General features: G+C 43.5%; 1 protein-coding gene across 1 annotated transcript; it reads left to right on the top strand.

Moving 5' to 3' along the window:
* The first annotated feature begins 75,904 nt into the window (after positions 1-75,904).
* On the top strand, positions 75,905-137,133 carry LOC140186098 (uncharacterized). The gene is made up of 13 exons (XM_072239972.1): positions 75,905-75,954; positions 76,040-76,093; positions 84,923-84,976; positions 85,086-85,139; positions 91,905-91,958; positions 93,989-94,042; positions 94,380-94,433; positions 95,372-95,425; positions 103,648-103,701; positions 105,652-105,669; positions 109,068-109,130; positions 119,760-119,925; positions 137,126-137,133. The coding sequence occupies exons 1-13, from the start codon at positions 75,952-75,954 to the stop codon at positions 137,131-137,133; spliced, it is 690 nt and encodes a 229-aa protein (XP_072096073.1). The 5' UTR covers positions 75,905-75,951.
* Positions 137,134-144,179: the final 7,046 nt, after the last annotated feature.

Here is a 144,179-nt window from a genome sequence, read left to right as displayed (position 1 = left end):
ATAGTGGGCCTAAATGCATGTTCCTATGCTATACTGTTTTACCATAGGAAGGCCCTATCTGGGTGCATCATGCTTGGTATGGCAACTGCCTGCCTGTGACCAGCGAATTATGAACCCAGCTCAACACACCTTGAAAAACAACCCCTCCTCCATGGTCAACACATGCCTTAGCAAATCAGAAATCTAATCAACGACCCCACCAACCACAGACATCAGCAGAAAATACAAATGCTGAAAGCACATACTGCCAGGTTCAAGGACAACCTCTTGCTCGCTGTTATAAGGCTATTGAACGGTCTCCTAATGCAATCAGATGGACTCTTAATGTCATGATCGACCTGGCTATGATGTTGTACCTTTTTACCTACCTGTAGTGCAATTCTGTAACTGTAACGTTTTATTCTACATTCTGTTATTGTTTCCCCTTGTGCTACCTCAATGCACTGATATGAACAAATGATCTGTATGGGCAGCAAGATTTTCACTGTCTCTCACTACATGTGAGAACAATAAACCAATTCACCAATTTATGTTCCAGTGGGAGGTGTTTAATCACCTATATAGAGCAGCTGAACGACACCCAGAAATGTCCAGCTTTGTGTTTTGCTCAGAAAAACAGCAAGTTCAAATGCGTAACATGAAATAAACTAAGCCAGGAAACAAAAATTCAAGACGAGAGTAAATAATCTTATTTATGAGTAATGTGCTGTTGCATTTTTAGGGTTATCCTGGGCCACCTGGATTAAGAGGATTCCCAGGACCCAGGGGGTCAGTGGGACTCCCTGGAATTCCTGGTAACAAGGGTCGGGCTGGGCCCGCAGGACATTATGTGAGTACCCAAGGGAATTTAAGCTAATTTGATTTGCTATTTTGCAGATTTAGGAATCTAAGTAACTTGTATTTCTATATTTTTAAAATTATTCATTTTTTATCTTGATATTGTCATTGTGTTGTACTCAGAGCCACTGTGGTTCAAAACCTCAAATTTATGAAACTCCTTTGTTTCCCAATTAACTGGCATTTTATATCAAAACCTACTGGGCTAGATTCTGGAAAAGAAAATCATTGTTTCAGGCTTTTTTGTGTGCTTTGCTCTTTGTTTTATCAAAGTTAAATAATTTCAATGTTTTTGAGCTGTTACTTTCTTAAGTGTTTCAATAATTATTTTGATTACTTGCTTTATTTGTAGTGGTATCTATGTGCCACTGAAAGTCACCAACTATTGAAAATCCCTCATGTTTTGTGTTCTCCCAAGCTGGGTGCAGTGCTATCGGAACTTCCAGCAGTAGTTTTCTTTATTAAGCAGAATGGTACAGCGCAGGAGCAGGGCTTTCGCACACATAATAATGTATTAAACTAATCCCACCTTCCTACACCTGGTCTATGTCCCTCAGTTCCTTGCCTTTTCATGTGTCTGTCCAGATATTCCTTAAACATTGCTTTTGTATCTACTTCAACCATCACATCAGCACATTCCAGGCACCTATCACTGTTCAGGTAAAGTAACCTGCCTTGGTAATCTCCTTTAAACATCTCTCATCACACCATAGTTGAAATTTCCATCCCAGGAGAAAGGCTCTGAAAGCCTACCCTATATATGCCTCTCATAGCTTTACGTACTATTATTCTTCTAACAGGCTGCGCCTCAGCATCTGGCACTCCAAGTATATTCAACATCTCCTTTTAACTAATGTTGTTTAATCCAGACAGCATTCTGTTGAGCCTTTTCTGTATCCTTTCCAAAGCTTCCACATCCTGAAGTGCACACAATCTTCAAAATGTGGCCTAACCAATGTTTTCTGCAGCTGCACTATGGCTTGTCAACTTTTATGCTCAGTCCCATCTGATGAAAGCAAGCATGCCCATATGCCTTCTTAGCTGCCCTATCAATGTATGTGGTCACCTTCAGGGAGCTATGGACTTGCACCCCAAGATCGTTGGTTGTCAGAGTCTTGCCGTTTACTGTGTAATTTCCTCTTACCTTCGTGTGACTGGTGTTGTTTGGGCCACACAGCTGGAATCCAGCAGGGCGGGTCCTTCACACCTGAATCAGGTGAGTCCTGGCTTGGATTCCAGTTATATTACACTGGGGAATTGCCGCTTATCTCCACCATTGGATCCAAGACCTCCACATTCTCAATGGTGTGATGGTTAGGATGCTGAGGAGAAGGTAAAAATTCATTTTAATTATTGTTTTTAATTACTTCTTAGCTTTTAATTATGTTATTAAGCATTAACTTCAAATACTTAAATTATTAAGTATTAACTTTACATAATATCTTAAAACATTGTTAAATTTCAATTTGACAAGGGACAAAACTGTAGTCCCAGTTCTGCCTTCTGTATGAGGTAGTCATGTATTTTAGGGGAGGAACCTTGTTATCACACCACTTGAGACCTCATAACTTTGGTCTGACTTGGAGGGGATAGGTGACTACCCACTGCATCTTCCATAGGCACATGGTCACCATGGATGATGATCACATGTGTACAACCAGATCTCCACATATAGTCATCCGTCCAGGTGAACGGCTTTGACCCAAAACATTGATTCTCCTTTTCCTTCCCCAACACGGCCTGATCCATTGAGTTCCTCCATTAACTTGTTCGTTGATGAGTTTCCAGTGTCTGTGATCTCTTGTACCTACAGCTAGATCTGGCCCATTTCCCTTCCCTCCTTTTGAAAGCAAATGCTACCAGCAACTTTTCCTTTGATGCCTTCTTCAGGGTGAAGATGGAGTCATGGGCCTCCAGGGGCAACAAGGAGCTGTGGGATCCAAGGTCAGTTTGGAGAGCTCTGCACATCTATCTGAATACCAGCTGAAATATGATCACTGTGATCAACAGGAACATTCAGTTATCTCTGATTTCAGCCCCACTGTTTGTTGGATAATACAGTCTGAATGGATTCCTGTGTGGATTCTCCCACCCCTTCTGGAGAGGTGATACGTAAGCATGTCATCTGTACTAGAGTCATGCTAGCTAACTGGCTGAGGTTATTTTCCCCTAAATAGGGGAAGGTTTAATTAATGTGTATAAAATTTCAAAAGTCTAATTCCCTCTTGGGTATCAAAAATCAGGTGGCATTAAAACATCTGGTATGAGAATAAGATGGAAAATGGCAGCCACGGTGGCATAGGGGTTAGTGTGATACTATTAAAGCTCTGGGCGACGGAGTTTGGAGTTCAATTTCAGCACCATTTGTAAGGAGTTTGTACGTTCTCCACATGACCATGTAGGTTTCCTCCAGGTGCTCCGGTTTCCTCCCACAGTCCAAAGACATCCCAGTTAGTAGACCAATTGGTCATTGTAAATTGTCCTGTAATTAGACTAGTATTAAATAGGTGTTGCTGAGCAGTGTGGCTCATTGATCCAGAAGGTTTCGCTCTGTATCTCTGAATAAAATAATAGGTAAAACATTTTAATTCATATAGCAGTTGAAACTGAAACTTCCTGCCTGCAAAAGTGATAGAGACTGAAGACCATTTTATTCTGACGGCACTTGAAGAACTGTGATCTGCAGGCCTACAGTACATGTACTGGAAAGTGGGGTTAGGCTGGGGAGCACTTCAACAAGATGAGCTGGTAAATTTTTCATGATAATCCACATATTTCCACACGGTTTGGTCTTCACTATTCGTCCACCAAATAGAGAGAGATTCAGATGGGATATGTGACTGCCCCCTGCATCCTGCATTATCATTAGACAAATCACACGACCATGAATTTTGGTGAACACATTATGATTTCTGCTGAATACTTTGAAGAGAGCTTGTCAATCTCCCTTTACTAATACCATTATCTGCTACTGCTTTCCCCTTTGTTTTTCAAACGTCTCAGGGCGACAGAGGAGCTGACGGCCCCAAACGAAGTCATGGATCCAGAGGACGCAGGGTTAGTAATTACCAGTATTCTGAATGATGATGGGCAGGGATGAGCAGTTTTATAGGGGAGAGGAAACCCCTCAGGTGGCGTATGCGATCGAGGCGTGCTGACTGACTGTGGAATTAACCTTATTTTCATGCACCTGTTTGTAAGAAGGCCTTCTCCAATATCAACATCAGAAACACACATAACAGTTGCTGGTGAACGCAGCAGGCCAGGCAGCATCTATAAGAAGAGATATAAAACAGAGATTTTGGATCTCCCCCTCCCCCTCCCACTTTCAAATCTCTTACTACCTCTTCTTTCAGTTAGTCCTGATGAAGGCTCTCGGCCGAAACATCGACTGTGCCTCTTCTTATAGATGCTGCCTGGCCTGCTGCGTTCACCAGCAACTGTTGTGTGTGTTGCTTGAAATTCCAGCATCTACAGATTTCCTCATATCAACATCAGAAGCTTACTCTTTTATATCCATACTCCGTTGGGAGTATGAAACAGGCTGTGAAGTAGCACACATACTGTTCTTCTTTCAAAAGAAACTTCCATTGGATTTTCCAGAATTTCCAGAAGGTTCTGCAGAAGCTGTAAATCTTGAGCCACACACACAAAGAGCTAGAGGAACTCAGCAGGTTAGGCAACATCTAGGGAGGGAAATAAACAATCACTTCTTCCATTGCGTTTTATTTTTCGCTAATGATATCACATCTTCCTTGTGATATTTACTGAGTAAACACAAATAAAAAAAAACCCAAGTACTGGAAATCTGAAACAAGCTTGGAGAATGCTGGAAACACCAGTTAGGCAGCACCTATGGAAAACAAACCAGGGTTAACGTTGACAATGAGAAGGACAGTTCTAGGCCATGGGACAATATTGATCAGTTGATAAGAAGGGTAATGCAATGGCAGAAGGAAATTAATCCTGATAAGGGCAAGGGAATGCATTTTGGCAGGCCCACAAGTAGGACATACAGTGAATGGTGGGGCTGTAATTAGTACTGAGGAGCAAATGCAAGGATGACAGAAAATGTCAACACAGTTAGGTAAGTTGGTCATAAACACAAGAGAATCTTAAGATACTGGAAATCCAGAGCAACACATAAAATGCCAGAGGAACTCAGCAGGGCAGGCAGCAACTATGGAGAGGATAAATAGTTGACGTTTATCAGGACCTGATGAAGAGTCTTGGCCTAAAATGTTGAGTGTTTATTCCTCTCCATAGTTGCTGTCTGACCTGCTGAGCTCCTCCAGCATTTTGTACATTGGTGAAGGATGCATCAACTAGCCTTCATCAGTCAGGATAGAGAATATCATAGCAAGCAGGTTATGGTACGCTGAATTACATGCTGTTGTGGTTACCTGATATTAGGTTGGACAGAAGTTCTCTATAGAGAGGATGCAGGTGGAATTCATAAGGATTTTTCCTAGGATGAATGTTTCAGTTAGAAGGAGGGTTTGGATAGATTTTAGAGCGGAGAAGGCTGAGGATGGATCCGATAAAATGATAAAGGGAATGGATCAGTTCAATAGTGGCAGAGTTATCTAAAACTAAAGAGCATTGGTTTGGAGTAAGGGATGAGAGGTTTACAGGAGAACTTTCTGAGGAAGAATTTTCTCACCAAGGGGTTGGATGAAGTCTAGGACGCAGTGGCTGAGGGGGGTGGAGGGAGTAGGGACTCATATAAGGCTTCACAAGTGTTTGGGTAAGCAGTTGAATAGTCAGGCTGTAGCAAGGGACTGATGATGTGCTGGTAAATTGGATTGGTGTCACTGGGAATTTGATGGTCAGCATTGATATGGTGAGCTGAGGGGTTCTTTCTCTGCAGATTGACCATAAATTCAGGTTGACGGCTCTTTCACCTGACACATTAACTCTATCCCTTTTCCCATCTGTGATATATCTGTTACTGCCTTTGGTGCTGTTCTGGTATCAGATGAATATTCCCAATTGATGCTGACGTCCATTACACCATAGAACACCAAAGCAGAATTAAGCCATTTAACCTATGGAGCCTGCATTGCCATTCGATCGTGGTTGATATATTTTTCTCTCTCAGCCTGATCTTCTGCCTTCTCCTTATAATCTTTGATACCATTACTAACCAAGAACATATCAGCCTCTGCTTTAAATGTACTCAGTGACAGCCTCCACAGCCCTCTGTGACAGTGAATTCCACAGATTCACTAGTCTCCAGCTAAAGGAGATACTCATTCCATTTCTAAAGGGACATTCTTTTATTTTGAGGCTGTACCCTCTGGTTCTAGACTCTTCCACTGCTAGAAACATCTTCTCCATGTCTATTCTATCCAAATCTTTCATTACCCAGTAGGTTTCAATGAGATCCCTGTCATCCTTCTAAACTCCAGTAAGTACAGGCCCAGAGCCATCAAATGCTTCTCACACATTAATCGTTTCACCACCTCTGGACCCCCTCCAATGTGAGCACATTCTTCCTCAGGTGCGGGGCCCAGTATTGCTCACAATACCCCAAATGTGGTCAGATCAATGCCTTGTAAGTTCACTTTCATCCTACTTGATATTCGTACTAAAACTCTAAAATCCGAATGAATATTTTTTCCAAATATATTTAGTTATCATGAGTACTAGTTTTGGTGAAGAGAGAGAAGCATCTCAGAAAGAATCCTGCTGCTAGAAATCTGAGATGCTGGCCAAGTTGAAATGCTCAGCAGGTCGGGAGGAGAAGGATAGAGAACAAAGATCCTCCAGGAGCAATCCCATTCCCCGCACCCACCCCCATCCAGATCACGAACCTGGCCTACCTACCCTCCTCTATCCTCCCACTTTCTGAATGAGTTTCCCCACCCAACCTCCCATTCCACCAATCAAACACTGGACTTACAACCCTGTAAACATTTGGGGTTGGACATCATTTGGGTATGTCAAGGAACTGTATGCTTTCACAAAGTGGTGAGTCGAGCAAGGAGGGACAATGTTTACGCAGAAGCTTTGCGACTCCTGCATCGAACTGCAGCTGATGTATTTAGTTACGTATACAGTATTTAGTTGCTGGAATTTGATTGCACATTTGGATGTCAGTAATAATGCTCACTGTTACCCCCACAAAGTCTGCTTTCCAAAGCAGAGTCCTGCTGAAGGGTCTCGGCCCGAAACGTCTACTGTACTGTCCTCCATGGATGCTGCCTGGCCTGCTGAGTTCCTCCAGCATTTTGTGTATGATGCTTGGATTTCCAGCATCTGCAGATTTTCTCTTGTTTGTGTTTCCAAAGCAGACTTCATTTTCACTGTGAAAATCAAATCCATAGTAACCTGTCAGGTTTGATTACTCAGAGTAATGGTCATCAGGGCCTTAAATACAAAGTGATCATTCACTGCCAATGTGCTGACAAGTCCCTTACAAATTTTTTATCGATGCACCATAGAAATCAGCCTATTTGGATGCATCACGGATTGCTATGGCAACTGCTCTGCCCAGGGAACAGAGCAGCCCAGACTACCACAGAAAACAACCTTCCACTCATAGTCCACCCATAGACTGCATCTACACTTTCCGCTGCCTTGTGGAAGCAGCCAATGCAATTGTGGACACCTCCCAACCTGGTTACCGTCTCAAAGGGTCCTGACGAAGGGTCTCGGCCCGAAACGTCGACTGTACCTCTTCCTATAGATGCTGCCCGGCCTGCTGCGTTCACCAGCAATTTTTATGTGTGTTGCTGGTTATCCTTTCATCTCCTTTCCAGTTAGGCAGAGATAAAAGTGCCTGAAAACATGAACCACCATACTCAAGGGCTGTGTTTATCCCACTGCTATCACTCTGGAATGGACCTCTCAGAGCCAAAAAGATAAACTCTTGATTTCCCGATCTACCTCACTGCGGCTCTTGCAGTTCAATTATCGACCTCACTGCATTTTCTCTGGAATGCATTCTGCATTCTGCTTTCTTTTTACTACCACAGCGTAATTATGTATGAAATAATCTGAATGGCTGGCATAAACAAAAGCTTTCCTCTGTGTACGTGACAACAATAAATCAATACTAAAACCAGTACTGTTTATAGGGATTTCTGAATCAGATTTTGAAACATGTTTCCTGTAAGTCAGCTCCTGAGGGGTTGAACCAAGTTGCCTGTGGCTGGTGGTTTCCATAGGGATCTGCCAACAGTCCAGCTAAGGACATCCCGGATTTACGCAGACCTGTTGTGAATGTTGGCATCCCAAGTGATAGGTGCCGGTGTCACGCCACTCTGTCAGTGTGGAGCCTGGTCATGTTGGGATTCCCCAGCAATACATGAGCGTACACTCCCCAACCACACCAGTTCAGCCGGACCTCATGAAGGAGTAGAAACCCCCAGCAATCTGAAGGGGGATTACTAGCACTCTGGAGTAACTGGGAAAATGTAAATGGACCATGAAGTTATTTATTCCTCATTTAATATTCTTAATTAACTTTAGTGTTTCCAAGGGATTTCAATCCATTCGATTAATTTGTGTGGATTTATTTTTTGTTTGTATTATTTGGAGCAATTTTAATGAGATTTTAATAACAGTTAAAAGACTTGCCAGCTTTGACAGGCAGCGGATTTTTGCCTCCATCTTTGATGCCTGTCAAAGAGCCTGGGGCAGGTACTCAGTTCCCTGAAAATTCTAGGCAATCGGACGCCACCTGCATATGTTGGATTCCTGCACAATGTGTAGGCATTGGGTTCAAGCAGCAGCCTGAATCCAGTCCCTTCTGGTCGAATGAATCTCCAAGCAGGGTGCTGAACTGGAATGAATGTATGAAAGTGGATGCTCCATTAGTGCTGCCCTTTGTGTCACAATGGGTTATTAGATTTACACCTCTCTTCCTTCACTAACCTTATTTATCTCCCAGACCCTAGAATTACCTCAGTAGAGAATACATTGCTGAGTGAACCAATTGTACAGTCTGCAAAATTATCTGCTTGATCTATTGTGTAAAATGTCTGTGTATTTCTTTAAACAGGGACGCATGGGTCAGCGAGGTTTAGTGGGATTACCTGGTTTAACAGTAAGTGAATTTCCTGAGATGTGCTTGTTTAAATTTTCTGTAAGTAGGGCATGTGCACTGAATGCAATTGTTGAATAGTATGAAGTCAAGTTGAGCACAGATTGTCTGTGCAGCTCTGTAAGGCTATTCTGTGGGTTTTGAAAGATCTATCCACTGATAATGTATGTAATATTTTGCAGGAGAAAGATGGAGCTGGTGTAATTCAGTTCAATAGTAACACTGCTCACTTAAATCCAGTCTAAAGCCAACTGATTGAATTTTAAACTGTAGTCAATTGAAAGCAGATCACAAATGTGTTTGTTTCAATAATCAACCAGTCCCTGGCATCAATTTCATAAAATGGTAACACTATCAAACCTGAGGAAGAGCTTAGTTCCTTGGTGTGAACATTACCAATAGCCCGCCCTGATCCAATCATACTGATGGCACAGCCAAGAAAACTCACCAACATCTCTACGTCCTTAGAGGCTAAAGAAATTCAGCATGTTCCCATTGAACCTTACCAATTTTTATTGATGCAACACAGAAAGCATCCTATCTGAATTCACAGGGGTTGGTATGGTAACTGCTCTGCATGTGACTGCAAGAAACTGCAGAGTTGTGGACACAGCTCAGCACATCACAGAAAACGTCTCCCCTCGATGGAATCCGTCTATACTTCTCGCTACCTCAGTAAAGCAGCAAACATAACCAAAGATCCCTCACCCTGGACATTCTTTCCTCTCACGCTACCCATTGGACAGAAGATACAAAAGCCTTAACACATGTACCACCAGACTCAAGGACTGCTTCTATCGTGCAGTTATCAGACTCGTGAATAGATCTCCTGAACAATAAGATTGACTCCTGGCCTCACAATCTACCTCCTTATTTTGCACACTATCTTGCAGTACACTTTTTTGGTAGCTGTTAGATTAGATTATGAGGACACTCAGTCCTCATTTATTGTCATTTAGAAATGCATGCATTAAAAAATGATACAATGTTCCTCCAGTATGATGTCACAGAAACACAAGACAGACCAAGACTAAAACTGACAAAAACCACATAATTATAACATATAGTTACAACACTGCAAAGCAATACTGTAATTTGATAAGAGCAGACTGTGGGCATGGCAAAAAAATGTTTCAAAGTCCCGATAACCCCATCATCTCACACAGACGGTAGAAGGGAGAAACTCTCCCTGCCGTGAGCTTCCAGCGCTGCAAACTTGCCGATGCAGCACCCTGGAAGCACCTGACCACAGTCCGACTCTGAGTCCGTCTGAAAACTTCAAGCCTCTTTATTCTGCATTGTTATTTTTAACCCTATTTTAGCTCAATGCAATGAGTAATGAATTGACCTGTATAACAGTATGCAAGACAAGCTTTCCCCTGTATCTTGGTACATTGACAATAATAAACCAGTAACAATACCAATTTTCCAGTTAGACTCCCGGACAGGATCTGAATCATGTTATGAAACACTACAGGCAGTTTCACGTCACTGTACAGAGATGATGACTGGAACCGCAGAATAATTATGAAATAAGATTCTCCCTTTGTTCCATCGGCAGGAGATCATCTCACACCCTCTTGAATTCAAACTGGCAGCAGTGTAACTCCAGATGACAACGACACATTTGGACCTCACTGAATAGTCTTCTCTTGATTTGCTTTTAAGGATGTGAAATTCATGTGGGGCAGTATATTGAATATCACACACTCTTCCAGATTTACTTTTCATTTGAAGTCAGTTGCCTGGGTCTTACGGAGCAGCTACTGACAGATCTGTGGAGCACTGTTGGCGGAAGGCAGTGTGCAGATTAATGTTTGGACTTGGATTCTGCTCCTGGAAGTCAGAAATAGGCTGTAGGTCATATGACAGCACACATAAGGTCCAACTCCACCACTAGACTAAACATTAGACCATAACTGGGTTCAGTTTTGCTGGTTGAAGGGGTCAGATGCTTGTCATGTTGCTCCCTCAGTTTCAGACAGTATGTGGGGTTGCTGAAACAAAGTCTGCAGTAAGTAATGGTTTATTTTAGACTCAGAGTCACAGAGAATGTAACAAGTCCTTTAAACTGACCACAACCCATCGGGAGTCTCTTTGAAAGTGGCCACACAGGTTGGTAGGGATATGGTGTGATTGCATTATCGTTGGCAGGATTTCAGATGGTGATGACGAGGTGTATAGGAGTGAGATAGATCAGCCGGCTGCATTGTGTCGCAACAGGAACTTTGCACTCAACGCCAGCAAGACCAAGTAATTGATTGTGGACTTCAGGAAGAAGTCGAGGGAATATACACCAGTCGTCATTGAGGGATCAGCAGTGGAAAGAGTGAGCAGTTTCAGTTTCCTGGATGTCAACATCTCTGAGCATCTATCCTGGGCCCAACATATTGATGCAATTACAACTAAGGCACGACAGTGACTATATTTAATAAGGAGTTCGGAGAGAATCGGTACGTCACCAAAGTGTCTCACAAATTTCTACAGATGTGCCGTGGAGAGCACTCTAACAGAGTTGCGTCACTGTCTGGTATTGAGAACAGGGTGGAAAAAACTGCAAAAAGTTGTAAACTCTGCCAGCTCCATCATGGACACCAGCCTCCCCAGCATCCAGGACACTTTCAAAGGGCAATGCCTCAAAACGTTGTCATCCATCATTAAGAACCCCATCACTCAGGATATGCCCTCTTCTCAGTGCTACCATCAAGGAGGAGATGCACACACTCAACAATCCATGAACACCTTCTTCCCCTCTTCCCCTCTACCATCAGATTTCTAAATGGACAGTGAACCTATGAACACCACCTCACCATTTTTTTTGTTTTTGCTCTTGCTCTTTTTGCACGACTTAGGTTATTTTTTATGAATATTTCTTTTTGCGATTTATCATTTTTCTCATTTTTCATATTGTGTTGTACTGCTGCCGCGAATCAAAAAATTTCGTGACATATGCCAGTGATTTTAAACCTGACTCTGATTCTGATCAGTCAAGGCATTCACTTCATAGAAGCATAGTGCACTACAGCACAGAAACTGGTCAATCAGCCCATCTGGTCAATGCTAGGCCAATCTTCTGCCAAATTCAATTTAACTGCACCTGAATCATATCTTTCCAAACCCCTATCATCCATGTACCTATCCAATCTTCTTTTAATTGAATCCAATTGACCATTTCTGCTGGCAGCTTGTACCACACTCGAACCAACTTTAAGTGAAGCTTCCCCCTCAAATTCCCCTTGAATAGTTCATCTTTTACCCTAAGCCTATGAGCTCTTGTTTTAGTCTCACACAACCGGAGGAGAAAAAGGATATATATATTTATTTATTAAGATAGAGTGTGGAATAGGCCCTAGCAGCCCTTCGAGCCACACCACCCAGCAGCCCCCAATTTAGTACCAGCCTACTGACTGGACAATTTACAACAACCAATTAACCTACTAACTGCTACATCTTTGGACTATGGGAGGAAACCAGAGCACCTGGAGTAAACCCATGCATTCCACGGGGAGGGCATACAGACTCCTTACAGATGATGTTGGAATTGAACTCCAAATTCCGACGCCCCGAGCTTTAAGAGCACTGTAATAACCGAAACTCTAGCATGGCACCAAAATCCTGCATTCGCCCTATCTGTACCCCTCACAATTTTGTATACCTCTGTAAAATCTCCCTCATTCTCCTGCCGGCAGGGAACCTATTCAATCTACCCCTGTAACTCAGTTTCTAATATCCTGGCAACATCCATATAAATTGTTTCTGCACTCTTTCCTGTTTATTGATGTAGAGCGGGTGGGTTCAAGGATCAGAAAGTTATGTTGCAGATTTATGAACCACTAGTTAGGCTGTATCTGGAGTATTGCATTCATTTCTGGTCGGCAACTATTCTGGCAACTGACTTCAAATGAAGGACATCAAGGCTTTGGAGAAGGTGCAGAAATTTACCAAGATGCTGACTGGATTAGAGGCCATGCGCTGTAAGGAAGGTTTGGTCAGACTTGGGTTGTTTCCTCTGCAGTGTCAGAGGCTGGGGGAAAACTTGATAGGAGTTTATGAAATTATGAGCGGCATAGAAAGAGAAGACGGCGGTATCAATATCCCAGAGTCAAAATATCTGCTAGAGGGAAGTGTAGGGTAAATGTTTTACAGTGAGTGCTGAATGGTGGAGTACACTGACAGGGGTGGTGGTGGTAGTGGAGGCATTTTAGAAACTCTTAGATAAGCATGTGAAGGTACAAGTAAAGAGGGATATGCACAACATACATGCAGAAGAAATTAGTTTAAGTAGCATTGTTAGCTTAATTTTGGGCTGAAAGGCCTGTTACTGAATTGTACTGTTCTATATTCATTGGTCTATGAGGCACTGAGTTATACAACATCAAAACAGGCCATTCGGCCCAATTCATCCATGCTGACCAAGATGTCTATCTGACCTACACCCAGTGTGAAATATCTTTTTTTATTTTCATGCCCTTGCTTTGCAAATCCTGTTAACATACAGGATGTACACTGTTTCAAATTCCTTTTCAACTAATTATACTCCATTTTATATTTAATAGGAAATCTCAACGCTCTCTATTAATAATGGCTTAAGTTATTTTCAAGCTTTAATTATGAGTGTGTCTGAAATGTTGTTATATTGTATACAGTTTGATTCAAAATGTGTTTTAATCTCCACAGGGATTTAAAGGCCAGCAAGGAATGCAGGGTCCCGAAGGAAAGTCTGGTACACAGGTTCCCATTCTGTACTTTTAATACAGATTACAACCATTTCACATCCTGTGTAAATGTTACTTGCTGTAATGTCTGTTATAGGAGAGAAAAGGCTTGTGTTAAATTGCTACGTCTTTGATAGTGATTCTGAATCTGCTAGTTTTATGAATAGCAATGTGCAGTGCCGTAGCGGTTAGCACTGTAATAACATACTGCGCCACAGTAACATAGCGTTTAGCTGTTAGCACAATGGTATTACAGTTCGGGTGTTCCGGAGTTTGGAATTCAATTCTGGCGCTGTCTGGAAGGTGTTGGCATGTTCTCCCCGTGTATGCTTTCTCCAGGTGCTCTGGTTTCCTCCCACTGTCCAAGGACACACTGGTTAGTAGATTAACTGGTCATTGTAAATTGTCCTGTGATTATGCTGGGGTTAAATAGGTGGGTGACTGGGGGGAGGGGCAGTGAGGCTCATTGGGCCAGAAGGGCTTGTTCACACTGCATCTCTAAATAAAATAAAAATAAAATGTTTTATTCATCAGCGTGAAGGTGCTTGGTAAATGTAAGCTGTTGTTGGTGGATCAGTATTAATGTTCTATACCTGGGACGATGATACTCCATCTGCCATGTCTAACAGCTTACTCACTGATGGAGTGACACCAGATCCAGCGGACGAGCTCCTGTTTCTCTCAGCCGGTGTCCTGCCACTGTTGGCCCAGGGCAGCAGCACGGTTCTGCAGCCACACTGTCACTGGACGAGTTGTGGCATGGTTTCTCTGAGAGGTGTGAGCATGGTACTGGCACTAGGCATTTGGAAATCAGGCCCTGTCTACAAACTTCAGACAACTCATACTGCTGAGGAAGCACTAAATGATTTAAAAGACATAAACAAAAATTAAAAAGACATGAAAATTAATTGCAGCAATTATCTGAGGACTGACTGGGACTTGAAATGATATGGGAGCTATGTGTGGTGTGAAGCTGAGGGTCCAGGTGGGCTTTACCTGGCTCCTTCCATTCAGCAGCTCGTGGAATATTCTAGATTCTCGTCAAGGGGTCATTTGTGCCTACAGCTACTCTCCAGCACATTGCCAGCTTTTGGCAATCAGTGGCAACCTCAAGCACGTCTGGCCCATATTGCAAAGATCGTTGGCATGTGTTGCAATAATATCACTGTCGAGGCCTGTGATTCACTGGGAACTACAGGCCTCTGGAACCAACAGTTTTGTTTATCTATCCAACAATGACCTACCAGGATTGGGTGATGGCTGATCTTAGCATAACCCTATTCCTATAGCAACCCTTCACTTCCCTTGTTTATCAAGTATCTGGCCATCTTTGCCTTAAACAATATCCACAGACACTCCTACTGTCTGAGGAAGTGGGCTGAAAACACTTATAGTCCTGTCAGAGAAAGCGTTTTGCCCCACCTCCAAAATATTGAGAGCATCCACCTGGTACAGAAACTGCACTAACCTTGACCGCTGGGCACTGCAGAGAGTGGTACGGACAGCCCAGCGCATCTGTGGGCGTGAACTTCCTTCCACCGAGGACGTTTACAGCAGCAAGCGAGTACAGAAGGCCTGGAAGATCATTGGATACATTAGACTTATAAATTCACATGTCTGTACACTGCGAAAGAGACATAACGCAAAGATTTTTACTCCCTCACATTGTGGGACGGATGTAAGATTTAAATAAATAATGTATACGGAAGATCCAACATTGGAGCAGATCTTCATCACGTGATATAATAATGATCCATCTAGCTCATTTATGCCACCTTCCTGTCGCCAATCTCGTCTTCCTAATTTCTCTCTAGCCCTGCAAGGCCTTTCATTTTAACAACTTTCCAAACATCCTTCTCAAACTTTTATCCCACCGTTCAGGTCGATGTTGATGTTCTTCAACAGCCTTTTGTGGAATTGCTTCCAAATCTTTTGAGTTCTTACAAGTAAGGCCAAAATCTTGAAAGATGCTCTTTCAGCATTATGAATCTGATGATCCATGAATCTACTCCCATTCAAGGTCCATTGAGATGCAAATGATTTCTGTTTTAAACTTCTGAATTTTAATGTTGGTTTAATCTTCAGTCAATCGGTTCTAGCGAGTGGCAGCCTAAAGCAGGTATTTAAGTTGAACTCTGAATGTCATTGAAAATGTTGATCATTGGTCAGAACCCCATCCTGCCCCATCACACGGGTAAATTAACGTAAATATTCTGTTTTTATATTGTTTCCTCACAGGGCGAGTCTGGCTCTCCAGGTGAACCTGGGATAAAGGGACCCCAGGTGAGTGTTTTATTCATTTCTCAAACCTTTTTTGTACAACTTATTTCAATTCTGAAATTTCCAGGATTATGCTCCCACCTAACTGGCATCCCACACTTTTCTGATATTGGTCAAGTTTCAGGCAATTCCCCTTTGAGACAGGGTCAGAGGACATCTATACTGACTGACATTGACTGCGTCCAAGGCCCTCTATGCTTTGTTAAGAGATAACCAATATGCAAGTGTATCCCACAAGTTTATGGATTCATACACCAACAATGATTTAAACCGCATCTCTGCTGTGGAGATCTTGAAATAAATTCCATTTCATTTCCAAAGAAACTACGATTTTTCACAAAGTCACAGCCAGATCTCTGCTCAGGCTTGTGCACTTCTGTAGACAAATTCCATCAGCAAATTTTTCCAGCATCATGTAATTGAAGGTCAGATATTACTGGAGTAAAATGCAACAAGCTACTGAGTTGTTCACAGTAGAAGAAGGTTAACCAGGCACTCCCAGGAATCAGCCAACCTCATAGATCTCACTTCACATATCGGTCAACATGCTCTAAAATTCCAAGACGTAATAAAGAAGCCAGTTGTAGTCTCAAGGTAATGAATACCATTCCGACCGTAAGAGGAAGAACATAAAATGCAGGACTGTGGAGCCTTCCTTGAGGTCATTGCATAACTAGTGGGTTTTGGATTCACCACCATAGGATCCAGTTGTTTTGAAGAGCTACAGGTCAATGCCAGGTCATAGATAAAACGTGCTTTTCCATCCACCCATACCAATGTTCTGCCATCAACACTACAGGCTTTACAAACTTAGATAAAAGTTATTGAATATTCGAATGCATACTTATTGTGCTTCACTGAAATATCTTTTGTTTTCAGGGTTTTAGAGGGATGAGAGGTGATCGAGGAAGAGACGGAGCGACAGGACCTCCTGTAAGGAAACCACCACACAAAGTGATGGACATGCTCTGAGTTTGTGATGTAATTTTACATTTGAACATAGTACAAGCCATACAGAAGAACTTGGTTCATCCAACACACTCAAGAGTTTGGTGATGGCAGATGTTGTTCTTTAGAATACACCAACATACTTTTATTTCATGTTCAGTAAAGTATCTAGAGGTACAATATATACTGCCAGAGAACCAGGTGGGTTTCAAGAGTGTTTGGGAAGAAGTCCTGGATGAGTTTCAGGGGAATGTGCGGAGCATCACCTAGTGAGACAGAGTTTCTGAATAATCAGATGGCAGATAATTGTTTTATTGATGACTGTCACTTAAATTGTTCAGCTTTTAAGTTTCTGACTTCTATCGTACTAGCACTGATTCACTACCTTTCAGCTGTGAGTTCTATAGTTCCTCCCTCACGTCTCTTCTCAGAACAAATCCTTTGAGCAATCATTCAGTGATTTAATTTGATTCAGTGTCAGCTTTGATGGACTATTTAGATAGGTAGTGTATTTTAGGATCATAGAGTCGTGTAGTATAGAAACTGGCCTTTCAACACTCCCCCCCCCCCATAACCCTGCTGACCTTTCAGTCTATTTGCCTGCATTGGGACTGTACCCTTCTATGCCTTGCCTACTGAGTCACCCACCACCTCCTGCATCAAACGGAAACTTGCCTTGTAAAGCTCCTTGAAACTTTCCCCTTCTCACCATAAAGCTATGCCCTCTAATATTTGTCAGTTCCATCCTTGAAAAATGACCATTATCTACCCCATCTATGTACACCTCTATAATCTTACATAATCCCATTTGATCACATCTCAGCCTCCAGAAAAAACAGACCCATGATATCCAACCTCTCTCCATATCTGAAGTCCTCTAATTCAAGCAAATGGTAAATTTGAGGGTCTTCCATGTGGTAGCAAAGTACAAAGGTCTAGAGTTGGAACAAGGAATATCACATCATAAAAAAGTATGTTCTTATGACTTTGGAGTGGCAGGTAGTGTTCTTGGTGCAGTACTGAGCGATTTTCCATTCTGAGTCTATAACATGCATTTGTATCCTTCTCTCAGGAAACAGAATGAAGTTTCAATGTAATTGTCATTAATGACCAGATGAGACAATCACATTTATAGAAAACACATTTCATTGCCTGCATTTTTCCTCTGGATTATGCAAACATGAGCAAAGTTCAAAGTAAATTTATTATCAAAGTACATATACATCATCATATACACCGAGATTCATTTTCTTGCGGGCATACTCAATAAATCCATAACAGAATAACAACCATAACAGAATCAATGAAAGACCGCACCAAATCTGGCATTCAACCGGTGTGCTAAATACAACAAACTGCAAATATAAAAAGAAAGAAAGAATCATCGAAAATAAATAAATAAATAAATAAGCAATTAATATCGAAACATGAGATTATGAGTCCTTGAAAGTGAGTCCATAGGTTGTGGGAACATTTCAATGATGGGGCAAGTGAAGTTATTCCCTTTGGTTCAAGAGCCTGATGGTAAAGTGGTAATAACAGTTCCTAAACCTGGTGGTGAGAGCCCTGAGGCTCCCGTACCTTCTTCCTGATGGTAGCAGTGAAAAGAGAGAATGGCCTGGGTGCTGGGTGTCCCTGATGATGGATGCTGCTTTCCTGCCACAGTGTTTCATGTAGATGTGCTCAATGACGGGGAGGACCTTGCTTGTGATGGACTGGGTAGGACCCACTCCTTCTTGCAGTTACTTCTTGTAGGATTTTCCGTTGCAGGCATGGCCTCATGTTCCAGCCTTCATCTTACAGCTGTTGTTGCATGGAGAATTTTACCCTCTGAAGTTCTCACTCTAAATTTAACTTTATTTTTTCATGCATTTTGTTCAAAGCACTGTAATTTATTCCATTCAGCTTTGTGCTGCTTGAGCATCTTCTGTCTAGTCAGAGTGCACAACACTGCTGACTGACAGAGAATCAACGTTGTGAGTGGTCGACATCAGTTAATTGTAGTTTCTGGTGAAATGAGTCAGTGTATAATGCTCATTTAGACATGACTGGCTTGATATTCTACTGCACACACAAAGCTCAAGATAGGGTGGACCCTGAATGTCGAAGCTAGTCCCAAGTGCGTGACCAAGGCCCTCTGGGATGCCAGATAAAAGGCAGACCCTCTGGAGTCAATGCCAAAGGCTACATGGCCCCTCTCTTCATCCAGGTGAGTTCCTGATTTTCCTCAGCACCGAGTACCTTTCCCCACACCACTAAGGTCTGCAAACTCCCCAACCACCCCCACTGTCTCCCAGCATATCTCATCATGTTCAGAGGCAAACTCCATGGCTGGAACATGAGGCCTTGTGAGGTACCATCAAGTCCTAAGGTCTTGCACCAAGTTCGTGTGGCTCCACACTGCCCCTCACCTACTGTAAGTCACATTTTTCATTCAATGCACTTTTTAGGTTTCCCCATTGTTCTATATTTTAATGGCTTCTCTTCGCCGATGGTGACTTTATCGGCGCTTCACACTTGGAGCCCACTCAGGTTAGCCAATAAAAATATCCAACAGTGCTGCTAAATTTATTCAGCTCGAGTTACTTCATTAGCAATTGTAAATGATTCCATCCACACTATAATATATACAGCTGTGTTCACAACAATGTTTATGGAGTAATTTTCACTGCTCTTTACAGGGCCCTCCAGGATGCCCAGGAGCTGATGGAATTACTGGCCGAACAGGAGAAAGAGTAAGCAATCAAACTGGTGCACAGATCTGTCATTGAGCTGAGGGAAATGCAGATACTGGAGACACTGGGTCTAACCTGAACACAAAAAGCAGTTGTCCTTTGAGCCTGCCCAACAATAAAGTTAATCATGCCAACTTTCAAACTCAACACTATTTTTCTGTACTTTTTCCTGTATCCCTTGACCACTGAAACATCAAGAGATCAATGATATCATTGCAATCAATGATTGAGCCTCTACAACAGTCCAGATCGAGCATCCCAAAGATTCAGAACACATTGAGTCATACAGCACAGAATTATTAGACAAGACGGACTGTCCCTGGCCAGACCCCACTTGGAGTACTGTCCTCAGTTCTGGTCACCTCACTACAGGAAAGATGTGGAAACTATAGAAAGAGTGCAGAGGAGATTTACAAGGTTGTTGCCTGGATTGAAGAATGTGCCTTATGAGAATAGGTTGAGTGAACTTGGCCTTTTCTCCTTGGAGCGAAGGAGAATGAGAGGTGACCTGATAGAGGTGTATAAGATGATGAGAGGCATTGATCATGTGGCTAGCTAGAGGATTTTTCCCAGGGCTGAAATAGCTAACATGAGGGGGCATAGTATTAAGGTGCTTAGAAGTAGGTACAGAGGAGATGTCAGGGTGAAGTTTCTCCATACAGAGAGTGGTGGGTGCCAGTGAAGGTGGTAGAGGTGGACAAATTAGTCTTTTAAGAGACTCTTAGATAGGTACATGGAGCTTAGTAAAATAGAGGGCCATGCGGTAGAGGAATCCTAGGTAGCTTCTAGAGTAAGTTACACGGTCGGCACAACATTGTGGGCCGAAGGGCCTGTAATGTGCTGTAGATTTCTATGTTCTGTGTCCAGGAAAGCCTATTGTCTCTGCCTGCTCTTGCCCTACTGAACTTGAGTTCTCATATCTCAGTTCCACTCTTTCCTCCGTGGTTCAGTCCCTTCCAGTCGTGCCAGTGTAGCTGGTGCAGATGTCTATGGAAGGTGGAGTCTTGTGCTTCTCTTGCATAACCTCCTGGAGCACTCATGGATGCTGTGACGAGTTTCTCAAGTTACCTTAGGTAAGCATCCGAGTCCCTCAAACGTATTGAGTGATGCCTGTTCACCTTTGGTCTGCAAAGCCACTACGAAAACTCTTTCCACCAGGTTGAGCCTTTCGCATGTGCTCAAACCTAATATTGGCTGTACTCGCTTTCCAGTGTTCAGTAGCTGTGCCTTTTGGTGCTGTCCCTTGTGCTTGAAGGTTACAATACAGACTCTTTTTACTAGTACGTTCCCTCCAGTATGGCCTGTCACTTTTCTCCTCACTGGGTAAATCTTTCTCTTTCCTCAGAGTTTTGTAATTATCCATGGATAACAGATTTCACTGGGCTCCGGTGTCAAGCTTGAATGGAATTACTGTCTCATTCACAGTCACTGAAACGATCCATCATGTTTTACCAGCACCAGCAGTCCTCAGAGAACCTACAAAGACTTCCACCATTTACTCAGCAACTGTGTGAACCTTTCTCTTGGCAGCTCCAGCTTTGCGGCACTTTGCAAAATGGTTCTTCTTCACAACTATTGCCGGACTTTCCATAAGCAGGACGCGTCTTTGGGATGTGCCTACTTCCACATTTGCTGCACTTACTGCTTGAGCCAACCCCTGTTGCTTTGGAAAACACCTTGTCATCAGCCCGTTTTCACAGCATGTACTATTGTTTCTGCCCTGTGCAGCACCTTAACTTGTGATCGTGAGGTCTCTGCTGCCTTACACATACTAACAGCCTTTTCCAACATTAAATACTTTTCACGGAACAATTTTTCTCTGAGCCCATTATCTGGGATTCCACAAACTATTTTGTCTCTGGCTAGTGAGTCTCTCAAACCTCCAAACTCACAGGATTTACTCAGATAGTGAAGCTCAGCTCAGTATTGACCAAAGCTAACACCTTGTTTCTGGTCACAGGAAAAAAACTTATCTTTCAAATATGATGTTGTTACTTGGGACAAAATACTCCTCGGATTCTGTCATGTTTACCAGTTGCGTATAGAAAGATATGATGCTTGTAATTTTTTCTCCACCCTGCCAGCTCTGCTTGCCACTAAATATATAATGAATCACTGTTTGAAGCATTTCCAGTTATCAGCTAGATTGCTGGTAAACTGCATAGCTCCAGGTGGATTTAGGTTATCCATGACAGAATTTTTTGTGCTCTTCTCACTTTAATCTCTTGGTAAATCCATTCAGCTTCCGACAGCTTCAAGGCACAATGTGCTCTCTGAGCGGCAGCTTCGCTCCGTCGGAACCAGCGCCTCCTTCTTCGTCGCTAGCGGTATCCAGATACACTTGGTATTTAGATCTCACGCCGACTTCCAACATCATTGGTGCTTGTTCTTGATAAAGGACAAACTCTACGTGGGTTTTCAAATGTTAACACGTTTATTAACAGGAGACAATCACGATGGCTTCAAATGCCACACTTTACGATACACTCCCCCAGTTCACCAATGTCACCTCCACATTGGGAACTTGTTATGTATTTGCAACCAGAGGTAGCACTTAATCAGATAGTGCTTATATCATGAATCGGTGCTTCATGCTCTGAACATGTCTTTATTTCTCATTCTTGCTTCTATGTTCCCTCACATCACGTGTTGTTCTGTCCCAGACTGATGACTTAATCACCATATTTGACAAGTGTCAAACTACATGAACTGACCTTACCATTTCAATACATGACATCCCTCCTTTCTTAAGAAATGGATTTCAATATTTTTGACACATTCGACTCACAGATTTAACCATTTCAATTCAACACATTTTCTCTGCTTATGACTATAACCAACACATTTTCCATTTCAACTTAATGATAACTCTGGAACCGAAAACTTCATTTTCAACTTAAAACAGTTTTCATTGTTTCAAACCCCACAACTTAAAACTCTACTTCAATACAAAATCATTAAACTTCAGAAGTTGTTTTCTAATCCTTTGAGGTCTCTCCACCGGTTTCTCTTTGTTTTCAATATCTGGTAATGGCTTTTGTTCACTGTGATCCTGAGCTTGGCTGTAATGGGCCATCATATTGTCCTCCTGTCCTGATACCTCATTGTCAAATCCTTGAATTTCCTCCTGTTTGTCAAAAGTCTCTCTTGGGTTGAACTTTTTCACATGTGTGGTGTTCCTTGCACACTGCACTCCAGTTGGAGATTCAACTACCACTTGATTTCCTGTTTTCCTCAGCACCCTGCATGGTGTAGTGTTGAAAGGTGCGGGTGAATTTGTCCACTTTTTCTTTCTGGATAAGCACAGTGTCCCCAACTTTTACAGTAGACTCTTGTGCTCCTCTATGATCACCTGCATACAGCTTGTACTTCCCCTTTCGTTCTGCGTCCCAATCTCGTACTTCCAGTTCTGCTGTGTGTACCTCCTTGATATCTGGTAACTTCCTCCTCATTTTGCAGTTCTAGACAAGCTTGGCCAGACTTTTTCCTCTTGTGGCATGTTCCACACATCTATACACAGTCACATACTTTCTCTGTTCACTTTTCCAGTCTCTCCCAGTAGTCTCGACAGTGGGTCTGCAATGTTCTGTTCTCCTGGCATGCGTATGGCTCTGTAGTCATATAGTTGCGATCTCAAGACCCACCGCTCTATGTGTGTGCATGGTTTTGATCTAGGGCTGTAAGGTTTGTGATCTGTTGTCGGGTCCAATTTTCTCCCATACAAATACAGATGAAGTCTTTCACAGGCCCATACTAGTGCCCGTGCTTCTCACTCCCTTTGCGAGTACTTTTATTCACAGCCTGTGAGACTACGGCTCACAGAGCAGACAGGTACTTTTTCTTCATTTTGTTTTTGCATGAGTACTGGCCCCAGTCTGACCGGGCTGGCATCTGCTATGACTTTAGTTGGCACATCTTTATCTTTATCAAAATAGGCCAACGTACCTGCTCTTGCGAGCTCCTCTTTTAGGGCTTTGAATGCTTGTTTCTGTTCTCCGAATTTGAACTGGGTGTACTTCCTGGTCAATTGTCTCAGTGGTTCAGGCAAAATTGCAAACTGTGGTATGAATCTGCTGTTGTAGCCAACAAGACCTAAGAAACTCCTCACTTGTGACGCTTTGTGGTTCATGAACATCCATTACTGCTCGCACTTTCTTCTCAATTGTTCCGATGCCTTTCTGTGACCAGAGGATTCCCATGGAGACTAGTCTGTCCGTGCTGAACTGACATTTCTCCAGGTTCAGTATCAGTCCACACTCTGCGAGTCTCTTTAAGACAGCATGCTGTCCCTCACCGTGCAGGTTTTGGTTAGGTGCATGTACAATCACAGCATCTGAGATGTTCTCAACTCCTTCAATTCCAGCTAAAGCTTTTGTTATCTCATGCTGGTACTGCTCACTGGCTGATGACACACCAAATGTCAGCCTCTTGTACATGTATACCCCGTTATGCACAGCAAATGTGGCTCTCTCTCTCTAGATTCTGGGGTTAATTCTAGCTGGTGATAGCCCCATTTCAAGTCTAGTTCTCTGAACACCCGCAGCTCCATTCCTACCCTGTAGTATCTCATCTACAGTTGGAATGGGATATCTCTCCCTCACAAATGCTTCATTTGCCCTTCCCCTGTCTAGGCACATTCTGATGTCCTTGTCGGGTTTCAGTAAAATTACCACTGGGTTAACCCAAGGAGCTGGGCCTTCAACTTTCTCAATAATCTCCATTTTCATTTGCTGTTCATTTTTTTCTCAACAGCCACCCTTAAGTTGTAAGGTGTGTGTCTGAGTGGCTGGGCCACAGGCTTTACCTTTGGATCAATGTACAGTCAGATCTGCCCAGTGTTCAGCTTTCCTACCCCTTCAAACATTTTTGGGTACTGCAGCTTAAATGATTCTTTAACGCTTGTCACTACTGACACGTTTTCTCCAATCTTTAACACACCCAGTTTTGTAGCTGTTTCTCTACCTGGGAGTGGTTCACCTTTGCCTTTTATCACGATGAACTCTGCCTGGTTTGTTCTGTTTCCAATATTTACTTCACACTCAACCTCCAGTGATGTGCTGCATGAATATGGGTTCAGCTTTCTCTCCTGCTTAGGAATATATGAATGGAACTTTATCTTCCCTGACTTCAGTTTTTTTCCCATACATTTTCACCCACTATATTACTTCTGGCTCCTGAATCCACTAACATGCACAAATTTACACCCCCTACACGATTCCCTTTTCCATTCATCCCCACCAATCTCCTTCCTGGCACTTACTTCTGCAAGTGGCGTAGGTGCTACACCTGTCCATTCACCTCCATTCAGGGCCACGAACAGTCCTTCCAGGTGAGTCAACACTTCACCTGCAAATCTGCTGGGGTCGTCCATCGTGTCCGGTGCTCCCAATGCAGCCTCTTCTACATTGGTGAGACCCACCGTAAGCTGGGGGACTGCTTTGTCGAGCACCCCCGCACCATCCATCACAAGCGTGATTTCCCAGTGACCAAACATTTTAATTCCGATTCCCATTCCCACTCTACATGTCAGTTCATGGCCTCCTCCTATGCCAAAATGAGGCCACCTTCAAGGAGGGGGCGCAACACCTTATATTCCATCCATGTACCCATATCGATTTCTCCTTCCGGTGAACAAATTACCGGCCCCCTCCCTTCTTCTATTCCTCACGCCGACCCTTTACTTCTTCTCACCTGCCTATCACTTCCTTCTGGATCCCCTTCTCCTTCCCTTTCTCCCTTAATCCACTCTCCTCTCCTACCAGACTTTTCCTTCTCAAGCCCTTGACCTTTCCCACCCACCTGGCTTTGCCTATCACCTTCCAGCTAGCCTCCTTCCCCTCCCCCCCCCCACCTTTTTATTCTGGCATCTTCCCCCTTCCTTCTCAGTCCTGAAGAAGGTTCCAACTAACCTTATCCCATTTGCCCACATTTGGCCCATATTCCTCAAAACCTTTCCTCTCTCTGTACCTGTCCAAGTCCCTTTTGGATGTTCTTAATATCTCTGTCTCTACTGTCTTCTCTGGAAGCTCATCCCATGTACTGACCACGCTCCATGTGGAAAAAGTTGCCCTTCAGGTTCCAACTAAATTTCTTTCCTCTTATGGTAAACACATGCTCAAACTCTGTCTATAACTTAGACCCTCCAGTCCCAGCAACGCCCTCGTAAGTCTTTTCGGCACTCTTTCGGGCTTAATGGTGTCTTTCCCATTGCAGGTTGACCAAAACTGAACCTGATCTTCCAAATGCAGCCACACCAATGTCTTGCACGACTGCATCATTAAATCCCAATTTCTATACTCAAGGATAGCACGCCAGAAGCCTCCTTCACCACCCTGTCTATTTGTGATGCCAGGAATGAAGAAGTTTTAGCCACAAATGGCCCAGCCCTTACTTTGGGATTGTAACACCCCCCGAGTTCTAGAATTCTAAGCCAGGGGAAGCTTCCTCTCTGATCTATCATGTCAAGATCATTATCTATTTTGTTGGTATTACTGAGATCACAATTCATTCTTTCTCACTGTAGAGCAGAAATCTAGCCTAAATCTATCTACAGATCAACTGGACAGGTGATTTGAAAGAGGTGTTCGAAGTCATGAACGTTTGAGGTAAACTGATTACTGGGTCTTGGGATGAGGAGTGGTGCCAGTAGGTTCGATCTCCTTGGGATACAGTACAACTGTGTGTGATGAACGGCCTGCCACTTGGCATCTTGCTGTGATCCTGGTAACAGTCATGTTGAGAAGAATGTGTTGATCAAATGTGCTGTACAGGTAGTCAGCTGAGCAAGTTACCACCCAGTTTCATCAAGATTGATGCTTAAAACATATGTCCATCTATGCTTTGGAAAAGTTTAGGCTTGCCTTTAAAATTGCCTTGAAAAATATGGAAATAGAGTAAACAACTTTGTGCAATGTCAGATAGGTAAATTAACAGGATAGGTACCCAAAAGCTTGGTCAAATATTGCAATATGGTAGTAAACAGGGTATTTAATATTTATTGGAAAAGGGAGAAGGACAAAGGCAGAAAAAGCAGGGTACACCACCATCCAGAAGTTGATCTCCAAGCCCCACACTATCCTGACTTAGAAATGTTTCTCCATTCTTTAACTGTCGCTGGGTCAAAATCCTGGAATTTTCTCCCTAACAGCATTGTGGGCTGTCTGTTACCTCGAGGACTACAGTGGTTCCAGAAGGCATCTCTCCTCCACCTTCTCAAGGACACTTAGGGATAGGAAATTAAATACTGGCTCAGACTGGGGATCCCACATCTCTTGAGTGAATTTAAAAAATGACTTAAAGAAAGAAAACTACAGTTATAAAGCACATTTACCCAACATCGCTAAGCAACTTACATACAATGATTTTGATGTGCCATTAATTATTGTTCTGGACGATAACAGGCCTAGAACTAGGTCTCGCAAACAGTTATGAAAGATCTACAAATCTTTTTGTGAGAAGCATACCACAAAACAAATGCTTTCCTGTGATGTGAATAACAAAAGCATCTTCATAAAGATAATCCTATCTCATATCACAGCGTGTTTCACTAATGGTCTGAGACCACTGATCTGAAAGTGATTTCTTATTGTCAAGCAAGTGCTGTGTAAAATCTCAAAATGTATCTTGTTGATTGCTGGAGTCCTTGGTTTGAGTCGAAAACTTACATGGCCTCAATTTGGAATTTAGTAAAGTGAGACAACAGAGAGAAGTGAAACCGTAAAATAAAGAATTAATTTGTGAGTGGAAGGTTCATTGAAGCTTCATTATTCAATACCTGCTCTCTGATTTCAGGGTCCCCCTGGTAAACCTGGACTCCCGGGACCACAAGGACCTGTAGGCATGTATGTAAGTGTGAAGCAAGGCTAATATTTGTTGGTAACAATTCATAAATCAAAATATGAATCACATCATTAAATTCGGATTCCCAAAGCAGTTTAAAAGTGCCTTGTGATATATGAGCTCACCTATCAAGTATTTATTTGGATGCAGGTGCCACAGGTTTAATGACTGTAGTTGTAATATGCAGCAGGACTGCAATGAATCGAAGCTACTGCAACCCTCACAGATTATATCAAAGCTGCTGAAATGTTGTGTTTACTATTGTTAACCTCAGATACTGTTACTTTTCTGCATGACTCTTCTCCCTGTAAGCATTTTAATCAGAGCAATAGAAACACAGCAATGTTACAGACAGCTTGCAAGAGTTTCCTCCTGTGTAAGAAAAGCAAATCAACATCTCACTAATGAAAGCCGCTAACCCTGAGTGGTGGGGAGGGAGGGGGCAGAGATCGATGAACTGAGCTGGCCTCCCTTGAAGATGCAAGGAAATGTGGAAATGAGTCTGTTTTTTTCACATTCCGACTTGACCCTGCTGTGGGTTGTAGGTGAAGAATTTGTTGCTTGGCAGGTGTACAGCTACATGTTGAATTTGTATTGCTGCACAGTCCATTTTGTGTCTTTTGGAGGCCTCTGCCACTTTAACTGTTTTTGGCCTCATTTACTTCCCACAAATAGAGCAGCGACTGGAGACGGGGACGCATCAGTTTGTAGGGAGGTGACAGAAAGGCGATTTCATACTTTGACTGCAGAGTTTCAGGAAGTACACCTGCTCCCCTTGATCTTCCAAGGGAAATTTGCCATCACTTCCATCTCTCACATCAGCTGAAATGTGGTAGTGAAACGCTGCTCACCTCAACATTCAAATCCCAGATCAAGTGGAATCAGAGTTACAGATGGTGTAATTGAACCCACCCTAGGTAAACTAGCCTGCACTAGCTTTCAATTGAAAATTAGAAAGAATCAATCCTAAGCTGATGAACAAGCTGTTTTTATACTCACCCACTTGCAGAGAATTCAGTGCCTGGTTGGGAAGAAGCAATTGCAAAATACAATTGAAGGAACTCGGCAGAGTTGCAGCATCTTTAACATTTCTCTGAAGCAGTGGAATAGGGAGGGCAGGAGTTCTGTGTAACAGCCTGCAGGGTAAAGTTTGACCTCAGTCGTGGTAGCACAAGCCTGTGTAGGTGATTATCAAAATTCTGTTCCATTGGCATCACTTGATCACCGAAACTCCAGAAATAGCACACAGAATCAAACTCAGAACTGGAGAGGAAGTGGGCTGATTCTGTCTTCAGCCCCTTTCTTTTCCCGTCCTAGCGAAGGGTCTCAGCCTGAAAAGTTGACAGTTTATTGATGCTGCTGGACCTGCTGAGTTCCCTCTAGCATTTAGTGCGTACTGACCATCAGGCAGCCACTGTACACCAAGCCCACACCTCATTCTCCCAACATCTCCTCCATCAATCCTCGTAGGTCACTGGAGCTGTGACACTGTGACAATTAGCTGCACCATTGTGCTGCTCACCATCCACTGGAGCACATGGTTCCAACACGATGCCAAGGGCTAATCTCGAACCCAGTGTTTCCAAGGACATTATTGCACTGGACTGTTAGCCCCCATTGCTGAGGCTGATGATGGGTTAGTTCACTTCCCATTATGTGGTCTATCCAGTGAATTAGTTATTGTGTGTAAGAACTGGGCAGGAAGTCTTCAGCAAGTTTAGTGGCCGATAGAATGAACCCAAACCCCGTCTCACCTGTTTTCCCTCCTCCACCTCTCTGACGATTGAAAGTTGCCAAAAAAGTTTGTAAAATACCCGTGTAGTGTTGGGGGTGTGATTACTTGCATGACAACAGACTGAGATGGAGTACACTCATTTATATAAGTCATGTAATACTCAACGTGAGGGTTGTTACATAATCTGGACTTCGACCTCTGGAAACCCAGGAGCTTTTGTGCAGAGATGCCTCTTGTGAAATTCAGTTTGAGAAGCAGGTTCCATGATCGGAGAGATGGATACTGTCAATGGAAGAAATGAGTGTTATGGCAGATTTTCTTTTCTCAGTCATTGCCTGTAAATCTTAAACATCTATGGTCAGTCATAACATTTCTGGATAGCCTAATGATATGGATTAGTTGCCAAGTTTACGTGTAAGTAGTGGGGTAAATCATGTTTCCTTTACATATGGTGCACATGCAATACAACATTTTCACAGCCAGCTATAAGCCATTTCAGAAAATAAATGTCGACAGAAGGAGATTTACCTTACCATCTCAGGATGTTCTCTCCATAAACCCATCTGTTCAGTATTTTCTGTAACAGATTCAAATAGGATTTTATTTTTAATCCTGACCTATACACATAATTGTAAATTTTAATATAATTGCTGGTTATAGCTCTGATTGTTGTTTTTAAAAGTAATTACCACTTCGTAACAACTTTAAAAGGCAGGATTACACTTGAAATGTGGGATTGAAGGTCTGTCTGCTCTCTGCAGGGATTTCCAGGTCCTTTGGGAGAACGAGGAAGGACAGGATTAAGAGGAGCGAAGGTATCGTAGCTTTTCTGTTTACATGGACAGCTGACACTTTTACCCATTGTCATTGCTGATGAATTTATAAATCTAAGCTGTTCCAGCTATCCACCTTTTGAAGTGTAACTGAGGATGTCTCAACAGTGGTTTGTGCTGCTGGTTTTTGGCTATGATGTTTCTATTTTCACTTTTATAGTTCTTCCTCGTTTCTTTCTCCATTCCATCCGCAGTAGCCTGAGACATACACCAGTAGTGGCAGTCTATTTCTGAATTAGATTAGATTAGATTATGAGGACACACAGTCCTCTTTTATTGTCATTTAGTAATGCATGCATTAAGAAATGATACAATGTTTTTCCAGAATGACACCACAGAAACATATGACAAACCGACTTAAAAACTGACAAAAAACACATAATTATAACATAGTTACAACAGTGCAAAGCAATACAGTAACTTGATAAAGAACAGACCATGGGCACGGTAAAAGTCTCAAAGTCTCTCGAAAATCCCATCATCTCACGCAGACGGTGAACCTCCAGCGCCGCAAACTTGCCGATGCAGCATCCTGGAAGCACCCAACCACAGTCCGACTCCGAGTCCATCCGAAAACTCCGAGCCTCCGACCAGCTCTCCGACACCAAGCACTGAGAACCCAGTGCTTCGACCCCGGCCCCGGCAACAGACAATCGGCAAAGCTGAGGATTTGGGGCCTTCCCCTCCAGAGATTCTCGATCGCACAGTAGCAACGGCAGCAAAGCGGGCATTTCAGGAGTTTCTCCAGGACCAAGGGCCTTCAAAAGAAGCATTACACACAAAATGCTGGAGGAACTCAGCAGGCCAGGCAGCATCTATGGAAAAAAGTAAAGTTGACATTTTCGTCTGAAACCCCTTGGCTGGACTGGAGTGAAAAAACTGAGAAGTAGATTTGAAAGGTGGGGGGAAGAGGCGAGAGAGAGAGAAATGCCAGGTGATAGGTAAAATCTAGAGGTGGGGATGAAGTAAAGATCTGGGAAGTCGATTGGTGAAAGAGACAGAAGGCCATGGAAGAAAGAAAAAAGGAGAGGACCAGAGGGAGGCGATGGGTGGGCAAGGAGATAAGGTCAGAGAGGGAAGAGGGGATAGGAAATGGTGAGGGGGGTTGGAGGGAGGTATTACTGGAAATTTGAGAAATCCATGTTCATGCCATCAGGTTGGACGCTACCCAAACGGAATATAAGGTGTTGTTCCTCCAACCTAAGCGTGGGCTCATCATGACAGTGGAGGAGGCCAAGGATGGACATATCGGAATGGGAATGGGAAGTGGAATTAAAATGGGTGGCCAGTGGCAGATTCCGCTTGTTCTGGACAGAGGATAGATGCTCAGTGAAGCGGTCTCCCAATCTACGTCGGGTTTCACCGATATACAAGAGGCCACACTGGGAGCACCAAACACAGTAAGTGACCCCAACAGACTCACAGGTGAAGTGTTGCCTCACCTGGAAGAACTGTTTGGGACCCTGAAAGGCAGTGAGGGAGGAGGTGCAGGGAAACTTGTTCCGCTTGCAAGGATAGGTGCCAGGATGAGAGATCAGTGGGGAGGGATGAATGGACAAGGGAGTTGCATTGGGAGCAATCCCGGCAGAAAGCAGAAAGTGAGGTGGGGTGGGGGGTGGGGAATGTGCTTGGTCGTGGGATCCAGTTGGAGGTGGCAGAAGTTTTGGAGAATTATGTGCTGGACACGGAGGCTGGTGGGGTGGTATGTGAGTTCAAGAGGAACCATATCCCTGGTAGGGTTGGTGGGAGAGTGGCGTAAGAGCAGACCTGCGTGAAATGGAAGAGATGCAGTTGACAGTAGCGTTGATGGTGGAGGAAGGGAAGCCCCTTTCTTTGAAAAAGGAGGACATCTTCTTCATTCTGAAATGAAAATCCTCATCCTGAGAGCAGATGTGGTGGAGATGGAGGAATTGAGAGAAGGGTACGGCGTCTTTACAAGTAGCAGGGTAGTCCAGGTAGCTATGAGAGTCCATGGGTTTGTAATAGACATCAGTGGATGAGCTGTCTCGGGACAGTGAGACCAAGAAAGGAAGGAGAGGTGTTGGAAATGGACCAGGTGAATTTGAGGGCAGGGTGGTAGTTGGAGGCAAAGTGGATGAAAGAAAACCTTTGAAGTCTGCAATTGGACAATGCCCAGTACTGCCCACTCCCTCTCAGAACGGTTAAAGCGCTGGCGGTAAAGATACATTAGCTCTGTCACACTGGCATCTACATAGGCATCCTAGTACAATACAAATGGATTCTTGACCAAACAATCTATCCCATTATGGCCCTGCACTTTATTGTCTGCTCGCCCTGCTCTTTGTTCTCTATTCCGTTATTGTTTTCCCTCGCACTAACTCAGTGCACTGATGTAATGAAATTATTTATGTGGGTGGCATGCAATGCAAAGTTTTCACTGTACCTTGCTACACGTGAGGATAATAAACCAACTTACCAATATTTATCTACTTACAACACTTATTTGCTCAATACTTCATTCCATGACCTCTGACCTCATTGTGTTGGAGCCAGTCGTCTCAAGTGATATCTGAAATTCTATTTTCCTCTGGTGACAATGCGTTTCAAATGCAAAGCTGTTGCTCCTTACGGATCTGGGAAAGCAAAGGGCATTGTGTTTGATATAAATGCTTGCATCATGTTTGTATTTCATGCATCTGATAATAACTGGTGGATAGTTGTCGCTGAAATTCAAATTTAGTGTATTGTTGCAAGCTTCAAGTTCCAAATATACTTTGGGATTCAACAGCCTTTGAAATGAAGTGCCATTTATGATGTACCCTGCTGTGTTTCCGTCTAGTTATTTCAGCAGAATGGATAAGTGAATATGGTTCTGTATTCAACATAATTATTACTTGTGGCTGTGTCATTTGTCAGCTGTTTTACTTTTTTAACAAGAGAAAAAGAAGTTCAATTTCAGTTAAACTATGTCTGTGGTTTATTGGAATCACAATCACGTATCACCGACACGTGTCAGGAAATCTGTTGTTCTGCAGCAGTGGTGCCGCACTAGACATAAACGTTACTCCAAGTTAGAAAAGCTGGATACATAAGGAATGCAAAAGAAGAATACTGAGGTAGTGTTCATGGCTTCATAGAAATCTGATGGCAAAGGGGAAGAAGCTTTTCCTAAAATGTTGAGTGTGGGTCTCTAACGGTAGTGCTGAGAGGAGGGCATGACAGATGGAGCTGTGTGAGTCTACAGCCCCCTGCAACTCCTTTCAACCCTGCACATTGGACCCTCCATGCCAGGTAGTAACGCAACCAATCAGAATCCTCTCCTTTGTACTCCTGTAGAGGTTTGCAAGAGCGCCCGGTGACACACCAGATCTCCTCAAACTCCTAATGAAGAATTGCCTCTCTCATCTCAGGTGCCCCCTGGCCTACTGAGCCGATTCAATACTTTCTGTTTGTATAATGTCAGTGTACTGTGGGCACCAGAGAATGAGGACACTCAAGTTTCTTTGTGTTTGTGGAATAAAAAGAAGCCTGGTGTCTGACATTATTTGGTGTTTGTATTCAGAATCAGAATCAGGTTTATTATCACCGGCATGTGACATGAAATTTGTTAACTTAGCAGCAGCAGTTCAATGCAATGCATAATGTAGAAGAAGAAGAGGAAGAAAATAAATAAATAAAATAACAATAACAATAATAATAAATCAATTACAGTATGCATATATTGAATAGATTAAAAATTGTGCAAAAAACAGAAATAATATACATTTAAAAATTGTGGTAGTGTTCACAGGTTCAATGCCCATTTAGGAATCCGACGGCAGAGGGGAAAATGCTGTTCCTGAATTGCTGAGTGTGTGCCTTCAGGCTTCTGTACCTCCTACCTGATGGTAACAGTGAGAAAGGGGCATGTCCTGGGTGCTGAAGGTCCTTAATAATAGACACTGCCTTTCTGAGACACAGCTTCTTGAAGCCACACAGGCGTGGATATAAAGAGAGTAGAGCAGTGGGCTAAGCACACACTCCTGAGGTACACCAGTGTTGATCGTCAGTAAGGAGGAGATTCTATCACTACTCCGCACAGATTGTGGTCTTCCGGTTAGGAAGTCGAGAATCTAGTTGCAGAGGGAGGTACAGAGGCCCAGGCCCTGCAACTTCTCAATCAGGATTGTGGAAATGATGGTGTTAAATGCTGAGCTACAGTCGATGAACAACATCCTGACATAGGTGCTTGTATTCATATAACAGTGTAGCAATACAGTATATCATAATATTGTTGTTTATGATCATTAATTATAATTTTAGGGAGACCAAGGAAAAAGGGGGCTCTTGGGACCAAAGGGGACACAAGGTCTAAAGGTAAGTCTGACATTAGTGAAGGAATGTTACTGTCAGAAAAACTTATTGAGATTATTACCTTAGCAGGATTATCTGTTCTTTCATTTCCCCCTCAATCACACATGCTGCTTAGGTGCACTACTATACTGTATATGTACAAGACAATGTTTCTGGTGGCCTGCTCCTGAGGAATGGCACAATACAGTAAAGCACTCTCGCATTTCCTGCACTGAAGCACAGTTAGTCAGGAGCCCAAAATGTTGCACATGCCTCAGTCTCTCAGGAAGTAAGCACAGACTTGGTGTTCTCCTGAAAAGGAAGGAGAGAATGATCAAGTTGGAAAGGTTAGGCTTTTTGAGGCAAATGCAGTAGAAGCTGAGGAAATATTAAAGAGATTAGCTTTATTTGTCACATATACATCAAAACATGGAAACATAAGTGAAATGTGTTGTTTACATCAGTCGCCAAGGATCTGCTGGGGCAAGTGGCACCAATGTTTCAAGCCCACAACTTATTAACCCTAACCTGTGCATCTTCTGGAGCGTGGGAGAAAACCCGAGCAGATAGAGGAGACCTCATAGGCATGGGGAGAAGGTACAGATTCCTTACAGCCAGCAGCAAGAATTGAACCCTGATCTTCCCTTCAATGGCACTGTAAAACGTGGCGCTAATGACTGTGCAACCATAATGCCCTTCACCCGCCCCCTTCCTGTCACATGAACAGCCTAAGGAGGCCAAATGTCTTGGAACTAATTCTCCAGTTGCAACTGTTTTACAGGGTCCACGGGGCAAATCTGGTGAGAGAGGAGCGCCTGGGTCACCAGTAAGTACGTGCTTATTGGAATTATGATGATCTTTGGTTTTCATGAGGTAAAATGCATATTTTTCATGTTGTTGTAGGGAAATGCTGTATGCATCTCCTACTTTAGTTGAATGAATAAATCTGTCTGAGTTACCCTGGTAATTTGAACATTTGGTTGCGGGGGGTGGTGCTTGATGGCAGCTCCAGGTTATTTAAATGGTGCTTTCTTCAGCTGAGTCATTTCAACTGCTCCTCTGCTCATTTGTGATTGAAAGGGTGAACGTTTTCCTCTTTAGACTTCAATGAGCAGCAGGGATTATTGAGAGATCTTGACAAAAGCATACAACCCTGAATCAGAATTCTGGTTAATTAGCACTTACACGTGTCATGAACCATATCGTTTTGTGGCAGCTGTACAGTGCAAGACATTAAAATTAATATTAATAAATAAACTGGTCCGCTCCAAAGAGCGCTACATGAGGTAATTCTCACCCTCGGCCATTAGGCTCTATAATGAGTCAACCTATAGCAGGGGAAGTGATGACCCCTCCTGTTAGACTGCTTGTGGTAACTTAATTTTATTCTTTCTACTTCTCTTCTACTATTTGTATATCTGTGCACTTGCAATGCTACTGTAACACTGTAATTTCCTTTGAGATCGATAAAGCATGTAGCTATCTACCTCTCTCTATCTAAACAAACAAACTGTATGAAAGATGAATAGTGAGGTAGTGTTCGTGGGTTCATAGAACATTCAGAAATCCGATAGCAAACAAAAGAAGCTGTTCATAAAATATTGAGTGGGGCTTTTCAAGCTCCTGTACCTCCTCCCTGATGGAAGTAATGAGAAGAGGGCGTGACCTGGATAGTGAGGGTCCATAATCATGGCTGTCACCTTCCTGAGGCACTGCTTCTTGAAGGTGCCCCTCCTGGTTGGGAGGGCTGTGCCAGTGATGGAGTTGACTCAGTCTTTTGAGCATTGGAGCCTCCATACTGATTGGTGATGCAATCGTGTCAGAATGCTCTCCACCGTAGACCTGTAGAAATTGCTCATTCCACAAACATGAAGAATCGTTCATATTGATGTCTTGTCTGTCCCAACCACCTAAGTGTGAAGTTCATAGATTCAGAATTGTCCAGCACAGAAACCTCAACCATGCTAACCATGATGACTACCTGCACTAATCCCACTGGCCTGCATTCGACCTGGATCCCTCTACAGCTTCCAAAGGGTTTTATGTTTAAAGTATAGGTGCAGTTCTCTAGGCACACCAACCACACAGGAGGAGAGAAAACAAAGAGGAGACACAAGAGAGACCACAGAGGAGCTGGAGGAACTCAGCGGGTCAGCTAATGTCCGTTGAGGGTATTCGACAGCTGATATTTCCGGTCAAGACCCTTCCAATCCAGGTGAAGAGTCTTGACCCCAGACGTTGACTGTCTATTCCCCTCCACAGGTGCAGCCAGATCCATTGAATTCCCACAGATTTTAACCACTGGTTGATGAAGCTCACTGCCCAATCCTACAGAGGGAAGGGGTGTAAACCTTTGGGGTGTGTCTTATTATTTATTTATGGCAGAGTCAGGACCTTCACCCCCCCCCCACCATGTTTCCTCTGAACAGCTCAGTGCACATGATCTCTGCATTGTACATCCCGACCTGTGTGAGGAGGTAAATAGTGACTAGTTTCCCCTGTGTTCCAAGTCACTTTTCCTTGACCAATGGAGATGCCCAAGAGCAGATAACAGAAGCATTCTCTTTGTTCTTGCTCTTATGGATAAGAAATTCACCTTTTCTCATCATTGTCCTTTAAGGCAATAAACTGCAAAGTAACTCCTTCCTCTTCTGCTGTACTCTTAATTATGTCCAATATTCTCTCACACTCCCATGCACTGTTCTTTTACAATCAGAATCAAGTTTACTATCACTGATATATGTTATGAAATTTTCTAACTTAGTGGCAGCAGTACAATACAATACACCATAAATATAGAAAATAAATAAATCAGTTACAGTAAATATGTATATGCATATTAAGTAGTTACATTAAAAATAGTGCAAAAACTGAAAAGGAAAAGTGAGGTAGTGTCCATGGGTTCAATGTCCATTTAGCAATTGGATGGCAGAGGAGAAGAAGCCGTTCCTGAATCACCAAGTGTGTGCCTTCAGGCTTCTGTACCTCCTACCTGATGGTAACAGTGAGAAAAGGGCATGCCCTGGGTAATGAAGGTCCTTAATAATGGACGCTGCCTTTCTAAGGCACTGCTCCTTGAAGGTGTCTTGGATACTACAGAGGCTACCCAAGATGTACCCAAAATGGAGCTGACTAATTTTAAATGTTTCTGCAACTCACTTTGATCTTGTGCAGTAGCACCCCCCCACCCCCATACCAGACAGTGATGCAGCCTGTCAGAATGTTCTCCACGGTACATCTGTAGAAGTTGTCAAGAGTTTTAGGTGACAAACTAAATCTTCTCAAATTCCTAATGAAATATAGCCACTGTCTTGAGTTCTTTATAGCTGGATCAACATGTTGAGACCAGGTCAAATCCTCAGAGATATTGACACCCAGGAACCTGAAAGTGCTCACTCTCTCCACTTCTGATCCCTCCATGAAGATTGGTTCATGTTCCCTCGTCTTACCCTTTCTGAGGTCCACAATCAGCTCTTGTCTTACGGACATTGAGCGCAAGGTTGTTGGTGCAACAGCAGTCAACTAGCCGGTATATCTCACTCCTGTACGCCCTCTCATCTCCATCTGAGATCCTACCAACGATGGTTGTAGCATCAGCAAATTTATAGATGGTACTTGAGCAATATCTGACCACACAATCATGGGTGCAGAGGGAGCAGAGGAGTGGGCTAAGCACACATCCTTGAGGTGCACCAATGTTGATCGTCAACAAGGAGGAGATGTTATTATCAATCTGCACAGTTTGTGGTCTTCTGGTTAGGAAGTTGAGGATCCAATTGCAGAGGGAGGAACAGAGGCCCAGGTTCTGTAACTTCTCAATCAGGATTGTTGGAGTGATGGTATTATATGCTGAGCTATAGTCAATGAACAGCATCCTGACATAGGTGTTTGTTTTGTCCAGGTGGTCTAAGGCCACATGAAGAGCCATTGAAATTGTGTCTGCTGTAGACCTATGGTGGTGATAGGCAAACTACAGTGGGTCCAGGCCCTTACTGAGACAGGAGTTGATTCTAGTCATGACCAACCTCTCAAAGCATTTCATCATTGTAGATGTGAGTGCTACCAGATAATAGTCGTTAAGGCAACTCACATTACTCTTCTTGGGCACTGCTATAATTGTTGCCCTTTTGAAGCAGGTGGGAACTTCTGACCATAGCAGTGAGAGATTGAAAATGTATTTGAATACACCTGCCAGCTGGTTGGCACAAGGTTTCAGAGCCTTACCAGGTACTCCATCATGGCCTGCCACTTTGAAAGGGTTCACCATATATAACCATATATAACCACATATAACCATAAAACAATTACAGCACGGAAACAGGCCATCTCGGCCCTTCTAGTCCATGCCGAACACTTACTCTCACCTAATCCCATAACCCTCCATTCCTTTCCTGTCCATATATCTATCCAATTTAACTTTAAACGACAACATCGAACCTGCCTCAACCACTTCTGCTGGAAGTTCGTTCCACACAGCTACCACTCTCTGAGTAAAGAAGTTTCCCCTCATGTTACCCTTAAACTTTCGCCCTTTAACTCTCAACTCATGTCCTCTTGTTTAAATCTCCCCCACTCTCAATGGAAAAAGCCTATCCACGTCAACTCTATCCATCCCCCTCATATTAAATACCTCTATCTAGTCCCCCCTCAATCTTCTACGCTCCAAAGAATAAAGACCTGACTTGTTCAACCTTTCTCTGTAACTTAGGAGATGAAACCCAGGTAACATTCTAGTAAATCTTCTCTGTACTCTCTCAGTTTTGTTGACATCTTTCTTATAATTCGGTGACCAGAACTGTACACAATACTCCAAATTTGGCCTTACCAATGCCTTGTACAATTTCAATATTACATCCCAACTTCTATACTCAATGCTCTGATTAATAAAGGCCAGCATACCAAAAGCTTTCTTCACCACCCTATCCACATGAGATTCCACCTTCAGGGAACTATGCACCATTATTCCTAGATCCCTGTGTTCTACTGCATTCTTCAATGCCCTACCATTTACCATGTATGTCCTATTTTGATTAGTCCTACCAAAATGTAACACCTCACATTTATCAGCATTAAGCTCCATCTGCCATCTTTCAGCGCACTTTTCTAACCGGCCTAAATCTCTCTGCAAGCTTTGAAAACCTACTTCATTATCCACAGCTCCACCTATCTTAGTATCATCTGCATACTTACTCATCCAATTTACCACCCCGTCATCCAGATCATTAATGTATATGACAAACAACATTGGTCCCAGTACAGATCCCTGAGGCACACCACTAGTCACCGACCTCCAATCTGACAAACAGTTATCCACCACCACTCTCTGGCGTCTCCCATCCAGCCACTGCTGAATCCATTTTACAACTTCAATATTAATACCTAACGATTGAACTTTCCTAACCGGCCTTCCATGTGGGACTTTGTCAAAGGCCTTACTGAAGTCCATATAGGCAACATCCACCGCTTTACCCTCATCAACTTTCTTAGTAACCTCTTCAGAAAATTCAATAAAATTTGTCAAACATGACCTTCCACGCACAAATCCATGTTGACTGTTCCTATATATCCTGATAGATATACCCTGTCTATCCAGATAATTATATATACCATCTCTAAGAATTCTTTCCATCAATTTACTCACCACTGACGTCAAACTCACAGGCCGATAATTGCTAGGTTTACTCTTAGAACCCTTTTTAAACAATGGAACAACATGAGCAATACGCCAATCCTCCGGCACCATCCCTGTTTCTAATGACATTTGAAATATTTCTGCCAGAGCCCCTGCTATTTCCACACTAACTTCCCTCAAGGTCCTAGGGAATATCCTGTCAGGACCCGGAGACTTATCCACTTTTATATTCCTTAAAAGCTCCAGTACTTCCTCTTCTTTAATCATCATAGTTTCTATAACTTCCCTACCTGTTTCTCTTATCTTACCCAATTCAATATCCTTCTCCTCAGTGAATACCGAAGAAAAGAAATTGTTCAGAATCTCCCCCATCTCTTTTGGCTCCACACATAGCTGTCCACTCTGATTCTCTAAGGGACCAATTTTATCCCTCTCTATCCTTTTGCTATTAATATAACGGTAGAAACCCTTGGGATTTATTTTCACCTTACTTGCCAAAGCAACCTCATATCTTCTTTTAGCTTTTCTAATTTCTTTCTTAAGATTCTTTTTACATTCTTTATATTCCTTGAGCACCTCATATTCTTCATGCTGCCTATATTTATTGTAGATATCTCTTTTTTTCTGAACCAAGTTTCCAATATCCCTTGAAAACCATGGCTCTCTCAAACTTTTAACCTTTCCTTTCAACCTAACAGGAACATAAAGATTCTGTACCCTCAAAATTTCACCTTTAAATGACTTCCATTTCTCTATTACATTCTTCCCATAAAACAAATTGTCCCAATCCATTCCTTCTAAATCCTTTCGTATCTCCTCGAAGTTAACCTTTCTCCAATCAAAAATCTCAACCCTGGGTCCAGACCTATCCTTCTCCATAATTATATTGAAACTAATAGCATTGTGATCACTGGTTCCGAAGTGCTCCCCAACACAAACCTCCATCACCTGACCTATCTCATTCCCTAACAGGAGATCCAACACTGCCCCTTCTCCAGTTGGTACCTCTATGTATTGCTGCATAAAACTATCCTGCACACATTTTCCAAACTCCAAACCACCCTCTTTAAAGGCAGCCTGATGTTGGCCTCTGAGACAGATATCACAGGTTCGCCAAGTGCAGCAGGGATCTTCACAGCTGTAGTTATATTCTCCCTTTCAAAGCGGGCATAAAAGGCATTGAGCTCGTCTGGTAGTGAAGCATCACTGCCATTCATGCTATTGAGTTTTGCTTTGTTGGAAGTAATGACATGCAAACCCTACCAGAGTTGACTCACATCCAATGTCACCTCCGACCTCACTCAGAATTGTTTCTTCACTCTCGAAATAGCCTTCTGCAAGTTATCCTGGCTTTTTTGTACTGACCTGGGTCGCCAGAATTGAATGCCACAGATCTAGCGCTCAGCAGATGATGTACCTCCTGGTTCATCCACGGCTTTTGGTTTTAGGATGCACAGTAAGTCTTTGTAGGCACACAATCATCCACACAGGTTTTAATGAAGTCGGTAACAACTGCAGCAAACTCATCCAGGTTCAAAGATGAATCCCTGAATACAGTCCAGTTCACCGATTCAAAGCAGTCCTGTAAGCGCTCCTGTGCTTCCCTTGTCCATACCTTCTTGGACCTCCCCACTGGTGATGCAGTCTTCAGTCTCTGCCTATACTCAGGGTGTAGAAGTACCGCCAGGTGATCGGACTTTCCAAAGTGTGGACGTGGAACAGCACGGTAAGCACTTTTGATCTTAGTGTAACAGTGTTCCGGTGTGTTGTTTCCTCTGGTAATAACTATTTAGTAACTTTTTCAAACTGGCCTGGTTAAAATCCCCCAAAACGATGGTGAAAGCATTAGGGTGTGCTGTATCATGCAGGTAGATCCCATTGCTCAGATCATCCAGAACCTGTTTGACATTGGCCTGAGGTGGACTGTACACCACGACCAAAAAGATCGCTGAAATCCCTCACAGCAGGTAAAATGGATGACACTTCACCGTGAGGTATTCCAGGTCTGGTGAGCAGAATTGGGGTATCACTGACATATTTGTGCACAAAGAGGCATTGATCATGAGGCATACACCTCCACCTCTGCTGTTGAGAGACCCGTTTAACTTACATCATAGAAAAGCAGGTCCAAGGTTGATTTGAAATGGGTTATTGATTTCCTGTTTCTGGAATAAAAGTGTTTTTTATAATTTCCTTAATTTGCATTTCCAGGGCAGAAGAGGTTATCCAGGCCCCAAGGGGTTAAATGGCTTCCCTGTAAGTCTTTCAGATGTAAAATCACAACGAATATGGTATTTTTTAATTGAGTTCTGTTGGCAATTCACATGAAGGATGTGTTTTTTAGTTCATACAATTGACTCATTTAATCAGAGTTATATAGAACAGAAACTAACCCTTCAGTTCACCTCATCTATGCTGACTGCTTTGCACAACTACATTAATCCCATTGGCCAAAATAGTATCATATCCTAAACTTAAGCATAATGATTGTACCTGATTTCACCATCTCCTCTGCAGCATTCTCCAGATGTCAACTGATCCTTTAAAATTCCCTCCTCCCACCTTAAACCTATCCAAGATTCTGACCCTTTATGCCCCCTAAACACGAGAAAGTCTGCAGATGCTGGAAATCCAAAGCAACACACACAAAATGCTGGAGGAACTCAGCAGGCCAGGCAGCATCTATGGAAATGAATAACCAGTCCGCTTTCGGGCCAAGACCCTTCATCTGGATTGATATACCTCAACCAAGCCAGTCCTCAGCTTTTTTCAACCCAGGGAAAACAAACCCAGCATATGCAGTCTCTCCCCATGTCTAAAGTCCTGAACATGTTAGTGAGTCTCCTCTGCACTCTCTTCAGTGCATCCATATCCTTTCATAGCGTGGTGACTAGAACTGCTCACAAAACACAAAAGGTGTTTGGTAAAGTTTCAATGGAATGTCTCATGTTTTATATTCAATGTCCTAAGTGGAAAATGTTGTTCTGTGGCAGCTGTACAATGCAGGGCATTAAAATGACTATAAGTTGCAATGTAAATAAATAGACCAAAAGAGGAATAATGCTATTTTATAGGTTTGTGGACCATTCAGAAATCTGAAGATAAGGGGGTAGAAGCACTTCCTAAAGTGTTGAGTAGGGGTATTCAGGATCCTGTGACATGTTGCAAGCATCTTCAGCATGGAGATGGAGTTCTGCACCAATAACGCAGATGATATTGGTTAAAGTCCCAACATGGAAAGTTCATACATTCACTTCTGTATAACATCTGGAGTTACAGTGGTATCAGTTAAGCCACAAAGCAGTTGTATCAATGTGGAAAGCTATTGTTCCAACCCAGTTTGCCTTGTGTGGTTCTGGCTCCACGTCAGTATTGCCGACACCTATCAGCCCAGTGAAATCGTGTGCTTTCACAGCATCAGAGCTACAAGGAAGGAGCAGCAAGTTCCAGCCTTCCACAAACTGGGAACACAGTGAATTCCTTATTTTTGCTGATTTTATTTACAGTTTATGAGTCGTAAGTTAATTGACTCCAAATCTGTCCAATTGGTAATGTGTCTTCTCCTCAGGGTCCACCGGGAAATACTGGTACCAATGGTGTCATAGGCAAGCTGGGGCCCCCAGGAGATCAAGGACCACCTGGAGCAACAGGGATCATTGGGCCCCCTGGATATAAAGTATGTATTCCAATAAAGAATTGCTGTTCATTCCTGTCATCAGAAAAATAATGATGCAAATGAGAAATGCTTACAATCACTTTATCGCAAGTGGGCCACAGTAAAAGTCACGCAAAGCCATGCATTAATATTGTAATTATTCCTATCATTGGCCCTGATAGAAATATGCCAATGAATTATGACATTTTTTTGTTTCCCAGGAAGTACCTGAATCTCTTTTCAACAGTTTCAGAGGTACAGTTAATGTCAAAGAAGTGTATACAATGTACATCCTGAAATACTTTTTCTTTGCTACCATCCACAAAAACAGAGGAATGCCGAAAGAACGAATGACAGTTAGATGTTAGATCGCCAAAGCGCCCGCCAGCTCTCCCCTCCCACGCATAAGCAGCAGCAAAGCAATAATCCCCCCTCCCCTACCAGCAAAAAAGAAATGGCACCCACCCCCACTAAGCACTCAAGCTTGCAGCAAAGCATCAATAAAGACACAGACTTGCAGTACCCCAAGGACTACTCACTCACTCGGTATTCGACATACCACAGGCTCTGTCTCTCCCTAATAAGGGAAAAAGAGGTGTCTCCGTTTCACAGCGAGAGGGGAGACATAACAAACAACTCACTGATTTACGTGTTAAAAGTCCGTTTTTTTGGAGCTCTATGCACAAAGAACTCGGGTCTCTGAGCACACAGCCAGAAGCCAGCTTGCTGCTTCCGATCTTCCGTCTCCCATAACACAGCAAATTCCTGCAGAGGCACCGATCTTCGGTCCGCCCGTCTCCAGAGCCACTAAATCTCGGAACTCCGAAGGTGAGCTGATCTCCTGGGCCACATCCTTGGCATGTTGAATAACGGCCAGTCAGAAAACCCGGAGAGCGGGTCCCATTCCCACAAGGAACCGAAATCAACGTGTAACTCCAGGTCAGAGTCTTCAAAGGAATCTGAAAGGGAAAAATAGAGATAAATAAAATAGAAATCGAGCTGTTTCCGAAGACGCAAGCAAAGGAGTCGCTGTTAGGCGCCATTGTCTCTCCTAAGCTCCTCCTCCTCTGTTTTCTCACTGTTTTAAAGTATGATGTAGAAGTTTCACACATGAAATTACAGAAGACCTTTGCTTTCAAGAAAAAGTTATTCAAAATCTTTACCTGGTTTACTTCTGTTCAGGAAAACTTCTTCCCGTTCTTTTCATAACCTTGTTAGTCATGGGAATTACAATATGTTTTTAATAGGTTATATTAGTTGTTATTCTTTCTGCACTCATTTGTGCCTGCTGCTCCCTTAGCCCTATTGTTCAAAGTTCAAATCTTCCCTCAGCTCCACCTTTCAGATGATATCTTTCTTTACCCTCTCTCCTTGTACCTACAGGACGCTCACCCTGACCACAAGACCCACTCCCTGGCTCCCAAAACCTTATTCACGTGAAACCACCGACCAACAAACTTCCCTCCTGTTCCTTGCATTCGCTGATGCTGAAGGCCCTTTCTCCTTTTTGAGCAATTCCACTGTTACAAATGTGCTGCGATCATCCCTTCCCCTTGATCGGTCAATCCTTCCCAGCTACCTCTCCGCTTCCAAGATGCCACTATTCCTCAGGGACCTTGAATGTACATTTATCGGCCAGATTTATGCCGACCTTTCCTAGAATTCTTGTTTTACTTCTAGAGCATCAGCCATAGACATAAGAGCAGAATCAAGCTATCCTGCCCATCAAGTCTGCTCTACCATTCGATTATGACTGATTTTTTTCTCTCAACCCCGTTCTCCTGCCTTCTCCTTGTAAACTTTGGTGCTCTTACTAATCAAGAACCCCTCAACACTTGCTTTAAATGTACCCAATACTTGGCCTCTATAGCCCTCTGTGGCAATAAATTCCTCTGGGTAAAAAAAAAATTCCTCCTCACCTCTGTTCTAACAGGATGTGTTTTTATTCATCTTTACAATCTGATCTCTCCAACTCCTACCCGATTGAAATAATCGTTAACTGCTGCCAGTGTCCCACGGATGGAACTCCAGGAGAAGGAATCATTCTCTCCTCTCTCTCTCCTTTTCTGCCTGTAGTGTTATGAGACCGCAGGTTCGTTTACTGTGAGTGTCACTTTAAGAGACGCCTGGTTGAGGCGGGACAATGATGTCAGTATAACAAGCTGCGGGCAACCGCTGCCGCTCAGTAAGGACCGAGGGAGACAGGCTGTTGGAACTTCAGCTTGCCACTGCTATGGTTTGGAACTCTCCTATGCCCAAAAGATTGGGGTGATCATCGACACGCAGTGCACAACAGGAGTGTGACTGTCAGTTCGTATAATCCATATATATGGATTTGTTGGAGTATCCTGTGGTATCACTTTTGTTGGCCCTTACCTGGAATTGGGGTGTTATGTAGTAACCACTTGAAGACGATATTCCTGTGACTGTCACCTGGTGATATTTCTACGTGGATTTGGGAACGACCTGACGGATAAGATCTTCGGCGACTGTCATTTTGTTTACCCAGTGTGGGATCTGTGGAATTCTTCGTAATTGCCTTCACTCTACACTTTCGTGTGGATTTACAAATCTCTCTCCTCACTTAGTCTGTGGATTGCTGGACTTTTCAAGTTTGCCATCTTAATACTTTAAGAACTATTCCTAAACTTGACTGTTTAGGAGCTCACACACATATACATGTATAATACTGTTAACTTCCGTTTATTTTGTTTGATTTTCTGTATTATGAGTAGATACTAATAAAGATAGTGGTTTTAACAGTAAAACCTGACTCAAGGTGTGATCCATTGCTGCTAGTATGTAACAGTAGATACTGATGTGCTTTACATCTTTCTGCATTAACTCTTTGTTTTCGGACATCTGAGTAGGAGCATATTGGTTCCATCCATATCTATGTACAATGATGATCTGCACCATCATATCTATGTTCCCCAAAGGACATATCTGAAGTACCATCCCATCCCTGATCTGCCTGACACCCCACCACCCCCTGGAACATCACCTGAAAACACAACCTCACAATCTGTTTCTCTTGATGTGCTGGTACACCAAACAATGCTCACTTAAATCTTCATAGACTCTTGCATGGTCAGGTTACTTGTCTAACATTCAGATATCCAGTGATGAATTTTCCTCTGATTATCTACTAGGAAGATTGAAACCATTGTTGTTGGACAGGCACCGTTAGCACAGAGGCCAGGGACATGACCTGGAATCTCTGCAGATACACAGATTACGAGAAACTTTCTCTTTGTGGTTTATTAACGTAATGGGCTGGATTGTGCTCGGTGTGATGCATCCCAGCACCTGTACTCTCCCCATAGGGGTACTAACCTGCTGTGCCAGTGCAGCTCTCACTTTCCTAGAGCCCACAGAAGTCCACTAACCAAATTAAAGACTGGGCAGTGAGTGTCACCTGACCTCCCCAGCACAATCCCCAATGCCCAACACAACTCTGACCACTGACAGCCCCTGTCAGAGATCTCTTTCCTCTTAGATACATCATGTGTTTGGATACACAGAACATAGAACAATTTGTTTCCCTTCCACTTTTCTTTCATGCTTCTGCCTATTTAAGAATTCCTTAAATTTCCCTAATGTATCTGTCTCTACCATCATCCCTGCAGTACATTTCACTCCCTCACCATTCTCTGTGTTAGAAGCATACCTCTGACATTCCCCCTGTACTTCTCCACCAATCACATTAAAATTACGCCCTCTGGTGTTAGCCATTGCCGCCCTGACAGAAAGGTGCTGACTGTCCACTCTATCGATGTAACACACACAAAATGCTGGAGGAACTCAGCAGGCCAGGCAGGATCTATGGAAAAGAGTACAGTCGACATTTCTGGCCAAAACCCTTCAGCAGGACTCTTAGCATTTTATACATTTCTATCAAGTCACCTCTCATCCTCCTTCACTTCAAAACACTAGCAAACTTCATGCCTTCTGCACAGTTACTGCCCGCCCTTCCACTTCCTCACCTACGTCATTTATAAAAATAGCCAAGAGCTGAGGTCCCAGAACAGGTCCCTGTGAAACACCACCGATTACTGACAACCAGGCACTTTGTCTACTATCACCTCAGGCTTCTTCCTGAGCAAGCTAATTGTGAATCCAGGCAGCCACGTTTCCCTGGATCCCATGCCTCCTGACTTTCTGGATGAGCTTACCATAAGGATCCTTATCAAGCACCTTACTGAAATCCATATACACCACATACACTGCTCTGCTTTCATCAATGTGTTTTGTCATATCCTTATAGAACACAATCAGGCACAGGAGGCACAACCTACCCTTCACCTGGCTATGCGGACTATCCTGAATCAGGCTACATTTCTCCAAAGGTTTGTAAATCCTGTCCAAAGAATCTTCTCCAACAATTTTCCCACCACTGAATTAAGACTCACTGATCTATAATTCCCAGGGTTATCCTTATTCCTTTCTTGAGCAGAAGAGTAATATTTGCCACCCTTCAATCTTCTAGTACTGGTCCTACGGCCAGTAAGGATGCCAAGATCATTGAGAAAGGTGCAAAAATCTGTTCTCTTGCTTCTCGTGATAATCTGGGATATATGCTGTCTGGCTGGCCCCAGGAACTTACCTACTTTAATATTTTTCAAAGATGTCAGCGCATCCTCTTAAGGTCAACTTGTTCCATCACAGTAGCCTGTTTTACATTGTTAAGCCTCCTCTCACTAGTAACTACTGAAGAGAAGTTTTCATTGAGGATCTCCCCTACTTCCTCCAACTCCAGGCATATGTTTCATCTTCTATCTCTGATTGGTCTTACCCTCACTCCTGTTCTTCATGTATGTATAGAACACCTTGGGATTTTCCTTAACCTTACTCGCCAAAGTCTTCTCATGCCCTTTCTAGCTCTCCTAAGCACCTTTGTAAGATCCTTCCTGAATCCTTATAACTCTCAAGAGCTCTGTCTGATATGTACTTGCTTCCTAAACTTGATTGAAACGTGTAAGATCATTAAGGGATTGGACACGCTAGAGGCAGGAAACATGTTCCTGATGTTGGGGGAGTCCAGAACCAGAGGCCACAGTTTAAGAATAAGGGGTAGGCCATTTAGAACGGAGTTGAGGAAAAACTTTTTCACACAAAGAGTTGTGGATCTGTGGAATGCTCTGCCTCAGAAGGCAGTGGAGGCCAATTCTCTGGATGCTTTCAAGAAAGAGTTAGATAGAGCTCTTAATGATAGTGCAGTCAAGGGATATGGGGAGAAGGCAGGAACGGGGTACTGATTGCGGATGATCAGCCATGATCACAGTGAATGGCGGTGCTGGATCGAAGGGCTGAATGTCCTACTCCTGCACCTATTGTCTATTGTCTATTGTCTAACCCTAAGTATTCTTCCTTCTTCCTTTTCACTAGATGTTGCACATCTCTTGTAAACCATGGTTCCTTCACAGCACCATCCTTTCCCTGCCTCAGTGGGACAAACCATCAAGAACCTCATGCATGTGCTCACTAAACCACCTCCATATTTCTATTGTGCATTTCCCTCAATACTTCTCTTCCCAATTTACACTCCCTAGTTCCTGCCAAAGAGCATCAAAACTCCCCCTCCACCAGTTCAACACTTTCTCATATCATCTGGTCCGAAAGCCATAAATCACTAATTTATTTAAATGATTCCAAGTGTTACCAAGGTGAATAATATAATTTAAAACACAGTAAATGACTGTTAAATTAATTAAAATGTAAGTCTGGAGAGTAGCGAATAGGAGGCTTCCAGATGAACATCTTTCTGTTGAAGACCAGCTGCCCTTTTGAAGTGAATGGGTGACAGTAGCTGCTCCAGCTGGGACTGTGTGGACGCAGAACCGCACCTGGAACTGTGCATACGCTGGGGCTTTGCTTCGGACTCCACATCTCACTGCTGTTGTACTCCATGTTCAAATGCAGCCAATACTGGAACATGCTGATGTCCTCACCGCAGTGCTTCGCTGGAAGTGCTGCTGAGACATCAGTGTAATGGGTGACAGTGTATCGAGCTTCTGCTCATTTTTAGCAATGCATCTATTAATATTGCTCTCAGGATAAAACTTCGCTAAACCATTAGGGTGTGTATCGGCCACTAAACCATCTCAGTATGGAGAAACTCTGCGGTGAACAAATCTCACAACTCTTGGTTTTGATTTATTCTCTGAGATTTTGTAAAGCCGTTGTTGTATATCACTCCAGCACAAGAGGAGATGGTTGTGTCAAACCACGGATAGGAGAAGAACTGGCTTTGAATTATCCATGAAAGCACAGAGGTAGCCATTGACTGAGTGGTTAATTAAAAATAGAGGTGCTATGAAATTAATTAAAACTGAAAATGCTGGAAGCACTTATCAGGTCAGACATCATCTGTGGAGCGAGACATGTAGTTAACTTTGCAGGCCAAAGACCCTTACTCAGAACAAGGGAAAAGAGAAAACTCGTCGGCAGCTCTGAAATCAGTATCAGATTTGTTATCACTGACTTTTAAGTTGTTTTGTGACACAGTGTATGTTTTATCCCAGCTTTCCAATGCCCTTACACTTATCTTAAAGTGTTAAATTCATTGGCAAGTAATCTCCATTAACTGTGCCTTGGGATTTTTTAGGGAAGGGACGGAGCCATTGGACCTGAAGGACCCTCTGGACAAAAGGGAGAAAAGGTAAAGTGTTGCCAATTTAGAATTTACAAGGACGTTGCCAGGACTTGAGGACCTGAGTTATAGGGAAAGGTTGAATAGGTTAGGACCTTATTCCCTGGAGTGTAGGAGAAAATGGGGCAATTTGAGGGGTGTAGATAGGGTAATTGCAAGTAGGCAGTTTCCACTGAAGTTGTAAAGCCACTGTTTGGTCAGATGTGACCTAGAGGTCATATTGTAGGTTAAGGGTGAAAGGTGAAATGTTTAAGGGGAACCTAAGGATAATCTTGTGAGTATGAAATGAGCTACCAGTGGAAGTGATGGATGCAGGTTCGACTGCAATATTTAACAGGAGTTTGGATAAGTACACGGAGATAGGACAGGTTTGGAAGTCTAAGATGCAGGTGTGGGTCAATGGGTCGAGGCAGAATAACAGTTCGGCATGGACTAGATGCGCTGAAGGGCCTGTGCTTTATGACTCCATGAAAATGATGGACACAAATATTTCTGGAAGTGCGTTGTCATGTAGCAGCTGTGGGCTCTTCAGCTCTACAGAGCCGCAGCATTTAGCAACTTGCAGAGAGCACTGCCGTTTCAGAATGATCAGTTACTCAAGTTGCAAATGCTCTTCTTTCCCTGTAGGGTGAAATTGGTCCATTGGGAGGTGTTGGTGTAGCAGGGCTGGATGGTGAGCAGGTAATTATGACTTCCAGTTTGATTATTTCCCATTGCAAATAGATAGAAAGATGGCAGTTCATGTATTACTGACAATGTGTTATTTACTCGTATTTTACCATTACTGAATATCCTGTCAATATTGGCTTAAATTTTAATCTAAGTGTTACAGGTAAAATCGTACTCAGAGGCTGCTGATCTAAACATCTCCCTAAAGCATCTCCACAGCATCAAAGTTCTGATGGAATACTCTACATTGACCTGCATTGAAGTTTGAACAACTTTCAATTTCAAACTAAATTTATTATCAAAGTACATATATACTGTATGTACAACCCTGAGATTAATGTTCTTGCAGGCAATTCATTCACTTCATTGTAGGAAACTGCACCCACAGCTTATTAATATTGCTTCAGCTGATCCTGTTAACCTGTGACCACCACAAATGGGAAGGGCAAGGCAAGTGAGCCCATGGGAACTCCACCATCTCAGCAAATCGCTCCAAGCCGTACAATATCTTCCCTCACTACTAGGTCCAAATGCCAGAACATCTCTGTAGGACTGAACACAAGAAAGTCTGCAGACACTGGCAGTCCAAAGCACCACACACAAAATGCTGGAAGAAATTAGAAGGTCAAGCAGCATCTGTGGAAATGAGTAGATAGCCAACATTCCAGGCCGAGACCTTTCTTCAAGGCTGAGGAGAAAGAGGGAAGATGCTGGAATAAAAAGGTGGGGGGACAGGAGAAGGAAGCTAGCTGGAAGGTGATAGTTGAAGCCTGGTGGGTGGGAAAGGTCAAGGACTGGAGAAGAAACAAACTAATAGGAGAGGAGAGTGGACCACAGGAGAAGGAGAAGAGAAAGGGACTCAGGGGGAAGTGATAGGCAGGTGAGAAGAAGTAAAAGGTCATTTGGGGGAGTGGAATTTGTTTACTGGAAGGAGAAATTAATACTCTTGTCATCAGGTTGGAGGCTACGCAGACAGAATATAAGGTGTTGCTCCTCCACCCTGAGGATGGCCTCATCTTGGCACAAGAGGAGACCATGGACCAGCAAGTTGGAACGGAAATGGGAATTGGAATTAAAATGTTTGGTCACAATTCTGTAGAATTGATATCAGCTCACTACCTCCCTCTTGTGAACAAATAGCCATGGATGAGTTTAAAAACACTAATTCTTTCCATCCTTTCTTTGAGTGTCAATAGGAAATCTCTCAAGTGACAATATTGTCACTTGTTATGGCTGTACTTGGCCATTGACTGTCATGCAGGATATAAAATGAGTTATTTTCCTGTTGATTTGAGAGCACGTGGAGTTTGTTTTTGTGTGCGTACTATGTCGCTGAGAGTTGTTACCATCCTGAAGGCAATGCTGGGACATTACATCAGACACAAAGCACTGGAAATACCCAGCAGGTCAGGCAGCCTCAGCAGAGAGAACATTCCTTGCTTCAGTTGATGAAATTTCAGTAGACCTGAAAATGTTGTTTTGCTTTCTGCTTTTGTGCTTGAGAGGGTGTCTCCCAGTTCAGTACTTTGGAGGGGGGGGTCTCCTAGGTCAGTGCTTTCGTGCTTGAGTGGGTGTCTCCCAGTTCAGTACTTGCAATGACACATTTTTTGGCAGTGAATTGGAAATGGAAATCTGAAACACAGTCAGCTGTAAAAAGTGAATAACTTTTCCTTTACTGAGCTGTCTCCCTCAGCAGGAATGGGCTTCCTTAAAATACAATAGCACCATATAAGATGAGCAAACGACAGCAATGTCAAAAATATTAAATCATATCCACGATCAAGTTTATTATCACTGACATACTGTATCTCATGAAATTTGTTGTTACAGTGCAAGACATAAAATTACTATAAGTTACATAGATAAATAAACCATGCAAAAATCAATAATGAATTAGCATTCACAGATTCATGGGCCGTTCAGAAATCTGATGGCAGAGGGGAAAAACTGTTCCAGAATCACTGAGTGTGTGTCTTCAGACTTCTGTACCTCCTCCCTGATGCTAGTAATGAGAAGAGGGCATGTCCCGGGTGGTGAGGGGCCTTAGTGATGGATGCTTCTTTTCGATGGTGGGGAGGTCTGTACCCGCGATGGCCCTGGTTGAATCCACAACCCTCTGCACCCTCTTTCAATTCTTGCTGGAGCCTCCATACCAGACCTTGCCTCTGACCAAAGGCAGGAGCTCAATGGCCGTGAGTGTGAGAGGTTGTATACTGTGTTGCCAGGCAACCAACAGTGCTGTCTGTACCTGAGGGAGCAGAAACTTCCCTCACTCTGTATTGTAACATCTGCACACGCTCGACCGAGTTCTTAACTCGTTACCTGTGTTCACAGAAGGTTATCTTGTAGCCGCACTAACAGTTTCTCTTCCCATAGGGTGAACCTGGTAGTGTGGGTGAAGAAGGCCCTGTGGGAATAAAGGGAGAACAGGTCAGTACTCGGAGTGAACTGTGGGCTTGATTTCTGTGTATATCTGTGGTGATTGTTGGTTTTGTGTTTGTAATTACTTCCCTTGCTCAGCAGTGCAACGTGTAGGGAGGCTCTGTAGGGTGGCCTTGGCTGCAGAATGCTCTTTTCACAGTCTGAATCACAGCTACACCATCCAGTGGGGTGTGTACCCTATTAAGGCAAAGTGTAGGAACATCCCGCGTCCCACACAATGACTGGGGTCTCTCACACTCTCAGACTGAATGGCGGCAGACTCAAAGCCAAAGGACTGCATTCTACATGCCAGTACTCTTCATAGTGGGCTTCAGCTGACTCAGGGTCATGAAGGCTCCCACTGTTTTGGTGTCAATTGTAATTATCCTTGTTCGTTGTATGGTGCTTTCTTGATCAATTCAAGTTAGACGGTGAATTTTGAACACAATAGGCCAGAGATCCCCCGAAGTCTCAGGCTAGGTTAGGCTATGCTTTTGCTCCTTACAATGAGGGGCAAACTTAAATAAGTGTCCAAGATTGTGAGGGGGCAGAGATATGTTGGATGGTAACAATTCTTTTCCCCCAGATTAACTGAGTCCACAATTAGACATAGTGTGAGAGGGGATCGGTTGAAAAGGAACCCGAGGGGCAACTTCTTCACGTAGAAGTTGGTGAGTACGGGTATGTGGAATGAGCTGCCAGAGGAAGTGGTTGAGGCAGGTACGACAGTACTGGGATAGGTACATGGAGGGACAGAGTGGACGGGGTGAGCCAAAGGGCCAATGTCCATGCTGTATAACTGTATTATTCCAAAAGTTGGAATTGTGGATGCCAACTAAGAATATGTATTGCATGAAACTTTTTCCCATTCCCTTCTGTTTTCCACATCCATGTTGTGGCTTCTTCATTGTGGCTGAAGGGGATCTAATGTTTCCAGTCAGACAGAGGTACTGAGGGCTTGTATAACATTAGATCCACACTCATTCCCTCATGAATTGGAATTGGAACGATGGCCTGACATTGAAACCATTGACTCCTGAAGAGGGCTTTGTCTTATTGCAGTTGAGTCTTCCAGTTGTATACCGTTTATTCTCATGGTTACGGCCCAGGCTGCATGTTCTTGGCAACCCCAATAGGGGGTTCTCAGACTGTGGGGAAACCAGTATCACCCTGCCTTTAAAGCTTAGCGGCATTTAAAAACTCCAAAACTTCAGTGCTGAAATGGTGGGTGGCCCAGTCCTTGACTAAACACTGGGACTGATGGTTCCTCAAACTCTGCACCATTCAAATGGTTCAATTTAATATCAGAGAATGTACACAGTATACAGCCTGGAATTCTTCCTCGTCGCAGACATTCACGAAACAGAAAACCCCAAATAATGAATGACAAAAACATCAGAACCCCTAACCCCACTCACAAACAGCAGCAAAAGTATTGACCCTCCCCACACTTCACAGAGAGCGTTGATGTTAGAATCAAGATGGTGTGCCCAGTTGCAGCGGCCACTCCAGCTCCAGATAATAGTGCGATTGTTTGTCCTTTCCATATTTATCATGATTGCAAGACACACTAGATATTAAGAACACCAAGTACTGCAAGTCTGCCTCAGTAGTGAGTTGCAGGATAGCGAAGGAGCCGTGCAATCTGCACTTACTGCATCCCGTGTCATTGCAGTAAGGAGTCAAAAGCAATGCACAAGGGAACAGAAGAGCGGTTAGCACGCCGGTATTCGTGCAAGACTGAGGTGAAACCCTGCAGACCAGCTCTTCCGTCAATTCTGCTTTCAAATGTTTGATCGTTCAAAAATAAACATTTTCCAGTATCTGCAGTCTCTTAGCCGAGAAGTTTTGTTTCTTTGAGTTAGGATGGCGATGAAAACTTCAGCAAAACCCCTTAGCTCAGCTGAAGCCAGTTCCTTTTGCCCTAAAAAAAAACAAAACTCTTGAATGTGTATTTTATCTCTGCACTTCTACTTGTTTTAACATCACCTCAGAATTATGATTTGTCTTTGAAGGGTGATTGCGGGCAACTGGGAATAACTGGGCCTGAAGGGGCCAAGGGAGAGCAAGGAGATGAAGGGATACCAGGTCCTCCAGGAGAGAGAGGAGAACCTGGAATAAAGGTAATGAAAAGGAATATTTGTCACAACCGACATTATGAGAATACTCGAAGAGGAAGAATGCAATATTAGATTATCTCTTCTAAAGGGGATGCCATTTAAACAGGATATCAGAGGAAGGGTTCTCATGCAGAAGGTGGTGTGCATTTGGAATGAGCTGTCAGAAATAGTGGTTGATCCGGGCACATTAGCAACATTAGCCTTCTACATACTGTAATACATGGATGGCACAGATTCAGAGGGCCACGGGCCAAATGCAGAGAGATGGGGCTAGCTCTCTGTCAGCACAGGGCCCGTTTCCATGCTGTATCACCTTGTGACTCTACGCCACTGAGAGAACACATGAATGTTAAATGTGTTGAGAATTTTAATCAGCAAATTGAAACATGATGTTACAAGTAAAATTAACTTCAGGAGGGCTAGATAGTTCATTGCCTATGTTTGACTGATATTAGTCACCATAAAGACACTGAAGGTGGTGATATAAAAGCCTTTATTCATCATGACAAACAGGCATCCTGGAGACCCTCTCGGTGGAGACCCCCAAACACAAAGTACATCACATTTTAAACTCTAAAGATCAAAGGTGATTTAATACAATTTCAACAGTTACATTAGCATTATTTACTTCAACACTGAGCCTAGCAATGAGTTACATATCTGCAATGGGAAATATCTCTGAAAGTTCGAACACCTTCGCTGGAATGAAGTAATTCACGCAGATGGAATAAAAGCTTCTGAGGACAGAGAAAAAGACACTCAAACTTAATATTGTAAGGGATAACTCTGAGTACACAGACATCTGAATTATTGATAGATCAGCTACTCCTGCAACCATATTTGATGTGCTAAGTGATAATATCAGTCTCGTCTACAAGCTTCCTTGAACTTGGTCACAATGGTGCAGAATAACTTTGCCCATGTTTCCTGGTTTGATGCAGGTAATTTAACATAATCCTGTTGTCTTTTGTTTGGCTGATGCATGCAAGAAGGTCTCATGGTCATGTCACTTTACAAACCAGATCTGTTGAGTAGCTAGTGCCAGCAGCCTGTGCTCTTTAGATAGTGCTGTTTGTTTGTAAAGCAGCCCTTTTAACTTCAAGTAATTACTGCTTGCAATTTACATTAAGAACCAAAGCTTTTAATTCACATTAAATTCATAACTCCTGAATCCCTAACAGACTATTTCTGCTTGACAGGGAGAAATGGGGCCCAGAGGTGACTCAGGAGATCTGGGACCAAGAGGAGAGAAGGTAACATTTCCATTGTTACATCCATTGCATTAACCAAAATACTTCAAATACAAGCCGCCTTTATGTCCATTGTTACAATCTGAAATATTTGGGTGCTGATCATTAAAGATTCTTGGTTATGACCATCCGGCCTGCTCAGGACTTTGGTACGGCCACGCTGGCAGATTTTCCGCTATTGGATGTTATGATCGCAATGTACTTCTGATTCATCTTTTTTTTCCAGAACAGTACAGTTGAGGAACAGGTGCTTCGGCACAGGGTGTTGTGCCAAAATAATTGAACTAGTAACTAAATGCCTCACTAAGCTGTAGCAGAAAATCACCAGTAAATCTGGCAGGTTGAAAGTGAGCGTGGAAGGGAGGGCTTGAGTTATCAGGAGAGACAGGGCAGACTGTGTTTCTCTCCCCTGGATCAAAGAAGGTGAAATGGAGGTACTGCACATAAAATTATGAGAGGCATAGTTAGTCTTTTTTTCCCATGGTGGTACTGTCTAAAACTAGAGGACATAGGTTCAAGCTGATGAGGAGGTGGTTTCAGGGTGACCTGAGAGGTACATTTTTCAAACACTGAGTAAATGGTATCTGGAAAGAGCTACCAGAGGAGATGGTGAAGGCAGGAATAGTAACAGCATTTAAGATACACTTGGACAGGCACTTGAATGAACAAGGTATAGAGAGATCTGGAATTAATGCAGGTGAATGGGATAAGTGTGTTCTCTATGGATAAGTAGTACAGACAAAATGCTGGAGGAACTCAGCAGGCCCGGCTGCATCGATGGAAAAGAGTACACAGTTGGCATTTCGGGCCACGACCCTTCAGCAGGACTGGACAAAAGAGATGAGAAGTCAGAGTTTGAAGTTGGGAGAGGGGAGGAAGAAGTATAATATTGATATGTCAGTCCATGCCCTCCTCTGCTGCTGCGATAAGGCCACACTCAGGCTGGAGGAGCAATATCTTACATCCCGTCTGAATAGCCTCCAACCTGATGGTATGAACATCAATTTCTTGAACCTCCAGTAATTGCCCCTACTCCTTCACCATTCCCCATTCCCATTTCCCTCTCTTACTTTATCTCCTTACCTGCCCTTCACCTCCCTCTGGTGCTCCTCCCCCTTCGCTTCCTTCCATGGTCTTCTGTCCTCTCCTATCCGATTCCCCCTTCTCCAGCCCTTTATCCTTTTTGCCAGTCGACTTCCCAGCTCTTTACTTCACCCCTACCCCTCTCCTGGTTTCACCTATCACCTACTACCTTGTACTTCTTCCTCCCCTCCCCCCACCTTCTTACTCTGACTCTCAACTCTTTTTTTTCACTAGTCCTAATGAAGGTCTAGGCCCAAAACGTTGACTGTTTACTCTATTCTATAGAAGCTACCTGGACTGCTGAGTTCCTCGAGCATTTTGTGTGCGTTACTTTGATTTCCAGCATCTGCAGATTCTCTTTTGTTTTTGTTTCTTCATAGACAAGCTGGGCCTAAAATCTTGATTGTATGCTTGTTAAATTCCCTAACTCTGAGGCCCTTGGCCTTGGTGATTCAAGTACTTGCTTGGATGTTTCTTCAGTGTTGTGAGAATCTCAGCTTCCCACATTTTCAGGCGGTGTGTTCCACTCTCCAAACAGCATCACCTTGGAAAAATTACCCCTCAGATCCTCACTGAACTTCTTATTTCTCACCTTGTATATTTGCCCTCTTGTCTCACCCCAACATGGGGATAAGATTTTTATTCTCTACTGTACCGTATCTCTCCCCATCATAACATTGTACGCCTCTGTCAGGTCATTCTTCAGCCTCCATGGCTCCAGGGAAAGCAAACCCAGCCTGTCCATTCTCACCTTGGAACTGAACTGAAAAGCTCCAATCCCAGTGAATCATCTGACCCTCGGCAGTAGAATCACATCCTTGCAGTAATGTGGCAACCAGAATTGCAAAATAGATAGATAGATAGATAGACATACTTTATTGATCCTGAGGGAAATTAGGTTTCATTACAGTTGCACCAACCAAGAACAGAGTACAAACATAGCAATACAAAACCACAAACAATCAAATAATAGTATGTAAACCATGCCAGACAGAAATAAAATACTCCAACAGTGGCCCAGTTCTTATATGCTAAGCCACAATTGATGAAGGCAAGCATTCTACTTGCCTGCCTCGTCACATTGTCCTGTGCTGCATCTTTCAGAGTTCTATAGGCTTACTCAAGTCCCTTCAGTCATCAATGCTCCCTCAGGTCCTGTCTTTCTTTCTTTCTTTCTTTTCAAATCTTTTTATTGGATATATAGAGGAAAAATAACATGAGTACCTCGAAGTAACAACACTTACAATGCCTCAAAAAAAAACCATCATCTTAAAGATTGAAAACAAAATTTTGTGATAACAAAATAAAAACCTACTGAGCAGAAAAGTGAGAAAAAAAAGAGAACCCATTAGGTGTACAACCCCGGAGTCATGCGTCATACAAAAAGCTTCTAAAAATAAACATCAAACCGCCAGCAAGAAAAGAAAATATACTAAAAGAGTTTACAATTAGATCGTGGAAAAATTATATCAATTAACTCAAATGATAGTAACGAGCAAATGAGCCCCATCTTTTCTCAAAATCAAATAAAGGTTCAAAGGTTTGACTTCTAATTTTCTCCAAACTAAGACATAGCATCACTTGAGAGAACCATTGTGACAAGGTGGGAGCTGATGTATCCTTCACTTCAACAAAATGGCCCTCCTAGCTATCAATGTAACAAATGCAATAACATGTTGGTCAGACACAGAAATACCATGAATAAGGTCCTGTCATTGACTATATGTCTTGCCCTTGATCTCCCATAATTCCATTTCTCATTGACTTGCCAGCTCTCCGGCTAGCCCATACCCTGCAGTAGCCTAAGACTATCCAGCTAAGTAACCTCAATGCTATCAATTTTCATATCATTTGAAAACTTACTTGTTATACCTCCTTCATTTACATCCAAGTCATTAATGTAAATCACAGACATTAAAGGCCCCAGACTGATCCCTGCAATACCCCTCATGTCTTAGAGCTCCAATCGGTAAAGCAATCCTCCACCCCATTCTCTGCTTTCCATCACTGAACCAATTAAGGATCTAGTTAGCTAAGTGACCTGGATTCCCTGGAGAGCTGACAGATCCCTTTCCATTAGTACATCATATGTGACCTTGTCAAAAGCTTACTGAAGTCTCTGCAAACAACATCAATATACTTAGTTTACCACCTCAGACAATTCAGTCAATACCTGTTTCTCTTCCCACAAGTGCTGACTGACCTACTGAGTGTCTCCAGTATTTTCTGTTTTAATTATTGGGATGGCATTGTGCTAGTTACTTTTCCCATTGTTTTAAGGGACACTGGTGAACCTAACCTGGCAGACTAAGTATTGTCTGTCAGATGTTCAAACACCCCTCCCAAAGATCGACAAACTGTGCTAAGGCCACACTACTGCTTCATTCAGCTGCTAGGATACCCATGGAGTGAGTCTCTCATCCCTTATCGTGACTAGTGTCATTTTTAGTGAAACTGGCTACTTGGGGCAGGTTGAAGACCCTGGGGCGAGAGGTAAAGATTCTACAGAGACACCACTTCCAGCCAGGACCACCCTGATGTGCAGGTATTCCAAGCCTTTTGTCCTAAAAAATGAACATTGCGGCCAGATTTTTGTGCCTAGACAGCTCTCTCGGTGAACTTCAAGGCCACATTGACTCTCTAACTCACTTGCTGCGTTTCCCAACGTGCTCAGTGCTGTGTTGGAGAGGTTGATGCTTATCCACTTCGACATCATTGTAGCACTGTGATTTGCCAGCATTGCTAATTTCCCATGAGGTGCAGGCAAACATTGACTAGACACATATATCAATAATCACTCACATTAAAAAGTTGGACATCATGAGGAGGAAAGATTTCCTACCCCTTGATATCAGCTGTTGTACCATTTCCCAGGGACGAATACCATGTTTCTAGGAAGCAAGTATAACTTGTTGTCACAAAACGGAGGCCAGCAGACAGAATCGATGCGGTCTGTCTGCATATCACTACTCTCCCTCTCTTGTCGCTACTACCAATGGGCAGGAGGTGCTGAAGTCTAGGGTCCCATGCCATCAGGTTCGGGAGCAGTTGTCCTGTAGCCACTGGGCTCCTGGTCCGGCTTCACTTGCCTCAGCACTGAACAGGCTCCACAACTGAGCACTCCCTTTCGGGGACTCTGCAGTTCATGTTCCATGTGTTTTTGTATACTTTTATTCACTACTTGCATGATATGATCAAGGCGTCAAGGCTGAGGGTGAACCATTGTTCAGCTCAATATTCCACAAGGTTTGCTCGTTTCAGCACTGAACGGTCTCTGCAGCTGTGTTCTGTAACAGTCAGCACTTGATCCAACACTGAACTGGCTCAGTGGCTGTGGCCTGCAGCCAGCGTGCTCCTGGACCAGCTTCACTTGCTTCAGTGCTGAGATGTCGCCGTAACAATTTCTCGGGCGACGTCTTCCAGAGAGCCTATCTCTTCAATGATTTCACATTTTCGACGCCTTGAGCTTATTCTTTTTATCTTGTTTGTGTTACGGAAACTGTTGGAGCCTGTGACGTAAAGGTGTAAATGACCTAGCGCCCTGCTGTGTCCGAAGAGCTGCATCACGGAGAAGATCAGAGACAGGGACCCGAAAAGGACCGAGAACATGAGCTGACTTGTGAAAAAGACCTGGGATGGTGCACGGGGTCATGAACGACTCCATCTCGAAGCGGCGAGGAAGAGTGAAGCATCGTGGTGAATGCAGAGGGGATCAGTGATCGCTCCCAACGGAGGCCACTGGGGTGACAACGGTCAGCAGCCGGGTGGGCGGTGTTCAGACCCACAAAGGCAGCATTCAGACCCGGCGTGGTGGTCACTCTTCATGGAAAGACTGAGTTTGTGTGGCCACTCTCCTCATATACTGTCAGAAAGATATTTTCAATATTCTGAGATTTATGTAATAATTGAACTGTATATTAATCTCCTTTAGTTTTTCAGTGTTTTCTTTTTTGTGTCTGATTGGCGGGTGAGTGATCTGTTGATTTTTTGTGTGTGGGAGGGGGATTTGGGGGTTTTGATGCTATTGTCACTGTTCTTTTCTGCAAGTGGGGGGGGTCAGGGATTGTTATTGTCGCTGTTTCTTTATGAGCAGGAGGGGTTGGTGAATTGCTGTTATTGTCGCTGTTTTTTCCTGTCGATGAGGGGGTGGGGGATTTTGGGGTGTGAGAGCTTTATTTCTTTTTCATGCCGGGGGAGGAGTCAATGTATTTTCTTTCAACAAGTCCCATGGTCTTTTTGTACTTCATGGCTATCTGGAGAAGATGAATGTTAGAGTTGTATTGTATATACATACTTTGGCAATCAAATGAAGCTTTGAACCTTTATAGGAAACATGCTTGCCACATCCACTCTATCTCAACCTTTCAGCATTTGATAGGTTTCAATAAGCTATATTCCGTTCTTCTAATCTCCAGCAAGTACAGGCCCAGAGCCATTACATGCTCCTCATACGCTAACCCTTTCATTCCCAGAATAATCCTCGTAAAACTCTTCTGGAACCTCTTCAATGCCAATATGTTTTCTTGGATAAAGGGCCTAAAACTGCTCACAATACTCCAAGTACAGTCTGACCAACACCTTATAAAGCATTAATATCACATCCTTGCTCATATATTCTAATTCTCTTGAAATTAATGCTAAGATTGTATTAGCCTTCCTTACCACCGACTCAACCTGCAAATTAACCTTTAGGAATCCTGCACAAGGACTCCCAAGTCCCTTTGCACCTCTGATTTTTAAATTTTCTCCCCATTTAGAAAATAGTCCATGTTCTCATTCCTTCTACCAAAGTGCATGACCATACATTTCCCTACCATATGCCACATTCTTGCCTATTCTCCTAATCTAAGACCTTCTGCAGACTCCCTGCTTCCTCAACACTACCCGCCCCTCCTCCTATCTTTGTATCATCTGCAGACTTGGTCGCAAAGCCATCAATTCTGTCATGCACATTATTGAAATGTAACATGAGAAGAAGTAGTCCCAATACCGGCCCCTGCAGAGCACCACTAGTCACCACTTCATGTGCGTCATCTTGCCCAAGGCCTTCTGAAAATCCAAGTAAGAACACCCATTGACTCTCTCCTTTGTCTATCCTGCCTTGTATTTCCTCAAAGAATTCCAGCAGATTTGTCAGGCAAGATTTCCCCTCAAGGAAACCTTGCTGACTCTGGCCTACATTATCATGCACCTCCAGGTCCCCCAAACCCTTATCCTTAATATTGGGCTCCAACATCTTCCCTACCACTGAAGTAAGGTGAAATGGCTTATAATTTCCGTTCTTCAGCCTCCCTTCTTAAAGAATGGAATGACATTTGTAATTTTTCAATCCTCCAGAAGCATTCCGTAATCTAGTGATTCTTAAAAGAACATTACTAATGCTGCCACAATTTCTTCAGCTACCTCTTTCAAAACTGTGGGGTGGTCCATCCGGTCCAGATCACTTATCTGCATTCAGACCTTTCAGCTTCCCAAGTATTCTCTTGGTAGTAGTAACAACTGCACTCACTTCTGCCCCCTGACGATCTTGAATTTCTGGCATACTGCTATTGTCTTTCACAGTGTAGACTGATGCAAAATACCTACTAAGTTCATCCACAATTTCATTTTCCCCCATTACTACCCCTCTGGCAAAATTTTTCAGTGGTCCAATATCTCTTTTACTCTTTATATTTCTGAAAAAAACTTTTCGTATCCTCTTTGGTATTATTGGCTAGCTTCCTTTCATATTTCATTTTTCTCACCTTATTGATTTTTTAGTTGCCTTCCAATGGTTATTAGAAGCTTCCCAATCCTCTAACTTCCCAGTAATTTTTGTTATATTTTATACGCTCTCCTTTGCTTTTATGCTGCCTTTGACTTCCCTTGTTGTCTCATCCTCCCTTTAGAATGCTTCTTCATCTTTGGGATGTATCTATCCTGCACCTTCCAAATTGCTCCCAGAAATTCTGTGCGTTTGTCCTCGACAGTACGGGATCCCCAGATCTGCGTTTTGCAATTAGTTCTGAATATTTAAACTGGTCAGAAATCAAATGGTTACTTTATCAGGGTTGGGTCTTAACAAAGCAGGTGTGTGGCAAAAGGAAGTCATTGAATGTATTAATTATCACCATATTATATTAGTGAGAGAACATAGAGCACAGCACAGAATGGAAACAAGCCTTTTGGCCCATCACATCAGTGTCAAATTAAACTCATCTCTTAAACCTGCACATGGTCTCTATCCTCCATTTCCTGCCTGCTTAGGTTCCTCTCAACTTATCTGTTTCCACCATCTCCCCAGGCAGCACGTTCCAGACATCCACCACTCTTGCGTAAAATATTGCCTCAAGAGCCTCCTTTAAGCTTTCACTGCTCACCTTAAGGCCTTGACCTCGCTTATTTGGTGTTTCCTCCCTGGGAAAAAGACTCAAGACTGTCTACCCTTTCTATACCGCTTGCTGATTTATAAACCTCTTTCAGATTATCCTTGAGCCTTTGATGTGCCAGAAAAAAAAAACAATCCAAGTTTGTCCAACTCCCCTAGTAGCGAATACTCTATCCAACCAACATCCTGGAGAACCTCTTTTGCAACTTTGGCAAAGCCTCCACACCCTTCATGTAATGTGACAGTCAAAATTGTAGAGGTATGGTTAAAGAGAATATAAAATATTTTGAGCAGCTGATACAACAGATAGCAGTTTCAGCAAAAGTAGTGTAACATATGCAAGCCTTGCCTTTGATGCAGGTATTTATGCTCAAACGCCTTTGACCTAACCCATATCCCTCTGAAGATGGTGCATACTAGTGTAATAATTTTTACAGATTCCATTTTACAATGAAGCAATTGAAAATATTTTGAATAATATGGAATATTTCAGTGTTTTGTACCTGAAACAGTTGACAACGCACATTATTCACAAGAAACGATTATACCCAAGAATGAAGTGATATTCTACAAATCTGCAAATTCTGCGTAAGGAAAGACCAGCATGATGTGTATCATCGACAAACTTCTGTAGATTGTATATCTTCCAGGGTGTCATCGGTGCAGCTGGCGCCTCTGGAACCTTTGGGCCCACTGGGACGGCAGGACAGCCGGGCATTCGAGGCCTGAAGGGAGAAAAGGGAGAAGCTAACCTGATGGTGAGAAATCTTTCGCTGATCCTGCCTCAGACACTCTTGGGCTTGAGTAATGAACGATCTGCTGGAGGAACTCAGAGGACCCAGCAGCATCTGTGGGAGGGAGTAAATTGTCAATGTTCTGAGGGATCCTTCTCAGAGGGATATGGGTTAGGTCAAAGGCATAAACTGACAGCAGCAAAGGCAAGGCTTTCATATCAAGTCAAGTCAAGTCAAGTCGCTTCTTATTGTCATTTCGACCATAAACTGCTGGTACAGTACACAGTAAAAATGAAACAACGTTCCTCCAGGACCATGGTGCTACATGAAACAACACAAAACTACACTAGACTAAGTGAGACAACACAAGGCTACACTAGTCTATGTAAGACAACACAAAAACTACACTAGACTACAGACCTACACAGGACTACATAAAGTGCACAAAACAGTGCAGGGCAGTACAATAAATAATAAACAAGACAATACACACAGTAGAGGACAAATTACAATATAATAATAAATAATGTAGATATCAGTCTAGTCTCTGGGTATTAACGTTGCATCAATTTTGCAGAAACTGTTATCCATCATATCTGCTACTCAAGATGTGTTATATTCTTTAAGCACTTTATAGTATCTGTAGTGCAAAGGGAATGTTACTATTTTGGGACAAAACTCTCCACCAGTCCCAATGATGTGTCTCGATCCGAAACATCAACTGTTTGTTTTCCCCGTAGACGCTGCTCAACCCGCTAGGTTCCTCCAGCACTCTGTGTGTTGCTCCAGATCCTGTGCCTGAGGTTTAAGTTCACTCTCTGTTAAAGGTTGAATTATTTATCGTTGCCCCACAGGGCAAACTAACACCATTCTCTGATGGCTTGTTCTTCAACAGGGTGCTGTAGGTTTGACTGGCATTCCAGGTCCAGTAGGAGATCGTGGACAAGCTGTAAGTACAGGGCAACCTTTTGCTTCATATAACCTCAAACCATACAGCACAGGAACAGGCCCTTCAGCCCATCCATTCTGTGCTTTGTTTCAGACATTCAGCTTGCACGTGAAACGTACACATTCACTGCAGGATTTGCACAAGTATCACTGGGAGCCACTGTGGCCCGGCAGTTATTGCCACTGCCTCCCTGCTCCAGGGACCTGGTTGAAGCCTGTTGTCCAGTTCTGTCTGTGCGGAGTTTGCATGCTCTCACCATGACGCATGGGTTTCCCCCGGTGATCGAGCTTCCTCCCACATGCCAAAGATGTCCTGGTCCACAGGGGAATGGCAAAAGAATTAAATGGGACCAAAGGATAATTTGCAAAGGTTAACGGAAAAATGAAGAAGGGGGGAATGAGTTGGCAGGCATCCAGTAGACCAAAAGGTCTTCTTTGACTTAAGTAAGCAGGCTTTCAGTTTCCATTTATTTTACAGGGTCTGATGGGACCGCCTGGATCCCCTGGAGAAGATGGTGCCAAAGGAGAAAAGGTATTTTCAAAGGAATGATTCTTGATGATGATATGGAAACAGTTCGTGTCCTTACTGCTTAAATGTCAGTGGTTTAAATGCAGACAGCCTGTTGCAGAAAAGCAACAGGTACTAGAATTGTGATCAAATGCAGGAAGTGCTGGAACTCTAATCAGAGGGCGTACGTAGAGAGACAGAGATGGTGTTTCGAATTTGTGGTACTTCATCACAATGCATTTATTGTAACTAAAAATGGTTATCCAAACTCAATAAACTCCCCGGATGTTGACTTAATATCATGAATATTCTGTTTTATTTTAGGTTTCAGCGTCTGCAAAATTTGCTTTTCCATTGTATATATTAAAGTTGCAGTGGGATTTACAATGGTGTTTGATGGCCATAAAAATTTATTCATGAAACATGGACCTCCACAATCTGATTTTAAAGTGGTATAAATACAGGCAGCAGGTTTATGTTGTTTATCTTTCCTTGTATTTTGTTGTCAGGGTGAATTAGGACCTCTTGGAATTCCTGGACTCATTGGTGACACAGGAGCTGAGGTGGGAGAAATGTTTATAAATGAAAATAATGATGTGTTTGCGAAACCCACACAAGAATTAAGAAGTTTGACAGGAGCACCTTCAGTCAGCAAATGATAGAATGAATCATGGAACACAAAAACAAGTCCTTCAGCATAAACAGTCTTTGTGACCAAGGATACCATATAAACTGGCGCCATTGTTAATGAGTTTGAGTTTCAGTGGTCACGAGGATAGTAAACAGTAGATGTAGCCAGCAGTTTGAGGTGTGTCCATAAAATACACTCCATTCTCACCCCTTTTCTTCTCCTCACATCCCATCACCTCCCGCTCTTCCCCCCCTTCCTTTTATTCCAAGCTCCATTGTCCTCTCCTATTAGATTCCTCCTTCTTCAGCCCTTTTTCTCTTCCACCTATCTCCTCCTAGCTTCTTACTTCATCCCCCTTCTCCCAACCAACCACCTTCTCCACTCAGGTGATCTCACTTATCACCTACCAGCTTGTGCTCCTTCCCCACCCCCAACCTCCTTATTCTGGCTTCTGTTCCCTTCATTTCCAGTTCAAGATGAAGGGTCTCGGCCTGAAACATCGACAGATTGTCCTCCCCCCAACCCCACACCACCACTGGGTGCTGCTTGACCTGAGCAGCTCCGCCAGTATTTTGTGCATATTGCTCGACATCCTGAGAATAGGCAAGGAAGCAAGGAGCCATCCCTGGCCCTAGCCCCAGGATCTGCTCAGTGGTTCTGTTATTCATCAGCTTCAGGAATTGTTGACAATGCCAGTATTTACTGGCAAACCCTAATTGTCCTAGAACTACACCATCTGTAGTCTTATTCCTCAGTTCTGTCCGCACACTCTCATTCCTAGTTCCCAGTTCCTTGGAACACAGGAGAGTGAAAGGTGACCTTATGGAATTACTTAACAGTATGAGGTAGATGGTAACAGTATTTCCCCAAGGTAGGGGAGACCAAAACCAGGGGGCCATAGGTTTCAGTGTAAGGGGGAAATATTTAAAAAGGACCTGAGGGGCAACATTTTCATGCATCGGGTGGTGAGTACAGGGAGGTGGTTGAGGAAGGTATTATAGTATCATTTTAAAATCACTTAGATAGGTACATGGAGGTACAGTGCAAAGAGAAATATTGCCGGAAAGCAGCTATTGGTGGGCATTGTGGTCGCCATATACTCGGTGGAACAAAGGGCCTACACCATTGAGGCAAGGAAAGGATGGTACTGTGGAGGAACAAGTGTTGTGGAACATCTAGTCAAGAGTAAGTAAGAAACTGACTTATGGTTTAGGAAACAAGGATCAGACAGGGCTCTAGAGAATTACAAGGTTGTCAGGAAGGAGCTGAAGAATGGACTTAGGAGAGCTAGAACAGGAGCATGAGAAGGAATTGGTGAATAACATTAAGGAAAACCCCGAGGGGATCTACACACGAAGAACAAGAGGATGATTAGAGTGAGGGTAGTGTAGGGTAGAAGAGGAAACATACCTGGAGTCGGAGGAGGTAAAGGAGGTTAATGAATACTTTGCTTCAGTATTCATCAATGAGAGAGACATTGACATTTGTGAGAATAGCGTAAAACTAGAACATGACATCATTAGGAAAGAGGACGTATTCTTGCGGGAGGATGAAACAACCGTGGCTGACAACAGAAGTGAAAGACAGCATAAAAGCACAAGAGAGGGCATATAATATAGCAAAAAAAATAGTGGGAAGCTAGACAATTGAAAAGCTTTTAAAAACTAGCATAAGACAACTAAAAAATGCAAAAAGGAGAGAAAAGATAATTTATGAAGGTAAGGTAGCCAATAGTATATTAAAAAATACCAAAAGTTTTATCAGATGTACAAAGAGTAAAGGAGAGGGAAGAGTGGATATCAGACTGCTGGAAAATTATGCTGAGGGGACAAAGCAATGGCAGACGAGCTCAATAAGTATTTTGTGGCTGCCTTCACTGTTGAAGACACTAGCAATAGTCCAGATATTTGAGAGTGTCAGGGATCAGAAGTGAGTGTAGCTGTTATTGCTATGGAGAAGGTGACTGGGAACCTGAACCTTGACCAGATGGACAACAACCCAGGGCTCTGAAAGAGGTAACTGAAAAGATTGTGGAGGTATTAATAGTGATCATTCAAGAATCACTAGATTCTGGAATGTCCCCAAAGGACTGGACATTTGCAAACGTCACTCCACTCTTAAGAAGGGAGGGAGGCAAAAGACAGGAAATTATAGACCAGTTAGCCTGACCTTAGTGGTTGAGAAGATGTTGAAATATATTCTTAAGCATGAGGTTTTGGGTGGCTCGGAGGCTCGTGATAAAACAGACTGTAGTCAGCATGGTTTCCTTAAATGGAAATCTTGCCTGATAAACCCATTGGAATTCTTTGAGGAAACAACAGGCAGGATAGACACAGGAGAATAGGTGGATGTTAGTTATTTGGATTTCAGAAAGCCTTTGACAAGGTGTCAAACACGAAGCTGCTAAATAAAATAGGAGCCCGTGGTATTACAGGAAAGATACTAGCATGGACAGAAGATAGGCTGACTGGCAGGAAGCAGAGTGGGAATAAAGGAGGCCTTTTCCGGTTGGCTGCTGCTGTTCCACGGGGGTCGGTACTGGGACTGCTTCTTTTCGTGTTCTGTGTCGATGATTTGGATGATGGAATTATTGGCTTTGTGGCCAAGTTTGCGGACGATACAAGAATAGGTGGAGTGGCAGGCAGTATTGAGGAAGCAGGAATTCTGCGGAAGGAATTAGACAGATTAGAAGACTGGGTAAAGAATCTGCAGATGCAATATAGTGTAGGGAAGTGTATGGTCCTGCACTTTGATAGAAGGAATAAAAATTAAGACTATTTATGGGGAGCAAATTCAGAAATTGGAAGTACAAAGGGTCTTGGGTGTTCCCACGCAGGATTTCCTTCAGGTTATATTGGAGGTTGAGTCAATGGGAAGGAAGGCAAATGCAACGTTAGCATTCATTTTGGGAGGACTAGAATGTAAAAGCAATGATATAATGCTGAGGCTTGAGAAGGCTTCGACCAGACCACTTTTGGAGCATTGTGAGCATTGTGAAAATTCTTGTGAATCTCCTCTAAAGAAAGAAGAAATGACAGGGTTAGCGTATGACAAATGTTTGATGACTCTGGGCTATTCTGGCTGGAGTTTATAAGAATGAGGGGGAATCTCGTTGAATCCTACTGAACATTGAAAGGCCTAGAAAGAATGGATGTGAAGAGGATGTTTCCTTTAGTGGGAGAGTCTAGGAGCAGAGGGCAAAGCCTCAGAAAAGAAAGACGTGCCTTTAGAAAAGAAATGAGGAGGAATTTCTTTAGCCTGAGTGTGGTGAGTCTGTGGAATTCATTACCACAGGTAGCTGTGGAGGCCAAGTCATTGAGGGTATTTAAAGTGGAGATTGGTTCTAGGTTAGTAAGGGTGTCAGAGGCCATGGGGAGAAGGCAGGAGAATGAGGTTGAGAGAGATAATAAATCAGCCATGATTAAATGGCAGAGCAGGCTTCATGGGCTGAATGGCTGAATTCTGCTGGTATGTTTTATGGTGCAGGAACTTTTCAGGGCCAGACAGGTTACTACGGGAAGTGAGGGAAGAGATTGCTGTGCCTTTGGCAATGATGTTTGCATCATCGCTGGCTACAGGAGTAGATCTAGAACATGACTGGAGGCTGGCAAATGTTCTTACTTTGTTCAAGAAAGGGAGTAGGGATTTCCCTGGGAATTACAGACCAGTGAGACTTGCTTTAGTACTGGGTAAATTATTGTGGAAGGTTTTTGGAGACAGGATTTACATACATTTTGAGAAACATAGTCTGATTAGAGATAGTCAGCATGGTTTGTGAGGTAGAGATCCTGCCTCACAGGCCTGATTTTATTCTTTGAAAATGTAAAGAAGCACATTGATAAAGACCTAGTAGTTATTATGGTGTATATGGATTTTAGTGAGGCATTTGAAAAGGTTCCCCATGGTAGGCTTATTTAGAAAGTCAGGAGGCATAGGATCTGGGGATTCCTGACTACTTCCTTCCTATAGTGAGCTGATCAGAAATGAACACAATATTCCAAATGTGGTCAAACCAGGGCTTTATAGAACTGCAACATCGGCTTGCTGATCAAAGGCAGAGTGAGGGTGGTGCATATTCCGGCTGGAGTTCGGTGACCAGTGGTATTCTGCAGAATCCCTTTGTTAGTCAAGGGATTGAGTTCAAGAGACGGGAGGTAATGTTGCTGTTGTATAACCCTGGTTAGACCGCACTTGGAATATTGTGTTCAATTCTGGTCGCCTCATTACAGGAAGGATGTGGAAGCTTTAGAGAGGGTGCAAAGGAGATTTACCAGGATGCTGCCGGGATTAGAGGGTATGTCTTATGACGATAGTTTTAGTGAGCTAGGGCTTTTCTTTTTGGAGCAGAGGAGGATGAGAGGTGACAATATGAGAGACGTACAAAATGATAAGAAGTATAGACTGAGTGGACAGCTGGAGACCTTCTCCCAGGGTGGAAATGGTTAGTACGAGGGGGCGGAATTTTAATGTGACTGGACCAAAGTATAAGGGGGATGTCAGCGGTAAGTTCTTTACACAGAGAGTGGTGGGTGAGTGGAACTCCCTGTCAGGAGTGGTGGTTGAAGCAGACACATTAGGGCATTTATGAAACTCTCAGTTAGGCACATGGATGATAGAAAAATGGAGGGCTATATCAGAGGGTAGGGTTATATTCATCTTAGCAGGTTAAAAAAATCAGCACAACATTGTAGGCCGAAGGGTCTATACTGTGCTGTAGTGTTCTGTGTTCTATGTTCTGTCTGTAGTGTATGGCTCTATGACTTTATGATATATACTAACCATGATCCTAGTCTTTGACCATACACTAACCCATATCTGTGACCATACAGCTCATCAATAGTCCAGAACATCGAACACCAAACAGTACAGCACAGTATGAGCTTTTCCATCCACAATGTTCTGCCAACCTTTATATATTAATTTCTCCACGATCAGTCTAATCCTTTCCTCCTACAAAGGCCATAACATATAATTCTTCTTACATCCACGTGCCTATCTAAGAGTCTTTCTAGTCAAGAGTCAACCATGTAAGGCAAACCTGCAAAATCCAAGTAATTGTCTTCATTTTAAACATGACTGATGAGAGGCATTGATCGTGTGGATAGTCAGAGGCTTTTTTTCCCAGGGCTGAGATGGCTAGCACGAGTGGGCACAGTTTTAAGGTGCTTGGAAGCAGGTACAGAGGAAATGTCAGGGCTAAGTTTTTTTACACAGAGAGTGGTGAGTGGGTGGAATGGGCCGCCGGTGATGGTGGTGGAGGCGGATACGATAGGGTCTTTTAAGAGACTCCTGGATAGGTACCTCATTATGATCTTGCACTCTAATGTTTACCTGCACTGCACTTTCTGTAACGACGACACTTTATTCTGCATTGTTATTGTTTTAGCTTGTTCTGCCTCAATCCACTGTGCAATAACTTGATCTATATGAACAGTATTCAAGACACGCTCTTCGCTGTATCACAGTACACGTAACAATAATATACCAATTCCAACAATAATATACTATTACCAAGATATAAAGTAAACTTGCTTTAAAAAATGTAAAGCATGCAAAGTGAACCTTTGCCATCTGTTTAATATTTTTCTTCAAAACTCTAGGGATTAGCTGGTGAGAAGGGAGATGCAGGAGAATTTGGCAGTCCTGGGTCCACTGTAAGTATATGTCATTGTTCAGAAAGTGAGAATGCTAAAGCAGTTTTCACATTGATTTTCAGCAGGGGTCTTTGTGAAAGTGGGGTAATGAATGCGATGCCCAGAACCTGCCCTGGGTGTCAGCACAGAAAGTTTAACACTTTGCTGTCTCCTAAAATGGATTTGTTGTTTCACCACAGCAGTCGGTTAATGACCGTGGGAGGGGACAGACAGAAGGGGAATGGTGTAGATGATAACAGTTGGGAAGTATTGTTCAGTCAGGATGAGTTTACCTTTTGAAGGCAGACGCTTGAACACCACGGCAAGATTTGTCCCTCTGCTTCCTCCCTGAAGAAGAGCTGACTCACATACCTGGAAAATCCCACAATCCAGTTTCCATTTGGCTGATCTTGTATCTCAGCACCACTTTCCCGCACTGGGTCCTTGTCTCCATTAACGACTAAAAACCTATCAATCTAATCTTGAATCTACAAAGAAACTGAACCTACTTGTGCAGAAAATTCCAAATAATTGCTGCCATCTGGGTGAAGAAATACTTTCTCTCTGGGTCCAGGATGGCTGACGCCTTATTCTGAGCAGCATTGCTGAGCTATAGAACGTCAATCCCCAAACTGGACTCATTGTACACCTAGAGCATTATACCCCTAGAACCAGCAACACTTTGAGCATTGTACATCTTGAACTAGCAACACCTAGAGCATTGTACATTTAGAACCAGCAACAACTAGAGCACTGTACACCAAGAACCAACAACACTTAAGGCATTGTTCATCTAGAACCAGCAACACCTGGAGTATTGTACATCTTGAACCAGTTTAACCTAGAGTACTGTACACCTAGAGCATTGTACACCTAGAAACAACAACACTTACAACATTGTCCTGCTAGAACCAGCAACACCAGGAGCATTTTACAACTAGAACCCGCAACACTTTGTACATTGCACACCTGGAATCAGAAGCACAATGAATATTGCACAACTAGTCCAATCAGCACATAGAAGATTGCACATTGAGAACCAACAGTAGGTACAATGTTGCACACCTAGAAAGAGCAAAACCTGGGACATTGCACCTCTAGAACTAGTAACACCCAGAACATTGCAATTTAGAATGAGCAAACATTAGTACACTGGACGCATGGAGCCAGTAATGTATGATTCAGTTGCTCCTTTATGACTCCTTTCACGTAGTTTAAAGGTCAGGCTTGCTTTTGTTGGAATAGGAGTGAAGGAGGGAGGGGATCAGATACTGGGAGCAAGGAGGATCAGCAACAAAGGAGGAAACTCTCAGGGTCAGGGTCAGAGATGATACGGCCAAGTGGGTGAGATAAGGATATTACTTTCCTGCTGCAGGCCCATCCTCCAGTCACCACTGTAGAAGGTGGACCTTGTTGTGCATTACATGTCCCGGGTCTGCTGCAATGCTCCAAGCTAGCATTGTAGTGGGAATCAGGGCACCTTAGGTGTTACTGACATGGAATTGGATTGGATTCACAACATAAATTACACAGTTTAACTTTTTAAGAAATACAGATTGATATGGAAAATTGTTGCCATTGTTCTTCACTCTAGAAAATATCAATCTTCAACTGGGAAAAACAACATTATACAATGCAATTAATGGGCAGATATGAGATGGATAATGTACTGATATACTACTTCAAATTATTGCGTTCCTATATGTTCTTACACACCTTTGGTTAAAATCATATGATACAGGGTCCATCAGGTTCCATGGGATCAAAAGGCTCCCCAGGCCCCAAGGGTGACCTCGGACTTAAGGGAGTGAAGGGTGAGAGTGGTCCCAAGGGCGAACCCGGACCCATGGTGAGTCATCTGCCTTTCCATTCCAAGCTGATACTCGAGTTCCCTATCAACTTTGAGGAAGTGAAATGATTTACATCTGTCGTTCTGCAAAATCTTGACATCCTTTACTAAACAGATTGAAAGCATTTGATTTTCAGGATAAGTGCAATGTCTGTAATGATTTCTAATTATTTGAGTGTAAAACAAAATTGGCTACAAATTCAATTCTAGTGTGTTCAACGGATCTATTCAGATATAAAATCCATTGTGTGTGAAACATTGTCAACGTAGACCCTTGTCTTAGAAACCCTTGTAGAAGGCAGAGTAACACACATAAAAGTTGCTGGTGAACGCAGCAGGCCAGGCAGCATCTCTAGGAAGGTACTCTTCCTAGAGATGCTGCCTGGCCTGCTGCGTTCACCAGCAACTTTTATGTGTGTTGCTTGAAATTCCAGCATCTGCAGATTTCCTCGTAGAAGGCAAACTGTTTATTTGGGTTATTCAAAGTAATTTACTCAGAAGAGCAGTCCAGGGTTTACACATTCTCCTCAAAGTCCCCAGATTGTAATCGGCGTCCTACACATACAGCTGAAGAGCCCAAGTGACCTCAATCAGAGTTTCTATTTTGTTCTGTACCACTCTATGAATTGATGATGTTTTTAACTTCCACCTGAGCCTCTGTTGTCCCACCATCAGAATCTTTCATTCCTTTCTCCACCACTTATGCATCCTCCTTCCTGTTCAGCTATCCAAACAACAGAGGTAGTCTCATGCCTACCTTGCCATTCAATAAGATCATTCTCCTTTCCTCATTTTACCATTTGAGTCCTGTAACACCTAAAAATCTATGGACCTTGTCCTGAATACATTGGCAACTAATCTCCAGAGTCCTCTCATGTCATACATTCCAGAGAGTCACTGCCCTCTGGGTGAAGACTTTTAATCTTATCTCAGGTTTTATCCTTTATTTTCGAAACTGTGTCCCCTGGTTCTAGACGTTCTAGCCAATTGTCATATCATCCCTGCATCAACCTTGCGAAGCCTATCAGAAATGTATGGAATTCTGTGAAATCACCTCTAAGCCTAGTATGGGTCCATTTACCTTCATTTCTACTCATAGAACAACAATCTGCACCTCAGAAGTCCATCTGCTGAATGTTGGCTTCACTCCATTGAGTCTATTCTTCCTTGCCTAGGGAGGCCAGACCTGTGCACAGTATTCCAGGTGTACAGGGGCCCAGTGTGGTTATGTACTTTAATTTAGTTTCATTAATTTCAGTCTACACCTAGAGTAATTGACTAACAAAATTCATACTTTTAGGGACCAGATGGAGTATCTAGAGAACGAGGTCCAACAGGGAAAACAGGAATGAAGGTAGGTGATGACATTAAATCTTTGGCACAACTAAAATTGTAAAATACATAGTATTTTACAATTTTCCCTGCCTTCATTATGAATTTACAATTGGAAATCTATCCAATTCACTCCAATCTATCCAATTAGGGTCCTACTGGTGAGCAAGGACCACAGGGTGAAGATGGACATCCAGGCAGAATGGTAAATACTAATTCCTTTTTCTAAGCTAAGGCATAAATACCCTTTTCCCTGCCATATTTTAAACGTACTTTGTTTCCACCTTCAGGGTCCAAGAGGCCAAGAAGGTTCTGAAGGCAAGAAAGGGGTCAAAGGAGAAAAGGTGAAGTAATTTCAAAGAATGGTTGAACCATTTAGTCACGAATGGTGGTTGAGGCTTTGAGTTCTACTTTTGGGAAGTTATACTGTAGTTTTATAAAACTCTGGTATGGTTGCATTGGAGTACTGCATTCAGTTCTGGTCACCCCACTATAGGTAGGACGTTGAGGCTTTGGAGAGGGTGCGGAAGAGGTTTACTAGGATGCTGCCTGGGTTAGAGGGCATGTGCTAGAAGGAAAGTTTGTGCAAGATTGAGTTGTTTTCTCTGGAGCAGGGAGGCTGAGGGGAGACCTAATAGAGGTTTATAAGATTATGAGAGGCATAAATAGAGGAGACTGACACTATCTGTTTCCTTGGATCGAAATGTCTCATACCACACAGCATGCATTTAGGATGAGAGGAGGTAAGCTCAAAAAAGATTTGTTGGTCCTTTTCTTTCTACACAGAGAGATGTGGGTGCCTGGAACACACTGCCAGGGATGGTGGTGTAAACTAATATGATTGAGGTATTCAATAGGCTCTAAGGCAGAGAATGGAGGGTTATGGACATTTAAATGTGAAATACCCTTAGAGAGTAAGACCATACATTTTGGGTGTATACCTCAAGAATGGATGAAAAGAGATAAGTATTTAATGAATGTACTGCTGGTGGCTGGTAAAAAGACCCTTACCAGGAAATGATTATCACAGGAGAGCCCAACTTTAAATGTATGGATGGAAATTACAATGGATATTTACAAAATGGAGAAGATAACAGCATCTGTTAATCATAAGTTGGAACAATTTTATTCATACTGGAAAAAATGGTTTAACTACATAACACCTCATAGGCCTGATTTTATTCTCACAATCAATGAATATGTTGTTAAAAAAAAGATCACTCCCTACTCTGTACATAGTTTTCTTCTTTCGATTGTTCCTTCTTTCCTCTCCTTTCTATAAGTGTATAGCTCAGATAAATATTATGTGGAGATTTGTGACAAATATGATTATATGATATGTATGTACGGTATCTGAAATACATCTTATGGAAATGTTTGTTTGATGATGAAATTCAGTAAAAAATAAATTACAAAAAAAGAAAGCAGCAATACAGGGCAAAATATAAAAAATACTGTACATTACAATAAATAAATTCAGAGTGCAAAAGAGGGATAACAAGGTAGTGTTCCTGGTTTAATCTGATGGTAGAGGGGAAGAAGATGTTCCTAAAATGCTGAGGGTGGATCTTCAAGCTCCTGTACCCCCTCGCCGATGGTAGTAACAAGAAGCAGGCACGTTCCAGATGCTGAGGTTCCTTAGTGATGGGTGCCGCCTTCTGGAGATACTGCCTTTTGAAGATGTCCTCGATGGTAGGTGATGGAACTGGTTGAACCTACAACCGTCTGCAGCCCCTTTCAATTCTGTACATTGGAGCCTCCATTCCAGGCAGTGTTACAACCAGTCAGAATGCTGTTCGCCGTGCACCTGTAGAAAGGTGCTGGTGTTTGGTGACGTCCCAGATCTCCTCAGGCTCCCTAGAGATGCTGCCATGCTGCCTTTGTGATGAGTCAGCTGACGTGTCAATAGGACCAGTTCGACACAGCGCAGAATGGTGAAAGAATTGAGAAAGTATTAAATTCTAAAGTTAACCATAAATTAAAGTACGGAGCAGCAGAGTAGGTAATGATAGAACAGCATCACTTTCTGTAGTTCAGGCGGTTCCTTCTCAGCTTCTGGTCTGTTAATAAATAAAAGCTTCCAGGCTGATTATGGTAGATATTTCTGATTAATCAGCAGATAGTAGCAAGGGCCACAAGATCAAATCATCTGTACTCAGCTAAAGTAATTTGCTCAGTGGCATATTGGAATATAAGATATAGGAGCAGAATTAGGCCATTTGGCCCATCGTATCTGCTCTGCCATTTCATCATGGCTGATCCAATTTTCCTCTCAGCCCCAGTCTCCTGCCTTCTCTCCATATCCCTTCATACCCTGACCAGTGAAGAACCTATCAACCTCTGCCTTAAATATACATAAGGACTTGGTCTCCATAACTTCCTGCAGCAAAGAATTCCACAGATTCACCACTCTCTAGTTGAAGAAATTCCTCCTCATCTCCGTTCTAAAAGAACGCCCCTCTATTCTGAGGCTGTGTCCTTTGGTCTTAGGCTCTCCCACCACAGTAAACATCCTCTCCACATCCACTCCATCAAGGCTTTTCATAATTCGATAGGTCACCCCTCATTCTTCTGAATCCTAGTGAATACTCTTCCCAACATTGCATTCCATCTGTCATATTTTTGCCCATTCTCTGTATCTGTCTGTCCTTCTGTAGCCTCTCTGCTTCCTCAAAACTACCTGCTCTTCACTTACCTTCATATCATCTGCAAACTTTGCAACAAAGCCAACAATTCCATCATCCAAATCATTAACATGTTATGTAAAAAGAACTTGTCCCAACACAGACCCCCATGGAGCACCACTAGTCACTGAAAATCAACCAGAAAAGGCTCTCTTGATTCCCACTCTTTGCCTGCTGCTAAGGAGCCACTGCTTTATCCATGCTAGAATCTTTCCTGTAATACCATGGGCTCAAAGCTTGTTAAGCAACCTCATGTGTGGCACTTTGTCAAAAGACTTCTGAAAATCCAAGTACACAACATCAACTGATTCTCCTTTGTCTATCCTGCTTGTTATTTCTTCAAAGAATTCCTACTGATTTGTCAGGTCAAGATTTTCTCTTGAGGAAACCATGCTGACTGCCGCTTGCTTTATCATGTGCCTTCAAGTACCCTGAGACATCTTCCTTAATAATCGACAGCAACACCTTCCCAACCACTGAGGTCAGACTGACTGGCCTATAGTTTCCTTTCTTCTGCTTCTCTCCCTTCTTGAAGAGTGGTGTGATACTTGCAATTTTCCAGACGTACAGAACCATTCCAGATTGCTGTGATTCTTGAAAGATCATTATTAATGCCTCCATGATCTCTTCAGCCACCTCTTTCCAACCTCTGGGGTGTACACCATCTGGTCCAGGTGACTAATCTGCCTTAAGACCTTTCAGTTTCCCAAGGACCTTCTCTTTAGTTATGGTAACTTCACACACTTCATGCCTCCTGACACCTGGAACTTCCACCACACCGCTAGTGTGTTTCATAGTGAAGACTGATGCAAAATACTTATTCATTTCGTCCGCCATTTTGTTGTACCCCGTTACTACCTCTCCAGCATTGTTTTCCAGTGGTCCGATACCCACTCTCACCTCTTTTTACACTTTATGTATCCAATGAAACTTTTGGTATCCTCTTTATCCTCTTTGGGTAGCTTACTTTCGTCTTCCATCTTTACCTTCTTAATGACTTTTTAGTTGCCTTCTGTTGGTTTTTCAAAGCTTCCCAATCCTCTAACTGCCCATTAATTTTTACTCTATTATGTGCCCTCTCTTTGGCTTTTATTTTGGCTTTGACTTCTCTTATTAGCCACGGTTATGTCACCTTTCCTTTAAAATACTTCTTCTCCTTTGGGATGTATATGCTGTGCCTTCCAAGTTGCTTCCAGATATTCCAGCCATTGCTGCTCTGCCGTCATCCCTGCCTGTGTTCTTTTCCAATTAATTCTAGCCAAATCCTCCCTCAAAGTACTTCCCTTTACTCCCCAGTAACACTGATTCATCTGACCTTAGCTTCTCCTTCTCAAATTTCAGGGTAAATTTGGTCATATTATGATCACTTGCCCCTAACGGTTCTTTTACCTGACAATCTCCAATCAATTCTGATTCATTGCACAACACCCAACTCTGTCTTCCTGCCTATCCTGTCAATACAATGTGCATTCTTGGACATTAATGTCCCAGTTACAATCTTTCAGCCATGATTCAGAGATGCCTGTAACATCATACCTGCCAATCTGCATCTGTGCTGCAAGTCCATCTACCTTATTCCGTATACTACGCACATACAAATACAACAGCTTCAGCCTTGTATTCACCCTTTTTGATTTTGTTGCACTATGCTCAACCTTTTGAATCCTATAACAACAGGAATTCTGCAGAAGCTGGAAATTCAAGCAACACACATCAAAGTTGCTGGTGAACACAGCAGGCCAGGCAGCATCTCTAGGAAGAGGTACAGTCGAAGTTTCAGGCCGAGACCCTTCGTCAGGACTAACTGAAGGAAGAGTTAGTAAGAGATTTGAAAGTGGGAGGGGGAGGGGGAGATCCAAAATGATAGGAGAAGACAGGAGGGGGAGGAATGGAGCCAAGAGCTGGGCAGGTGATTGGCAAAGGGGATATGAGAGGATCATGGGACAAGAGGTCCAGGGAGAAAGTCAAGGGGGGGGGGGGACCCAGAGGATGGGCAAGGGGTATAGTCAGAGGGACAGAGGGAGAAAAAGGAGAGTGAGAGAAAGAATGTGTGTACAAAAATAAATAGCAGATGGGGTACGAGGGGGAGGTGGGGCATTAGCGGAAGTTAGAGAAGTCAATGTTCACGCCATCACGTTGGAGGCTACCCAGACGGAATATAAGGTGTTGTTCCTCCAACCTGAGTGTGGCTTCATCTCTACAGTAGAAGAGGCCGTGGATAGACATGTCAGAATGGGAATAGGACTGGAATTAAAATGTGTGGCCACTCGGAGATCCTGCTTTCTCTGGCGGACAGAGCGTAGGTGTTCAGCAAAGCGGTCTCCCAGTCTGTGTCGGGTCTCGCCAATATATAGAAGGCCACATCGGGAGCACCGGACGCAGTATATCACCCAGCCGACTCACAGGTGAAGTGTCGCCTCACCTGGAAGGACTGTCTGGGGCCCTGAATGGTGGTGAGGGAGGAAGTGTAAGGGTAATAATAAGGTTCGGATTGTTCCCATTCCAACCTCACTCCTTCAGAATGCTCTGCTCTCCATACCCTCCGCACTAATCCTAACCTTATTATTAAACCAGCCGATAAGACGGGTGCTGCTGTAGTCTGGCGTACTGACCTCTACCTTGCCAAAGCACAGTGACAACTCGCGGATACCTCCTCTTATTTACCCCTCGATCGTGACCCCACTAAGGAGCACCGGGCAATTGTCTCCCACACCATCACCGACTTTATCCGCTCAGGGGATCTCCCATCCACTGCTACCAACCTTATAGTTCCCACACCTTGCAATTCCCATTTCTACCTCCTACCCAAGATCTACAAACCTGCCTGTCCTGGCCGACCTATTGACTCAGCTTGCTCCTGCCCCACCGAACGCGTTTCTGCATACCTCGACACGGTTTTATCCCCCCTTGTTCAATCCCTTCCTACCTATGTTTGTGACACTTCTCACGCTCTTAAACTTTTCGATGATTTTAAGTTCCTTAGCCCCCACCGCTTTATTTTCACCATGGATGTCCAGTCCCTATATACCTCCATCCCCCATCAGGAAGGTCTCAAAGCTCTCCGCTTCTTTTTGGATTCCAGACCTAATCAGTTCCCCTCTACCACCACTCTGCTCCGTCTAGCGGAATTAGTCCTTACTCTTAATAATTTCAACTTCAGCTCCTCCCACCTCCTCCAAACTAAAGGTGTAGCCGTGGGCACCCGCATGGGTCCTAGCTATGCCTGCCTTTTTGTTGGCTTTGTGGAACAATCCATGTTCCGTACTTATTCTGGTATCTGTCCCCCACTTTTCATTCGCTACATCGACGACTGCATTGGCGCTGCTTCCTGCACGCATGCTGAGCTCGTTGACTTTATTATCTTTGCCTCCAACTTTCACCCTGCCCTCAAGTTTACCTGGTCCATTTCCGACACCTTCCTCCCCTTTCTAGATCTTTCTGTCTCTGTCTCTGGAGACAGCTTATCCACTGATGTCTACTATAAGCCTACTGACTCTCACAGCTATCTGGACTATTCCTCTTCTCACCCTGTCTCTTGCAAAAACTCCATCCCCTTCTCGCAATTCCTCCATCTCCGCCGCATCTGCTCTCAGGATGAAGCTTTTCATTCCAGGAAGAGGGAGATGTCCTCCTTTTTTAAAGAAAGAGGCTTCCCTTCCTCCACCATCAACTCTGCTCTCAAACGCATCTCCCCCATTTCATGCACATCTGCTCTCACTCCATCCTCCCGCCACCCCACTAGGAATAGGGTTCCCCTGGTCCTCACCTACCACCCCACCAGCCTCCGGGTCCAACATATTATTCTCCGTAACTTCTGCCACCTCCAACGGGATCCCACCACTAAGCACATCTTTCCCTCCCCCTCTCTCTCTCTGCTTTCCACAGGGATCGCTCCCTACGTGACTCCCTTGTCCATTCATCCCCCCCAACCCTCCCCACTGATCTCCCTCCTGGCACTTATCCTTGTAAGCGGAACAAGTGCTACACATGCCCTTACACTTCCTCCCTTACCACCATTCAGGGCCCCAAACAGTCCTTCCAGGTGAGGCAACACTTCACCTCTGAGTCGGCTGGGGTGATATACTGCGTCCGGTGCTCCGAATGTGGCCTTTTATATATTGGCGAGACCCGACGCAGACTGGGAGACCGCTTTGCTGAACATCTACTCTCTGTCCGCCAGAGAAAGCAGGATTTCCCAGTGGCCACACATTTTAATTCCACATCCCATTCCCATTCTGACATGTGTATCCATGGCCTCCTCTACTGTAAAAATGAAGCCACACTCAGGTTGGAGGAACAACACCTTATATTCTGTCTGCGTAGCCTCCAACCTGATGGCATGAACATTGACTTCTCTAACTTCCGCTAATGCCCCACCTCCCCCTCGTACCCCATCCGTTATTTATTTTTATACACACATTCTTTCTCTCACTTTCCTTTTTCTCCCTCTGTCCCTCTGACTATACCCCTTGCCCATTCTCTGGGTTCCCCCCCTCCTTTGTCTTTCTCCCCGGACCTCCTGTCCCATGATCCTCTCATATCCCTTTTGCCTATCACCTGTCCAGCTCTTGGCTCCATCCCTCCCCCTCCTGTCTTCTCCTATCATTTTGGATCTCCCCCTCCCCCTCCCACTTTCAAATCTCTTACTAACTCTTCCATCAGTTAGTCCTGACGAAGGGTCTCGGCCTGAAACGTCGACTGTACCTCTTCCTAGAGATGCTGCCTGGCCTGCTGTGTTCACCAGCAACTTTGATGTGTGTTTTGAATCCTATTGTAACTTTGTCTGAGTACCTACCAACATCTACTTCCACAATCTCGCCACAGACTGTTCCCATTCTCCTACAACTCTAGTTTAAACACTACTGTGCATTAACAAACATTCCTGCTAGGATATTAGTCCCCTCCAGTTCAGATGCAAACCGTCCCTTGTGTGCAAGTCCCACCTCCCCTGGAAAAGAGCCCAATAATCCAAAAATCTTATGCCTTCTCACCTACACCAACTCCTTAGCCACATATTAAACTGTATAATCTCACTAGTTCTAGCCTTACTAGCATGTGGCACTGGTAGAAATCCTGAAATCACAACCCTGGAGGTCCTGACTTTAACTTAGCACCACCTCCCTGAACTCCCTATGAGATGTCCCAAACCCTGGAACCCAGGAGGCAACGTACCAACCGGGAATCTCGTTCTTGCCCACAGAATTTCCTGTCCATTCCCCTACCTAATGAATCCCCATTCACCACAGTGTGCTTCTTCTCCCCAGTTCCCTTCTGAGTCACAGAGCCAGAATCAATGCTAGAGACCACTTTGAATTGTCCTCTGCTAGGTCATCACCCGCGACAGTATCTAAAGTGTTGGGGGGGATGGCCACAGGGGTACCCTGCACGGACTCCTTAACTCCTTTCCCCTTCCTGACTGTCACCCAGTTTCCTGTATCCTGCACCTTGGGTGTAACTACCTCGCCATATGTCCTATCTATCACCCCTTCAGCCTCTCAAATGATTCAGTGCTCATCCAGTTCCAGCTCCAACTCCTTTATGCAGTTTGTTAGAAGTTGCAGCTGGGCGCACATCTTGCAGTTGTAGTGATCAAGGTTACTGGAGATCTCCCAGCCTTCCCACATCCCACAAGAGGTGCATTTAACTATCCTGCCTGGCACCTCTACTGTCCTAGCTGAGCAGGTGTAAAGAAGAGAAGGAAAAAAACTTGAGGTTTCCTTTCCTTTGCTTTCTCTAAGTGAAGCTTCTCGTTGCTGAAGCCTTGAAGAGCTAAAGCCTTAAGGTCACCACTCTGACTCTGTCCGTTAAGATGATAGCTGCTGCGCTTACCCCTGCTTTCCCTTAATTTGTTAATCCATCCCAAATGATTGGCCATTGCTCAAAGCTCTATTACACCGCTGTGACCCACTCCTGCCTTTTATCCTCGGGATGATGACCTGATTGAAGTCCCCTCCTCTCCAAACTTCCGATGTCCAGATTAGCCACTGGTCAAAACTCTGTATCTTCAGAAATTGCTTTTTTTTTTGTATGATTGTATGTCCTGATGTTGGAACAATGGAGGCAGTTAAGCTCTAATTCAGGATTTTGACCGAAAATGTTGACAATTCCATTCCTCCCCACTACTCTGCCCCCTGAGTTCCTCCAGATGATTGTTTATTTCTCCAGAATCCAGCATCTGCAGTCTCTTGTGTTCCTCTGAGTGGTGAGCCAAGCACTTTTCCAACGGAGCTTGATAAAGTAGATGCTTTCCTTCAAGGGAATCAGGAACCAGGGGTACAGTTTCAGAACATGTGTTGAACCAGTTAAGACAGGAGTGGGAAGGCTGAGACCTTTTCCAAAACTTTGACTGTTTATTCCCCTCCATAGATGCTGCCTGACTTGCTGAATTCGTCCAGCATCGTGTTTCTCAAGATTTACGGCATCTGCGGGATCCTTTGTGTCACTAATGCTGTAACAGTTCTGGTATTCTCTCAACTATTTCTGTTTCAGGGTGATAATGGGCTGGATGGAATTCCAGGGCACCCAGGGAATCCAGGAAGAGAGGTACACATCACAATCCTAACAACAAATTCCTCCGACACCAAAACAAATCACATTTCTCTGGCAACATATGGTAGTTAATATTCTGGGGACATTCTTTTCCCTGTTCTAGGGGAAGAGGGGAAAAGCAGGACCAAGAGGACAAAGAGGGAATAAAGGACTAAAGGTAAGACACAGTATTTGTTTTTCTAGAAAGCCTTCACAATTCAGGTCAAAGTTCCTGCTGAGAAACTATACCTGCAATTAAAACCATTATCAAGAATCTAAAAAAAGAATGTTTCTGTATCATCCTGAGGCTTTGGATAGACGCCAGGGCAAAACTATTCAGAATATAGGAAGAGAAGGGTCTCGGCCTGAAACGATGACTGTTCCGTTATTTCTATAACTGCTGCCTGAGTTACTGAGTTCCTCCTGCATTTTGTGCACATTGCTCTGGATTTCTTCTAGAACATAGAATAGTGCAGCATAGTACAGGCCCTTCGGCCCACAATGTTGTGCCGACCCTCAAACCCTGCCTCCCATATAAGCCCCCAACTTAAATTCCTCCATATACCTGTCTAATAGTCTCTTAAACTTCACTAGTGTATCTGCCTCCACCACTGACTCAGGCAGTGCATTCCACGCACCAACCACGCTTTGAGTAAAAAACCTTCCTCTAATATCCCCCTTGAACTTCCCACCCCTTACCTTAAAGCCATGTCCTCTTGTATTGAGCAGTGGTGCCCTGGGGAAGAGGCGCTGGCTATCCACTCTATCTATTCCTCTTATGATCTTGTACACCTCTATCGTGTCTCCTCTCATCCTCCTTCTCTCCAAAGAGTAAAGCCCTCGCTCCCTTAATCTCTGATCATAATGCATACTTTCTAAACCAGGCAGCATCCTGGTAAATCTCCTCTGTACCCTTTCCAATGCTTCCACATCCTTCCTATAGTGAGGTGACCAGAAATGGACACAGTACTCCAAGTGTGGCCTAACCAGAGTTTTATAGAGCTGCATCATTACATTGCGACTCTTAAACTCTATCCCTCGACTTATGAAAGCTAACACCCCATAAGCTTTCTTAACTACCCTATCCACCTGTGAGGCAACTTTCAGGGATCTGTGGACATGTACCCCGAGATCCCTCTGCTCCTCCACAATACCAAGTATCCTGCCATTTACTTTGTACTCTGGCTTGGAGTTTGTCCTTCCAAGTGTACCACCTCACACTTCTCCGGGTTGAACTCCATCTGCCACTTCTCAGCCCACTTCTGCATCCTATCAATGTCTCTCTTCAATCTTTGACAATCCTCTACACTACGTACAACACCACCAACCTTTGTGTCGTCTGCAAACTTGCCAACCCACCCTTCTACCCCAACATCCAGGTCGTTAATAAAAATCACGAAAAGTAGAGGTCACAGAACAGATCCTTGTGGGACACCACTAGTCACAATCCTCCAATCTGAATGTACTCCCTCCACCACCACCCTCTGCCTTCTGCAGGCAAGCCAATTCTGAATCCACCTGGCCAAACTTCCCTGGATCCCATGCCTTCTAACTTTCTGAATAAGCCTACCATGTGGAACCTTGTCAAATGCCTTACTAAAATCCATATAGATCACATCCACTGCACTACCCTCATCTATATGCCTGGTCACCTCCTCAAAGAACTCTATCAGGCTTGTTAGACACGATCTGCCCTTCACAAAGCCATGCTGACTGTCCTTGATCAGACCATGATTCTCTAAATGCCTATAGATCCTATCTCTAAGAATCTTTTCCAACAGCTTTCCCACCACAGACGTAAGGCTCACTGGTCTATAATCACCCGGACTATCCCTACTACCTTTTTTGAACAAGGGGACAACATTCGCCTCCCTCCAATCCTCCGGTACCATTCCCGTGGACAACGAGGACATATAAGATCCTAGCCAGAGGCTCAGCAATCTCTTCTCTCGCCTCGTGGAGCAGCCTGGGGAATATCCCATCAGGCCCCAGGGACCTATCTGTCCTAATGTATTTTAACAACTCCAACACCTCCTCTCCCTTAATATCAACATGCTCCAGAACATCAACCTCACTCATATTGTCCTCACCGTCATCAAGTTCCCTCTCATTGGTGAATACCGAAGAGAAGTATTCATTGAGGACCTTGCTCACTTCCACAGCCTCCAGGCACATCTTCCCACCTTTACCTCTAATCGGTCCTACCTTCACTCCTGTCATCCTTTTTTTCTTCACATAATTGAAAAATGCCTTGGGGTTTTCCTTTACCCTACTCGCCAATGCCTTCTCATGCCCCCTTCTTGCTCTTCTCAGCCCCTTCTTAAGCTCCTTTCTTGCTTCCCTATATTCCTCAATAGACCCATCTGATCCTTGCTTCCTAAACCTCATGTATGCTGCCTTCTTCCACCTGACTAGGTTTTCCACCTCACTTGTCACCCATGGTTCCTTCACCCTACCATTCTTTATCTTCCTCACCGGGACAAATTTATCCCTTACATCCCGCAAGAGATCTCTAAACATCGACCACATGTCCATAGTATATTTCCCGGCAAAAACATCATCCCAATTCACACCCACAAGTTCTAGCCTTATATCCTCATAATTTACCTTTCCCCAATTAAAAATTTTCCTGTCCTCTTTGATTCTATCCTTTTCCATGATAATTATAAAGGCCAGGGAGCGGTGGTCACTGTCCCCCAGATGCACACCCACTGAGAGATCTGTGACCTGACCCGGTTCATTACCTAGTACTAGATCTAGTATGGCATTCCCCCTGGTCGGCCTGTCCACATACTGTGACAGGAATCCATCCTGGACACACTTAACAAATTCTGCCCCATCTAAACCCTTGAAACTAATCAGGTACCAATCAATATTAGGGAGGTTAAAGTCATCCATGATAACAACCCTGGTATTTTTGCACCTTTCCAAAATCTGCCTCCCAATCTGCTCCTCTATATCTCTGCTGCTACCAGGGGGCCTATAGAATACCCCCAGTAGAGTAACTGCTCCCTTCCTGTTCCTGACTTCCACCCATATTGACTCAAAAGAGGATCCTGCTACATTACCCACCCTTTCTGTAGCTGTAATAGTATCCCTGACCAGTAATGCCACCCCTCCTCCCCTTTTTCCGCCCTCTCTATCCCTTTTAAAGCACTGAAATCCAGGAATATTGAGAATCCATTCCTGCCCTGGTGCCAGCCAAGTCTCTATAATAGCCACTACATCATAATTCCATGTATGTATCCAAGCTCTCAGTTCATCACCTTTGTTCCTGATGCTTCTTGCATTGAGGTACACACATTTCAGCCCTTCTACCTTACTGTCTTTACACCGTTTATTCTGCTTCTCTTTCCTCAAAGCCTCTCTGTATGTTAGATCTGGCTTTACTCCATGCACTTCTTTCACTGCTCTATCGCTCTGGGTCCCATCCCCCTCGCAAATTAGTTTAAACCCTCCCGAACCATGCTAGCAAACCTACCTGCAAGGATATCGCTCCCCCTCGAGTTCAGGTGCGACCCAGCATCTTGTATTTAAAAATCTAGTGTAGACATGTTGCAAAGGTCCAAAACCAAGGTCAAAAAAGGAGATAAAATTGGCTTTTCAGTCTGGCAAGAGAAACTGAATAAGGAACATGATACTGGGGGCTTCAGCCACTGATAGTTCTTTACAGATTGCAATGAGTATTGAATTAACAGATCCACTAAACTGCCCAATCCCTAAAGACACTGGAAACATATTGCATCGGTGCCATTCAACACACACATCCTGCTCACTGCAGAGAACAAATCTCCACCTTCCCTTCTGGTCCAGTTTTTGATGATGGCTGCTTTCTGGATAAAGTAAAATGAGATCAAAGGAATGACGTAGATGCTGGAAATTTGAAATAAAAATGCAGAGTGCAGGAAAAGACTCAGTAGGTTGGCAGTGCCTGTGGAAAGGGAAACAACTATTGTTTCAGGTCAATGACCCTTCATCGGAGACCCCCCACTTTAAGAGATGATCAACTAACATCCTATCTGATACTTCAATGTATCGAGTGCCATGGCATTTGATGATACTCAGATCCTATACCTACACTGCAGAGACTCGCTGCCCTGTCTCCGCTACATTGGCTTATTATTATTGTCACATGTACCAGGGTGCAGTGGAGAACTTTGTTTTGCATGCCAGCCATACAGACCCTTTACAGGTCAGAGCATTGTAGGAGGAAGGGGGAAAAGCAGCAACACAACTGTAGAATGTAGAGTCAATGTCACAGAGAAACTGCAGTGTGGGCAGGCAATTAAGGGCAAGGTCTGACAGGGTAGATTGTGAGATCAAGACTCCATCTGATCGTACTACGGGGCAATTCAATATACGTATAATAGTGGGATAAAAGCTCTCCTTGAGATTGTAGTTACATGCTGTCAGGCTTTTTAATCTTCAGCCTCATGAGAGGGGAGAGAAGAGAGAGTGCTTGGGGTGCATGGGGTCTGTGGTAATGCTAGCAGCTTTGCTGAGGCAGAAAGAAGTGTAGACCGTGTCCATGGAGGGGGAAGTGCAGACAGTGTCCATGGAGGGGGAAGTGTAGACAGTGTCCATGGAGGGGAGGCTGGTTTCCATGATGGACTGAGCCGTGTCCACAACTCCCGGCAGCTCCTTGAAGTCTTGGGCAGAGCTGATCTGATGCAATGCTGTGATGCATCTGCAATGGAATCCATTAATTGTTGCTCCAACAAATCAAAAGAAAGTTGGAAAGCAAGCCAGTTGTCCCTGGCGTTTTTCAAGAACAGGCGTCATTACACCAGAGTCCACGTGTATTGAAGTCTGGGCCCCCTGTTCTCATTGGTCCAGTGAAACCTCACAGCAGATCGCTTTGGATATCCAGCTGACCACATATCCAGTGTAGTGGGCTTGAAGAAGGTTTCAGAAGGAGGTGGCCGTACCCTTCAAGACCAATTTTTTTAAACTAGATAAGTAGTGCAGGAAAGAGCAAATGAGTGAGGCTGTGTTCATGGGTTCATGCTTCATTCAGAAATCTGATGGCAAAAGGGAAGAAGCTGTTCCTGAAATGCTGAGTGTGTGCCTTCGGGCTCCTGATAGTGACAGTGAGAAGAGGGCATGTCCTGGGCTGAACAATGACACTTTCTTGAGGCTTCACTTTTTGAAGATGCCCATGATTGTGGGGAGGTTAGTACCCATGATGGATCTGGCTGAATTTACAGTTCCCTGCAGCATTTTCTGATCCTGTGCAATGATGCCTTCATACCAGACAAACGATTCAACCAGTCAGAATATTCTCCATGGTACACCTGTTGAAATTTGCTGGAGTCTTCAGTGACACCCCAAATCTCCTCAAACTCCTAATGAAATATAGCCACTACCACACTTTCTTCATAATTGCATCATTATATTGGGCCCAAGATAAATCTTCTAAGGTTTTGACACCAAGGAACAGAGAGGATAGGGAAAGGATGAATCTTGGATTTTGAACATGGGTGAGTCGGCGACAAGAACACATAGTCATAGTCATACTTTATTGATCCCGAGCGAAATTGGTTTTCGTTACAGTTGCACAATAAATAATTAAATAGTAATATGTAAATTATGCCAGGAAATAAGTCCAGGTCCAGCCTATTGGCTCAGGGTGACTGACCCTCCAAGGGAGGAGTTGTAAAGTTTGATGGCCACAGGCAGGAATGATTTCCTATGACGCTCTGTGTCGCATCTCGGTGGAATGAGTCTCTGGCTGAATGTACTCCTGTGCCCACCCAGTACATTATGTAGCGGATGGGAGACATTGTCCAAGATGGCATGCAACTTGGACAGCATCCTCTTTTCAGACACCACCGTCAGAGAGTTCAGTTCCATCCCCACAACATCACTGGCCGTACGAATGAGTTTGTTGATACTGTTTGTTTATACTGTTGGTGTCTGCTACCCTCAGCCTGCTGCCCCAGCACACAACAGCAAACATAATTGCACTGGCCACCACAGACTCGTAGAACATCCTCAGCATCGTCCGGCAGATGTTAAAGGACCTCAGTCTCCTCAGGAAATAGAGACGGCTCTGACCCTTCTTGTAGACAGCCTCAGTGCTCTTTGACCAGTCCAGTTTATTGTCAATTCCTATCCCCAGGTATTTGTAATCCTCCTCCATGTCCACACTGACCCCCTGGATGGAAACAGGGGTCACCGGTGCCTTAGCCCTCCTCAGGTCTACCACCAGCTCCTTAGTCTTTTTCACATTAAGCTGCAAATAATTCTGCTCACACCATGTGACAACGTTTCCTACCGTAGCCCTGTACTCAGGCTAATCTCCCTTGCTGATGCATCCAACTATGGCATCCAACATTCAAACGGTATGTGCATGAGAAATTGTTGTTGGGGAATGGAGGCTTCAGAGGATGGGTGGAACCATGGTACAGATTCTAGATCCACTGTATCAGAACATTAGTTTCCTGGGTTCATTTCTGAGCTCAGTGCTGTCAGTGTGGAGTTTGCAAGTTCTCTTTGTGAGCACATGGGTGTCCTCCCATGTTCCAAAGATGTGCAGTCTATAGGTTCATTAGACTCTGTGAATTGTTCATTGTGTAAGAGAGTGAGTGGTAAAATCTGAGGGATGTTGAAGAGATGCAGGGGGAAGTAAAGAATAGGATTAGTGTAAGATTAGTGTAAATGGTCAGTGCAGACTCAATGGGCTGAAGGGCCTGTTTTACTGCTGTTTCTCTTCATGTCTCTGTGACCGTGAGTTAGAGAGGTGGGGAGGGACGAGGCCAATGAGTGATTTGCAAATAAAGGCAGGAACAACGCTGAATTCGCCAATGCCTCCAGAGTGACTCTGTTCTCCCTCCAATGAATGGATCACTGTTCTATTGTGAGTACTGTATTAGTTGTTACATACATGAGCCACAGATGTTTTTGACTACTGAAATACTGACTTATTGTTTCTAAACTTCAGGGCCCAAGGGGCGAGAGGGGACCAGCAGGACCACCTGGATCAATCGGACCTCCTGTAAGTTGTGGCTCATTAACACAGTGATGGGTTAATGGTTACTATAAGGCACAAGAGCAGACATAATCAAGAGGATCAGTTGTTCAGATCATACATTGGAATGGGGAAGAAGTGTGATCTAAGTGACTTTGACTGTGGAATGATAGTTGGTGCCAGACCATGTGGTTTGAGTATCTCAGAAACTGCTGATCTCCTGGGATTTTCATGCACAACAGTCTCTAGAGTTTGCAGAGAATGGTGTGAGAAAGAAAAAAACACCCAGTGAGTGGCAGCTCCGTGGGCGAAAATGCCTTGTTAATGAGAGAGGTCGTAGGAGAGTGGCCAGACTGTTTCAAGCTGACAGGAAGGCAACAGTAACTCAAATAACCACCCGTTACAACAGTGGTGTGCAGAAGAGCATCTCTGAACACACAGCACGTTGAAGCTTGAAGTGGATGGACGACAGCAGCAGAAGACTACAAATATACATTCAGTTGCCACGTTATTAGGAGGTGCCTGATAAAGTGGCCACCATGTGTAGAACAAAGAACAGTCCAGCACAGCACAGGCTTTTCGGCCACAATATTGTGTCAACTCTTTATCCTAGTCTAAGATCAGTCTAACCCCTCCTTCCCATACAACCATCCTTTTCTTTCATCCATGTGCCTATCTAAAAAGCTCTTCAATGTCCCTAGTGTATCTGGCTCCAATACCACTCCTCGCAATACCTTTCACACACATACCACCATATAAAATCTTCCTGCGTCATCACCCTGATTTCTTGCACCAAACCCCTTTAAAGTCATGCCCTCACACATTAGTCATTTCCACTCTGGGAAGAAGTCTCGGGCTCTCCACTCTATCTATAACTCTTATTATCTTGTATACCTGTTATCGACTCATCTCTCATCTTCCTTTGGTCCAAAGAGAAAAGCCCTAGCTCATTCAAATTGTCCTCATAAGACATGCTCTCTAATCCAGTCAGCATCCTGGTAAGTGTCCTCTGCACCCTCTCTAAAGCTTCCATATTGTTCCTCTGATGAGGTGACCAGAACTGAACATAATATTCCAAGTCTTGTCTGTTCAGAGTTGTAATATTACCTCGTTGATCTTGAACTCAATTCCCTGAATAACGAAGCCCAACACACCATACGGCTTGTTAACTGACCCATCAACTTGTGCTGCGTCTCTGAGGGATCTATAGACGTGGACCCCAGATCCTTCTGTTCCTCCACACTGCTAAGAATCCTGCCATTAACCCTGTACTTGGCCATCAAGTTTCTTCATACTTCTCCGAATTGAATTCCATTTGCCACTTCTCAACCCAGCCCTACATCTTATTTTATATCCCTTTATAATGTACGTCAACCTTCTACGCTGTAGAATGACGTGACTCTGCACATCCATATTCACGTCACTCTACAGATGTGTAGTAGGGAGCATCCTAACAAGCTGCATCACTGCTTGATATGGAAACTGCACTACGGCAGACAGGAACACTTTAAGACAGGTAGCCGAAACTGCCCAACGTATCATTGGCACCAGCCTCCCCACCATCAATCACATATACACAGAAAGGTGCCAGGAAAGGGTCAGTGACATCATGAAGGATCCCACTCACCCTGCTTATGGACTCTTTTTTTTCCACTCCCATCAAGGAAGAGGCTATGTGGCATCCACACCAGGACCATCAGATGCAAGAACAGTTACTTTCCCCAAGCAGTAAGGCTGATCAACACCTCCACCCACTAACCCACCCCTCCACACCCCCAAAAATCATTGCTCGTTATCTCCTGTCACCTTATGTACAGACATGCCCGTGCTTCTGTGCCTAGCAACACTTTGTGGAATATACGATCAATGGATATAAGCAGTCTTATGTATTTATATTTATGGTGTTTTTGTAATTATTACTGTTTTCTTTATCTTTTGTGCTGCGTCTATCTCATTACAAAATAAAGGAATAACTTGTGTTGATTTTTTTAAAGAATGACATTGAAAACTGCAAGGTAATCTTTCATAATCAAAGTAAATCCTGTGTTGTTTTGCAGGGCATTCCCGGGGCAAAACCTGAAAAAGGGAGTCGGGGGGTGAAAGGTCAGAAGGTAACGGTTGTGACACTTACCTGTGTAACATTCTGTTTGAACTGTCAAGCTGGGGGGGAGGGGGCGGAGTTAGAAGGTAACAGTTGAGAAAATTACCTGAATAACATTCTGACTGAACTATCGGTGGGGTGGGCGGAGGGGGTGGTGGTGGTGGTGGTGAAGGGACAAAGGTAGCAGTTGTGACACTTACTCGTATAACATCTTGACTGGACTGTCAGTGGGGGGGGGTGATAGGTCAGGAGGTAACAGTCGTAACACTCACCTGTAGAACATTCTGATTGAACTGTCAGTCTTCTTCACCTCACATCATCTCAGCAAAGTATTATCCTTGTTCAAGGGATCAAGAGGTGATGCAGGAATTTCAGGACCCCCCGGTGACCCAGGCAAGAAGGTATGTGGAGGAAATTTTAAATTTTATCTGTATCTTAATATCACGAGTTTAGCTTTGTGAAACATCTTAGGTGAACAACAAAATCAAGACCGATAAGGGAGTAGATTGTGGCTAAATGATGAAAATTCAAAGTTCAAAGATCAAAGTACATATATATCACAAGTACATATACAACCCTGAGATTCATTTTTTGCGGGCATACTCAGTAAGTCCAGTAACAATAACATAATCAATGAAAGACCGCATCAACTGGAGTGTTCAACCACTGTGCAAAACACAGCAAACTGTGCAAACGCAAAAAGAAAGAAATAGTAATAATACATCAATAAGTAATAAATATCAAGAACATGAGATGAGGAGTCCTTGAAAGTGAGTCCATAGGTTATGGGAACAGTTCATGATGGGGCAGGTGAAGTTAAATAAAGTTATCCCCTCTGGTTCAAGAGCCTGATGGTTGAGGGTTAATAACTACTCCTGAACTTGGTGGTGTGAGTCCTGAGACTCCTGTACCTTCTTCCTGATGGCAGCAATGAGAAGAGAGCATGACCTGGACGCTGTTTTCCTGTGACAATGCTTTGTGTGGATGTGCTCTATGGTAGGGAGGGCTTTACCCATGATGGACTGGACCATATCCACTACTTTTTATAGGATTTTCTTTCCTTCAAGGACATTGCTGTGAAACATTGATTTTGCAATAGGTCTGAGCTGCCCTGATGTTGAAAATATAATGCAAACTGGATCTGGTATTCCAGGTCTCCGGCACTGCCTGTGCCTTCTGAGGCAGATTTACTGCTCCTTATCAGCAACAATGATTTCTTGACTCACAAATTTGAAAGTTCAGTATTTTCTTCCGTGTCTTAACTTCAAAGTGAAATTGAATAGCAGTATTTGTAAAAAGGTTCAATTCTGAATTATCTATTTGTGTCTCTCTGTTTAAGGGGAAACCAGGACTTGAAGGCTTACCAGGAATATTGGGCCAGAAGGGTGAGCAGGTAAATAACGGAACCCCAAATGCAAGCAGAACCTGTTGGACTCACTCAGCAAGTCAAGCAGCATTTGTGGAAAGAGAATCTCCATTTCTTTCCGCACTGATGGTGCCCAGACTGCTGAGCTTTTCTGTCATTTTCTGTGTTCGTTTCAGATTAATGTTTCAGCCCTAATTGCACCTAAGCAATGAAACGTGAATTACAAGCCCCGTTCTGGGAGAGCTGTAAAAAAATTATCCTGTATGCCACCGTGGAGCGGTTTCTCCTGCAACCATCAGATGTGTCCTCAGATCACCTCCTTGAGCAGGGCAGTGAGCACACCAGCATAAAGCTGCAGCTGATTACACGTGCACAACATCGTCAGGATCTCTGCAATACGCACCAACACCCATCAAACGCAAAGGCAAAAAAATGCTGGGTGAGGGATTCTTTCCCTGTTTCTGCACTGAATGAACAAACATGGTCTTATCGAAATGTGGAATTGAAAAGCAGACTTCATTTTGGACACACACCATCTGTTGATGACAGAAGGTAGTTTCCATCCTACCTACAATTTAGACACATGCATCCGAATGTTCAGATTGACTACCAGTTTGATACCCTGCCCATTTCTACTGTCTCTGTCTTCATTACAAAGTAAAATGGCAGCAAACTCTTTTAATTTGGCTTCTATTTTAGGATATGGGCATGCTCAGCAAGGTGAGCACATAGCTCCCTTATTAGAGACCTCAAAGGTGGTGTTAAGCCAGCTTCATGAACCACTTTAATCCTTCAGTGCCTTTGAGGTTTGGTGGGTCATTGCAGGCTGAGGCAAATAGCCTGGTTGATATTGGCCTAGAGTCATAAATGGATCAATGTGGGGAGTACGGCTCGAGAGACTGAAGTGAATCAGATGGCCTTCAGTAACACTCCAGGAGTTTAATGATCTTGATTGTCACAAGGATTCTTTTTAATTGCAAGTTATTTAATTAATTCCATTTAAACTTCACAGATGCCAATTTAAATTGGTGTGGTAATCCACTGTTTGGGATTACCAGGCCAGTCACTTACACACTGCACCACCAGTGTACCCACCTCCTGTGTGTTTGCCAAACTTTCCTGGTCCTTGCAGCGGCAGTCAACTTAAAACCGCATTGACCTTCTCAAAGTCAGTTTGCACCTAGAGACGCACGTTAGCAAGCCTTCCATTGTTTAAGTAAGCATTCATTTAAGAAGCAGTAATCTCTCTTTGGCTGATCTGTGGCCAACCTTTCAGTTTTGGTGGTTGGTGCATTTTAATGAATGTTGTAAAAATGTGCTGAGGTTGTGCTAATTTAGACTATTGCACTAAAAGTCTGTAACATGAGATTCAAAAATTAAAAACAGAAAATTCTAGAAATATTTGGCAGGTCAAAGTCAAAGCTGAGTTTATTGTCATATGCACACGTACTTGTATGCACAGGTGCCATGAAAAATCTTACAGCAGCCTCACTGGCACAGAGCATCAGATATGCAGTAGAAAGACATAAATTAGGCATGAACTGTACACAATTTTTGCGAGGAAGAATGTGGCGTCCAAGCTGCAGTCAGTGCTGCCCTCCAGTGTTCACTTGGCAGAAGACAAGCTCTATGGTGGTCTGCAGACTTCAGCAGAGTTGTATATGGCTTGAGTTTGGACTCTTTTATTGAATGGCTGTATCTTTCTATCGAAGACATGCTGTGTGTGATTGGTGCCATGTGTGACTGTTGGTACTGTGTTTTGCCCCTTGACCTCAGAGTAACGCTGTCTCGTTTGGCTGTATTCATGAGTATTCATGTAGTTGAATGAAAATTAAACTTGAATTGAACTGAATTAGAACAAAAAAGTCCATTTTACAGCAAAAGAAAATCGGAGATGTTATTGTGTTACTAAACTGCAGTGATGGGGGCTTTGCCAGTTGGTTCAAGAACGAATTGGTTGGAGGAGGAAGCTGTCTCGAACCTGCTGGTGTAGAACTTCAAACTTCTGTATCTTTCACGTTTCATATCAGGCTGTACCTGAGACAAGAGAAGCAGGAACTGTTTTAGGTGCTGACGATACTAAGCTGAGAGGCAATGTGGACTGTTGGAGGATGCAGAGAACTTTCGGGGGATATAGACAGGGTAAGTAAGGGGGTGGGTCGGCAGATGGAATATAATGTGCAAACGTGTGAGGTCATTCACTTTGGCCAACAAAAAGGCAGAATATGTTTTAATGATGAGAGGTTGAAAGGAGTTGGTGTTCAGAGGGACCTGGGTATCCTTTTACACAGATTACTGCAAGTTATTGTGTAGGTTTGGCAAGCAATTAATAAGGCAAATGATATGTTAGTCGTTAGATAAAGGTTTGAGTATCACAGCACAAAATGTCTTGCTGCAGTTAAGTACACCTCTGCTTGAGTATTAAAATTGAATCGAATTGACCCTATTTCATACATCCTTCACATACATGAAGAGTAAAAACCTTTACGTTACATAGACCATAGAACAGCAGAGTGCAGTACAAGATCTTTGGCCCATGACGTTGTGTCAATTGTTTTTAACCTACTCCACAGTCAATCTAACCCTTCCCTCCTACACAGTTCATAAATCTCCATTTATTTTTCATCCATGTGTCTAAAAGTCACTTAAATATCCCTAATGTATCAGCCTGAATCACCATCCACAGCAGTGATTCCAGACACTTATCACTATCTGGGTTATAAATCTACCCCTAACGTCACCCCCTAATCCCCCTGAACCTTCCTCCAATTACCTTAGGATGTCCTCTGGTATTACCCATTGCCATGCTGGTAAAAAGGCACTGGCTATCCACTTGATCTGTGCCTCTTAAAATCTTATTCACCTCGATCAAGTTGCCTCTCATCCTCCTCAACTCCAAAGAGAAAAGCCCTAGCTCACTCAAACTATCCTCATGAGACATATCCTGGGTAAATCTCCTCTGCACCCTCTCTAAAACTTCCACATCCTTCTTCTGATGACCAGAACTGAACACAATATTCCAAGTACAGACTAACCAGAGCTTTTGAGAGCTGTAACATTACCTCATTGCTCTTGAACCCAATACCCTGAATAACAAAGGGCAACACACCATACCACACCATACCACACCTTTTTAACCACCCCATCAACTTGCACTGCAGCCTTGAGGGATCTATGGGTGTGGACCCCAAGATCCCTCTGTTCCTCCACACTGCCAAGAATCCTGTACTCTGCACATTAACCTCGTACTCTGCCTTCAAGTTTATGCTTCCAAAGGGTGTCACTTCACACTTTGCTAACAGAAGCCCATCTCCCAATTCTCAGCCCAGCTCTAAATACTGTCAATATCCTATTCTAACCCACAATGACCTTCTACACTACCCATAACGTCACCGTCATATCATCTGCAAGCCATTCCACTTCCCACCTCAGTCACTTATTAAAATCGCAAAGAGCAGCAGTCCCTGCAGAGTACCACTAGACACCGACCTTCAGGTAGAATATGATCCATCTATTATCACCTTCTGCTGTTTGTGGGCTTGCCAATTCCGCATTCATGCTGCCAAGTTTCCATTGATCCCATGACTCATAGCTTTCTAGATAAGGTTTCCATGGGAACCTTGTCAAACACCTTACTAAAATCTAGATACACCACATCCACCACTCTACTGTTATCAATTTGTTTTGTCACCTCTTCAATGAAGTCAATCAGGCTCATGAGACTTGTCCCTCATAAAATCATGCTGACTATCTCCAAAAGGACGATGCTTCTCCAAATACTGATAATTCCCCATCCCTAAGAATCCTCTCCAATAATTTGTCTAACTGACATTAGACTTACTGGTCTATAATTCCTAGGGTGTGGGTACGTGGCCAAGTGGTTAAGGCATTGGACTAGCGACCTGAAGGTCGTGAGTTCAAGCCCCAGCCGAGGGAACGTGTTGTGTCCTTGAGCAAGGCACTTAATCACACATTGCTCTGCGACAACACCGGTGCCAAGCTGTATGGGTCCTAATGCCCTTCCCTTGGACAACATCGGTGGCGTGGAGAGGGGAGACTTGCAGCATGGGCAACTGCCGGTCTTCCATGCAACCTTGTCCAGGCCTGCACCCTGAAGAAAGAAGACTTTCCAGGCGCAGATCCATGGTCTCGCAAGATGCCTTTATTTATAATTCCGAGAATCATCTTTATTAACTTTCTTGAACAAAAGTGCAATATTTGCCATTCCTCAAACCTCAGGTCCTCCAGTCCTGTGGCCAGTGAGGATACAAAGATCACCTTCAACTCCCCAGCAATCTCTTCGCTCATTTCCCGTTGTCACCAGGAGTATATTCCATCCAGTCCGGGGACTGACTTATCCTATTATTGTTTCAGAAACTCCAACACAGCCTCTTCCTTAACTTCAACATGTTCCAGCCTATTACTCTGTTCTATACTGAACGCACATCCATCAAGGTCCCTCTCCCTGGTGAATACTGAAGCAAAGTACTTGTTAAGGACTTTCCCTACCTTCTCCGACTCCGGGCATGTTATCCCCTTTATCCCTGAGCGCTCCTACCCTCACTCTGGTCATCCTCATATTCTTCCCGTATGTGTAGAATGCCTATCCACCAAGCCCTTTAAACTCTCCTAAACCCTTTCTTAAGGTCCTCGCCAGCTACGTGATAACTCTCAAGAGCCCTGTTTGCCTATTGCTTCCTAAACATCACGGGAGGCTAATCTAGAAGATTAAGATGCAAATTAGTTATTTAGATTCAGAACAGTCTTGAGCGTAGAAGACAGAGGGTAGTGGTTGAAGGGACTTATTCAAACTGGAGGTCTGTAATTAGTGGTTTCTACAGGGATCTGTACTGGGACCTCTGCTGTCTGTGATGTATATAAGTGTCCAGGATGAAAATATCGATGGGTGGGTTGGTAAATATGTGGATGACACCAAGATTGGTGGAGTTGCGGATAGTATAGAAGACTGACAAAGAATACAGCTCGATATAAATTAGTTGCAAGCATGGGCAGAGAAATGGCAGATGGAGTTTAACTCAGATAAATGTGAGATGTTGCACCTCAGTGGGGCAAATGCAAGGAGATAGTACACTGCTAAGGGCAAGATCCTTAACAGTGTTGCTAAGCGGAGAGATCTTAGGATCCAAGTTCATAGCTCCATGAAATTGGCTACATAGTTTGATAAGGTAATTAAGAAGGCTCATGGAATGCTTATCTTTATTAGTCGAGGAATTGAGTTTAAAAGTCAGGAGATTATGTTGCAACTTAATAAAGCTCTGGTTAGGCCACATCTGGAGTATTGCGTACAGTTCTGATCGCCCAACTATAGGAAGGGTATTGAGGCTTTGGAGAGGGTGCAGAAGAGGTTTAGTGGGATGCTGTCTGGTTCAGAGGGCATGTGCTATCACGAGAGGCTGAATAAACTTAGGTTGTTTTCTCTGGAGCACCGGAGGCTGAGGGGAGATCTGATAGAGGTTTATGAGATTATGAGAGGCACACAGATAGAGTGGATGGGGAGTATTTGTTTCCAGGATTGCTATATCCAATACCAGAGGGCATGCATTGAAGGTGAGATGGGGTAGGTTCAAGGGGTTGTCGGGGAGAGGGGCAAGATTTTTACTCAGAGAGTGGTAGATGCCTGGAATGTGCTGCCTGGTATGGTGGTAGAGGCAAATACATTAGAGGCTTTTAAGAGATATTTGGATAGGCACATGGATGTAAGGAAGATGGAGGGATATGGACATTGTGTAGGTAGAAGGAATTGGTGTTTGGATGTTTTTGATTTGCTTTTTAGCTGGTTCAGTACAACATTGTGGACTGAATGGCCTGTCCCCGTACTGTACTGTTCTATGTTCTACACGTCTCTCTTCCTCTTGACTGAAAGTTCCAGCTCTCTTGTCAACCATGATTCCATCACGCTACCATCTTTTCCCTGAGCTGAATACTGTGCTTAGGTCAGACCTCTACAACTGAGGGTACAGGCTCATATATTAGAAGCTCATGTATAACTAAGAAGAAGAATATATTAGAACAACATAGTTTATTGCATGTGATGTCTCCTCTAAACACAGATTGTGTGGAAGTTTTGAAGTCTGCAAGGGTGATGCCGAGTTTCCTTTTACCAGTGATGAGAACGGCATTATGGGTAGTTCAATCATGACTGCTCTGCTCCTGGCCTCAGCCCCACTTCTCTGGAGATGAGGGTGCTGATGGTGAACAGCTGCCTCAGAAAATAAATACCTCTTCTTTGAAATGTATCAACCTCTTATTCTGAAATTCAGCCTCCAATTCTTAATGTCCTTTAGTGGAAATTATTCTCTTAGCATCCACTGCTGAGCCCTCTCACAATCTGAATGAACTCTTGACCTCACAATCTAACCCTTGATGACCTTGTGCCTTATTGTTTGCCTGCATTGCCCTTTCTCTGTAACAGTAACACTTCGTTCTGCTTCCTGGCATTGTTTTCCCTTTTAACACTGGGTTGACCATGAGACTAAGTGATAAACACGGTGATCTTGTCAATGAGTGAGTGGGAGCAGTGAAAGAGGTGTGTCTGTGTGCAAAGGAGCACAGAAAAATAACAGAAGTGTTGAGAAACCCAGAGCAGACAGACAGCCAGACAGGTTAGTCTGGGCACATTATCCACTCCCAGAGCAGACAGATAGCCAGACAGGTTAGTCTGGGCACATTGTCCACTCCCAGAGCAGACAGACAGCCAGACAGGTTAGTCTGGGCACAGCCTCCACTCCCAGAGAGGGTAAAAGCTGAGTGGGGAAGAGGAGATGCAGAATACAAAAAAGATGAACCAATATCATAGATAGTCCTCTGATGCAGATGGAGAAATCAGGGTACCTGAAATTGTAGGATTCAATATTGTCAAGAAGGATGCATCCTGCCCAGACAGTAGATGAAGTGTTATCCCTCAGGTTTGTGGTGGACCTCACTGTAACAGTACAGGGGTGACAGACTGACAGGTCAGTGTGGGGGTGAGGTGGCGAATTTTCAGTACTTCCTTCATTTTCTCTTTTTAATTTAGACGGAATTAGAATTAGTTTATTTTTACATATTCTTGCATACTGTTCACACAGATTCAATCATTACATGGTGTATTGAGGCAAGGTAATGATAGGTGTACAATAAAGTGTAAAAACTACAGAGAAAGTGCTGTGCAGGTGAACAATAAAGTGTAAAATCACCACCAGGTGGATTATAAGGTTAATATTATTATTATAAGGTTATCTTATCATTATGAGGTCTGTTCAAGTGTCTGATAACAGTGGGAAGAAGCTGTCCTTGAGCTTTGCTTTCAGGCTTTTTGTATCTTCGGCCTGATGCAAGGGAGGAGAGAAGAGAATGTCCAGGGTGGGAGAGGTCTCTGATTCTGCTGGCTGCTGCCTTGCTACTGCAGCAAGGAGTATAGGCAGAGTCCACTGAGGGGCGAATTGTTTCTGTGATGTGCTGAACTGTAGCCAGCACCTGAAAAGTTTATCTCAATCTTCATTTACTTGTGTTTTAGTTACTAACTGTAATATTTTAAGCTGAAATTTGGATGTATTTTTTCCATCTGCTGTTACTTGCTAACATGGCGAGGGGTTTTGTTCCGTAGTGGAAGAGTTGGAACTGTAATTCCACTACTCGGCCAGCAGAGGGCAGCTTCGAGCCACGGCGGTGGGGCATATCAATCAAAGGGAAATAACTGCCTTTCAACCCCTATCCCTATCCCTACCCTACCTCCTCCTCCTCCTCCTCCTCCTCCTCTACTCCTGCTCCCTACTCCCTACTCCATGCTTCCGACTCCTACTCCTACCCTACCTCCGCCCCTTACCTCCATTGTGGACTCCGATTATCCTGGGACTGCCAACATCACAGTGTGAATCTGATTCCAACCTGACTGGACGTAGGTTGGGTGTCCACATGATTGGCTGATCAGATATTTGCATTAACAAGCAGGTGTACTTAATGAAGTGGCCACAGGGAGTAAATTACTTTTTGGGCTTTTAATTATTTAAGCTTAATTATTTAGACTTTTGATTATTTTCCTAAATATTTAATTGATTTTATTATATTTTAATTTTTAAATATTTTGAATCATGTAATAGTTTTAAGTCTTTAAATCTGTTATTCTCAGGGAGGACCAGATGGTTTGATATTATTGAGTGTCAGATGTATTTAATTTAAGATATGCTTGGATAAATGTTATCTATTTGGCATTGTATAGTAAATCAAAGTGGCATTATTTGTGTTGACAGGGAGATGCTGGTCACCCTGGTGATGAAGGAAGGAAAGGGTTGCCAGGAGTTCTGGTAGGTTGTGCACGTTAAGTAATGCTATGCTCTGTTAAAGCTTTAAGTGGTTCACATATTTTAATCATTACCCAGATCATTTGTCCAAAGTTCAGATGCTGCAGAAAATGTGGTTGTGTGTCGTTTATCTGGTACGTACGCTGCCCAGAGCAAGATCCCAGTTCAGGTGCCTGTCCGGTACCTGAACAACAGGGGAATGGAGGAGATACACCTGACATCCTTAGTCAATAAAGTCAGAGAGCAATACAGCACAGATACAGGCCCTCTACTCCAGCCAGTGCACACTTACATACCAATCCTCATAGAGGGATCAGGAGTGGAGAGAGTGAACAGCTTCAAGTTCCTGTGTGTCAAGATCTCTGAGGATCTAACCTGGTCCCAACATATCAATGCAGTTATAATGAAGGCAATACAGTGACTATGCTTCATTAGGAGTTTGAAGAGATTTGGTATGTGAACAAATACACTCAAAAACTTCTATAGTTGTACTGTGGAGAGCATTCTGACAGGCTGCATCACTGTCTGGTATGGTGGGGGAGGGGTGCTACTGCACAGGACCAAAAGAAGCTGCTGAGAGTTGTAAATTTAGTCGGCTCCATCTTGGGTACTAGCTTACAAAGTACCCAGGACATCTTGAGGGAGCGGTGTCTCAGAAAGGCAGCGTCCATTATTAAGGACGTCCAGCACGCAGGGCATGCCCTTTTCTCACTGTTACCATCAGGTAGGAGATACAGAAGCCTGAAGGCACACACTCAGCGATTCAGGAACAGCTTCTTCCCCTCTGCCATCCGATTCCTAAATGGACATTGAACCCATGAACACTACCTCACTTTTTTAATGTATATTATTTCTGTTTTTTGCACGATTTTTAATCTATTCAATATACGTATACTGTAATTGATCTATTTATTTATTTATTATTATTATTTTATTTTATTCTTCTATATTATGTATTGCTTTGAACTGCTGCTGCTAAGTTAACAAATTTCACGACACATGCCGGTGATAATAAACCTGATTCTGACTCTGACTTCCACAGTGTCCACCCAGACAATCCCAGTTTCCTACGGTCAGTCCATATCTCTCCCAAGACTCGCCCCTGCATGTACCTATCCAGGTGCATCCTAAGTGATATCTGCCTCAGCTGCTTCCTTTGGCAGCTCGTTCCATGTAACCGCCATCATCCGTGTGAAAATCTTGCCTCTCAGGTCCCTTTTGAATCTCCCCCCCCCCTCACTAAACCTATGCCCCCTAGGTTTGGACTCTGGAGAAAATTCTAATATCATGTCTCTCACGGTTTGAAACACTTCTATAGGGTTGCCCCTCATTCTCCCACATTCAGGGAATTAAAAACCTAGCCTGGATAACTTCTCCCTTTAACTCAGGCCTTCTAGTTATGCCCTGGGCCATCAGGTGAAGCTCCAGCTAGCCCTTATCCCGAGAGATGGCTCAGTAACTCAGTGTGTGAAGACATTTCCTCAGAGCTCCAGTGATCTAGCATCCGATCCTGAGCTCAGGTGTGTGTTCTTCCTGTGGCCACAAGGGTTTCCTCTGGGTGCAACAGTTACCTCCCTCATTCCAAAGTCGTGCTGGTTGGTGGATAATTGCCCCTTGTGTGTGTTTGAGGGGTAGAACGTGGGGTGAGCAGATGAGAATGGGTGGAGAATACTCCGTATTTAGCATGGATTGGTGTCTGATGGCTGATGCAGATTCAATGGGCTGAAGATTTATTTGCTGTATGTCTCTGAGTCAGTAGATTCGAAGGAGAAGATTCAAAGGGTGTTGAACAACATTAATAGAAAACTATTTTTACCTGGCCATAATTTGTAATCAACTTAGTTCTTTTTTCAGCTGCTCTTTTTGAGAGGGTGGCATTGTAAATTCAATGTGTCGATTCACATTAGTTTGTGCCATGGAAATCAAGTTTACTGTTTTTGTTCTCTCCTACAGGGTCGCCTTGGACTTAAGGTAAGTGGTTTGCCCCCAGTCCAGTGAGTGTATTGATGCACAAGTCACTCCTATAGTTTTGCACTTGTGGTAAGTGTTTTGCCCCCAGTTCAGAGTGTATTAGTGCAGAGAGTCATTCCAATAGTGAAGATCCATTTCATTGACTTTAGCTGTGTACAGAGTGAAAACCCTTTCCTGTCGGGTGTATACTGCAACTGATCCACAGACAGGTTCTCCCCTCCCCCTCCCCCGTTCGATTTAGCTGGACGTTATGTGGGTAATGAATTAGAATGTGCTTTGTGCTAAATGGTCACCAGGGTTCTACTTAAATCAGGTACAACCCAAACTGGCGAAAGTCGTGGATCATGTCGAAGTCTCCACGGTGAAAGTTTCCCGCCTGTAGCATTTGCTCAGGGTTTCCCATTCAGTGCTACGTCGCCACAATGTGACAGTGACTTTAGATTTACCTACTTACTATCAGCGATTATCAGCTCAACATTTGGCGGGATGATGGAGTTGGAATCGGTTCATCAATGTGTTGCAAACTCTTCAGATCGTTACACGGTGCGTTGAGGTGGAACACGGTGACACAGCAACAGAATGCAGAATAAAGTGTAACAGCTACAGAGAAAGTGCAGCAATAAGGTGCAAGATCATAACGAGGTAGATTGTGAGGTCAAGAGTCCAGCTTGCCATACTAGGGGACTATTTAATTGACGTCATAGCAGGGTAGAAGCCATCTTTGAGCTCGGGAGCATGTGCTTTCAGGCTTGTGTATCTATCCTCTGCCCCCTGGAAGCGGGGAGAAGAGAGAATAAGTCTGGGGTGGGTGGGGTCTGTGATTATGCTGGCTGCTTTACTATTTCAGAGAGAAGTACAGACAGTTCAAAACACAATTAAAACTGAACAGCTTCACCATTTGTTCTCAGGGACTTAAAGGATTTACAGGAAGCCCAGGAAGAAAAGGCATTCAAGGACCACCAGTAAGTATTGAACTTCGTTCCACTGAGACCATGTGTCCCTCCAGCTGGGCTGGACATCAAGCACAGTTTTATACACGTAATATCTGCACTTCATTTGAATATACAGCACCCGATAATGTTTCAATTCCCTATTGGGCTCTGTTGGATTACGGTCTAAATTGTCATTTTCATTGTAGGTTAGCTTTCCTTATTCGTCCTGATATGTTTGTATAATCACCTGTTTGTCTGTAATGTTCAGTGAATCAGAGAGCTGCTTCTGTAGTTTTTGTACTTGAAGGAAATCTGTAAGCCTGTGTCACACTGGCATACATTGAACTTTATTACAGATTGTTCTTATTAAAAGAACCTCTCTCATCTACCTGAGCTAGTTTTCAGAATGAAAATGACCATCTGGCAAAGTCTGTTTATTTATTTGTTTATCTATCTATCTGCCTGTTTATTAATTTAGTGACACAATGTGGAGAAGGCCCTTCCAGCCCATCGAGTCATGCTGCCCCAGCAGCCCCACAGCCCAGATTAACCCTAACCTCATCACTGGATAATTGACCGATTAACCTGCAGCAGGTCCTTGGCCTGTGGGGCATAAAACTGGAGCACCTGGGGAAAGCCCACCCATTCCACAGAGCAGTGTCGGAGTTGAACTCTGAACTCCGTAACGCCCCGGGATGTAATAACGTCGTGCTAACAGCTACACCATCATGGCACCCAGTTTTTCAGTTCTTTTCATGTTCTCTCCTTCCTCCTTACTGAGAATAGAGCGAGTTGCTTCCAGGTTGAGTTGGAGACCTGCAACTGTGCTTTACTTTTGTACCTTTGTTATGAACGTCTAGTAAAACAACTACGACCACAGATTTTCCAACGCTTTCGTGACTTCCAAAGACAATATCATTTCCAGATCCAGCAGCTCCCTTTTCGCTGCACACACTGTCCCCTCTGTAGGTGAGGGACTGAGTGTAACAGTCTCCAGATGACAACTGATGTTGGGGTGTTGGAATGAGGTGATCATCTGTAAAGTGAAAAGGTAGGGTCAAAGTGGAAGGAGAAACAAGCACTCTCGGCAGGCTGGAGGGAAGTGAAGACCGTGCAGGCAGGCAGGTACAATCCAAAACCCCGCAACTTTCAGGGAAGAAGAGACTGGAAACTGTTTGATGCCACTGAGAATACAAAGATGACAGGGAGTTGTACCATGAGCTCCCTGTTGTCTGTAACCAGTCGAGTAGTCCTGGTTTTAATTAAAGATGCCAGATTTGTATCTCACCCACCCACCTTCCATCGCGCTGGGTGTTACCTACCACTTGCCAGCTTGCACTCTTTCCCCTCCCCCACCTTCCTATTCCGGCTTCTTCCCCCTTCCTTTCCAGTCCCGATAAAGGATCTTGGCCTGAAACGTTGACTCTTTATTCCTCTCCACAGATGCTGCCTGCCCTGCTGGCCTCCTCCAGCATTCTGTGTGTGTGTCTTTACATTTTCTTTATCTCCTTCGGTGGTCCATCGGGATCGGATGTCACTCCAGATTCTGGGGGTTCTGGGGCGCTTGATGAATCCGCTGTCGGATCGACAGCCTCTTCCGCACGCAAGCAGGGGGAGTCTGCCGGTGTGAGGGGCTGGGTGGTCGTGACGGGGCGCACCCTTTCCGCTGGTGACGTGTGCTCCCTGTGCCTGGCCCCAAGCTGTCAGTCCCACCCCAAATGCTGCTTCTCCACGTCGAGCAGTAGTCGGCCGGGACTGCTGAGAGTCAGTGGAGAGATCACTGCATTTCCTCAAGGAAGCTTCGACCACATTCTTTAACCTGTTTTCTGCCTGGTGACTTCCTTCCATGGAACAGTGGGCCTCTTTCAGGAACCTTATGTGACCTGCTCAACATAACCCAGGTGATAATTGTGGCCTCTGTACTGAGGAAACTCAAGGGATAGAGGATGCTGTCAGCACACAATTTGCTGGGCGAACTTTGTCCATTGCGTTCTTCCAGCAGGTCGTTCATTTCTCTCCACTGGGGAGATCAAGGATCAAGGATAACCTTACTCACCAGATACATTTACACATATTAGGAATTTGCTGCTGTGTGTTAGCTCAAAATGCAACAAAAAAAAACAGCATTCAACAATGAATAATGATGTGTGAAAAAGCTAATAAAGCTATTGGCCTGGGAGTAAACACTGACAGTGATTTACCTGGCCCTCCTGGAGTTATAATACACTTTGAAAGGCCTTGGTAAGCAGCAATTCACTCCCGATAGTCTACTAAACCCCTGCAATAATGTACGTTTGGAAAGTTAGAGCAGTGAAGGCTTTCTGTGTCGCTGTTTGTCCTCCCCACCCGGTGCATGAAACAAGAGTGCTCCTGCTCTAGAGACAGCATCTAGATAGGAGATACGCAGCAGCAGAAAACGCGGAAGCTGATTTGATTGTTTAACAAGATTATTTTCCTTTCATTCAGGGTCCCCCTGGTCCTCCTGGTCTACCTGGCCCTTTGCTGAAGATTTCTGGAGAAGATTTCCAGGTAGGGAGTTGATGTTTTCCCACACCGTACACAGGTTCTCATTCGCCGGGTGCCAATGCAGGGGGGCAGTTCCACTGGAGCCAGTCACATCCCATTCCTCTCCTTGACCCTTGAGCCAAACTCATCTATTACAGTAGATTGTGAGGCCATGAGATCAGTGTCACTGATTCAAACATCCACTGCTTCAGCCTCAAGTTCTAGTCCTCTGAACCTAGAACGAGGGAACCATGGACAATGATTCTCTCTCCTCTCAAGATCAGAGTATTCTATCACAGTCCCTCAGTGACTGCAGTTGCTGAGCTATAGGCTTGGTGTAGTTTGTGTTCACACCTTGCTGAGACACACCTCTGCCGGTGAATCCACAAGGGCTAATATGCAAATTACCCATGTTATGCAAGGCTCTGCAGATCTTCTCATTGCTCCCTCCTCGACACAAATCTCACAGTTGCAGAAAAATGAGGCAGCAATCTGCAAAATCTCTCAGCCAGAGAACACAGGTGACCAGCCAATAAACAAGCCTTCCACAAGGATTCACTGAGGTTTCTGGTCTAATGCACTGAGGGTTGAAGGGATTCCAATTCACTGTTATCACAGACCAAATACTGGATATACAGAGGGATCTTGGGGTCCAGGTCCACAACTCCCTGAAAGTGCCCCCAGAAGTAGATAATGGGGTAAAGATGGCAAATGGTTTGTGCTTGCCAATAGGGTCAGGGCGTTGAGCATAAGGGCAAGAAAAACATGTTGCAGCTGTACAAAACCTTGGTTTAGCTATACTTGGAGTATTTTGTCCCATTAGAGAAAGGATGTTGAGGTTTTAGGAAAGGACACAGAAGTTTACCAGGATGTTACCTGGTATGAGCTGTAAGGAGAGGCTGGACAAACTAGTGTTGTTTTCTCTGGCGTGCTGGATGCTGAAGGGTGAGTCAGTATAAGTTTATGATGTTCTGAGGGGCATAGACAGTCTTTTTATCAGGGTATAAATATCAAAAACTAGAGAGCATGTGTTGTAAATGAGGAAACAGGTTCGATAAGTCTCACGGACAAGGACTCTGGACACGCAGCCTTGGTAGTAAAGGATTTTATTTACAGAAGGCAAACGTGGGAAAATGATAACAGAAGCCACACGCACACAATTCACAGTAGTCGGATCAGCAATAAAGCACACGCGGACAATTAATAAAATCGTGTGGGAACGAAATACACGTATACACACACACACACACACACAACCAAGGGAAAAGTCAATACGATACCCGACACCCCTTGACTCTGTGCAGACACGGCTCTTATGATATTAGGGACAATACCCACACCCCTAACCCTACTCAACGAACAAGGCACCAACGGCAGGGTGGTCCCTTGGAGGTAGCAAGCACACGTGGCTTCCTTTATAGTGCAGCAGGGCTGATGAGTCCAGCCCAGGTGATTCACAGGGAAGCCAATGGCTCGGTGCCAGCAGGGTTAAGCTGATTACAAAGGCCAATTGCCCAAGGTCAAGTACAAGGTGAATTAAAGGGGCCAATGGTTAGGTATGCATTGATGGGTGAGGAGGGGTCAAACCTTGATTGGCAGGAGGCGTATCTTTCGACCAGGTAAATGGACAGCGATGTCATGTGACAGTCACGAGCCCTCTAATACAGCATGCATGAGGTGAGAGGGGGAAACTTTGAAGGAGGTGGTGATAAGGTGGGACGTATAGAGAAGAATTTACCCATTTCCATCACTGGAAGTCCATTGCAACCTAGGCAGTCATGCTGATGGATTCCAAGATGCAAGGTAGGAGAAGTGGAGGTACGAATAGCGAGCACCATTTTTTTGAAATCACCTATATTTGTTGTGTCAATTCATAATTCAAGTCAGAATAACTGATGCCTAGATTAAGGAAGACATTTTGCTGGCCTACAAATCAAACAGGTCATCAATGACAAGCTATTTGAAGGAAGTCTAATGGGACTAGGGAAAATCATATGGAAGGCATTCAAAGATGTTGACATTTTTCTTGGCAACGACGGAGCACCAGACCACAGGCAGCTGGTTGACAGCATGCTTCAAGCACACAAAACCATGAAGTGCAACATTTCACTAAACATTCATTTTCTGCATTCCCATTTAGACTCCTTCCCTGCAAGTCTTTGCACTGTCAATGACAAGCATAGTGAAAGGTTTCACCAGGACACTGTGGTCATGGAGAAATGGTATCAGGGCAACTGGAATCCATCAATGCTGATTATTGTTGGACACTTAAGTGAGAAGCTTCAAACACTGAGTACAAATGAAAATCAATGAAATATTTTTTGCCTTGTTGAGCTATTGCAAAGCGCAATATTTATATTCAATAGAAGTCAATTTCTTGTTTTTCCAAATTCCTAAATGATACAGGTAGCCTTAAAGTATATCTGCATTCAGCTTCAGGTGGTCTATCATCAACAAAGTAAATTCTGAGGAAGCAACACTTCGGAAAAAATTGTTGTCCATTATTATCATCCAGTAGCACTTACATCCACAGGGATGAAGTGTTTTAAGATGGTGATGAAACACATTGATTCCTGTCTAAGAAGTGACTTGGATCCTCTCCAATTTGCCTACTGGAGCAACAAGTCCACAGCAGATGCCCTCTCATTGGCTCTTCGCTCAACCCTGGAACATCTGAACAGCAAAGATGCAGACTTCAGGATGCTCTTTATCGACTGTAGCTTGGCATTCAATACTATCATCCCTTCAAAACTAATCAATAAGCTCCAAGACCTTGGCCTCAATACCTCCTTGTGCAATTGGATCCTTGATTTCCACACTTGCAGACTCCAGTCAGTTTGGATTGGTAAAAACATCTCCTCCACAATCTCCATCAGTACGGGTGCACCACAAGGCTGTGTGCTTAGCCCCCTGCTCTACTCGATTTACACTAATGACTGTGTGGCTAAGCACAACTCCAATGCCATATTCAAGTTTGCTGATGACACCACTTCGTAGGTCAAATCACAGCATGGTAGCGTAGTGGTTAGCACAACGCTTTGCAGTACCAGTGATCCGGGTTCAATTCCCACAGCTGCCTGTAAGGAGCATGTACATTATCCCCGTGACCACAAGGGTTTCCTGCGGGTGTTCCGGTTTCCTCCCACAGTCCAAAGACTTACCAGTTGGTAGTTTAATTGGTCATTGTAAATTGTCCCATGATTAGTCTAGGATTAAATTGGGGGATTGCTGAGCGGCATGCCTCAAAGGGCCAGAAGGGCCGATTCTGTGCTGTGTCCCAATAAATACCAAAGGTGGTGACAAATCAGCATATAGGAGGGAGATTGGAAATCTGGCCGAGTGATACCACAGCAACGACCTCTCACTCAATGTCAGCAAGACCAAGAAGCTGATTATTGACTTCAGGAGGAGAAAACCAGAGGTCTATGAACCAATCCTCAACAGAGGGTCAGAGGTGGAGAGGGTCAGCCTGTCCTGGGCCCTGTATGTGAATGCATTTATGAAGAATGCACAACAGTGCCTCTACTTCCTTGGGAGTTTGCGAAGATTTGATATGGTATCTAAAACTTTGACAAACCTCTGTAGATGTGAGGTGTAGAGTATATTGACTGGCTGCATCACAGCCTGGTATGGAAACACCAATGCCCTCGAACAGAAAATCCTACAAAGAGTAGGGATGTGGATCAGTCCACCATGGATAAAGCCCTCCCCACCAATGAGCACATCTACACAAAGCGTTGTTGCAGAGAAGCAGCCTCCATCATCTGGGATCCTCACCACCCAGATCATGTTCTCTTCTCACTGCTGCCATCAGGAGGAAGGTACAGGAGCCTCAGGACTCACACCACCAGGTTCAGGAACAGTTATTAACCCTCAACCATCAGGCTCTTGAACCAAATGGGATAACTTCACTCAACATCACTCGCCCCATTACTGAAATATTCCCACAACCTATAGACTCATTTTCAAAGACTTTCCATCTCAGGTTCTCAATATTTATTGCTTATTTATTATTATTATTTCTTTCTTTTTGTACTTGAACAGCTTGTTCTCTTTTGCACACTGGTTGAAATCCCAAGTAGGTGCAGTCTTTCGTTGATTCTATTATGGCTATTTTTCCATTACAGATTTATTGAGAATGCCTGCAAGAAAACGAATCTCAGGATTGTATATGGTGACACTTATGTATTTTGATAATAAATTTACTTTGAACTTTGAACCAGCACAACTTAACCAAGTTTTGGGGGCAGCCTGTAAATGTCATCATATAACCCAGTGCCAGCATAACACCCCCACACTGTTGAGCAGAACGACACAAGCAGCAACAATGACAAAATCAACGAAACAAGTCCCTTTCCCACCTCCCACTGCACACAGAGACAGATCTCCACCCCTGGACAGTCGGCCTCTGGACTCCTTGGCCCTGGACACTCAGAGTCACAGACGTAGGGTACCTCACCCTCTGGACCCTGGCCAACACTTGCAGACGTTGGGTGCCCAACTTCAGGACGTGCCAACCAAGGGGCTTTAACTTTCAGGAACTACCTCTGGACTCACTGACTTCAGAATCAGAATCAAAATCAGGTTTAATATCACCGGCGTATATCATGTAATTTGTGGCTTTGTGGCAGCAGTACAGTGCAATATGGTTTAAAAAAAACTATAAATTACAATAAAAAATATACTGTTCGTGGGTTGGTTCATTGTCTGTTTAGAAATCTGATGGCAGAGGGAAAGAAGCTATTCCTAAAGTGTTGAGTGTGTGTCTTCAGGCTCCTGTGTCTCATCCCAGGTAGTAGCAAAGAGAAGAGGGCATGTCCTGGGTGATGGATGCCTCCCTTTTGAGGCATTGCTCTTTGAAGATGTCCTCGATGCTGAGGAGGCTAGTGCACACGATGGAGCTGGGTGAGTTTGCGGCCCTCTGCAGCTCTTTCCCACCCTGTGCAGTTGCACCTTCATACCAGACACCGATGCAATCGGTTAGAATGCTGTCTGTGGCTCATCTGTAGAAACTTGCTCGAGTCTTTGGTGACATACTAAATCTCCTCAAACTCCTATATAACCATATAACCATATAACAATTACAGCACGGAAACAGGCCATCTCAGCCCTTCTAGTCCGTGCCGAACTCTTACTATCACCTAGTCCCACCGACCTGCACTCAGCCCATAACCCTCCATTCCTTTCCTGTCCATGTATTTATCCAATTTAACTTTAAACGACAACATCGAACCTGCCTCAACCACTTCTGCTGGAAGCTCGTTCCACACAGCTACCACTCTCTGAGTAAAGAAGTTCCCCTCATGTTACCCCTGAACTTTTACCCTTTAACTCTCAACTCATGTCCTCTTGTTTGAATCTCCTCCATTCTCAATGGAAAAAGCCTATCCACGTCAACTCTATCAATCCCCCTCATGATTTTAATCACCTCTATCAAGTCCCCCCTCAACCTTCTACGTTCCAAAGAATAAAGACCTAACTTGTTCAACCTTTCTCTGTAACTTGGGAGATGAAACCCACGCAACATTTTAGTAAACCTCCTCTGTACTCTCTCAATTTTATTGACATCTTTCCTATAATTTGGTGACCAGAACTGTACACAATACTCCAAATATTCCTAATGAAATATTGTCTCTGTCATATCTTTATTGTACAGTAATTGCAGCAATATATTGGGCCCAGGATAGATCTGCAGAGATGTTGACATCCAGGAGCTTGAAACTGCTCATCCTTTCCACTACTGATCCCTCAGGGTGTGTTCCCTCAAATCCCCCTTCCTGAAGTCCACAATCAATTCCTTGTTCTTACTGACTTTGAGTGCAAGGTTATTGTTGCAACACAACTCAACCAACTGACAGATCTCACTCCTGTATGCCACCTTGTCACCATCAGAGATTCTACCAACAGCAGTTGTGTCATCGGCAAATTTATAAATTGCCTTTGAGCTGTACTTAGCCTCACAGTCATGGTTTAGAGAGAGTAGATCAGTGGGCTACACACACACCCTTGAGGTGCACCAGCGTTCATTGACAGTGAGGAAGAGATATTATTTATGTATTGACTGTGGTTTCCCGGTGAGGAGGTCAAGGATCCAGTTGCAGAGGGAGGTACAGAGACCCAGATTTTGAAGCTTGTTGCTTAGTATTTAGGGTATGATGGTGTTGAATGCTGAGCTGTAATCAACAAGCAGCAGCCTGACATAGGGATCACTATTGTCCAAGTGCTCTAAGGCCAAGTGGAAAGCCAGTGAGGTTGCATACTTTGAAGACCTATTGTGGCGATAGGCAAATTGCAGTGGGTCATTGTTTAGGCAGAAGTGGATTCTGGTCATGACTAACTTCTCAAAGCACTCATCATAGTAGAGGTAAGTACAACTGGGTGATAATCATCGAGGTCACTTGCTCTGTTCTTCTTGGGCACTGGTATGATTATTGCCCTTTTGAAGCAGGTGGGAAGCTCCGCCTGCAGCAGTGAGAGATTAAAGAAGTCCTTGAACACTCCCACCAGTTGATTGGTACAGGTTCTCAATGCCACACCAGGTACACCATTGGGGTGTGACGCCTTGTGGAAGTTCGCCTCTTGAAAGATGTTCCAACATTGGCCTCCAGACAGAGATCACAAGGTCACCAGATGCTGCAGGAATTCGCACAGGTGTAGTTTTATTCTCCCTTTCAAAGTGGGCATAAAAGGTGTTGAGCTCATCTGGCAGTGAAGTGTCACAGCTATTCATGGTGTTAAGTTTTACTTTGTAGGAAGTAATGGCCTGCAAACCCTGCCAGAGTTGACGAGCATCCCATTCCATCTCTAGCTTCAATCAAAATCCTTTTTTTTTGCTCTTAAAATAGTTTTCTGTAGGTCATATTGGCCTTCTTGTAGACTTCTCGATCACCAGTCTTGAACACCACAGGTTTGGCCCTCCAGAGACTGTGAATCTCTTGGTTTATTCATGGTTTTTGGTTTGGGTATGTCCAGTAGGTTCTTGAAGGCACGCACTCTTCCGTACGGGCCTAGATGAAGTTGGTGGTAACTGTGGCATCTTCATTGATATTCGAAGATGAATCTCTGAGCACGATCCAGTTCACTGACTTAAAGCAGTCCTGTAATTGCTTTAACTCCTCCCTTGACCATACTTCATAGACCATAATGCAGTATGTGTGGCTTCAGGACAGTGTGTCAGACATGGCTATAAGCACTGGAGCCCCAGGTGGGACTGTATTGGCCCGGAGGTCATCAGTTTTATTTTCCAGAGACTGTACATTTGCCAGCAATGCGGTAGGAAGTGGAGGTGTCAGGGCCCTGCATTTCAATCTTACTTGCTGCCCAGCACGCTTCCCACTTTTCCTTTCTCTTAAAGGAAAATTGCACTCGCAACCACAGTCTGCAGTCTGGTGTCTGCTGACTTTGAGGATCAAAAACCTTAAAATAATATTGCTCACTGAAGTGACATGTCTGTGACTGTGGACTTCAGCTGTGGTAGTCCTAATCGGGAATATCTGAAGATTCCCTTCAGAGCTGCATGCAAAGAGTCCCACTTTCTGGCGCCATCTTGGTTCTTACAGTGCACCCACTTCATTAGATAAATTGTGAACCACAAAAATGAATCGTACAGTAGAGATGACTCAAATAACTAAAATAGAATTCTTTAAAAATGTGCAGGTGTGTGGATTGGAAGGGTTTTGAGTGGCAGGAAGGGATAGGGAGATAGGGACCACCAAATGCAGGTCAAATAGGACTAACTCAGATAGGCATCTTGGTCAGTATAAACTAGTTGGGCCAAATGGTGTATTTCTGTGCTCTGTGGCTCCCTGAGAGATGTGTGAGGCAAATAGATTTTACACAGGGAGTTGTGGGTGCCTGGAATACGTTGCTAGGGCTGGTGGTAGAATCAGATACAACAGTGGTTATTTAAGAGACACGTGGATAGACACGTGGATGTGCAGGGAATGGAGGGATATGGATGATATACAAGCAGAAAAGATTTAGTTTAATTTGATATCGTGCCTCGCACAGATATTATGGGCCAAGCAGCCTGTCCTTGTGCTGTGCTGATCAACGTTCTGTGTAACTCAGTGCCCCATGCCCAATTACTGCTGAACTCCTCATCAGCGGGTAGCTGTTGTTTCAATTTATGTTCCATTCATGTATAAATTGAAGGGGAGTGCAATAATCTGAGCAAAGTTTTCATGAAAAAACCTGTTTCTAATGTTGCTCAAGATAAATTACTTCAAAAATCTGAACATGATTCTTACAGTGCACCCATGCAGTTGGAACAATCATTCTTATGATCTGGTATTGCCAAGGCTGTTGTTTTCTGTATTTCCAGACTCTTTGGAATTGTGAAATAAAACAGAGATTGTTGATTATCACACATCAGATGGTAACCGTGGAGAAACAAGCTCAGCCTTTGGTGACTTGTCCCAGAACTTTAACTCTGCTTCTCTTTCCACAGACGTTACTGGAGATGCTGAGTATTTCCAGCACTTTCTGTTTCTATTTCCCATTTCTAGCATCCAAGCTACTAAAGAAGATCTCATTCTGTTTGGGTCTGCCATCTCCCAGTCTTTCTGTCAGTACCTCCAGTTGAACTTTGTCTTTTTGTGTGTTTCTCCGTAGCCGTCAGTCTGTGGTTTTGTATTGCCATGTGCTCCTGTCCCCGTTCCCGCTCTACTCCGGCCCCTGTATTACTGAGTACTCCGCCTCTCACCTGTTTCCCATTATTACCTGTATTGCTGCCACCTGTGTCTCACTGTGCTCCACCTATCATCTGCCTTTCTGTTCATTGCTCAGTGTATTTCAATCCTGTGTTTTCAGCTGCTTGTTGCCAGATTGTGCCAGTGAATTTTCCTGAGCCTTTCCAGCATTTGTATCTGTACTCTGAATGTCCCTCAAGTCTGGTTTTTGGATTTCTCCGGAATTTTTGATCTGTGCCTGAACTTTGATGCCGACTTTATTGCCCCCCCCCCCCCCCGGGGATTTGCTACTCAGTAAATATCACAGAGTGTACAGTACATGGTCTGCCACTGGGTCCCTGCCCCAGCATCCTGACACTATCTCAACCAACTCCTGTTTTGAACAATTGCTTCTGGTGTCAAAGAAAGTCGAAATAAATAAACTGTCATTTAATTAATTTAAGTTTCTGTACACTGACACCTGGAAAACGTTTTTCTCTGTAAGTGTGAAGGCAGTGTTACAGCTCCACATTGTTACCGCGTATCACACTAGTTGGTTTTACCAGATGGCTTTACCCCACAAAGCTCTGGTAATCATTTTCTGTGATCTTTTCAGGGTTTGCATTGTAAAATATCATATCAGTGAGTTAAAATAGAACCTTTAACACTGACTAAGAAAGTTAGTTTTTTTTCTAGGCTTTATACAACATTGTTTTAATCCTCCATCTTTTCAATTTATCTTAAGTTTAAGTGCCATGACTAGCTCAATACAGTGGGTCTTGTGACGGGGGTGTTCAGAGTAACTTCTTTACTTCCATCCACTTTAAGTTCTTAGCAAACTAACCAGTATGGGCCAGTGGTGGAGATGGGACGGTCAAGCTCTGGTACTCTGCAGCGTTTGTGAATACCAGCTATAGTGCTTGCAACTAGCATCCATTGCCACTGGAACAGCAGTATGTCAGAAAGATGTGGATCTGCATTAAGGGTGCTTGGATGTTGACTAAGAAACAGAAAATAGTAAATCATGAACAAATACAGCAAATCATAAATCACTGCCATCCGCTAAAAGTGGAATTTCCCAGTGGCCGATTTTAATTCCTGTCTCCATTGCTGTTCCAGTATGTTGGTCCATGGCCTCCTCATTTGCCACAACGAGGCCACTCTCAGGGTGGAGGAGCAACATCTCATACTCCATTTAAGTAGCCTCCAACCTGATGGCGTGAACATCGATCTCTCCTTCTAGTAATTTTTCATCTCCTTTTATTCTCCTCTTCTTTTATTCCCCACTCCGGCCACTTACCTCTATTTCTCACCTGCCTATCACCTCCCCTGGTGCTCCTCCTTCTTCCCTTTCTCCCATGGTCCACTCTTCTCTCCTATCAGATTCCTTCTTCTCCAGTCCTTTATCTTTCCCACCCTCCTGCCTTTACCCATCACCATCTAGCTAATCCTCCTTCCCCTCCCCCCAACTTTTTTATTCTGGTATCTTCCCTCTTCCTTTCCAATCCTGATGAAAGGTCTTGGCCCAAGCTCGACTGTTTATTCTCCTCCGTAGATGCTGCCTGACCCGCCGAGTTTCTCCAGCATTTTATATGTTGCTCTAGAATATAGTAAATTATGTTGGTGATTAACGATGATCAGAAAGCAGGTAAGCACATTGTCTGAATTTGTTAATTTGATGAAGACAGTACAAGTCACTGAGTAGGCTTTGCAACATTCAAAATCTCTGATTGAGACAGCCAGGTGATGCTAGCGAGCTGCACAATCTTGACAAAGTACAGGCAGTTATCGTCCTCCCATGTCTTGTGGCGGAAGGATTCACAGCAGGGATCTGACACATTCTGTCTTCATATGAGCTTCCTTTAAAAATTGCACCCCTCCAAAGGCATTGAGAAGTGCTAACCAAGAGCTAAACCCTTGTAATTCTCCTGAGATAAGGAAGCCTATAAATATCCTGTGCTTTTGCGTTTGTCTCTTTCGACAGCTGATAATGAACAAAACCCATGGCTCAGGTTCCAGGAGCATATGGAAGACTTTGGAAACTTTAAGTATGGAGATTCGGCATATAGTGGCCCCACCCACTGGAACCAAGGCCAACCCTGCCACAACCTGCAAGGAACTACAGCTGTGTCAGCCCCAGCTCCGTGATGGTAAGGACCAGTTCTGGGATTCAGGCCACTTTTCTCTGTCTCCCCCCCGCCCCCCCCGTTTGTAGTTGAAAATGTGCCATCTCTCACTTCAAGGGGTGTAGCCCTACATGTTAAAGAGCCATTAGATGTCTCAACAATCCATAGCATATTTCCATAAGTCCATAGTCCATATAGGGGAAGAATTAGGCCATTCGGCTATGGGGTCATCCCCGCCATTCCATCATAGCTGGTTCATTTTCCCTCACCTGACTTCTCCCCCATAACATCAGATGCCCTTCCTAATCAAGAACCTATCAAACTCCACTTTAAATATACCCAATAACGTGGCCTCCACAGCTATCATTGGCAATGAATTCCACAGATTCACCACCCTCTGACTAAAGAAATTCCTCTTCATCTCTGTTCTAAAGGGATGTCTTTCTATTCTAAGGCTGTGTCCTCTAATCCTAGACCATAGGAAACATCATCTCCATGTCCATTCTATCTAGGCTTTTCAATATTCGATAGGTTTCAATGAGATACCCCCCTCATTCTTCTAAATTTCAATGAGTACAGGCCCAGAGCCAACTAAAACTCCTCATTCCTGGGATCATTTGTGTGAACTTCCTCTGGACCCTCTCCAATGCCAGCTCACCCATTCTTAGATAAGGGGCCCAAAACTGCTCAAAATACTGCAAGTGTGGTCTAACAAATGCCTTATAAAGCCTTAGCGTTACATCCTTGCTCTTACATTCTAGTCCTCTCAAAATGAATGCTAACATTGTATTAACCTCTCTCACCACCGACTCAACCTGCAAGTTAACCTTTAGGATGTTCTGGACAGGGACTCCCATCCCTTTGCACCTCTGATTTCTGAATCTGCTCCCCATTTTGAAAATAGTATATGCCTTTATTCCTTCTATCAAGGTCCATGACCGTACACTTCCCTACACTGTATGCCATCAGCCACTTCTTCGGCCATTTTCCTCATCTGTCCAAGCCCTTCTGTAGACTCCCTATGTCCTCAACCCTACCTACCCCTCCACCTATCTTTGTATCATTCAGAAACATAGACACAAAGCCATTAATACCATCATCCAAATCACTGACATATAACATGAAAAGGAGCAGTTCCAACATCAACTGCTATGGATCACTACTAGTCACCAGCAGCCAACCAGAAAAGGTCCCCTTTATTCCCACTCTTTGCCTCCTTCCAATCTTCTATCCGTGCTAGTATCTTTCCTGTAACAGCATGGGCTCCTGTCTTGTTTAACAGCCTTGTGTGCAGCGCCTTCTTAAAGCCTTCTGAGCACCGAAGTGAACAACGTCAACTAACTCTCCTTCCTCTATCCTTCCTGTCATTTCCTCAAAGAATTCCAACAGATTTGTCAGGCAAGATTTTGCCTTAAGGAAACCATGCTGACTTTGAGCTATTTTATTACATGCTTCCAAGTACCCCAAAACCTCATCTTTAGTAATGGCCTCCAACATCTTACCATCCACTGAAGTTAGGCTAACTGGCCTACAATTTCCTATCTTTTGCCTCTCCCCCTTCTTAAACAGCAAAGTGACATTTGCAATTTTCCAGTCATCCAGTACCGTTCCAGAATCTATTGATTCTTGAAATGTCACTACTAATGTCTCCACATTCTCTTCGACTGCCTCTTTCTGAACCCTGGATGGAGTCCATCTGGTCCAGGTGACTATCTACCATCAGACCTTCCAGCTTCCCAAGCATCTTCTCCTTAATAGCATCAGCTACTCTCACTTTTGCACCACCCCCCCACCGATCCTCTCAAATTTCTGGCATATTGCTGTTCTCTTCCACTGGTACAAAATACTTAGTGAGTTCATCTGCCATTTTCTTGTCTCCCATTACTACCTCTCCAGCATAATTCTCTAGCATTAGGATATCCACCCTTGCCTCTCTTTTACTCCCCATATTAAACTTTTGATATCTTTTTTTCTATTATTGGCTAGTTTACCTTCATATTTCATTTTTCTCTCCTTACTGCTTTTTTCATTGCCTTCTGTTTATTAAAGTTTCCAGCTCCTTTAACTTCCCACTAACTTTACTATATTGTATGCTCTTTCCTTTGCTTTTATGCTGTTTTTGACTTTCCTTGTCAGCCACAGCTGCATCATTATAACTTTGAAATGCTTCCCACAAGAAAATGAATCTCAGGGTTGTATATGGTGACATACGTAAGTGTACTTTGATAATAAATTTACTTTGAACTTTGAGCTTTCTTCAACTCTGGGATGATTCAATCATGCGCCTTCTGAATTGCTCCCAGAAACTCCAGCCATTCTGTTCTGCTATCACCCTGCTAGTGTTCCCTTCCACTCAGCTTTGGCCAGTTCCTCTCTCACGCTTCTGTAGTTCACTTTACTCCACTGTAATACTGATACATCTGATTCTATAGCTTCTATCTATCACCTCGTTATTCTCCCAATTGAGCCAAAGGTCATCGTGCTGCAGCTCCAGTTTCCTAACACAGTTTGTAAGGAACTGCAGCTTATGTTGATGTAGTTATCAGGGAGATTGGAGGTCTTCCAGAATTCCCGCATCTCACCTGAAGGAAGAACTACTGACCCTGGACCCATTCTCAATGCACTAGTTATGCACTAATAGACAAAAAACAAAGAAACTTACCCAAAATTTACTTTAACCTTTCCTCTTGTCATCTAAGCCTCTTGAGCAGAAACCTCACGTTAACCACACTAACACTGTCCCACTCACACAATGACCGCTCACACACTAACACTGTCCCACTCAATGACCGTTCACACACTAACACTGTCCCACTCACATAATGATCGCTCACATACTAGCACTGTTCCACTCACACAATAACGCTGTCCCACTCAAACAGTGACCGCTCACACACGAACACTGTCCCACTCACACAAGAACTGCTCCATTTAAACCTAACCTCTTTATTTGTCTTTGCCAATTGCCTAAAAAATTGCGATGACTGAGGCCAGTTGAAAAGTTCCAAAAGGCCCCAAGCTCTTTCAAATTTTTGCGCTATCTCACCAAAACAAGTGGCCTGGTGCATTAGACAGTGGAGATTGTTATCAGGGTTTACAGAAGTATATTGATCAGCTGGGCAAGTGAGATGGCAAGTGGAGTTTAATAGGATGTGAAAGCTGTTGCACTCTGAAAAGACAACTGAGGGTAGGACTTTCATAGTGAATGGTAGGGTCCTGGGAAGTGTTGTAGAACAGAGGAGTATGTGTATTTACCTCCCCGAAAGTGTGTCATGGGTAGACAGGGTATTGACAAAGGCTTCATCAGTCATGGTATTGGGTATCAAAGCCGAGATGTTATGGTGCATGTGTACAAAACATTAGTGAGTTTGCATTTGGAATATTGTGTTTGGTTTTGGTCACCTTGCTATAGGAACGATGTCATTAAACTGGAAAGAGTGAAGAAAAAGTTTACAAGGATGTCACCAGGGTGCTAGAGACTGAGTTGTAGAGAGAGGTTGAGCAGGATGTAGCTTTGTTCATTGAGGAGAGATCTCATAGAGGTGTATATAAACATGAATGCACACAGCTTTTTCCCCAGGGTTGGGGAATTAAGAACTAGAAGGCATAATAAGAGCCTGTGGTGGAACTTTTTCACCCAGAGTGGTCAGTATATGGAATGATCTGCAAAAGAAAATGGTTGAGGCAGGTACATAAACATTTAAATGTACCCCAGATAGGTACATGAATCGAGGGATATGGGCCAAAGGTGGGCAAGTGGAGCTAGCTTAGGTGGGAATCTTGGCTAGCAGAGACGAGTTGGGCTGAAAAGCCTGTTTCTATGCTGTTAGATCTGCAAATCCATAAATGTACAGAAAGATCTTGAAACTCTGTGATTCCTTCCCTAGAAGTGGTAGAACGGGTTCCTAAGAGGCTTCCTGCTGGGATATTTATATTTACCAGCCTAGAGAGACTGCTGCAGCTACAGACAGTTATCTGTGTTTTTATAGATGATGCTCATGTTTCCTCTTTGCACCAAAGCACTGAGGTTGATTCATTCATCAACTGTCTTCACACAAGCCCTTGAGTCACCTTAGACAAGTTAGGAATTCTTAGCGTAATGGGACCGGTCTTCCATTCCCGAGAACCATTGGTCCCTATGTCTGGGACAAGCTCTTCATTCCAGAGTGGCTCCTGAGCTTGGTCTTCCATAAGGAGCCTGGCTCCCAGTGCAACTCTGTGCACGTCGGGGGTAGGGGGTTCTGTGCAGCTCGAGCAGCTGACTGCACTCATAGAATGGCGTTGAGGCCCCAACCTCCTCCCCATCCCCTTCCTCAATAACTGACTTGTCCATTAGTCCAGGAGGGCCACTGAAAATCTTCACGAGATGGGATCTGTTGTTGGAACAGTGTTTCAGAACGAGCAATGGGTGAAGTACCATTCCTTCTCCAAGGGATTCATTAGAATTCTGCTGCCCCCAGGGAGCTGTGGACCCTGTGGCTTTGAAACAGGCAGATGCTTGTCTTGGGGAGTTTGAGGGTTATGGGGAATAAGAGGAGATTGAAATGATGACCTGGGTCAGACCAGCAGTGATATTTTCTATTAGATGATGGAGTTTTCTGGAGAGGCAATGTGACCTATTCACATGTAAACATAGAAACATAGAATAGTACAGCACAGTACAGGCCCTTCAGCCCACAAAGTTGTGCCAACCCTCAAACCCTGCCTCCCATTTAACCCCCCACCTTAAATTCCTCAACATACCTGTCTAGTATTCTCTTAAATTTATCTGCCTCCACCACTGACTCAGGCAGTGCATTCCACGCACCATCCACTCTCTGAGTAAAAAACCTTCCTCTAATATGCCTCTTGAACTTCCCACCCCTTACCTTAAAGCCATGTCCTCTTGTATTGAGCAGTGGTGCCCTGGGGAAGAGGCGCTGGCTGTCCAATTTATCTATTCCTCTTAATATCTTGTATACCTCTATCATGTCTCCTCTCATCCTCTTTCTCTCCAAAGAGTAAAGCCCTAGCTCCCTTAATCTCTGATCATAATCCATACTCTCTAAACCAGGCAGCATCCTGGTAAATCTCCTCTGTACCCTTTCCAATGCTTCCACATCCTTCCTATAGTGAGGCGACCAGAACTGGACACAATACTCCAAGTGTGGCCTAACCGGAGTTTTATAGAGCTGCATCATTACCTCGCGACTCTTAAACTCTATCCCTCGATTTATGAAAGCTAACACCCCATAAGCTTTCTTAACTACCCTATCTACCTGTGAGGCATCTTTCAGGGATCTGTGGACATGTACCCCCAGATCCCTCTGCTCCTCCACACTACTAAATATCATGCTATTTACTTTGTACTCTGCCTTGGAGTTTGTCCTTCCAAAGTGTACCACCTCACACTTCTCCGGGTTGAACTCCATCTGCCACTTCTCAGCCCACTTCTGCATCCTATCAACGTCTCTCTGCAATCTTCGACAATCCTCTACACTATCCACAACCCCACCAACCTTTGTGTCATCATCAAACTTGCCAACCCACCCTTCTACCCCCACATCCAAGTCGTTAATAAAAATCACGAGAAGTAGAGGTCCCAGAACAGATCCTTGTGGGACACCACTAGTCACAACCCTCCAATCTGAATGTACTCCCTCCACTACCACCCTCTGCCTTCTACAGGCAAGCCAATTCTGAATCCACCTGGCCAAACTTCTCTGGATCGCATGTCTTCTGACTTTCTGAATAAGCCTACAGTGTGGAACCTTGTCAAATGCCTTACTTATATTATTCATAGCCTGTTTATCAAAAAGTAACTGCAACCCTTGGTTCTTGTGCCACTTAAAGGGGTGCTCCGAATGTTAAGTGCATAACAGCTCAGATGTCTGTACAGGACAAGGTCTGTAATGTCGGGCATGAACTTAGTGGCTTGTGGCACCTTGTGTTTTACAGCAGTTCTAGGTTGAACTACATTATGGACACTTCTGTCCATTACTATCTATTTGCTGCCAGTTTCTCAGCTTCTATCCTATTAGTAGATCATATGGTATCTGTCTAAACTTCTGGCAGCCTCCATAAGACAGCCTGCATAATCAAAGACCCCATCAACCCCAGGTATTCTCTCTTCTCCCCTCTTCCATCAGGGAAAAAATACAAAAGCCTGAAAGTACAAACCACCAGGCTTAAGAACAGCTTCTAACCCACTATTAGAAGACTGTTGAATGGTTGTCTAGTATAATGGATCGAGTATTGACCTCATTATGATCTTGCATTTCATTGTTTACCTGCACCGCAATTTCTCTGAAGCTGTTACACTTTATCCTTCATTCTGTTATTGCTTTACCTTGTCCTACCTCAATGCACTGTGTAATTAACTGATCTATATAAACAGCATGGAAGACAAGTTTTACACTGTACTTCAGTATATGTGACAACAATAAACCAATATCTACCAATTGTGGGTCTTTGTTCCATAAACTCAAAGTAGTTTCGTTTTCTATTGGTAAAAATGATCAGGCAAAAATAAATTTGAATAATATTCTTGGTTTTCTTTGGATTTTTTTAATTAGGTTTCTATTATATTGACCCCAATCAGGGATGTCCTTATGATGCTCTTCTGGTGTTCTGCAATTTTACAGCTGATGGAGCTACATGTTTGCCAACCAAGGAAAATGAGGTACTGCAGCTTAGAGGTTAAAGATTGTATGATAGATTGTGTTGTTATTCCATCATAGAGCAGGGGCTATCTCCTGTCCATTAGTGACTGCACAATGATTATGGTTACAGAGTTCATTATTTAGGGGTAGATTTTTCTCCTTCATCTGGATAAGTTAAAGGAAACAACAAGCAATCTGCTCTGTAGGTCAAGCAGTACCATAGGGAAGAGGATATACGGTGTTATCAATATTTCAGGTCAAAATCCTGCAACAAATTGAAGGAAAGTTGAATTCTGCTACCAGCAATAATGTCTGGCACATAGCACACCTCCCCAAATCTGGACAGCAATATTACAGTATGGTTCCAGTATCAGAATTATACAATATGACATCTTTAAGCTATTCTGGACATGCAGAACATAGCTGCAGTAGGCATAGCAAGCAGATGGAATTCCATTCCCAAACTGACTAAGTCAAACGTATAAAGGCAATGTTGCCAAGGGAAATGAGATAGCAGATACCAGACAAGTATTCAGGCTGTCACTGAGAAAGCAGAGAAGCTGGGATTTTCCTGCTTAGAGAGGAGAAGGTTCAGGTGAGTATGAAAGATGCTGAATATTGCAAGGGGTTTTGATCAGCTGATCCTCCTGGCGGAGGGATTGTTAACAAGACATAGGTTTGTGATGAGTGGCAAAGCAATTGTGTGAGGAGGTGCAAATAAATACCTGTGCTGTGTGCATTGTTCTAGCATAAAAGAGTTGGGGGAGCAGATTCAGTGTCAGATTTCTGAAGGGAATTCGATAAGTACTTCAGAAGTGAAGTTGTGTAAGGCTGGACAAGTGTTTGGGAGTGGCATATTTCAAAGAGCATGTGAGGTCCAGAAAGACCAACTTTATTGGTTCCATGTTGGAGGGAAGTGGCTTGCAGGTCGCAAACTATTCTGTTCCTTTTGGCTTTCTTTTTAAAAAGAATAAATCTTTGCATGAATTCTATTATATTCAACATATTATCCAGGTACCTCCAAAAGGGTGGTTCAAAGAATATTCAAAGGAAAGTACATACCAATGGTTCAGCTCTACTGAGGGAGGATTTTTGGTGAGATAACTTTACATTCCAAGATTTAAAATATTGTTTTAAAAAATTCCAGAAATATCAATGTGCCAGACATTTAATTTCTAGACTTATATTGTCCACCACTTGCTTTGAATTTATGTTCACAGTTTGAATATCCTGGAGTGAATATTGTACAGCTTCGTTTGCTAAAACTTCACAGTACCTATGCCAGCCAAAAAATAACCTACAAATGTAATCCAGGCCTTAATTCATTCAGAAGTGACCACAGAACTATTCAGTTCATGGGGGACAATCAAAAGAAAATATACAATGGATACAAAGGATTCACAATCAACTCTGATGGATGCTTGGTAAGTTTTTGGTATTTTAATAATTAGAATTTCTTCACTACATGTCAAACCATATAACATATAACCATATAACAATTACAGCACGGAAACAGGCCATCTTGGCCCTTCTAGTCCGTGCCAAACTCTTACTCTCACCTAGTCCCACCGACCTGCACTCAGCCCATAACCCTCCATTCCTTTCCTGTCCATATATCTATCCAATTTAACTTTAAACGACAACATAGAACCTGCCTCAACCACTTCTGCTGGAAGCTCATTTTCCACATAGCTACCACTCTCTGAGTAAAGAAGTTCCCCCTCATGTTACCCCTAAACTTTTGCCCTTTAAATCTCAACTCATGTCCTCTTGTTTGAATCTCCCCCACTCTCAATGGAAAAAGCCTATCCACGTCAACTCTATATGTCCCCCTCATAATTTTAAATACCTCTATTAAGTCTCCCCTCAACCTCCTACGCTCCAAAGAATAAAGACCCAACTTGTTCAACCTTTCTTTGTAGCATAGGAGATGAAACCCAGGTAACCTTCTAGTAAATCTTCTCTGTACTCTCTCAATTTTGTTGACATCTTTCCTATAATTCAGTGACCAGATCTGTACACAATACTCCAAATTTGGCCTTACCAATGCCTTGTACAATTTCAACATTCCCTCCCAACTCCAATACTCAATGCTCTGATTTATAAAGGCCAGCATACCAAAAGCTTTCTTCACCACCCTATCCACATGAGATTCCACCTTCAGGGAACTATGCACCATTATTCCTAGATCCCTGTGTTCTACTGCATTCTTCAATGCCCTACCATTTACCATGTATGTCCTATTTTAGTCCTACCGAAATGTAACACCTCACATTTATCAGCATTAAACTCCATCTGCCATCTTTCAACCTACTCTTCTAACTGGCCTAAATCTCTCTGCAAGCTTTGAAAACCTACTTCATTATCCGCAACTCCACCTATCTTAGTATCATCTGCATACTTACTAATCCAATTTACCACCCCATCATCCAGATCATTAATATATATGGCAAACAACATTGGACCCAGTACAGATCCCTGAGGCACACCACTAGTCACCGACCTCCAATCTGACAAACAGTTATGCACCACTACTCTCTGACATCTCCCATCCAGCCACTGCTGAATCCATTTTACTACTTCAATATTAATACCTAACGATTGAACCTTCCTAACTAACCTCCCGTGTGGAACCTTGTCAAAGGCCTTACTGAAGTCCATGTAGACAACATACACCGCTTTACCCTCTTCAACTTTCCTAGTAACCTCTTCAAAAAATTCAATAAGATTTGTCAAACATGACCTTCCACACGCAAATCCATGTTGACTGTTCCTAATCAGACCATGTCCATCCAGACAATAATATATACCATCTCTAAAATACTTTCCATCAATTTACCCGCCACTGACATTAAACTCACAGGCCGATAATTGCTAGGTTTACTCTTCGAACCCTTTTTAAACAATGGAACCACATGAGCAATACGCCAATCCTCCGGCACCATCCCCGTTTCTAATGACATTTGAAATATTTCTGTCAGAGCCCCTGCTATTTCCACACTAACTTCCCTCAAGGTCCTAGGGAATATCCTGTCAGGACCCGGAGACTTATCCACTTTTATATTCCTTAAAAGCGCCAGTACTTCCTCTTCTTTAATTATCATAGTTTCCATAACTCCCCTACTTGTTTCCTTTACCTTACACAATTCAATATCCTTCTCCTTAGTGAATACCGAAGAAAAGATATTGTTCAAAATCTCCCCCCTCTCTTTTGGCTCCGCACATAGCTGTCCACTCTGATTCTCTAAGGGACCAATTTTATCCCTCATTATCCTTTTGCTATTAATATAACTGTAGAAACCCTTTGGATTTATTTTCACCTTACTTGCCAAAGCAACCTCGTATCTTCTTTTAGTTTTTCTAATTTCTTTCTTAGGATTCTTTTTACATTCTTTATATTCCTTAAGCAGCTCATTTACTCCAAGCTGCCTATATTTATTATAGATCTCTCTCTTTTTCCGAACCAAGTTTCCAATATCCCTTGAAAACTATGGCCCTCTCAAACTTTTAACCTTTCCTTTTAACCTAATAGGAACATAAACATTCTGTACCCTCAAAATTTCACCTTTAAATGACCTCCATTTCTCTATTACATCCTTCCCATAAAACAAATTGTCCCAATCCACTCCTTCTAAATCCTTTCGCATCCCCTCAAAGTTAGCCTTTCTCCAATCAAAAATCTCAACCCTGGGTCTAGACCTATCCTTCTCCATAATCATTTTGAAACTAATGGCATTGTGATCACTGGACCCGAAGTGCTCCCCAACACATACCTCTGTCACCTGACCTATCTCATTCCCTAACAGGAGATCCAACACTGCCCCTTCTCCAGTTGGTACTTCTATGTATTGCTGTAAAAAAACTATCCTGCACACATTTTACAAACTCCAAACCATCCATCCCTTTTACAGTATGGGCTTCCCAGTCTATGTGTGGAAAACTAAAATCTCCCACAATCACAACCTTGTGCTTACTACAAATATCTGCTATCTCCTTACAAATTCGCTCCTCCAATTCTCGCTCCCCATTATGTGGTCTATAATACACCCCTATAATCGTTACTACACCTTTCCCATTCCTCAATTCCACCAAAATAACCTCCCTAGACGAGTCCTGTAATCTATCCTGCCAAAGCACCGCCGTAATATTTTCTCTGACAAGCAATGCAACACCTCCCCCTCTTGCCCCTCCTATTCTATCACACCTGAAGCAACGAAATCCTGGAATATTTAGTTGCCAATCACACCCTTCCCGTAACCATGTTTCACTAATAGCTACAACATCATATTTCCAGGTATCAATCCATGCTCTAAGTTCATTTCTTTATGTCCAATTTGAAGACAGAATGTAATATAAATGGTAATACTCTTAGCAGCGTGGAAGATCTGAAAAATCTTGGGGTCCATGTTGATAGGACACTCAAAGCTGCTATACAGGTTGACAATGTTGTTAAGAAGGTGTATGGTGTGTTGGCCTTTATCAACGATGGGATTGAGTTCAAGAGCCGTGAGGTAATGCTACAGCTATATTAGACCTTGGTCAGACCCCACTTGGAGTACTGTGTTCAGTTCTGGTCACCTCACTACAGGAAGGATGAGGATACAATAGAGAGAGTGCAGAGGAGATTTACAAGGATGTTGCCTGGATTAGAGGGTGTGCCTTATGAGAATAGATTGAGTGAACTTGGCCTTTTCTCCTTGGAGCAATGGAGGATAAGAGGTGACCTAATAGAGGTGTATAAGATGATGAGAGGCATTGATCATGTGGATAGTCAGAGACTTTTTCACAGGGCTGAAATGGCTAACATGAAGGGGCATAGTTTTAAGGTGCTTGGAAAAAGGTACTGAGGGGATGTCAGGGGTATGCTTTTCACACAGAGAATGGTGGGCATGTGGAATGCACTGCTGGCAGTGGTGGTGGAAGCAGATACAATAGGGTCTTTTAAGAGCCTCTTAGATAGGTACATGGAGCTTAAAAAATAGAGCGCTATGCGGTAGGGTAAATCCAGCCAGTCTCTAGAGTAGATTACATTGATGGCACTGTAATGTACTGTAAATTTCTATGTTCTATAATAGTGAGCTTTAGCCCTTTTCAGCCTCTCTACTTTCTCTGATTTTCATTTATTATTGGGCTCCCCATTTGCTCTGGATCTGTTCTCCTCCACTGTTTACACTGTGACTTCCATGAAGACAGGGGTCGAAATCTTTGCTTAGTTTCTCTGCCATTTCCTCATATCCCAGCATATTTTTTCCTGCTTCCGGCTTTATGGGAGCCATGGGAACTTTAGTTAGTTAGATATATCTATAGAAGAATTTCAGTTTTCTTTGTTTTTGTTTTTCACTAAAACATTCTTGCTCTCTATTTCTCCTTAGCAGTTTCTTGGTCCTCTTTTTGCTGAGTTTGTGAATGTTTCCTGTCCTTGGGTTTACTGCATTTTTTGGCAAAGTCACCAGCTTTTTTTTAACGTCCATTTCTATCTTTAACACATTTTGACTGCTAGACACGTTCCTCAGTGTGTTCCCGCAAGAGCCAGGGCATCCTGCTGTCAGAGCCTCGAAGCTTCTTCCCAACATCTCTCAGTGAATTCATTCCAAAAGCTGTTCAATACATTGGAAATCATTCAGAAAAACATCAAATGAAAATTATTTAAAATAATTTATTAAGATAGAAATTAATTTAAAACGTATGATCAATAAAATAAGTGAAGAGAAACATATTTTTCAATTAAAGTTGATGACCTTATTCAAATGAACGTGCTTGTGTTACATCCATCAGCCGTGGCTGGTGTGAAGCTGAGGGACCAGATGTCTGCTCTTCTGCTTTTTCCTGTGTTGTAATGTGCAGATGTGAAAATCTTGAACAAGCTGACCCATCCACTGTAATTAGTCACAGAGCTAGAGCCAGAATCAGCCCGCTAAATCCACACCAACCATTAAACACCAATTTACACCAATCCATTCCCTCATCCTATTTTATTCTCTAATATTTCCATTAACTTCTGAGATTCTAACTCTCATCTACATGCTAGAGGCAATTTAAGTTATTGACCTGCATACCTGCAATTTTAGTTACTACCCAGTTAATCAATTAAAAGATTAGTCAAATGGCAGCAGTAAAAATTGATGATAATATAAGCAGTTGGACTAAAATTCAAAGAGGAGTTAGATAGGGATGCATTGCCTCATCGGAATTATTTAATATCTATAGTGAAATGATTCTCAGAGAAATAGAAGACCTAGACGGGATAAAAATTGGAGGCGTTAACATCAACAATATAAGATATGCAGACGATACCACCCTAATATCAAGTGCTTCAGAAGACCTACAAATCCTCCTAGCCAGAGTAGTACAAACAAGTGCAGATTTTGGTCTAACCGTCAACTGTAAAAAAAACCAAATGTATGGTGACATCAAAACAGGATACTCCCAACTTCCAATTGTACATCGGTAACTAAGAGATTGAACAAAAGACCGGCTTTAATTACCTTGGTAGTTTTATACCACAAGATGCTAGAAGTAAAGTAAAAATAAAAAGACTAATTGCCATTGCCAAAACCAACTTCCAAAAAATGAAACCCATTTTTACCAACAGACATATTTCTATGACAACAAGGCTTAAGCTACTAAAATGTTACATCCGGTCAATCTTGCTGTATTCTTCCGAAACGTGGACTATAACACCAGAACTCCAAAGAAACTTAGAAGCAACAGAAATGTGGTTTCTTAGAAGAATGCTGAAAATATCATATAGGGTAACTAACGAGACAGTGCTCCAACATGCCCATACAAAAAGGTCTTTAATGAGAACATTAAATGAGAGGAAACTTAAATTACTGGGCCATGTCATCAGAAAGGGAGAAACAGAGTGCCTTACATTACAAGGCCGTATGCCTGGGAAACGCAGAAGAGGAAGGGAAAGGAGAAGATATATGGACACTGTGAATGAGCTAACAGATCTAAGTGTGCGAGATATCATTGACGCTGCGAGGAATCGTTCAATGTGGAGAGCCATGATAGCCCAAGTGTGTAACACGCAAGGCACATGAAGAAGACGACCACTCAATTAAGGTACTAACTTGCACAGCTTTAGAATGTGGGAAGAAACCAGAGCAACTGATTGAAAGCCACGGGTTTTCAGGGAGAATATGTATACCCACAGCCAGCCGGTGGTGTAGTGGGAACCGCACCAGACTTCGGGGTGAGTGGTCCCAGCGACAACACTTCATGTAGATGTGCTCAATGGTGGAGAAGGCTTTACCTGTGAGGGACTGGCCCATATCCACTACTGTTTGTAGGATTTTCCATTCAAGAGTATTGATGTTTCCATACCAGCCTGTGATGCAGCCAGTCAATATACTCTCCACCACACATCTAAGTTTGTCAAAGTTTTAGATGTCATGCTGAATCTTCGCAAACTCCAAAGTAGAGGTACTCCGAAGTACTAACACTGAGGAATTCAAAGTTGCTAATCCTCTTCACCTCTGATTCTCCAGTGAGGACTGGTTCATGGGTCTCTTGAAGTCAATAATCAGCTGACAGAGTGAGGGTTATTGTTGTGGCACCACTCAGACAGATTTTCAATCTCCCTCCTATATGCTGGTTCATCATCACCTTTCATTCGGCTGACAGCAGTGGTGTCATCAGCAACCTCAGACATGGAATATGGACCTGTGCTTAGCCACGCAGTCATAAGTTTAAAGCAAGTAGAGCAAGTGGCTAGGCACACAGCCTTGTGGTGCATTGGTGCTGTTGGAGATTGTGGAGGAGATTTTGTTACTAATCCAGACTGAGGATCCAATTGCACAAGGAGCTATTGAGGGCAAGAATTTGAAGCTTGTTGATTAGTTTTCAGGGATGATGGTGTTGAATGCTGAGGCGCAGACGATAAAGAGCTTCCTGATGGATGCATCTTTGCTGTCCAGATGTTTCAGGGTTGACTGAAGAGACAATGAGATGGCATCTGCTGGGGACCTGGTGCTCTGGTGGGCAAATTGGAGCAGATCCAAGTCGCTTCTCAGGCAGGAATTGATATGTTTCATCACCAACCTCTCGAAACACTTCATCACTGTGGAAGTACAGTGAGCGCTATCGGATAATGGTCATTGAGGCAAGTTACCATATTGTTCTTAGGCACCAGAGTAAGGGAAGTCAGCTTGAAGCAGGTGGGTACCTCAGACTGCTGAAGTGTGAGGTTAGAGATCTCAGTGAACACTCCAGCCAGTTGATCAGCACAGGTCTTTAGTACTTGGCCAGGTACCCCGTCTGGGTCAGATGCTTTTTGTAGGTTCGCTCTCCCGAAGGCTGCTCACATGTCAGCCTGAAAGACTGAAATCACAGGACCTTCAGGGGCTGTGGGAGTTTTTGATGGATCCCCCATATTTTGATGATTAAAGAGAGCGCAGAAGGCATTGACCTCATCTGGAAGCAAAGTCTTATTGTTATCTAAGTTGCTTGATTTTATTTGAAAGGAGGTGATAGTATTCAAGCCCTGACACAAGTATCAAGCATCCTTCATTGTTTCAAGTTTAGTCCAGAGTTAGATTAGATTAGATTAGATTATGAGGACACACAGTCCTCGTTTATTGTCATTTAGTAATGCTTGCATTAAGAAATGATACAATGTTTTTCCGGAATGATATCACAGAAACACATGACAAACCAAGACTGAAAAACTGACAAGAACCACATAATTATAACATATAGTTACAACAGTGCAAAGCAATACCATAATTTGATTAGAACAGACCATGGGCACGGTAAAGTCTCAAAGTCTCTTGAAAGTCCCATCATCTCACGCAGACGGTAAACCTCCAGCACCACAAACTTGCCGATGAAGCATCCTGGAAGCACCCGACCACGGTCCAACTCCGAGTCCGTCCGAAAACCCCGAGCCTCCGACCAACTCTCCAACACCGATGCACCAAGCACCATCTCTGCCCAGTGCTTCAACCCCGGCCCCGGCAACAGGCAATAGGCAAGGCCGAGGATTTGGGCCTTCCCTCCGGAGATTCTCGAGCGTACAGTAGCAGCGGCAGCGAAGCAGGCATTTCAGAAGTTTCTCCAGATGTTCCTCTGTGCTTCTTCACATCTGTCTCTATCAAATCAGGATTGTGAAAGGCATCCTACTTCACAGATACGATACTCATTCAGAACGGCCGCGCGTGCTACGTTGCGCCGCCATCTTCTCCTCCCTCCAATTGTCACTTTGCCCATGAGATGGCTTTCCAGAGAACATACCTGGACTTCTTGTACCTTTCTTGGTCACCGGACTTGAATGCCTCTGACCTGGACCTCAGCAGATTGTAGATTACATGGTTCATCCAGGGCTTCTGACTGGGGACGACTCTGAATGATTTTGTGGGGACACACTCATCTGCAACCGTTTTAATAAGGTCTGTGACAACAATGGTGTATTCATTCATTCAGATCAGAGTCCTTGGATATGGCCTAGTCCACTGACTTGAAGCAATCCCACAGCAGCTTCCCACGACCACCTCTTTGTTGTCCTAATCTCTGAAGCTTTGCTGTTTAGCCTCTGTCTGTATGCAAGTAGGAGAACAGCCAAGTGATTTGATTTACCGAAGCACAGTCTGGGCATGGAACAGTTGGCGTTCTTTATGTCAATACTTATGTCAATATCACAAATGACCTGACTTTGTCCAACCAAGCAGAGTCCATTGCAAGAAGGTCCACCAGCACCTTTACTTCCTGAGAAAGCTAAAGAAATTTGGCCTGTCCCCTAAAACCCTCACTAATTTTTATAGATGCACCGTAGAAAGCATTCTTCTGGGGTGCATCACAACCTGGTATGGAAGTTGTCCTGTCCAAGACCGGAAGAAGCTGCAGAAGATTGTGAACACAGCCCAGCACATCACACAAACCAATCTTCCGTCCTTGGACTCACTTTACACCGCACACTGTCGGAGCAGTGCTGCCAGGATAATCAAGGACACGACGCACCCAGCCAACACACTTTTCGTCCCTCTTCCCTCTGGGATAAGGCTCAGGAGCTTGAAGACTCGTATGGCCAGATTTGGGAACAGCTTCTTTCCAACTGCGATAAGACTGCTGAACAGATCCTGACCCGGATCTGGGCCGTACCCTGCAAATATCCGGACCTGCATCTCAGTTTTTTTTTTGCACTACCTTACTTTCCCTTTTCTATTTTCTACTTATGATTTATAATTTAAATTTTTATTATATTTACTATCAATTTGTACTCCAGGGAGTGTGAAGCGCACACTCAAATATCGATGTGGTGATTGTATGCTCTAGTATCAATTGTTTGATGACAATAAAGAAACAATAAATTTAATTTAACAGTGGTCTAGTATGTTGGGATCTCTGGTGCTACAGGTTATATGCTGAGAGTAATTGAGCAGGGCTTTCTTCAAACTAGCCTGGTTGAAGTCCCGAACTATTCATGACAGTGTATGGTTAAAAAAAGTCGCTTTACTCTCATTTAATGTTATTTATTCCATGTTTCTGATCATATGTATAAATATTATATATATCTGCCCAATTATATCTATTATAATATTTTAACAATAAGCTAATTTTAATGTCTTGTTATTCTGTTTCAGTTGAATGACTCTGGGCCTCACACAGTTGAGTTTGAAGTCACTACCGATGAGGTTGACCTCCTCCCGCTGAGGGATTTGGCCGTGTTTAATAATGGTGCAGAAACTCAGGAGTTTGGCTTTTCTATTGGCCAAGTGTGTTTTTATTAATCAGTCCAGCCTCGGGGCAGCCGTTGCTGTTCACGAAACCTGAGTCAGCCAACCTGTGCAGTGCCAGTAAACCTGGCATTGCAAGAAAAGCACTTTTTTCCAATGGCAATTTTGTAAAGATTTTGGTTTCCTCTCTGAGGTCTTGACAAATATTTTGGACTAACCCCCTACTGAACGGCCAAATGTTGTTTACATTAATGGTGCGACTCAAAAACATCCGCTGGCAACTTCTGCAGCCATTGCCGCCAACCTGTGTGTCGAACTGTGCCATTTAATGGTCAAAGCTGGATTACGGTGTGTCCCCACGTTCAATCCTGCACTTAAAATGAACTTTTCAAAACCAGTTTACAGACCATTGATCTGGCAGTTTACAAAGTAGCGTCTGTATGATGAGCTGTTTGAAAACAGTTGTGTAAAAGCATTGCTATTTGTCAGTACTTTACCATTTACAGTATACTTCACCTGAACTTTAACTTTCCAAATGTTAGATGTTTTATTTCCCAATCATTTCCATGTTTCATCCTGAGCCATCAGATCTTTGTTCTTAAGCAGTAGTTGTGATGCCACAGGGAATTTCCAGGTGCCTACTGAACCATCCTCTCAATCTTGTTGGTGGATTTGATATAGATTTCCGAAGTTCAGAATAAGTCAGCCAAACTGTTCCTGTGGTGATGTAACTACTAGAATTAAAAAATGCAATGACATTTTCTGTTACACATTCATAGATAAATCATCTTTTTTTCTGTTATGAAGGCATTCTATAGAGAAGTATTTCATGTATGCAACACATTGTACAGTTGATCTGTAGTGAGCATGAAGAACTTTCCAGAAGAGAATGATTGTGTTATTTTTGCCATTGGCAGTGTTGTAAAAGCTGATCGATCTGACTTGCCCATGTTGTGGATATCTTCTGCATATTCAGTGTAACATTATAAAAGAAATCTCTGTTGTCATTGCATTTCAAAACAAAAGGATAACCAGACTGATGCTCAAACATTTCTGTGGAAGAAAGACAACATTGTGCACAAAGCCTTTGCTAGCTTTGCGATCTTTGCACATTGGCAGATTTGTCTTAATTAAACAAGTTTTCTTTTTAATCTTCTTGTTCCATTTTGATACCTATAAGATTTATACTTTTTTTGTACATTAAGCACATTTAGAGCTCTCTCTGTAATATTGATCATGTACAATAGTCAGAAGGATTTCTGGAATGAAAACCAGGCAGGCTATCCCAGAATACTTAGCCGTCAAAGGACAGCTGTTCTGTGCTTTTCAACAAAAACCATTGTATCTCTGGTGTCATTTTCTGTACCATGCGTCCTGGTGCTTATTCCATGATTCTAAATGAAAGTAATATGCTGGTCATTTTTGCTGATAAGAATGTGTTTTGTTAATAAATCTATCTTTAAAATGACTTCTCTACACTCTTCTCACTTGGTTGTAGAAGCTAATTCTGCTGTAGGTAACTTTAATTGGAATCAATTTTGTTTTGGAGAAACACACATCAAAGTTGCTGGTGAACACAGCAGGTCAGGCAGCATCTCTAGGAAGAGGTACAGTCGACATTTCAGGCCGGGACCCTTCGTCAGGACTAACTGAAGGAAGAGCTAGAAAGAGATTTGAAAGGGGGAGGAGGAGGGGGAGGGGGAGATCTGAAATGATAGGAGAAGACAGGAGGGGGAGGGATGGAGCCAAGAGCTGGACAGGTGATTGGCAAAGGGGATATGAAAGGATCATGGGACAGGATGCCCAGGGAGAAGGAAAAGGGGGAGGGGGGGAAAACCCAGAGGATGGGCAAGGGGTATAGTCAGAGGGACAGAGGGAGAGAAAGGAGAGAGAAAGAATAAGTGTATATAAATAAATAACGGATGGGGTACAAGGGGGAGGTGGGGCATTAGTGGAAGTTAGAGAAGTCAATGTTCATGCCATCAGGTTGGAGGTTACCCAGACAGAATATAAGGTGTGGTTCCTCCAGCCTGAGTGTGGCTTCATCTTTACAGTAGAGGAGGCCATGGATAGACATATCAGAATGGGATATGGAATTAAAATGTGTGGCCACTGGGAGATCCTGCTTTCTCTGGCAGACAGAGTGTAGGTGTTCAGCAAAAGGATCTCCCAGTCTGCGTCGGGTCTCGCCAATATATAGAAGGCCACATCGGGAGCACCGGACGCAGTATATCACCCCAGCCGACTCACAGGTGAAGTGTCACTTCACCTGGAAGGACTGTCTGAGGCCCTGAATGGTGGTAAGGGAGGAAGTGTAAGGGCATGTGTAGTACTTGTTCCGCTTACAAGGATAAGTGCCAGGAGGGAGATCAGTGGGAAGGGATGGGGGAACTAATGGACAAGGGAGTCACATAGGGAGCGATCCCTGCGGAAAGCAGAGGGGGGGGGAGGGAAAGATATGCTTAGTGGTGGGATCCCGTTGGAGGTGGCAGAAGTTACGGAGAATAATCTGTTGGACCCGGAGGCTGGTGAGGTGGTAGGTAAGGACTAGGGTACCCTATTCCTAGTGGGGTGACGGGAAGATGGAGTGAGCGCAGATGTGCGTGAAATGGGGGAGATGCGTTTGAGAGCAGAGTTGATGGTGGAGGAAGGGAAGCCCCTTTTTTTAAAAAATGAGGACATCTCCCTCGTCCTGGAATGAAAAGCCTCATCCTGACAGCGGATGCGGCAGAGACGAAGGAATTGCGAGAAGGGGATGGCGTTTTTGCAAGAGACAGGGTGAGAAGAGGAATAGTCCAGATAGCTGTGAGAGTCAGTAGGCTTATAGTAGACATCAGTAGATAAACTGTCTCCAGAGATAGAGACAGAAAGATCTAGAAAGGGGAGGGAGGTGTCAGAAATGGACCAGGTAAACTTGAGGGCAGGGTGAAAGTTGGAGGCAAAGATAATGAAGTCAACGAGCTCAGCATGCGTGCAGGAAGCAGCGCCAATGCAGTCGTCAATGTAGCGAATGAAAAGTGGGGGACAGATACCAGAATAGGTTTGAAACATAGATTGTTCCACAAAGCCAACAAAAAGGCAGGCATAGGTCGGACCCATGCAGGTGCCCATAGCTACACCTTTAGTTTGGAGGAAGTGGGAGGAGTCAAAGGAGAAATTATTAAGAGTAAGGACTAATTCCGCTAGACGGAGCAGAGTGGTGATAGGGGGGAACTGATTAGGTCTGGAATCCAAAAAGAAATGGAGAGCTTTGAGACCTTCCTGATAGGGGATGGAAGTATATAGGGACTGGACATCCATGGTGAAAATTATGCGGTGGGGGCCAGGGAACTTAAAATCATTGAAAAGTTTAAGAGTGTGAGAAGTGTCACGAACATAGGTAGGAAGGGATTGAACAAGGGGGGATAAAACCGTGTCGCGGTATGCAGAAACGAGTTCGGTGGGGCAGGAGCAAGCTGAGACAAGAGGTCTGCCAGGCAGGCAGGTTTGTGGATCTTGGGTAGGAGGTAGAGAACTTCAATAACTTCAGATATGGTTCTTAGCTCAAATTGATATACCTTTTCAAAGGAAAGAGAAAATTTATATGGACAATGATGAATTATAGAACAGGAAAAAAACTCAAGTATTAGCTTATGCCAGGAGGAATACTGGGGATCTGAGAAAGAACATTTTCACCCAGAGCATGGTGAGAATCTGGAACATACTGCCTGATGAGGGTGGTGAAGGCAGGGACTCTCACAACTTTTAAGAAGCATTTAGCTGAACACTTGAATTAACTTGACTTTATTTCTTACATCCTTCACATACATGAGTAAAAATCTTTACATTACATCTCCGTCCAAATGCGCAATGTACAAATTATAGTAATTTGTCATAAATAGCATGTGCAGTAAGGTGTACAACAGAACAGTCAATATAGCTTAGAAATACAATTGTATCAGCGTGGATTAATCAGTCTGATGGCCTGGTGGAAGAAGCTGTCCTGGAGCCTGTTGGTCCTGGTATTTTTGCTGTGGTACCGTTTCCTAGATGGTAGCAGCTGGAAAAGTTTGTGGTTGGAGTACCTCGGGTCCCAATGATCCTTCGGGCCCTTTTTACACACCTGTCACTGTAAATGTCCGGAATAGTGGGAAGTTCACATCTACAGATAGACGTCACATCCAAATCTTCCTTTATTGTCAGTTGACACTCACATCCCAGGTCCCTCACATATGAGAACATTACCTACACAGATATACCTGGCATGAAAATTGCAGAGTTTGGGATCCTCTTGGGAACTGTCATGGAAATTGGATTGCATAGGGAAAAGAAAATGGTGCTTGTTAATCTGAGTTATCTCCAGATGTACTTACGTAATCAATTGATTTGATTGGTTACGTTGTAAAATTACTTGGATTGAGTTCTATTTCTAAAATAAAATGGAATTCAAGCTCTTTAATGTATATTAGAGTGTAACATCTATGAAGTACCAATGTATAATAAATGTTTTCCACTAAATATGTCTTCCTAAACCATTAAACCATTGGGAATCCTGTACACAACTCTTGGAACTGCAACATTTCAGAATTGACATAATCCAGTCATGAGGAGGAAGGAAGAATCCTGAAGACTTTGGAAGCAAGAATAAGACAGGGTTCTTGAGAGTTATATGGCAGCCAGAGTAGACTTAGGAAAGCCAGATGGGGACGTGGGAAGCCCTGGGTGAGTAGGATTAAGGAAAATCCCAAGACGTTCTACCTGTATGTAAGGAACAGGAGGATGATTAGAGTGAAGGTAGACTGATCAGGGATAAAAGAGGAAACATGTGCTTAGGTTTGGAAGAGGTAAAAGAGGCCCTTAATGAATTCTTTGCTTCAGAATTCGCCAGTGAATTCCCAAAACCTGCTTGCCCTTCCTGACAATCTGACTGCACACTATCTTTACTTTTTTGCCATCTGTCCCATCCTGAGACCCTTCACTCTGATTCCCACCCCCTTGCCAAGTTACTTTAAACCCTTCCCAACGGCTCTAACAAACCTGCCCGCGAAAATTTGGATTCAGGTGCAACCCATCACTTTTGAACAGGTCATACCTTCCCCAGAACAAATCCCAATTATCCAAGAAACTAAAACCTGCTCCCTGCACCAGCTTTTCAGCCACGTATTTATCTGCCAAATCATCCTGTTTCTACCTTCGCTGGTGCGTGGCACAGGCAGCAATCCGGAAATTACTACCCGGGAGGTCCTGCTTCTCAGCTTTCTACCTAGTTCTCTAAATTCTCTTTTCAAGACCTCATTGCTTTTCCTTCCTATGCCATTGGTACCGATATGTACCAAGACATCTGGCTGCTCCCCCTCCCTCTCCAAAATGTTGTGGACATGATCTGAGACCTCCCTGACCCTGGCACCTGGGAGGCAACGTACCATCCAGGTGTCCCGTTCACATCTACCGAATCTCCTGTCTGTTCCCCTAATAAGAGAGTGTCAGGGGGCAGATGTAAGGTTGTTACTATTACTAAGGAGAAGCTGCTTGGAAAGAGCATAAGACTATTAGACCATAAGATATAGGAGCAGAATTAGGCCATCTGGCCCACTGAGTCTGCTTTGCCATTTCATCACAGCTGATCCAATTTTCCTTTCAGCCCCAATCTCCTGCCTTCTCCCCATATCCCTTCATGTTCCAATCAGCCAAGAATCTATCAACCTCTGCCTTAAATCTACATAAAGACTTGGTCTCCACACCTGCCTGTGGCAAAGAATTCCACCAATTCACCACTCTCTGGTGAAAGAAATTCCTCATCTCCATTCTCGAGGGATGCCCTGCTATCCTGAGGCAGTGTCCTCTGGTTTTAGACCCTCCCAAGATAGGAAACAACCTCTCCACATCCACTCTATCAAGGCTTTTCACCATTTGATGGGTTTCAATGACATCACCCTTCATTCTTCTGAAGTCTGATGAACACAGGCCCAGAGCCATCAGACACTCCTTATATGACAAGCCATTCAATTCTGGAGTTAATTTCATGAACCTCCTTTGACTATGTACTTTCGAACACTGTATTCCATCTGTCGTTTCTTTGCCCATTCTCCTAATCTGTCCAAGTCTTTCTGTAGCCTCTCTACTTCCTCAAAACTACCTGCCCCTCCACCTATTCTCATACTGTCTACAAACTTTGCAAATAAGCCATCAATTCCATCATCCAAATTATCAACATGTAACATAAAAAGAATTGGTCCCAACACAGGCCCCTTTGGAACACCACTAGCTTCTGGCAGCCGACCAGAAAAGGCTTCCTTTATTCCCATTCTTTGCCTCCTGCCAATCAGCCACTTCTTTACTCATGCTCAAATCTTTCCTGTAATTCCATGGGCTCATAGCTTGTTAAGCAGCCTCAAGCCAGGCACCTTGTAAAAAGCCTTCTGAAAATCCAAGTACACAACATCAACCAGTTCTCCCTTGTCTATCCTGCTTGTTATTTCTTCAAAGAATTCCAACAGATTTGTCAGGCAAGATCTCCCCTTGAGAAAACCATGTTGGAAATCATGTGCCTCCAAGAACCCTATGACTTCATCCTTAATCCAACATCTTCCCAACCACTGAAGTCAGCCTAACTGCCCTTTAGCTTCCTTTCTTCTGCCTCTCTCCCTTCTTGGAGAGTGGAGTGACATTTGAAATTCTCCAGTCCTTCGGAACTATTCCAGAATGTAGTGATTTGTGAAAGATCACTACTAATGGCTCCATGATCTTTTCAGCCACAACTTTCAGAACTCTGAAGTGTACACCATCTGGTCTAGGTGATTTATCTACTTTCAGACCTTTCAGATTCCCAAGATCCTTCTCTCTAGTTGTGGTTACTTCACACACTTCATGCCTCCTGACACCTGGAACTTCCACCACATTGCCGGTGTCTTCCACAGTGAAGACTGATGCAAAATATTTATTCAGTTCATCCACCATTTCATTGTCTCCCATTACTACCTCT

This window comes from Mobula birostris, chromosome 22 (genome assembly GCF_030028105.1).
Source record: "Mobula birostris isolate sMobBir1 chromosome 22, sMobBir1.hap1, whole genome shotgun sequence".
NCBI lineage: Eukaryota > Metazoa > Chordata > Chondrichthyes > Myliobatiformes > Myliobatidae > Mobula > Mobula birostris.
This window is presented reverse-complemented; position numbering and strand designations above follow the sequence as displayed.

Excerpts from the sequence above, each read along its gene's own strand:
- LOC140186098 (XM_072239972.1), top strand. Across the intron at positions 85,140-91,904 it reads GAGGGAATAAAGGACTAAAG|GGCCCAAGGGGCGAGAGGGG; the intron begins GTAAGACACAGT and ends TCTAAACTTCAG. Across the intron at positions 94,043-94,379 it reads GGGGGGTGAAAGGTCAGAAG|GGATCAAGAGGTGATGCAGG; the intron begins GTAACGGTTGTG and ends TCCTTGTTCAAG.